Below are 144,179 nucleotides of genomic sequence, written 5' to 3'. Positions count from 1 at the left end.
GTTATCGAAATGCTTCAGCATACCACTGTCACCTAAAATACCCACAGTGCATTAAAATGTAGGTGTTTGTGGGATCCTGTAAATGTCTCTGAAAATGTAAGCTCAAACAGCTTTCTGTTGATTCCCTAATTTAGTTAGCAGAAACCCCTGCCTCCTCCTCCTCCTCCCGTCCCTGGTCTCTCCAATTCCAGGCAGCCTCATTAGTTACTAACCTTTAAATGCTACCACCCCCCCTAGGTCCGGACCACTTTCCACTGAAAGAGACAGAGCATGAAATTGGAAGCCTTTTGCAAGAGATGAAATTACGTCTTCAAGTCCCCTAGGTTTCATTTCCACTTTAAAACCCAGCCCAAAGACACGGAAGTCACCGGGGATCTTCCCGTGAGCAGCGGGTGGCGTCTTAGGTGCACGTGGTTGGGCTGTTAATGGCACTCCTGGCTGGTCATTTAGGAGACCCAGGGCTTGGCTTTTCCACTGAATAACGCAATACCTTTGTTTCTGTCTGCTCCTCCGTTCAGAGCAGCAAATCATCTCCGAGGAGACCAGTCTAAGACCCCTAGTTCACAGGCGTTTCCTCAGTATCTAAGGCAAGGAGTTAGTCCCACTTGATATTTTTTAAATCAATATTTCATTAAGCAATGCTTTTATGGCATTTCAGTATTCATCTACAATAATTAATATAAGCCCTTTATCTGTGTATATCAAAGCACTTTGTGAAAGTTGGAGAGCATAAAAACTCTGTATTAAAGACGAAAAAAATATGAGGCATGCAGAGGGATTATGTGCTTTGCCCAATTGCCCAGCCAATTAACGGATTAATTCTTAATCCAGTTCCATTTCCGCTGGGCCACACTGCCAGATTTTATCTCCTAAATGTAAAATATTCTACATCTGAAAATATCTAATCAAGTTAATGACATAGTCACTTTGCAACTGAATTAATATTCTATTTTTAATTAACTTAACAAAAATAAAATAAATGTGTTTGATTAGGGTGTTTTTCTGAAATTTCTGTATTTCGCTTCAGCATAAGATTTTCAGTTAATGACATGTTTAACACTCAAATGTTTGGCAACGTGTTTAATTTTCTTTCTTTTGACATTTCACTCTGGTTGTCTGCACATACAACTGGGAGAGAAGTCTGTGTCACACAGAAGCATTATTTCTAAGGTGTTTTGTCACCAAGACTTAAATGAAGAATACAAGTGGAAAGCAGTGTTTATACAAACTTGAAGTTCTCTGATTTCCCTGTATTTTTTTTCAAGAGGTTAGCAGCTTTCTATTTCATAGCAGGAAAGCAACCAAACCAGAGGGACCTCACCTACACAAACACATTTTGTGAGATAATTATTCGACTGACATTACAGAGCTTAAAAACACTCAGACTTCATCGTCTCTGAAGACTGAATTCATTATGTCTTAAACAAGACAAGATTCTCCTTTGGGAATTTTTTGTCTGTCTGTTTTTCTTGTATATATAGTTTACCTGCTTAGGAATGAGGCAAGAAGAATAGATCAGCTCTGCTTAGTTGATACTTTTGACACTTTATTTTTTTTCTTCTTGAGAAAAAAAAAAGAAAAACGTCTCTTGCTATTCCAAACGTAACCTACTTCTCTTTATGTAGGCAGGCACATGCTTCTCCCCTCAGCTGAGACACGAGGCCCTATTCTTAGCTCCACTTTCATTTACGTTGTGCCTTGAGGCAAGATGCACAGGATATAACAGCTCTGTAGTTATGACTGGTTTAAACTATGCAAAATCAGAGCTCTCTCTAACATTATGGGCCATTTTAAGGATATGTGAAAGGATGTTAGAAACCTGTTATAGAAACCCTATCCAAGGATATGTAACCCTGGCAAGCAAGAAAGGAACATTAAAATTGTTTCGAAATATTTGGAAAGAGTCACCCAAACGGGTACATAACCAACCTGCTGTTTCATCCTTTGGCAGCGGAGAATCAGGAAATCTCTGCAGGGAAGGGGTCAGCTCCCCAGCGGATGCGGCTTACTTTGTTTTGTTGATGTTGACTTGCACAAATCGACAAACTAGCCCTCGCACAGTTCACCACATGTTATTTCTCCAGTGTTGCTTCAGCACTACTTACTGCCCTTTTCTTTCAGTTCTGCACCTTACCTCTCCCTCCCATCTCTGCACACAGAGGAAAGGAGAGCAGAGTAAGTGCTCTCCTGGTGGAATGACCTTCATTATCCTAAGAAAAAAAGAAATTAATTCACAAACATCACAGAGAATTTGACTTTTGGTAAAACAGTCAATCTTCCCAGTGAAAATTCTGTCCATACAGGGTTTTATTTTAAATGCCCTTGAGTAACCTGCAAGGTGTTGAGCAGAAGAAACAATATGGAAACAGTTCTTTCCAAATCCAGAAAACTAGGTGTCAGCGTGACTGGTCATGGCTTTGCAGTTCATCCTACAATGTGCAAACCAGGGGTTTGCTCTGCAGGAGCTCAGCTGGTTACTGGTCGTGTTTGGGAAGTGTCCTTGGGAGGTAATGGGTCACTTCTTGGTTGCTTTGACCTGGGATGTGGGCAGGAGGACACATTGCTCTGCTGGTGGCAAGGCCAGGCTGTGCTGTGGAGGTGCAATCTGTTCCACCTAATGCCAGAGCAAAAACTCGTCAGCTTTGGAAGCTGCAGATTGCTTCCCAGCCAGAAATGGGCAGGAAGATCCCTCTCCCTCCCCATGAAGATCTCAAAGCCCTCTGTGAAGCTCCTGAGCAGAGGAGCACCCCATGGAGTCTGTGGGGGAGCAGGTCTTCTGGGTTCCTCGAGCAGGGCTCACCCCATCATAAGGAGAGGACAAAGCAGAAGCAAGAGGAAATTATTTATTTCTCTTTCTCCCTCTCCACCTCTCCAAGTGCACCGGGGCGTCACGGGGAGGCTGGCTGGCAGTGGATTGGCACTGGCCCCATCAGGCACAGCTGCTGCAGAGCTCAACGTAGCGGTGGGAGCAGGGGCCAGTTTGGCTTGACCTGCTGGACTGGTTCAGCCCTGGTGCCAGCAGCAGCTATGCTGGTTCCTCGTTTGGGAATTTGGAAATAATTTCCCCCAGGTGAGGAGTCTGGCAAAAAGATGTAATATTTTTTTCTGATGGTTTTTAGGCCTTCAAATGACAGGCAGCTGCACTTTGAGTGTTGGGTGCGTGAAGAGTTGGAGAGGATCTAATCCGAGACCACGTAAATCAGAGGGCTGATTAAGCAAGTTGGTTTACTGCAGTGGCATATGTCTCCATGAGAAAAAAAAAAACCCTCTGGCTTCAAATCAGTATCCCTGGCTGTCCCTAAGGGTGAAGAGAAAGTGTGGATTTCATCACTGCGACAAGATTTTCAGTAATTAGAACTATTGGTGTGTCTTGCAGCTGGTGCTGGAGCAAAACTGCCAGAGATCTGGATGTTTCCGTCCTCTGGGTAACAATGGTAGATAAAGATGTAACTTCATAATTGACCAGGCGGGGATTTATATACTCACTGGGCTTTGCTCAGGATGTTTCTTTGCACAGCACAAAATTATCATCCGTCATCTGCTTGCTCTTTTGCTTGTTATGCCTGAAGAACTGTCTATCCCATACAAATACCCTACGCTGAAAAGCAGCAAACAGAGCAATACTGTTTCTGCAGCCAGGGCACATACACAGAGCCTGGAGCAGCTACATGGACTGAGTCAGTGATTTCAGATGACTACGTGATGACAAAGACGTCATAGACCTCCCTTCCCCAGGACTTCATTTCTTGTCTTGTGTGAAAGACCCTAAGTAAAATCTGGCTGCTGTGGTGTCTGTTATTCATTAAATAGCTCTCTCCCTTCTATGTTAGCTCTGATCCAAGATTTCTGAATGGTGTTGGAGGAACCATGACACTAGAAATGCTTTGTTTGGGATATTACCTGACAGACCAGAAAAATTAAAAGACCCTTTCATAGCATAAGTGCAGAGTCAAGGTTTGGGATATCAGGTGAGCTAGTATCTGTCTACCTCATGGCACTTTTTTTAGGTTGGTGGTTTCAGAGTCTGCTTTGGATGTTAAAAATAGCTGTACTGCTGCAAAAATGCGGTCTTTGGGAAGTAATTTTATAAAGCGTTAGAGTACAGCTCTGCTCTGAAAAATAACCTTGGAAAAATTGTGTTATAAGAGTCCGTATTTATTGTATTTCATAATTACTTGGGATCTGTACGTGAAGCTGTGGCTTCTCATTGTCCTGCATTGTCCCTGGTAAAGTAAATGTTGTGAAAACTGATGAAATAGGGAGAACAGTCCACTCCTCCCTCTCTCTCTCTCAATGGTGTTGGTTTTATGCAACTAACAAGCAGAAGGTAGTAAGAATCTATTTCAGTCACCTGAAGTCAGGAGATGTGACAATTCACAGAGTGAGCAGGGTGGCTATGTGAGAAAGTGCTGCGTTTGCAGTCAATTTTCAATGCAGAACTTCACTGTAATTTCTCACCCCCGGGAACACATGACTATTTGGAGGAAAGGCATGCATTTTCTCCCTGAGGAGTAACAGCTGTCCAGACACAGGGAGATAACTGCTAAGGACCTGACTGCTCGTATCTGGTGGCTTTTAGGTAAGGACCATTTACCGCTTGCTAACCCTCCCAAACTGGAACTCAACCCTTAGGCATTGCCAGGCAGTCTGTGCTGGGCAGACATTGTTTCTGGTATAATCATTCCCTGAAGGCTGTACGTCAGATGTCACCAGAACACTGCAAACGTGTTCCCCATCATCACCCATCCCTGCATGTCACGGATCGGGAGGAAGACTCTGCATCTTTGCTGCATGCTTTGTCTCAAATATGAATTTGCTTGCATGGTGGATCTTCTCAGTTGTTCAAAGAGGGAAACTCCAGGACTGTCCTTAGGAATTTGGAGCAGTGCAAAAGAGTGGAAGGAGTCTGTCCCAGGGAAGAGCAGCAGCAATGAGCCTGAACCACAAGTTGAAGCAAAGCTGGACTCATTCCCTTGGTCTAAATGGTATGACCACGCTGGCAGGTCCCACCTGGACAGTGCACCCACTGAGGAGCACAGGTTGCTGTTAAAAGTATTGCTGCAATTTCTGTGATATTTTATGGCTGTCTTTCGCACCGTGTGTTCTGTTAAAGCAATCAGCCCTTCTCACTGGTTGCTGCCATCTTTTCACATGCTGATAGCACTTTACTCCACTGCGGTAACACTTCAGCTCCTTGCAGCAGTCCTTCTCCCTTGGGCAACCCCCGTGATGAATTGAACTGCTCAAGATGGAAGTTACAGGAGGCAAAAAAGTCATTAGCCCTATCAGGCAAAAACTAGCCAGCACAGGCTGTTTGCACCCTGTGCCTTGCTGCTGGTGAGTCTCCTACCAGGCTGCCCACCCTCTGACGCCTGGCAGCACACGCTTGCACCACGCAGCAGGAGCATGCTCAGCACTTACGCCAGCCCGATTAGAAGAAACCTCGGTGTGATTCGGGCAGAGCTGGGGTTAGGGAACTCCTGCTCCCAGGTGACCACGTTTGAATATGGCTCAAAACAGGTCGCAAGAGGTGGGTGAGCAGTGGCTCCAAAGTGCTCGTGACCTGCAGGCAGAGGTGGAGATGCGATGCCAGCACTGGGTTAGCTCTGGCTGTCCACCGGCATTGACCAGCATTGACCATTGACCAGCTCAGTCCTTGGAGACCAGACCCCAGCTTGGGCCGCAGCAATGTGGGCTCCCTCCCCCCTCTCACTTACAACTGAGGTCTCGTTTCCCCTGCTAACATCCATTCTGCAACAGCTGGCATCATCTTGGGGGGTGGCACGGACATACCATTATTTCTGTAGTGCCATGGGATGCTCCAGGAAAAAAGAAATCACAGGCTAGTACCCCGTGAAAAATTTCCAAATTAGGCTGCAAACCAGGATTGGGCAGGGCCGCTGGTAACGACAACTGGAAAAAAAGGCATTCTGCTTCCCTGTGTGTGTAACTCAAAGTGCTGCCTCTTGGAAAGTAATTATATTTATCCAGGTGATTTTACTGTTCCTCAGGAAAAAATGTTAAAACTCCTTAAAAATATGTTTTGTGTACTAATCTGGCAGTGTGGCTTTCCTGAAAAGAGGCAGCCAACTCCAACATCTTTTCAGCAATGAGTTGCAAAACACCTTTTTTTCTCTTTTTTTTTTTCCCTTTTTTCTTGCTGGTGACCAAGCAAAATGGTTTTAATGCACACAAAAAATAAGCCAGTACCTGGAATTAGTTATTGGTATTGCTCTTGACTGTACGTTTTATTAAGCCTAATTAAATACTGATACCATTAGGTCACATTTAACTGTAATTTTGTCATTGTTAAAGATATTAAGGTTTAGTAAGCGGGGTTTTTTTGTTAACTATTACATGCAAATACTTCTGTGAAAACTTAATTATAATTTTCCTGGCAGTTTATCTTGAGGCATCTCTATAGGGCTGAATACTACAGCTGAAGTGACCACTCTGTATATTTGCTCTTATTATTCTTGATAGGTGCTATTATACCTCGATAATGAGCCTGGTGGGAAAGCCTGGCGAATATGAGATAAACAGGTCATATATATATTGTCAAGATTGAAGCTGAGAAATAGCTCATTAGGCTTTTCCTTCTTTGCTAAAAAGTGCTGTAAAATTACTGCTTTATCCTGGGCAATAATTGGTACTCTTCTCAAAAACCAATGCCAGCTGAACTCAGCATGTTATGTCTTAGTGAAGAACTAAAGTACAGGGTGTGTAGAGGAAAACTACCAAAAACTGAAGCATTCTTCACCTTGAAAGAAAAGTGAAAGGCTGCACAGTTTAAAGTACTATACTGACTATGCTCCATTGCTGCTTCATTGATAAATATCTATATTCTAAGTGTTTTTCAAGCAAGAAAACCTTTACATGAGTGAGATCTCTTTGGACTAGCAGCCAAATTAACTTCAGAGTTCTCAGACCAAAAATAAATACCTTTTGAAAGGAAGCTGAGGCAAATGTGCCACTTATTACCACCAAGCAGCTTGACACCACTTCAGTCCAAATTTCAAGCCGACTATCCACTCAGCAGGAGATATATTCGTTTTAAATTAAACATGCCAGGAATCGGACTTCAAAGGGAACAAGGCGAGTTCGTTGTTTCCACACTGGAAATCTCTATGTCTGCATCAGTGAATTTTGGCTCCCTGTTTTTCCTACTGAAATTAATTGCTATGCATGCTAAACTAGAGCAATTAGGGCCTGAAAGCTCCCGCGCAGTGGTTCTTGGTGAGGGAACCGGGGAGTGGGACAGGGGAGAGAAGGGTAACTAGCAGTGAACCAGCCTTTATCAGAGATGGAAAAATAACAGAAACGCAAGAGAGCTTAGGAAAATGAGGTCTGGTGTTTTAGTGAACTGACTATTGGACTAGGATACAAAACAGTTTACTGTGTGTGAAAACCTGGGATTATGCTGTGGGATGAGGGAGATGAGCCTTGCTCCAGCACGCCTCTCGCAGCTGCAATGGATGTTGTTGCTAGAGAGGTATCCGCCAGGATGGTATCTGTCATATCCATGTTTACAACAGGATTAGGAACACCCATTTTAAGGGGTCTGCAAATCAACTGGAAAAATTGGCTCAGATCAGGAGTCTGGCTGACAAAGCTATGCTCTTAAAGCAATTGTAAAAAACCAGATGATCTGCTTTTCAAACTGAAACAGGAGAGCAAACAAATGGGCCTATTTTCTGGGTCTTTTTTTTTTTTTTTCCTAGTTGTAGTTGCAAAACACAGGGTATTTCTTATGTTTTAAATGAAACCATTGGTTGTTGTTAATTAGAATTTGAGATATGTGAGAAAGAAGTGTGAATGTATTAGTAAAAAGTAAATTGATTGATACTACAGGGTAAGCTTTTATAAATATGGAGCTATATTTTGCTTGTCGTACACAGATTGCAATATAGTATCAAGGTCGACATCGTTTGAAAACATCCAGATAAATCTGGAGCAGAAATTACTGGATGAAGCTCTTTTCCCAGGGTATTTGGAAGATCACACTAGATGATAAGGATGGTCCCTCCTGGCCTTAAAATGCACATTTCTCTGGAGTTTCCCTTCCTTTGCAGAGAGCCCTGCAGCCCAGAGGACAGGTTGGGTCTTGGGCAAGGCGGTGTCACGCAGAGCAGCCCCCCTCTCCTCCCACTGCCGCGGTGGCTGGTCCACAGCAAGCGCATCGGGAGCATCCCCCCGCAGACCCAGCCCTGATCCGCGCCCAGGGCCAGGGACTCCCCTTCTCCGCTCAGCAAGGGGTGCTGGTTCTCCAGGTTCCGCAGGTTCTCCAGGTTCTCCACCCTGCAAGGGGTGTGGGCCAGAGGAGATGGTGAGCCTGGTGAAGCCCGCTCACAACACCCCAGCACACCGGTGCCCAGGTCTGGGGTTGCAGCTGAACTGGGATGCTCCACCTTTGCCTTAACTGTGCTCTGTAAGCCTAATATCCCCGGAGCGCCAAAGGGCTGGACATGGCCCCTGGGTGGTCTGGATGGAGGATGTTATCTTTCCTTGGCCATATGCTGGGCAATGAGGTAGGAGTGGCCGCCAGTGCTGTCCAGCCAGCCCTACAGCTCCTGCTGCAACCTCACCTAGGGCAAACACCCCTATGAATATGCACTAACCTGTTTTTGCAGCACAACAGGTATCTGTAATCGGGTTATTTTTTAATGAGTAATCTCTTTGCTTGTCCAAATTGTGTGACACCTCAGGTGGGCTCGGGGTCAGGGGGGATGCCTGGATTCAAACAGGGTCTCATGGCACCGCTGTGCGCCTGCAGATGGATGTACTTGGGAGTCAAGTCTCCTGGTTGGGTGAATTGCCTCACCGAAGCTGGCAGATCGCTCGGTTACTTGGTTTGGTTCGGTTGCCTGTGGCAGGGTGGAGGTCTGGGAGGCTGCAGCTTGCGGCATAGCAATAGTAAGAAAGTCTCAGAGGGCCACACATCTGTGAACTCAGCATAGCTTATGCAATTACCAATACAAGTGAAATCTGGGACCTTGAAACAAAGCCAGCTGCTTCTCCCGGTTGTTGGCCGAGGCCTGTTTGTACAGGGAGAAGAATGGCAGCACCAAATGAGCAGGGTTATTGAGGAAGAAAACATAGCAACAGCACAGCCTCGTCACTTAGTAACAAGGTAGAATTATGATGAAGAAGGAGTGAACATATATAAATAAAATATTCAGGAACATACATATTCATTAAAATGATATCCAGAAAACAGAGAGGAGAAAGGCAATAGCTAAGCATCTAAAAATGTTCTTTAATGAAAAAGAATTTTAAATATCTGTCTCCACTGTTCAGAGCTGTGTGATGGTATTATCTTCCCACATGAAGCTATGCTATTTCAGGTTCTCCTGGGTTCCTCCCCACATCACCTCGACTACCAGAGAAATCTGACAGATGAACTTGCAAGGGTTGCTTTATGTTCCCAGACACGGGTTGCCAGTTTATTATCCTAACCACGTCTATGTGAGTAATGTTCCTTATGTGTTGTCATGCCCAGTGCTGATGAATACACGGTGATATATATCAGCTCTAAACAGCATCCCAATTAATTTGCCTGCTACGGTCTTTTGCCCCAGGACCAAGAGCATGTTCCTCATCGTTATGATTGCTTTCCTTACCTCCCGGACCAGCAGAAGAGGAGGAGAAGATGGAGAAACTACGCTAGTTAGTGAATAAAACTCTTCCTGTCCTTTCCACATCCCTACACTTAAATTTATTCCAAAGACGTCAGCTTTAATTTAGAAAAAAACCCCAAAATCAACACCTCAATAATCTGAAATTCAAATCTCTTTCACAGAAGAAAGAGTGAGAGCTTGGAAGTGGTTGCAAAACAAGATTTTACATTATTAGATGTTGTTCTCCTACCTTGGATATTTAATCAAATGCCCAAGTCTGTTCCCACATAAAGTGAAAGATTAATCATGGCACTTATAAATCATTCTCCTCATCTCCCTCTCATTTGCACTGAAGCCGTTCTCTTCTCTTCCAATGCTGTAGAAGCTGCTGCCCCTTATCTTCAGGTTCTCTTTTTCTAAGGGCTTAAGTTGGGATTTTAAGTAAATGTTAGGCAGTCACCTTTATTGCTTATTTTATGTATGACAAACTGATCACAGGGATGAGCTTTTCTCTTCAATCCACTGTTTTTAATAAATATTTTACCTTCCACTACTGAAACACTCGTTATGAATTTTCATGAGCAACTTCACTAAATCTCCTTAACAACTCTTCACATAAACAGGGGCTTCAAAAGCACTATGCCTGGCTATGCAAGGGTCATCTTGTATTTGGTTTCTCTTTCTCCTGTTGAGTACTTTCAGGGATTGAATGGAACATTTAACACAAAGAATGGTGCTGTTCCAGGCTCCATTCATCTCCGTCAATAGCAAATGTTTGACATGACTGGAGGCTACACAATGTGCTTGTGGGCTGGTTATCAGTTAGTTTTGGTAGATCCCTAGGATAAAAATTGCTCCTGTTTGGGAAATACCCATAAAAATTCACATTTGTGTTTGGATGTGCACCAAGATCACATTTGGTGTTTTCCATCTGAAATTTTCATAGTAAACTTAGCAGCATGCATTTGAAGTATAAATGCATTTAAAATCTATCTTGATGTATAAATATTAATGGGATCAGTTTGGCTGTGCAACACCAGTCCACTGTCCATAGAGATGATCAGGAGCTGGTGGGGCCAATAAATGACCCCCATGTGAAAAGATCTGCTGGCAGACAGCAAGGGCATTGCAGAAAAGCTGAGCAAATTCTTTGCATTGGCATTCACCACGATGGAGACGCCGTGAATGGGGAGGAAGTCTGAGGAACCACCTCAAATGGAGGTGTTGGGAAAAGGCATGTTAGAACAAATTGATAAACTAAACATTAACAAATTCTCAGCACCAGATGGTGTTTACCCAGGAGTCCTGAAAAAACACACACCGCAAATAAGAAATTTCTGAATTACTAACTGTGTGTAATCTAGTGCTACAATCGGCTCTGGGTTTAGAGGGATGGAAGTGGGAATGCGATGCCAGACTTTGAATGGGGCTGCAGGAGTGATCCTGGGAGCTAGCGGTCAGTCAAGGCTTTCATTTGTAGCGGTCATAGGTCTGGCTGGAGATTTGAGAAGAAACACGAGTGTTGAGGGCAAGATCAGGCCTGACAGCCACAAGAACTCTTGTAAGGATTTAATGAGCATACAGATCATGCTTGTCTGGGCTACGTAGCTTTCAATGCAGCCTTAGGGAAGCAAGAAAGGCTCCTGACAAATGACATTTATTATGGAACAGGAGAGGTTACCCTCTGGGCTAACCCAGGAGAGGTTACCTGGGGGCTAAACCCCAGAAAAGAGAGGGCTGGAAGAAACAATCACCCCTTACATCAGGAGGAGGTCCTACAGACACCAGTGCTGGGCCTGATGTTCAGCATCTTCCTAAGTGGCCTGGAGAAAGCCATGCAACCAAATAGTGACAATGTCTACAACCAATGAAATGTTTTTCAGGATAACCAAAGCTAATGCTGACTCTGAAAAGATGCTGAAATAGCTTATTGCACTAAAATGAAATTCTGTGTTGGGGATGTGAGGGGAAAAGTGACTACATATACACAATTATGATATCTTAGCTCAGGAAAAAAATGAAAGACAGTTTGAGTCATTGTGGAGAGTTTGCTAAAAGCATCCAAGTGCTGCTCAGTGGGCAAGCTGGTTATCAGATTTGAAGCAGAGAGAAGGAAGTGTTTTTTCATGTGATGCAGAATGGCACTGTTGCTCCTGGGTATTGGGGATGCCAGAGTACCGATGGGTGCAGGGAGTGGTAAGTAAACCAAAGGAGGATGAATGCAGGGGGCAAGTCAAACAGGGCAGCATGGCTACACGCTCCAGCACAGCCAGGTCCCAAATCATAGAATCATAGAATCGTTTAGGTTGGAAAAGACCTTTAAGATCATCCAGTCCAACCATTAACCTACACTACCAAGTCTACTCTAAACCAATCAAGGGTAGACTAGACTAAACCATGTCCCAAATTGCCACATCTACCCATTTTTTAAACACTTCCAGGGATGGTGACTCCACCACCTCTCTGGGCAGCCTCTTCCAATTCTTTACCACCCTTTCTGTAAAGAAATTTTTCCTAATATCCAACCTAAACCTCCCCTGGCGCAGCTTAAGCCCATTTCCTCTCGTCCTATCACTAACTACTTGGGAGAAGAGACCAACACCCACCTCACTACAACCTCCTTTCAGGTAGTTGTAGAGAGCGATAAGGTCTCCCCTCAGCCTCCTCTTCTCCAGGCTAAACAGTCCCAGTTCCCTCAGCCGCTCCTCATAAGGCCTGTGCTCCAGACCCTTCACCAGCCTTGTTGCCCTTCTCTGGATGTGCTCCAGCACCTCAATGTCTTTCTTGTAGTGAGGGGCCCAAAACTGGACACAGTATTCCAGGTGCGGCCTCACCAGTGCCGAGTACAGGGGAACAATCACTTCCCTGCTCCTGCTGGCCGCACTATTATATAATATATATACACACACACACATATATATACACACACACACATATATATATACTATATAGTATATATATATACTATATACTAAACTGGGGGCATCACAGGAGCAAGGGAGAGGGGCTTGCTCTGTTTCATATACCCCTCTGAAGCCCTCACTGCCGGCCTTGCCTGGCTGCCATTTGTGGGCTAAATGGGGCTTTGGCATGACAATTCCTAAGGCAGTCCCAAATTACGGGGCTTTCAAGGGTTTGAGATGTGTCATTATTAGACCCAGGAGAATAGAAGCAAATTGGTGGTGGGTAACAGGATGTCTGGCACAGCTTGTACCCGTAGCTGGGGGGCTATGGTTGAGGGATTGTGAGACATACCTAACAAGCTCCTAGACAGAGGGGTTTTTTTGCTGGTACTTGTTTTATATGCTGGGACTTGAACCTAGATTAGGTGCACTCCCAGCTGTCCCGTCTTATCTTCCTCCCTTCCCCATCTGAGAATAGCATTGCTTTTCTCCCTGGAGAAGTGAGACTGGGCTCTCTGCTGTCCTTGTATTACCTACATGAAGTAAAAAAAAGATGAAAATGAACAATGAATGTAGCTGCTTTTTCCAATTATTCTGTATATGATTTATTGCCTTATTTTTGAGACATGAAGAATGCTGTTAATGAGGGTATATTGGTTGCAACAGCTTATTGTTTTTATCCTGGTGACTTTCTCTTTTTATCATGAGAGAGAGCAGTGGATTTGCATCTATTTGACATTTGAAATGTTTTGCCTTTGGTTGATCTGCAGCTCTGTGCAGCATGATCCAGACTAAGAAAAGCCCATTTCAGTCCTTAGGACAGGTGCAAGATTAAGCATCAAGCATCTCACTTCTAAAATTGCTTGTGATTGTTTTCTCCTCCACAAATGTCTGCATAGCTAGCAATTAACTGCATCCAGAGATCAAAAGCTAAATTGTCTCAGACAGGAATTGCTATATCAGAGCCTAGTGCTACTTGTACTGTACTTTAAGCAATCAGGCACTTCCACTGATCTTTCTTTGCTGAAGGTGAAACAGCAGGCTGGGCTTGCTCTGCAGCCGCAGACAATAGAAAGGGAAAAGACTGCATGGCAAGATGGGGAGAAGCATGGGGTTTATGGTGCCGGATTGTAACACAACAGGAAAATGTTGCTGTTTCCTCTGTAGGGCTAGAAGAGTGAGAGGGGGCTCCTTGCTAGGAACGCAGACTGTGGCCTTGGTGTAAATGCCGGAGATGCCCTCAGAATGGTGGTGGGGTAAGCCCTGCACTGGCTCTCCTCTAGCACAGCACAGTGCCCGGGGCTGGGAATCTCCTTGCAAGACAGGCGGGCACGGGGGAGGTGACAACTCGGTCTGCCCAGTTCGGGGAAAAATGGGTCCCAGCAGGGAGAGGAGGCCTGAGTGTGCCCCCCCCGCCGCCTCACACTACGGGCAACGTGGCTCAGGGAAGCAGAGGGCTTGGTGCCTTGGTAACTTTCTTGCTGTGATTTGGAGGGAAGCCCCTGATGCCTTTGCCCTTAATTGCCTTAATTAGTCCATTACCCTCCTCTAGGGGAATTTTCTCCAGAAAGAGAAGACGTCATCCCTTGAAATGTTTGACTGGTAGACCAGAAACTCCACTGTCAGCTTTTTTCTTTTTTTAATATATTCTAAATTGAACTATCATATTGACAAATTAACATCTAATCCTATTGCTCTAATTCTAATTCTATTGCTCTAATTCAATCATTTGTCTGTGCATTAGGATAAGAATGATTTGCATAGCAGTCTTCAGTCTTCTGTTTAGAAACAAAATATTTTGATATTTGCTTGCACTAAGTGGGATCAAACTGCGAACAGGCTGGCAAGTAAACCCAGGGGATCTGCACTGACTCTGGCACTGCTGGGCAGCCGCAGCTGCTCCCCTTCCCTGCAGGCTGCCTCGCAGGGAGTTGGGGCCTGCTGGTAAATGTCCCTCCTTGGGAAATTTGAAAAAAAGAAGAGGAAAATGGCTTGTTTGCCCGAGTCAGGAGTGGTTAGACTCCACTTGCCTGCATTTATCGCAGGCTGCACCACTGATAATGATTGTTTTAGCAAGTCAGCCTTTATGCACAACGTTTTCCTTCCTCAGAGCAGAATAAGTCTGTAAACGAGTTGTAAACCTTTCGTTGGACTAGCAGGACTGACATTTTTTTGCTTTCATGGGGACCATCGCCAAAGAGACTGCTGCACCAGATTTTCCTGCCGAGAGCTGGAAGTGTTTATTCCCTGTCCAATGACTGGAGGACTTGGTGTGGGTCAGAGTTGCTGCAGGTCCCCCATGATGCCTGTTACTGGGCTGTGGATGCCCCTGCCCCATTGCCCGAACAATCCTCCCACAAGCTTCATTAAGCACTAAGCTAAAGCACGGCTCTCACCCCACCTTCCCTGTACATTGCTTCAAAGTTCTGTAGATGCCATTCTTCCACTTCACACACTTTTTCAGTTTCTTCCACTAGGCATTTTTATTTTGTTTAGTGGCTAGATTTTATATATAGCATGGAGCACTCCATAGAAATTTTACATTCGTTTCCTGTGGCTGGTGGATAACATTTTCCCAATTGATTATGTACCCAGACTCTTACAAAGGTAGAGCTGCCATGCCACATGCCGTGTATGACTTTAGGCACCTGCAAAGTTGTAGCCCCTTGTGGCAGATCAGTAACTTCAGATCAATAGGAAAATCACTTTTCCTACTCCCTTTTTGTTATACCCTTTTTTTCCAGTGTCCAGATGCTTCTCAGGGAGGCATTTTCAGAGAGCTGTCATTCCTCTAACACAAACTTGTATTATCAAAGTAGTTCTGCAGGTAGTACTATGAAAATATTGAAATGAAATGCAAATGTAGACATTAAAGACAACTTCCTTAATAACTAATGTTAGACTTCTTCAAGCTTTCCTTTTTTAAATTGCACTTCTTTTCCTAGGAAAGAATACGGAGATAAAGGAATGTTTCTACAAAGAGCCTGTTTTTACAACCCTCCCTCGACTTTGGTGTATCTCCTCCTGTGAAGGTCAGTGAGATCACATTATTTGTGGATGTCCACACCGTGTGATGGTCTCCATCGTATTTTAATAGATATCTTTTTATTAGGATGTGTTCCATGTATTTAATTCAAATTAATACTCTGTGAGGGAAAAACCTCTGTGGATGTTTTAATTTTCCAGAGGCTGTCAATAGCCTGGGGTTTGCTTGTTGGAAGAATGTATTTCAATGTTTTCTCCTCTCTGCTGCTATATTGTATGCAAACACTCCTTCCGAAGCTAAGTAACCGTGCTGGGGTGTCTGTCTGCATGTCATCCCTTCCATGAATTCCTCCCTGCTGGTGTTTTAGCATCTGCCCTGTAGGGTGAGGTGGGGGTAGTAGGAGCCGCCAACCCAGCCCGGGGCCGGGCAGCGCTGGAGCGGGGAGGCTGGCTCAGGGGCTCGGGGGCTGCCTGGTCCTCCTGCAGTAGCAGGGGTTCAGGGCTTCGCCCCACTGCTGGCTTCCTCTGCACTCCTGACTGAAGGGAGGAGCAGAGAAGGCGATGGGTCTCTTCTGAAGCCCTGGGTCTTTCCAACAGATATTGTGGCATTTAATAACTCTGTCTCTCATTTAATACCTCTGGTGCTGTCAGCTGCGGGAAATGCCATGCCCCCACAGTGGGGAAGCCCTCTCTGCAGCAGGCTCTGGGTGTTCACGGTGCTGATCCCACTCATTACACGACTGCCGACAATGGCATGTGTTAATACATCTCACTGCCCTGGGTGGGAAGCAGCCCGGCCCCTGCCATGTCCCTGGCTCAGGCATTTAGCTGCGTTACATTAACCCCGGTGCATGGATCATGCCATTTTTCTTCTGCACTAGAACCTACACAAAAACACAAAGCGGTCCCTCTGGCTCATAAAGGGTTAATCTTTTCAGTCCCAGGCCCTTTATTTTCATAGCCTTAGTCAATACCATAAAGCCCCCAAACCACTGGCAGTCTTTACCGAGATAACCACACAATGAACCTATCTGCACATCAGGTAAAGCCGACAGTAAATTTACAAGCACTCCGTGGGACATGGGGCCTCGTTGCTGATAACCAGCTCTGGCATCGAATAGGAGCTGCACATTTATGCCTGCTTTGTTGTGTTTTTTTTTTTTTCCCTGTAGATAACAGCTCTTTGTGGGAAAAGGCAAGGACTACTGCCGGAGCACGCTCAGTGCCCTTGAAAACACATCTGTACTCTGTCTCAGCTCTCCTGCCTAGTTTAGTCTGCACTGGTGTTCGTTCCCCTCTCTTATTGTGCCTCTCCTCCCTTGTCTCAGCTAATCCCTTTCACAGCTTCTCTGTATCTTATGGGCCAGAAATAATTTCTATTGAAACTGGTTGAGTTGCACCAATTACAAGATGTTTTTCCCCAGCGCCCTGGGTTTAATCTGCATTGATGTTAAGATCTTCATCTCTGCTGAATGCTTGCTGGGGTGTGAAGTGTCTGCTTAGCTGTTATGTAAAGAAATACATATTAAGGTGGTTAGTGTAATCACATAATCTTGACAGACATCGGTGGTGCAGTCACAGTTCCATATTTTGTGAAGACGGAGGGTACGTAAACAGGCAGGCAGCAAAAGGAAGGCGGGCGCGTTCCTGCTGCTGAGGGACGTGTTGTCAGGACTGTGTTTCCAAAGTCGGTTTTTGGAAACAAACATATGGGCATTAGCTATCTGTGAGTGTAATGATGGGCTGGAGAGGGGGGGGGGATGACAGCTCTGTGTCCAGTGCTTTGCAGCTGAAGGGGCGGAGGGCGGCTTTGCAGGTGATGCAGTGCTCAGGGCAGGGCAGGGCCAGGGACAGGGACAGGGCTGGTGGGATGCAGGAATGTGCTCTGAGCTGGTGGGAGGTGGTTGTGTCTGTGTGGCGGGCAGGAACCGTCCCGCAGCGTGGCCAAAGCTGGATGGAGTTTGGCTGGAGGACCAGGGGACCCCCAGAGCAGTGCAGGGAGGAGGGTGTCGAGGGGAGTTTTGGAGCATCCTGGTCGAGGTTCTCGGCACTGAGTGGGGGGGGATGAGTGCATATGGGGAGACCCCTGTGGATGCACCCTTTGCAGGAGTCCCTCTGCCTGCACTGCCCAGCGCTGCTGAGTGGTGGGGCCGGCAGGTAATCTCTTCCACAAGAGGAAATCTGAGAGACTTGAGCTAATTGTGCTCAATTGCCCAAAGGGGAGGACTTTCCTCAAATCCTTTCAGTGCAGAGAGCTGGCCAAGGCCACAGGCTTGCTTTGTTTGTCTCCATACATGCAGGGGCCGGGTGCTGTCACCCCCAGCTCCGTGGATTCACTTTGCCCACGGAGACGCCAGCCCGGCAATGGGAATAATTTGCATTTGTGGGAGAGGTGCAGGCTAGAAATCTCTCTAAGCATTTTAGTCATGCAAAACTGCCACCTTTGATTTTCAGAAAGCTGCTACCCCCTTACCATCTGCTCCTGGTGCCACTTCCCTCCCTGGAGACACCCAACAAAATAATAATATGGATTTTTGCATGTGAGGATGGAGATGATCAATAGCAATCCTTCCCACGGCAGCGGCACAGTACGAGAAGCACAATCTATAACATTACAGTACTGGAGGCTCAAGAGAGGCAGGAGCAATGCCCTAAACTTCCTCGCTGCCCTGCTTGTCCTAAGATAATCCCAGCGCACCAGCAACCCAGAAACTCTTGCTGCTGTGCCTGCAGTGTGTTTCCCCTGATGCAAAATGAGAGCAGAAAAGGCTGACCTATCCTCCTGCTCTGAGGAAAGTGCTTGCTTATGGTGAATATGCTGGAAAAGAGTTTTCTTTCCGTTTCTTCTATTTCTTAATGACTTCTGTTATACTGTGAAGGTCTGCAGTGATTTGCTATCTAAGTGCCAGTCAGGCCAGCTAAATCTATTGCCTACTTTATTGTACACATCCAGGATGTCCTCCATGCACAAAGGATGCAGGCAATTTGTATAATGGAAGTATGAGCAACTTCTTTGGGCCAGTTCCTTTATTTAGATATTTCCGCTTCACCCAAAGTCCCAGTATACATTGCCAACATTTCTGAGATTTCTGGAAAGGATAACATCAGCATTGAATAATTACAGTGAAAAGCCCAGCGTGTCTACATATTTTGTCTAAGTTATTCAAGAATGCAAGAGTGTTTCGTGCAGCATGAGCGAGCTCTGAATTTGTATGTGTGTGAGCCTGCCGGCATGGTGGAGTAACGGTGCACAGAGCTTTTGGAGGAGTTGCTCCTATTTTCCTTAAGCTGTCACTGTTGATGATGAGAAGGCAAAAATATTTCTAATTTCTTTTTCACTTTGCTGGTGGTATAAAACAAGCCAACCCACCACCCCAAGATGCTTTTTCTGCCTCCCCTGTCACAACAGAGGAATGGAACTGGAATACCTCAAACGGTTGTATGAAATAGTCTCTCTCTCTCTCCTGTCAGAAGGGAGTCAGAGATGGCATCCAATTCTTTCCTCGCACACCATATTAAGCTCTTTTTTTGTGTTTGGAATTAATTGTGATAAGTTGACAGAGCTCCAGAGATTTCTGAAAAATAAATCAAACATGTTGTCAGTTTGCTCTGAATTTTCCACACCTCTCCAGTGCATGTTGAAGCAAAGACCTTTTAAGTACGTTGTAATCTGGTATCAGACGTTTCTCAAATTAGCATTTTCTGTAGCATTGTGTATGAATTAGAATTCTGTTGACACATATTTTTATAACTAAGTCGGTTATATGTTACATTTAGGTGCATGCCATTGTGTCCATTTGTGTGGATTTATTTTCAGCAAGTAAAATGGATGCAGTTTGAAGGATTTTGGTAGCTGGTGATGTTCACTTTGGTATGCATGGATGCATAGTGGGGAAGGTGCCTTCTCATTTAAATGTATTACCCTTTGGGTAGGTCTTAATTTGCTTCACTCTGTATACAGAGTTTAAATACGTCTCAAAGTAATTCTTCCGCCATTGAAATCCTCTTCACAGCACAAAACCACATAATGAAATAATGGTTGTTTCAGTAAAATTATGTTAAAATTAGCATTAGCATTTCTAGAATGCCTTAATATTTTTGTGGTGCTTAGGTGTCACACTTCATGCCCTTATTTTCCACATTCTCACTTCCACCCTCACAATAACATGTGTTCTTGTTTTAGGGAACTTTACAGACGTGTCACAAAAGGATCTGTACTCTTGGTTCACCTACCACATGCTGGGTAATAACATCAAAACAGCCTATGCTTGTGGAAATAAACTGACTTTCTGTTTAGAGCAATATTTACAGAGATGTGAAAACTGCAGCCAGCGCTCTCACCATGTGCGAGAGGATGGGCTTTCTGCTGCCTCTAGCTTCTCCCCTCTGGCACTTTCTGCTCTGTCCTCCAAATTTTATCCACTGCTCCAGCAAGAAGGGGGCTTTCCAGCTTTTTGAGCATTGTGCATGTTTATGCTACAGAGGCACAAATGTTCATTCATCCTCTTGCCTTGGTTTGGCCCGAAGAAAGCTGCTGTGGGAGGGTAAGCTCATGCTGCTGAGTGGCTGATTACAGCTGTGGCTGGCTGCAAGCCAGCATTGTGCTGTACACATCTATCCCATATGGATATTGATATTTGAGTGCATTTGCAGACATATGGACTAGTTTCGAATTTAAGGTGCAAGTGGGGAGAGACACCTCAAGCTGAGAAGTGAATGCTTTGGGGGCTGGGGGGTGCCCCCTTCTTTACCCAGACGAGCAGCTGATCAACTGGCCAAGTCCAGGAGACAATGCTTGGCGTTGCAAATCTGTGTTTACATCTCCAAGGAGCTGAACACTGTTTGTTTGGATTAGAGGGTGGCAGGACTACCTCAGGAACACATCAGGGTGAGGAGGAAAGAGGCACAGATGTATCAAAGGGAATGTTAGACCCCCTTGGAAGAGATTAACTGTAGGAGCTCCCATGTTTTACCAAGGTTGGGTGCCCTCCAGCCAGCTCTGGAGAAAGGCCAGAAAAGAGGGAGAAACAGAGAGACCTTTCATATTTTACTAGCTGTATGTTAAGCACATTTTCCCTTCCTTTCTTTACCCATGTCATCAAAAGAATAAACTGCCTCATCTATTTTGAAGGTTGTGATTAAATGTTTCTGTAATAATGCAGCTTGATTTAAGGGTGTAATTTTGAGAGTAATTGGACAACAAGCTGTCTTCCACCAAAGGGCTGCCAAATCCATACTGGCACACGGTAGCAAGTGTCCATCTCCCCTCTATGTGTCTTTCGCTTGGTAACCTTCATGTTAGCAGAGTTCAGGAGAGAGGAAAGTCCCACCCCAAGTGTGGTGCCTAGGAAGGCTTTGTGGCACACCTCCATCTCCCTGTGTGTGTATATGCATCCATGCCCCCGTCACGGCATCGCTTGACCATGGGGTCTCTCCTCAGGACAGAAACAGTGAGTTTCCTGGGCTGGCAGCCCCAGAGCAGCCAAGCCTAGCAGAAATCTTGGCTTGTGGCTAGATGTCATGCCTGTGCCTCGCACTGGCTGCTGGAAACGTACAGAAGACCCTTGCTATGGGAATATCTGCCCTCTTCTTTGGCTATACCTGGGGATGTGTGTGGACCCATATGAGGCTCCAGCCGCCCTGTGGGGAGCTGAGGGGCAGATTTAGTTCATCATGGGGTAAAGGCAAAACTGCACTGGATTCAGCAGAGGAGGGCTCACAGTTTGATCTGAGGAATGTATCTGGCTCATTTTCCTTTCACAAGTGTGTCTCAGTATGTATGGTATTTGCTATGTCACTTAGTAGTTGTCATTGGCAAGCTAAAATCATGGTCTACTGTGGAGCAGATGAAAAGATAGTCAGACAAGCATCTGGCAAGCGATGGGCCCAGGGTGCGGGGTGAGACTCTGTGGGGTAGGTGGGAGAGGCTCCCTGGAGCACTCGACAGACTCGGGCGTCACTGCCTGGGGGCAATGGGGTTCTGGGGAAGAGCATCTGGGGACTGTGCAACACTTGCTATGGGATTTTTGTAGGGCAGCTGTAGGGATGTGCAAGCCTTATGATTGGGGAAGGACCCAAGGCAGAGAAAGGGAGGGATCAACGTGGTTGAGAAGGAATAGGGAAGAAGGGATAAAAGGGGCCAAGTGTATGTGAACGGGAATGGTGAATGGACTTTTCCCAGGTGACTGACTCCATTCTGCATGCATGTGCATGCATGGGGTGTGAGTGCCAGCTGTGGGAGTCAGACCATGGTCAAGGGGTCACCTGCCTGGCTGGGATGCTGGCACCTGGGGACACCAGAGTGTGTGCACCCTTCCTTGGGGAATTTGTCTGTGTGTCTGTGTGTGTCTGTGCATGAGGGGCTCTGAATACCAGGAGTTGGAGTGGGACTGTGGCTTGTAAGGCAGCCAGGGAGGCTGGGGATCCAGGACCAGCTGCTGCAGAGCCTGAATGTCTAAGGCCACTTACCGGAAGGAGAGGAGGACCATGATCAGGCCATCTGCATGCTTCCTATTTGGATGAGCACTCTGTGCCTATTGGGACTACATGCTCAGCCTTGCTGCTGGGTGGATCTGGGGACACAGAGCAGCAGCAGCCTCACATCTGTTCAGCTACCAGTTCAGCAGCTCTGAATACTGGTGCTATTCAGTAACTCACTGATTACCTGAGTATTGGAGTAGTGATCACGCTTATCAGTGTTGCTGCAAGGAGGCTGAAAGTCTGGATTAGCATTCCACATAATGTTGACAAATTAGAGATATGCACTGAAAAAAATAGGATATAGCTCAATAGGGATGAATCTAAGGTATAACATATAAGGAATAAACCAGCTGCACAAACAGCAGTGGGGGAAAATATGTCTTTCAGTGGAAATAGACAGTAGTACGCAGACATAGTGTTAAGTGACAACCCATCTGCCTACAGTACATGAACAAGACTGTAAAGAGGGAAGGCACATGATACACATCTGCTTTACACAGAAAATAGTTCCTTGAACTACTGGGTCCAATTTTGGACACTGCACCTCAAAGCCAGGGTACTTTACTTGATTAGAGCCAAGACTGGGACTAGTACAGTAGAAAACATGAAAAAATCGGACAAAACGTGCTTCTTTAGCCAGAAAAGAAGAGCCCAACTGGAGATAGGATAGCCTTGAATCCAAAACCAGTTTGTGGTGAAGGGACTGTTTGCACTTGATGTTCTTGGACAGGCAGGAACAACTTGACTGCCACAAAGCTAAACCTTAGAGGGAAGAGAAAGAGGAGGACCGCTGAAGCCATGGGGCAGGCTGCCAGCCCATGGGCTGGTGGGGTCTCCAGTGCCTTAGGGCTGATGCCGCCAGGCAGGCATCTCCCAGCAGTGGCCCTGGCGCACAACGTCCCTTGCAGACTACTGTCCTCTGCAGACATCTTGAGGAGGTCACATCCTCCAGTCTACACATGCCATTGCTGGAAACACAGGCCAGGTGTCCCTGCCTTCACAAGCAGAAACGTATGGACCACAGCAAGACTAGTGCAGGAAGCACCAGACCTCCCAGTCTTGCCAAGGTCTGGGCTCACCACCAGCTGAAAGTCACACCTTCCCTCTAAAACTCTGCTGACCTGATGCCTTGTGGGAAAGAAAGGGCTATTGAAAACAGCTCCTAGCAAGAGACAGAATCATAGAATCGTTTAGGTTGGAAAAGACCTTTAAGATCATCCAGTCCAACCATTAACCTAACATTACCAAGTCCACCACTAAACTAGTTAAGGGTAAACTAGCAACCCCATGCCTCCTGGCTTGGTGGCTGGATCATTTGAATGCATAAAAGTGTTTGTCGCCTCCAGACTTAGTACATACATCGGGTACAAAGTACAGAGTTACTAACCCTTTGTAAATAATTAGGGCACTTAATGTAATTGAATAACATAATGAATAGTAGCAATAGAAATGAATTGCAAAATATTTCTGTCCTTCAGAGAAATGCATAGGTACGCAAAAAGCATTTGCTGGTATATGTTACCACGTTTGTGAGTGAGAGTAGTTATCAGAGAGATGGAAAGAAATCCTAGGTTTTCCACTCTGGTGTCCTGCTGGGGCAGATTTGGTTCCAGCAATGCACTTTACAGTATTTTGTTACAAGAACTATCAAAGGTAGATGAAATATATACTTTTTAGACATAGGTCCAAGAGCTTCGGTGGGTGTAGACTGACAGAGCGCCGCTGAAGCCAGCAGAGGTGTGCCAAGTTACGCTGGCTGAATTAGCTAATGCACACAGGGGTCAGATCCTGCTGCGTCCCCCATGACTCTGAGAGCTCAGCAGACTTTTTCAGCGGTAGGAAAAACCGGTGGCAGGTTAGGGCTGTGTCCTGCCTCCAGCTCCCCCTCCGGCACCGCCCTTCCTTTCAGTTTCTCCCTGGCTTGCTCCCCTGCCCGTGTAATGGGGTAGCATTTTCCTGCCTCAAAAGCTGTTGTTAAGGGTCAGTCCATTAAAAGGATCATGAAGTGATTGGGTACCATGAGGACAGAAACCATTTAATTATCTAATGTGAATCTATTGGAAGTTGTTGCTGAGTATCAGAGGGTTAGTTATAACTTAACTTTTGTAAGCTGAAGTGTAAGGATATGACTCCTGGTATGTAACTGATGTTTATAGAAGTTTCATGCACATAGCTCCCAAATTACTATGAGAGCCAAATATTCATGAAGTACAACCCTAAGGAAAGCAGAGTGTCTGGATAGGTAGCCACTCCACCATTTTCTTTAATTAAAAATTACCCTTCTTCCCATTAATATTTTGTCTTTTGTGTTTGCTGAAGGCCTAATTCAGCCGCTCTTCAACTGTATAGCACACTGCTCATGCTTGACGGTAATCAGTGTAAGGAAGGATGGGGAATTTGGTCCCAAACGTGTCCTTCTGGTGGAAAACCAGATGGTCCTTTTACCTGCAGAGAGGTCATAGCTGAAGTTACCCCTCAAGCTGGGGCTTTTTGGACCCCCCGGAGCTGCTCGCCAAGCCTGTGTGTACTCCAGGAGCCCAAGATGTTGCTCCTCACAAGGACTAAGAACACTGCAAATGAGTTGGCTGTAGTACCTTTGGAGCTGTACTTTATGTGCTCATCTTTAATACAGTTCCCTAGGGTAACATATGTAATAGTAACATATGTAATACTGGTTTATTTTATGTATAATATTCTGTGCTAACTACAGTTACAGATTTCTGTACAGTTAAATAATGCAGTTGTAAAGCAGAACAATAAATAATATCTGAGTGAGAAGTTAAGAGGTACAGGTGAAGGAGAAAATATGTTTTCAGATAAGATTTGAAGAGATGGGGAGTCAGTGTGGCATGTAAATGTATTCTTTAATCTTCATAAAGGAACTTATGCTCCAGAAGGATTTTACCAGTTACTAGAGTTTCTCCTTTGGGCTACAGAGGATCAAAACCACCTGGTGTCCTGGGCCATAGCCAGGCTGCAAGCAGTCATCCCACAACACCGTACGTCCTGGGGTTGCACAGGACCAGAAGCAGCTTAAGAGATTTCAGAGCAGAGCAGTATATAAAAGAGATTCCTTGAATAAGAGATGCAATTTAGGGCAGAAAACCTCCTCCTGCTGAGTCTCTCCTTTCCCCAAGGTGCACTCTCATTGCTGGGAGTGGTTCCCAGAAGAACATCACTCTTTCTGGTCTCTTTGCTCTGGTCTCTAACAGCTTAGCAGGCAACATGAATGCAGCAGCTCAGGTTGCGAAGATGGGGGGACGCTCAAGCTGGTGTTGGGAGTGTGTATACATGCACATAAATCATGCACACAAGTCCTGAAGCATATATTGAACGGCAGAAGATCAAAGAATGAATTTCTACAATTCAAATAATGACTATTTTAATTTTTTAAAAATCTAGGTTACCTGAGGCTTATTTGAACTAAGCTTAACAGCCAAATAAAATAATACGATGAAATAAAATTAAGACTGCTAAACACAACAGCATTTGGCAAATAGTCTGTTTGGTAAAACAAAGGAGTGGGTAATTCCTGTCTGACCCATAATTTTGGTCTAACAGGAAAGACTCAGTTGATTTAACAAAGAGCTAATTCAAGATAGTTGCGAAGTGTAACAAACTACGAATAAAAGTAGGGCTGTTTCATGGAAGTTTTCAAAGGAATTAGTGTTTTTTTCTTCCTTCTCTTCAACTTTTATGTGAATGTTGGCTGAAGTATTTCAGGACTAGGGTAAATATTGTTTAAAATGTCCTTTTTTAAAGCTCTCCGTCCCTTAGGTTTTTACTGTCCTGTCTTTGAATGAATGCAGTTTCTGCTTCTAAGTAAATGAGATGTCTTTGAACTGCTCTTGTTGCATGGCTTGTTTGTGTGCTTTTATAGGTTAAAAGCTGTCTGCGTTCACATCTAACTGTGCTGGAAATGTATTATTTTCCCTGAAATAAGCTCAGACAAATGCCTTCTGTCCTCCCAAGCCTGGAGTCCCTCAGGTATTTTATCCTTTAAATAATCCCTCCCAGTGGATGAAAAATGCCTTGTAGCTTCACAGCCAGCGGGGATGGTGAGATCGCCTGGGGCGACCAAGGCACAGGAGCTTCCCCCCGACCTGTGCCCCCTCCCCACCACCCTTGGGTCCCCAAGGACAGGGGAGGACTGTGCCCCAGCACTTCGTGCAAGCCACGGCTGGTGTCATGGGGCTTTGAACACCGCCACCCGAAAGCCGCCGCCAAAAGGAATGCGGCGACCCAGACGGAGCTCCCGCACGGACACGCGGCCGTCCAGGTCACTGGCTGCAGGGAGTGCCTGGGCCTGTCGCTTGTGCCAGACGGCAGCGGGGACGGCAAATGTCTGTGGTGTGAGCAGGTGGATGATCTGCTCAGCCTGGGGGCAGAGCTGAAGGAGGAGGTGGAAAGGCTGAGGAGCATCAGGGAGTGCGAGCAGGAGATAGACTGGTGGAGCCGCACCCTGCCGTCCCTGGGGCCAGGGCAGCAGGCGGAGGCCCCACAAGGAGCAGAGGATCCCCTGCCCTCTTGCCGGCAAGCAGAAGGAGGGGATCCAGGAGACGGGGGGGAATGGAAACAGGTCCCTGCCCGGGGAGGCAGGCGAATCCCCTCCCGGCCTCCCTCACCTCCCCAGCTGCCCCTACACAACAGATATGGGGCTCTGGGAGCTGAGGGCCAGGCAAGTGGGGAGGGAGGTGAAGGGGAAGGTCCAGCCAGGGGGTTGCCGAGGGCCAGTCAGTCACCCCCACCGATTACGACTGCCCCTGTTAAGAAAAAAAGGAGGGTGATTGTGGTGGGTGATTCCCTCCTGCGGGGAACTGAGGGCCCGATCTGCCGCCCGGACCCATCCCACAGGGAAGTCTGCTGCCTCCCTGGGGCCCGGGTTAGGGACATTACGAGGAAACTGCCTGACCTCGTGAGGCCCTCCGATTATTACCTACTGCTGGTTATACAGGTGGGCAGTGACGAGATTGCAGAGAGAAGTCCTAGGCCAATGAAGAGGGACTTCAGGGCACTGGGGCGATTGCTCGCAGGATCGGGAGCACAGGTTGTGTTTTCCTCTATCCCGTCAGTGGCAGCAAGGAACACTGAAAGGAATGGGAAAACTCACCTGATTAACAGGTGGCTCGGAGGCTGGTGCCATCGCTGGAATTTTGGGTTCTTCGATCACAGGGAGGTCTACACGGCACCGGGCCTGCTGGCGGCTGATGGAGATCGGCTGTCTCCAAGGGGGAAAAGGATTCTCGCCCAAGAGTTGGCGGGACTCATTGAGAGGGCTTTAAACTAGGTTTGAAGGGGGAAGGGGATATAAACAGGCCCGCTAGTAAGGAGCCCAGGGGCGGCATGGCAACATTGGGGGCAAAATCGACAGCCCAGCTTAAGTGCATGTACAGCAATGCACGTAGCATGGGCAACAAACAGGAGGAGCTGGAGGCCCTTGTGCAGCAGGATGGCTATGACATAGTCGCCATCACGGAAACGTGGTGGGACGACTCTCATGACTGGAGTGCTGCACTGGAGGGCTATAAGCTCTTCAGAAGGGATAGGCAGGGTAGGAAAGGCGGTGGGGTGGCTCTGTATGTTAGGGAGTGTTTCGACTGCATAGAGCTTGACAGTGGTGATGACAAGGTGGAATGCTTATGGGTAAGGATGAGGGGGAAGGCCGGAAAGGCGGATGTCCTGTTGGGAGTCTGCTATAGACCACCCAACCAGGAGGCAGAGGTAGATGAGGCATTCTATAAGCGGCTGGCAGAAGTGTCGCAATCGCTAGCCCTTGTTCTCATGGGGGACTTCAACTTGCCAGACATCTGCTGGAAATACCACACAGCAGAGAGGCAGCAGTCTTGGAAGTTCCTAGAGCATGTGGGGGATAACTTTCTAATGCAGCTGGTAAGCGAGCCTACCAGGGGAGGTGCCCCGCTTGACCTGCTGTTTACCAACAGAGAAGGGCTTGTGGGAAATGTCGAGGTCGGAGGCCGTCTCGGGCTTAGCGACCACGACATGATAAAGTTCTCAATTTTGGGTGATGCTAAGCGGAGGGGCACCAAAACTATTACCGTGGACTTCCGGAGGGCAGACTTTGCCCTCTTCAGGACCCTGGTTGGGAAAGTCCCTTGGGAGGCGGTCCTGAAGGGCAAAGGGGTCCAGGAAGGCTGGGCCCTCTTCAAGAAGGAAGTCTTAAGGGCGCAGGAGCGGGCTGTCCCCGTGTGTCGTAAGACCAACCGGAGGGGAAATCGACCGGCCTGGCTGAATAGGGAGCTTTTGCGGGGACTCAGGGAAAAAAGGAGAGTCTACCGCCTTTGGCAGAAGGGGCGGGCAGCTCAGGAGGAGTACAGGGATCTTGTTAGGTCCTGCAGGGAGGAAATTAGAAAGGCAAAAGCCCAGCTAGAACTCAATCTGGCCAGTGCTGTAAAAGACAATAAAAAATGCTTTTATAAGTACATCAGCAATAAAAGGAGAGCCAAGGAGGATCTCCATTCTTTGCTGGATGTGGGGGGGAACATTGTCACCGAGGACAAGGAAAAGGCTGAAGTACTTAACGCCTTCTTTGCCTCTGTGTTCAACAGCCAGACCGGTCATCCCCAGGGTACTCAGGCCCTTGAGCAAGAGGATAGGGATAGGGACCAGAATGGAGCCCTCATAGTCCAGGAGGAAGCAGTTAATGACCTGCTATGCCACCTGGACGCTCACAAGTCTATGGGGCCGGATGGGATCCACCCAAGAGTACTGAGGGAGCTGGCAGAGGAGCTTGCCAAGCCACTTTCCATCATCTATCAACAGTCCTGGTTAACAGGGGAGGTCCCTGATGACTGGAGGCTTGCCAATGTGACGCCCATCTACAAGAAGGGCCGGAAGGAGGACCCGGGGAACTACAGGCCTGTCAGCCTGACCTCGGTGCCGGGGAAGATTATGGAGAGGTTCATCTTGAGCGAACTCCACAGGCAAGTACAGGTCAACCAGGGGATCAGGCCCAGCCAGCATGGGTTCACAAAAGGCAGGTCCTGCTTGACCAACCTGATCTCCTTCTATGACCTGGTGACCCGCCTGGTAGATGATGGAAAGGCTGTGGATGTCATCTACCTCGACTTTAGCAAAGCTTTTGACACCGTCTCGCATAATATCCTCCTCGGGAAGCTGGCAGCTCACGGCTTAGACAGGCATACTCTTCGCTGGGTAAAGAACTGGTTGGGTGGCAGAGCCCAGAGAGTAGTGATAAATGGTGTTAAGTCCAGTTGGCGGCCGGTCACGAGCGGTGTTCCCCAGGGCTCTGTTTTAGGGCCAGTCTTGTTCAATATCTTTATCAATGATCTGGATGAGGGGATCGAGTGCATCCTCAGTAAGTTTGCAGACGACACCAAATTGGGTGGGAGTGTCGATCTGCTGGAGGGTAGGATGGCCCTGCAGAGGGACCTGGACAGGCTGGATTGATGGGCCGTGGCCAACTGTATGAGGTTCAACAAGGCCAAGTGCCGGGTCCTGCACTTGGGTCACAACAACCCCATGCAACGCTACAGGCTTGGGGAGGACTGGCTGGAAAGCTGCCTGGCAGAAAAGGACCTGGGGGTGTTAGTAGATAGCCGGCTGAACATGAGCCAGCAGTGTGCCCAGGTGGCCAAGAAGGCCAACAGCATCCTGGCTTGTATCAGGAATGCTGTGGCCAGCAGGAGCAGGGAGGTGATTGTCCCCCTGTACTCAGCACTGGTGAGGCCGCACCTGGAATGCTGTGTCCAGTTTTGGGCCCCTCACTACAAGAAGGACATTGAGGTGCTGGAGCGTGTCCAGAGAAGGGCAACGAAGCTGGTGAAGGGTCTGGAGCACAGGTCTTATGAGGAGCGGCTGAGGGAACTGGGGTTGTTTAGCCTGGAAAAGAGGAGGCTGAGGGGAGACCTTATCGCTCTCTACAACTACCTGAAAGGAGGTTGTAGTGAGGTGGGTGTTGGTCTCTTCTCCCAAGTAGCTAGCGATAGGACAAGAGGAAATGGGCTTAAGCTGCGCCAGGGGAGGTTTAGACTGGAAATTAGGAAAAATTTCTTTACGGAAAGGGTGGTCAGGCATTGGAACAGGCTGCCCAGAGAGGTGGTGGAGTCACCATCCCTGGAGGCGTTTAAAAAACGGGTAGATGTGGCACTTCGGGATATGGTTTAGTCTGGTCTACCCTTGATTAGTCTAGAGTGGGCTTGGTAGTGTAGGTTAATGGTTGGACTGGATGATCTTAAAGGTCTTTTCCAACCTAGATGATTCTATGATTCTATGATTCTACCCTGTGTGTTTAGGCATCCTCCTCCCACCCATCTTCTGCTTTGTTTTTCTCCTTGCACTGGGGCACCCCGAAAGGCAGATGGTGAGCCTTCTCATGACCCCAGCTGCTTGGCAGGGGCTCCCCCGTGGGCTTCGCAGCACCCAGCTTCTGCTGTCCCTCCAGTGCTCACAGCGAGCAGCCATACAAAGCGTTTCCCTCCGGCACAGCCTGCAAGGAGGGGGCAGGCTGCAAGCCTGTCCGGGCAGGTGGCAAAACGCACCCAGCAAAACACATTCAAGCCCTCCGGGGGACCGGAGATCTGGTTACAAGAACCGCATAAATCCCCAGGTTTTCTTATCAGGAGCCTGGCCGCAGCTGCCTGTGCCTACTCTCGCCGTCCCCCTGGGACGTGGGGAAGGGGGGGTGCGAGGTGGGGCGATGGGGGTCTGTGAGCCTGCCTGTGCCTGCCCACGCGTGTGATGGTGGGGGGCCGTGCAGGGATGAGACCCATTAACAGCACGGCCGCTGTGCGGAGGGCTTGCTTTTCCAGTGATGTAGCCCAGACAGTGTGATTCGACACAGAAAGCGGTGCCTCACCTAGATGATGCTTTATTAGGCACTTTCCCAGCTCGGCTTTGCATGGCTAATCAGACTTTGAACCCTATTACGTGACCTCTCGGGTCCTTGCCTGTCAATTGAGTTGCTTCCCACATGCTGCTCTCCACATTTACAGCTAGCGCCAGACCTTGCCCTCTTCGAAAAGCATCGTGTGAGTGTGACCTACTGCTATTTTAAGTGAAACTTGGCTGTTACCAGCTATTCCTACCCATACCCCTCATTTACTGAAAGAGCAGGCAAAACCAGATGTGATCACAACCTGCATTTTCCCTCCCTTCCCCAAAGTGGCCTGAAACCCAAACCTTGGATTTATCTCCTCACCTATACACATACTGAGAAAGCGAGATTATTGTTTCCAAAGTAGTCCTACCTGGCTTAGTTCGGCTTGCACCAGTGTGCAGCACTCTGTCAACCACTATCTAAATTCAAGGCCATCTGTGCAGGCTGGCTGGGGGAGGAAAGCCATAGGTACACTTCTCCCTCGTATCTGTCCCTGGGATATTCAGGCCATAGGTGTTTGCTCCCAGTGTGCAAAGCTGTGGAAAGAAGAAAGGAACCAGCTAGGAGACTGCTGGGGCCCCATCCTCCTCTCCTCTCCTCTCCTCTCCTCTCCTCTCCTCTCCTCTCCTCTCCTCTCCTCTCCTCTCCTCTCCTCTCCTCTCCTCTCCTCTCCTCTCCTCTCCTCTCCTCTCCTCTCCTCTCCTCTCCTCTCCTCTCCTCTCCTCTCCTCTCCTCTCCTCTCCTCTCCTCTCCTCTCCTCTCCTCTCCTCTCCTCTCCTTGGGAAGTTCCCCCCTCGCTCTGGTGGTCCCTGGTGTCCCTGTGCCGGGAATCACGCGCCGATTGTATGCTTTGCATTTCTGAAGGGCTGATGTTTGCATTATAAGGTCCTTCACGCCCTGCTGCAATTTACATGTTAAATAGTAATAAGATAATGAATTAATGATGCTTATTCTTCCTATTACATGCAACACAATCATTCAAAAAGACCTAAGCAAATAAAGCCCTTTAATGTGAGAAATTATAATTACATCAACGTTTGAAGTGAATTGTGCTTTTTTCAGTGAGTCTGGCAAAGGAATCTGAGAATATTTTGGATACATACAGGCTTTAGCTTTGAAAGGTAAAATGAACAAGCCTCACAGTCATGTTGATTGCTTTTCCTTTTGCACAGCTGAAAGATGTTAATGGTGAGTGAAAATACTGTTGATTTGAATACAAGTAGGAACATTTTTTCTGTTCTGGGAACTGGTTCATTTGAGATGCACAACAAATGCCAAAAGAAAGTAATCTTTCATCAGGAGAATTCCTGTTGAGGGATCTGCAGTATCTAAGCTTTTGACCACAATCACTGTTTGTATTAATGCACGTTACAAAATAAAGTCAAGAGCACTTTCACCTACTGCTCTGACATAATAGCATTGCTTGTCCACCCCACAAAATGTTTGGTGTGTCAGAAGGATGCAGCTGTCCAACTCTGGGATTCGCTCAGCATTGTTCCCTGGGGAGGAAAGCCTACGTGGCGAAAGCAGAGGAGACTGGTGTTTGCATTGCTGTGCAATTTATTGCCTTATGTTCATGTGATGAAACAAAGTCCAGGGTTAACCTGTATATCAGTGCTGTCAAAAATGTCTTCTAAAGGATGCTATTTTTTTCTTTTTTTTTTTCTTTTTTTTTTTTCTTTTTTTTTTTTTTCTTTTTCAGCTGCATATTTTGGGAAAGGGGAACATGAATAACGCAGCTCCTTTGGGTCTGAAATGCCCTGGTGCACTCCTGGCCCCTTTCACAGGCACTGCTGCTGCAGCCAGGGTCTGGAGCTGCAGCTTTCTGTGTTTGGAGGAGCCCCTCCTGTCCAAGGTAGAAGGCTGGGTCACTGGCTTATTTTAAATGAGCTGGCACAGTAGGCCTGTGTGGACGAAGAAGCTGCAAATCTAAAGCTTTCCGTATATATATATAAAAAAAAAGAAAATATCAACAACAACCCTCTTAATGGCAAAGGTAACCTTGACTAGCAAATGAAGAATTGCTTTACAAGTTGCTGAAAACTACCATTGTATTTAAGGAACCCACTTGATTGCATAAACTTCATTAAAAGCTGTTTTTCTGTTCCAGTGCTGCTGCTGCAAGAGCAAGGTCAAAGGCTCAGCCTGGGTGCAAGACTGGGGGCAGGGGAAGTGGGTTCTGCTCTTGGCTTGGCCATTAACAGGATATAAAACCTGAACTAAGTCCCTTCATCTCTGTTTTGCCTTCCACCTCCTCCGATTTCTGACCTTGGTGGGTGCAGCTTTGATATAAGCAACATAAGCAATATAAGCAGAGCCCCACAGAGTTTAAGTAATGAGTATTAAGTAATCTCAGCCTGGCCCCTGGTAAATCACAGGCTATTAAGTTGTCTGATGGCATCCCCTGTGCATCCTGGAGGCAGAGGTTTTAGCTGGGCTGAGCCATCTCATACCCCAACAGCCACATCCCAGCAGCCAAACAGCATGCAGCCCAGGCTTTGCACGATGCAGAGGCGTTGGGACGCTGCTGTGACATCCCTGGAAGCTGGACCGTGTCCTTTGGCAAGGCCAAAAATAACCCCACTCCCTCTCCTGCATGCACAGACCATGACCACCTCTGTGTTTTCCTACAGAGACACAGCTCCTGCTACCTCCCTTCAAGGTGGGGTGCACACTGAGCCCGTATGGCACATGGGAGCCAGCCTGTCCCTGCATCCCACCTGAATTATCGCAATGGGGTGGTAGGTTCCAGCATACCCAAAAAATCATTGAAATGTGGCATTCAGCTCAGCTCAGTGAGCAGCCACCACCCATCCTGCTCGCTGCTCAGTGCTGGGCAACGAGCACAGTATCTGCAGACACTGCTGTCCAAGACTTTATATCATCTTTTGGAATATTGATTAAAAACAAATTAAATAATGTTGACCCAAGACTCAGTCCTGTGAGAACCCTGCTGGATCTAGCCCCATTAGAAACCATACCTTAGGATCTACCAAAGAGCCAGTTTGTAATTTATCTTCACGCACAATTAATGCAATATTGTTTTGGAGCCAAAACGTCCATGTCTAGACTTTACTGGTGTTTGAAAATCCTGGAGGACAACACCTGCAGATGGGAACTTTAGCATAAATCAGAACTCGGTCTCAAGGCGAGACCTCCTTCCATGCTCTCATTGCTCTCACAAAGATATGTGAATGTAAATATGGCAAGTGCCTGTGTCAGGTCTGCTAACAGTCACAGTGGTCTGTGCTGTGGTTAAATGAAAGCCAACTAATAGAGGGAAAAGCCCACTGCTTCTAAGAGTTTGTCGGAAAAAAGTGTTTTCTTTCAGGCTACTCCTTGGTACCTTGGTCTGACCTAAGAGATGCTGAAGGCTGGAATGATACTGATGTAAGCCCTACCAGGGACATTCGTGGTACAAAATGTGTTGCCTGTGTCTGTGGACAGGGAGAGCAAAGCCGCGCAGCTGGCTGTGATAGTCTGGAAGCTGTGCGGGACATATGGGGCAATGGGGGGACTTACGGGGGGGGACACATGCACAGAACAGTGGGGGGATGCAGAGGGGCGGGGGGACCCTGCAGACAGTGTGAGAGCAGCGCAGCAAGAGGAGTGTGAACCTTCCTCGCCTGTCTTACGCTTACAGCGTAATTAGGATCACATAAATGCCAGTGCTGTTAACAAGCACAGTGATGACTGTTGTATCAGAAAAATCCCCCTGCCGCCCGCCTCCCAGGTGTTTGCACTTACATATCACTTCCCATTAAAATGGTCTGCAGCAAGTGCCGGGGGTGTCAGAGCTGGGTGATGGAATTGAATTAGTTTGAATAACTGAATAAGTTTTAGGTCTTGGACTGACAGCTTGTTCATATACATTTTAAATGCCCACCAGCAGCTGCATAATTTGCTTTACCCAGGCACGGTTGTTCAGAGCGTCACGGCAGGGCTGTTCATGGCTGCCGCTTGCTTTTAACCTTGCTGCCCTCAGGATCCCTTCCTTGCGGGGACGCTCTGAAAGACACAAACTCAAATGGTGTAACGGCAAATAGTCAACTTTTTTTTTTTTTTTTTTAAATTGAGAGAGAGAACTGAGAGGCCTGTAAAGTTTCTCAGTACAGGGTGGCTTCAGGTCACCTGGGAAGCGTCCCTGCAGAAAATGGCACATATTGTGATTTATTCCGATTCTGCCTCGGACCGCACAGCACAGGCACGATGGCAAGGAGGGGAAAGTTTCATAAAGGCCTTTTGTGTATCTCGCTCTGAAATCTGGTATCAGTAGATGAAACAAAGACAGAGCAAGCAGATTTTGAAGAAACATTTAATAATTTATGATGTACTTGGCACTTGTATAGCACCTTTCATCCATGGTTCTTAAAAGACTTCAGAGATGTCAATAAATGATACAAACATAATAATGTCTTATTATAATAAAGCCATTTTGCATGTCCATAAACAGGAAGAAAATGCCTTCCTAGCAAGATGAATTGTTTTATCTATAACCAAAAAAGGGAGTCTGTAAGAAAGTGGGACATAAAAGCAAAAATCTTTGTTTCCATCTCTTCCTTGTAAACTTTTTGAGGAAATTCATAGCTTTAGGCAGAAGAATTACTTCATAATTTACCAAAAATACCTGCTTGACTGGCATTTATTATCCACGGTGCTTGTAAGGCCTCCTACACATAGTGGATGTTTGCCCTCCTGCTTGATAGCCTGCCAGCAGGAAAGGTTCTACCTCTGTATAAAGCAGCAATGTGAAGTCTCTGTCTCTGTGCTTAGGGTCATCTGCAAATATTTTCTTTTATATGTTACCAATAAATAAGATATTGTCTGCAAAGTCTTTTTCCCCCAAATGCAAAACAGGTGATGGATGGCCATGAAAATCAGAGCCACTGTAACCTCAGCCTCCCCTGGAGTTTCAGTTTGTTTTAAAAATTGCATTATTTCCCTCCATCATCTAAAGTACATATAGGCAAGTGTTTGAGGTTTTGAAGCCAAAATTTCCAACAGGTTTTTCAACTTACAGACAGGAGTTTAGGCTGTAATAAGGCATGAAGTAACACAGAGGGAGGAAGGCTGAGGCTCAGTGCATGGTACTGCCCAGCAGCGTGCACTACCCAGAGCAACTGGTCTCATTCACTTGGTGCTGCTGTATCCTACAGAAATGTCCTTTAACTGATGGCAAGTACAACAGCAGTTCATCAAGTGGCAGTGTGGTGGATGTAGCTATGGAGGTGGCTTCAGAAAAGGTCTAAAGCAATCCAAATGACCTTCAGTGAGATTTTTGAGACCATTTTACTGTAATCCTTCACACTAAGCAGAGGACAATAAAAACACCTGACTCTGGCTTGTGCGTATTTCTACTGCACATCAAATTAAATGAAGGTGCAGAAATTAAATGGAACTATTCAGAAGGAAAATTCCTTAATGCACAAAGGTCTTCGAGTGAGAATGTTACATGCAGCACTTACCATTAAAAATATTGTTATTCACCAGTGCTTACCACATAGTGGCATCTGAGATGTTATTCTGATAAGCAATTCTAAACAGATGGGTTAACTGTGGTTTCTTGGAAAATGCACGGTTTTTAATTGCAGTAACATTACCTGCATTAATGGACATGGTAGGATGTGGGTGAATGTGTACTTGTACTTAATGGCTGTCCAATATTTTCCACTGCAAGAAGCTGTTTGCTGCTGTTTATAGTATCACCAGGCTTTGTTCAGCAGGAATGCAGGAGCCTCAGGTAGATGGGTGTTTCAAACGATGTTGCTTCTGAAGTGCCAAGAGCAGTGGTTTGTGCAGCCATGGTGAGGCAGCTTCTCCCTGCCCTATCTGAAAGCCTCTAATGCCTTCTCATTTTGAAGTTTCAGATGTGCTTTGCAATAGCGCAAGCTTTTGAAATGTAGTAGGGGATTAGGGTGGTGTGAGCCCAGTGAAAATCCTTTTCACTCTGTCGGAAACACACACTTCAGGGGATATATAAATATATGATCCGAGGAAGTTTGTTACCATCTGACAACAAATCTTCTTGATGCTCTCATGTGCAGACAGACAAGCTAACTACGTATTTTACCATATAGCTTTGCATTCCACTTTTGCTTTCCTGGCAGTTTGCCTCTCTACCTTTATGTGTTATTTGGCTCAGTTCTTGCTTCAGTTACAGAAGCCCTCTTTTATTTTTCTATTAAACACAGAGTATTAAAAAAATACATACAAATATACAAATACCTGATGGGACGAAGCCAAGCTCTTCTTAGTGGTATGCAGTGACAGGACAAGCGGCAATGGGCACACACTGAAATACAGGAAATTCTGTTTAAACATAAAACCTCCTTTTTTCTTCTGTGGAGGCGATCTAACATTGGAACAGCTTGCTGAGAGAGGCTGTGGTTTCTCCATCCGTGGAGATACTCGAAGCCCAGGTGGACACGGTGCTGGGCAGCCTGCTCTAGCTGATGCAGGGCCTCTGGAGGTGCCTGCCAGCCTCAGATGTTCTGTGAGACTGTGAATACATCTGGATTCTGTAACACGCACAAATATACATTAAAAAATTATGACTTCATGATGTGGTCTGGGGACCCGGGCTTATCTCCGTCAGCCCACGCTGCTGCCCAGCAGAGCTTGGCCAGCCTGTGTGGGGTGTTACAGCTCTCCAGCGCTTCCTCTCTGGCACAGCCAGGGTCACAGTGGGGATCAAAAACATCCTGCGAAGAGAGGAAGGAGGAAAAGGATGTGGTCCAGCTCCAAGTTGTTGGGACTGAAGATCTTCCAGGCCTCCTTGGCAGAGCTGCTGGTCAGGGACGGCAGGCAGCCTCCTTCCTGCCCCATCGCCGAGGCAGGAGGCTCACCACCACACACGGCAGCAAAGGAGAGCAGGAAAAGAAAGGCATTGCCATGTGCATCGTGCCGGTTCTGCAGATAGCCGGCTGGCACTTCATCTGTGGGACCTTCCCGGCCCTCTCTAGCCAGGAGTGCAGAACAACCCTGGGAAAGGGACAGCAGCTGAAATAGCTGTGCATGGTAGGCAGCCCTTCCATTCTGGCACTAGCTTTCACTTACTTAAAATTAAAAATAAACCCATACAAATCCTCCATAAATAAACAGAGAGAAAGGCTATGTGAAGACCATCCAAGCTACTTTGACAGCAGCAGTACAGCTGATGACTGATTAGAGAGGTAGCTCACTGAAGCCCAACTATAATTTAGTGTTTAATTGCTCCTGGCCAGCACCAGCCCCCTGGGCAGGAGGCAGCTGGCTGCCTGCAGTCCTCATACCCTGAAGGAGAAGGGGAAAAAACTTTGCTGGCTCTGTGGGTTTTTTGTCTTTGGCACAATTTGGAAACAAATCACTCGTCATTTTTATTGCTGTAAATGTTACGTTTTTTTTTTTTCCCTTTACGTGAGGCAACCTTTAATTAGCTGCATGAGTAAGACCACACCATCTCTCTTAAATGACTTAAATTCTAGCCTCATAAGGTTATTTCTTTTGTGGGAAGCTAGTAGGTTTTTCAGTCCCATCTACTCCTACCGTCCTTGTGGAAAAGCCTCCTCCCATGCTGACCCCCAACATTGCTTCCAACAATGCTGCTCCCTGGGGACGGAGCCCCCACCTTGCTCCTGCCACCCCTGGGCTGCAGCACTGGGGCAGCTCCCTGCTGCCCCCCCAAGCAGCTCTTTGCTTTCCTGGTAAAGCCATGTGGAGCTAAAAAAGGTGCAAAGGGCTACTTTCTGCCAGATTTTCTACAGCTATCAAACCTCACTTTTAAAGGGATGACGAGAGGAGGGAGAAAGGATTGGTGATTGTCAGCTCTTGAAAAATGAACTTCACAAATTACCACTGCTGCAAACAATTTGCTGTACCAAGAATTGAATATATGCAGTTAATTTGTTGTATACTATCAAGCTGAGTATTGTTTTTAAAGATATATAAAATACATGTAATATTTATGTAATATAATATACCTTATATACCATATATGTAAATTACAGAAATATTGGTATCTATATGATAATATTTTTTTATATATATATATGTATCAGTACAGTTGAATTTTTATGGTCAAATTGCTGCAGGATGGTTTCTGAGAGCAGAAATCCCATGGTGCTGGAGGCCTTGCCTTTGCCTGCCTGTCCCCTGGCAGCTAGCCGTGCCGTGAGTGCCCAGGCAGTGCGAAGGGCAGGGCAGGAGCTGCGGGGCACATGGGGACTGGTGCGAGCTGGTGGTTCAGCCCATCACCTCTGGGTGGAAACGCACCTCTCCAGGCAAGACAGTGAGATGCTCTGTGGAAAACCCCCGAAAGGGACCTGCAGCCCTCACCCCCCGGGGCAGCACGCTTCTTTCCTTCCCTGCTCTTACACCAGCAGCTTCCCTTTTTTATTTTTCTTCCACCATGTGGGAAGGGACATCTTTTGTTCCTGGCTCCTTTTGCTTGAAACAGGAGTTCCCACGTGCCTGCCCTGTTTGGAAATTCTTGAGAAAAGATAATTCTTTTTCTTTCAAACCTCTTTTGTTTTTTTCTCTGTTTCTTCCACCTGACTCTGTGGGCTCTGGAGCTGTGCCTTTCCTCAAAGCTGCCAGTTAAACCAAGCAATTTGGAGAACATGGATGAGTGACCTGGGACCTTGTGACTGCTCCTTGTCCCTGCTGCTGGCTTGCCAGTAGCCTTGGACAAACTGGCTTCAGTCCTCACTTTGCCTGCTCATAAAATGCATCATCCAGCCTATTCTGCATCAAAGTAGTCCCAGTTGGGCAGGTAGCAAGATAAGGGGGGAAGGAGAGGAATGAACAATTTAAAAACTAACAGCCTGATTCAAACCCCTTTTGAACTATGTGAAGGCTCCCTGTGTTCTCCAAATCAGGTTGAAAGCACCCGTGGATGCGCACAGACTTCCAGGCTGGAAGGGAGCAAGAGCCACTTCTGTGTGACCACTGCAGAGGACTGCGAGAATCTTTGCTGATGGCTGATCCTTGCACCCACAGCCATCACCCTCCCTTCAGTCCTCGTAGCACCCGTGTTTTGCAGTGCCAGCCACAGGAGCAGCGGTGACTCTCAGGTCTTCCCCGTCCCATGGGGTGAAGGTCCGTCCCACAGACATGCCAAATCCTGTTGGTCATGACTGCAGTACTGGCAATACATAGAAGTCAGGAAAGACATCACACTAGAGCACTGCCTGGGTGATCAGCGCTAATGGGACAGCTTTTCATTTCCATTTCTAAAGCAATGGGGAAAAGCCACACACGTCTTTAGCTAGACTGGGGTGTAGTTTACCCGTTCGCTTATATATGATGTAGTCACAGAATCCAAAGAGGATCCACTGTTTTTCATTGCTTTTAGGCCAACTAATTATAAGCAAAGTCCTTCCCAGCATTGTACCAGCTAGCAGTTCAATCTTCAGGCCGACTTGTTTTTCTTACTTTCATTGAAAAATTGAGACAAACAAAAAAACCCGACTGAGTTGCATTTGTTCATTTAAAAGCAAATACTCTGGATACTATTTAGTTTTCTGCCAGTCAGCCTAATGCCTTTCATATACTGTGTTCGAATATCAGAACAGATCTTGTATCATCTGTGATTAAGGGTGAGACTGGCTTCTGGACAGTCTAAATAAACTATGTGGTGAGCTGGTTACACGGGGAGACAAAGCCAAAGCCCTGGCATCACAGGCTGATGAACTCATGACTCTTCACCATCTCAGAAAGCCCCTGCCTCCAAGTCAGGTTTCCCTGCATTGGCTAATATTTAGTATGAATTACTTACATCAGTAAATAGTGTTTGTCTGGATAGGGTTTTTAATCTCTAAATGTAGATGTACTGCAGTTAGGAGATATTTAAATGTACACATTACAGCAAAGGAGAGCTGTCTGAATGTAGATGTGAATTATTTAAATCTTCAGTAACTGGGCACCCAGAATAAACAGTTTAGGACAGTGGGGAAGCAGGATACATTTCTACTCAGAAAGTGTTTATATAACCATAGTGCACCTCTGTGGGCTTAGTTACCTGCTGATCTTAAAGATGAAATCTCATTTAAATGCATTTTAGTCCTATTAGTGCAGCAGAGCTAGTACAGCAGATGATGCACAAAACAGCATTACAGGCTGCAACAGCCAAGCCCTCTTCATCTGTAGCTGGTGTTTCCGACATGCCCGTGAGGACAGCTGGCGAGTACCACACAGGGTAACCAGTACGTCCAGACAGAGTTAGTGGGACATGAGCAAGGAGAGCGGAAGCAAGTCCCGAGTCTGCAATTTACCTTCATTGGCACGGCACTGCTTTACACCCATTCAGCTCTTGAGGTTTCCTGGCTTGAAGGGCGGTTGTTCTTATGGAGGATGCATGGCTGCCTGCTCTGGGTTGGTTTGGAAGAAGCTCGGCACCATTCTTCATGTGGCTAGCATGTTTTCTTCAGGAGCGGCCCTGGGGCCCTGCCCAGAAAAGCGGTTGTTCGGGCTCAGTTTTAAAAACGGGAGGTCACTGGATGAAATCGCGCTTAAAGTTCAGCGTTTCCCTGGGTCAGCACCTGTGCTGCTGGAGGAATGCACTCCAGCTCTTCCAGGGTACACATCCGGATCCAAACACTGCTCTCTCCTTTGCCCCCTGCTCACCCTGCCGAATTCAGTAGTTCCCCAAAGTGCACATTTCTGCACCGATAGTAAACGTCAGCCCTCAATCCACCTGCTGCTTGGCCTACACCATGCTTATAAAGATGTTCTGTGATTTTTTCCCCCCCCGTTTGTCAGCAGCACAGAAACACTCCAGGGACCTTTCCCAGGGCCAGATCCAGACGCACCACCATGCACGCTCCAGCTTGCCACTCTCCCAGGCTCTGCTCAGAAGCACAAAGGATCAGCTGCTGCAGCGAGGTCGTAAAATTTAGCACAGCTGGGGTGGGAAGGCAGCACTGGGGATCAGTACACTGGGTGTGTCCTTCTCAAAGACACAGCCCGGTTAACTCAAGGAGGTTTGCTGGCTGAGGCTGCCTGGGACAGACGATGCTGCCCCTGTCATCAATGAATGATGCTCTGCTTAAACTAAATGCTGTTATTTCTGAAATACTGGCTCGCCCTTTCTCCAAACCAGGTAAAGGAAGTCCTCAGACTCAGTTCCTATCCTCAGCCCTGTTCACATCTTTTATCTAGTGATGGTCTATTGCAAACCAACTTCTAAAATGTCTTGTGAGAAATTAGGCATGCCCTCACCGCTAGCCATGCTGGGGCTTGGGCCCTGTAGGTCTGGCTCTGTTGCCATGTATGCACTGTCATAGTGCTTCTGCAGTTGGGCCAGTATGCTTTTTTATTTGGGCATAATGCTGGGCAGAACTGCATGGGTCTGGGTGCCCAGGTCGCAGCTGGGCGGATGAAAGACAGCACTGCATAGGGTCATGTATTGTCTACCGAAGGACTTCAGTCTATTGAGGTCTTAACAGTCAGGGCTGGGGGAAAGGGTTTTTATACATCAATATTTCTGCAGTCTCTTAACATGCATAGGAGATGCACCTAATGCTATATCACTATTATCATCTATGAGAGTGGTAAAACTAATGAGAGGCCTGCAGTCAGGGAAATTCAGACATAGTTACCTATTGTTTGGATAAACAGCTGAGTTGTCCCAGTTAGAAGCTTTGCGTTTCTGGGGACACATTGTTTGCACATAGGGAAGGGCAAAGTGCTTCTCTCAAATGGGAAGATTTATTAGGCTTTAATTAAAAGGACGATCGGACATGTGTCTGCTCTTCCTATAACATGTGGCCAGATCTCTGATTAGCATTGCAGGGTGTTGGTTTCTGCTTTACTCCTACCAATTTATGTTGTGTAGTATAGGCTCCATACAGATGAGAAAATACACTGGGTCAGGCATGGAGACTGTCTGAAACTTGAAATTTGGCGCTGAGAATTTTTAGTCTTTGTTTTTTCCTTATTCTGAAACCATGGTGCTACAGATGAAAAAACTTGGTTTTGATCAAAAATTTTCTTTTCTGTTTAGGGAAGACATTTGATTATCAAAGAGAAAAATGTCCTTCAGGTTGTGGGATGCTGTGGTACAGGCTTGTTCGGTTCTTGTGATACCATCAAAAGGTAAAATTGGCCAGCGATACCATACACCACACCAAAAAGAAAAAAAAAAAAGAGGGTCAGGAGAAACACAGGCTTGCACACACAAGTCCTTGAACTTCCACAAAGAGATATCACATTACATTTTGCAGTGTTTCCTAGGAAACCATTTTAGCGTAAAAGGAACTCTTTGTCTCCTGCTCTTTGCAAAATTGTTTGAACCACCATATCTCATAAAAGGTTGCTTCACAGGCAATTTAAGCAGCATTAAAAAAGCTCAATCTGCAGTTTGCTGCACCATCAGAGGCAATACCTTTATCAGCAGCCCGAATACTTTAGGTTGTATTTGTTGAGGATTGATAAGATTATGTCATAATTTCAAAACGTCAGAGAAATAAAATCTCCTTGTTTTCTTTTTTTTTTTTTTCTTTTCCAACATGGAGTGCCTTTCTCTACATAGCAAGGCAGTATTAACAAAAAAAAAAAAGTAGATATTGTTTTGGGAAGCTCTTATCAGCACCTTTCTACTAGTATGTTGGCTGAGCCAAAGGTAGATTTTGATTTTTTTTCCTTTGACCACAGAAGAGGCTGGAACAGGATTTCGCAAGGATGGCTCTTACTCCTTGGTGTTAGCTGTGCCCACGTGCTGACGTGTGCCACCTGCTAGCCCAAATCCAGCAAGTCGGAACGAAGGACTCGCCCGCCCCGGATTGCCTGTGCCCTTCACTCCCACAGTCTGAGCTCCCTGGCTGTGCAAGGTGCTTCCCCAAAACGGGCTGGTTTCTCAGCTGGTGCCAGGGCTGGCAGTTTTGCCACCCCGGGGGCAGCCTGGGGCTGCCCTGGAGGGTGTAGCCGTCCCGGTCCCAGGCTGCAGATGGGGTGAAAGTGGTCTGTGGGGCTGAATGCTAAGGCAGAGCTTGCAGGCCAGAGAAAGAGCTGGGTTTCCACTAAGCTCTTTGCCAGTTACCTTTCATTATTTATCATCTTCCTTTAAATCCAGCACTAGACGTCTGCTATTTCATCTTAAGGAGGATGAATGTGAGGGCACGCACTGCCTCCACTGCTGCCGGCAGGCTGGCCTGCGCTTCCCCTGCACTTTGCTTAAAGAGCTGACCTAATGAGTTTTGTTCCCTCCTGCAGTCCCTGTCGTTTATGGTTGTTATAATTTCCTGTCACAGCTACTTTTTTCCTCCCCCTACTTGCGATATTGCAGGGTTCAGCTATATGGCTGATGTGCTCTGACTGCAGCCTGCTAGATTTGTCTTCGTCTTAATATATTATTTATGATGCTATTATTCCTTGCAGCGGACTGCCAGCCACGCTCTGCATACAGTTGCTGGTCTTCCAAATGCATCATGGCCAGCAAAGGAAAACACTGATCTAATTGAATTAACAGTGGTGCTGTTAGCCTTAATAGAGTTTGTCATGAAACACTAAGCAGATGTGACAATGATCTTGGTTAGTCATATTTTTGTCCCTACTCCCAGACACGGTAACTGTTAGCCAGATCAGCGGGGAGGATAATTCCCCTTTGCTGATCAGTAATTGTGCTTACCTAGACACGTGTCAATCGCTTTGGACTGATGGCTGAAATAAGCCAAGGACTTGAGTAGCAGAAAGTTTTATATTCTGATAATAAACTTGGTTAATTAAAACAAGATGCAGATGGTACTGCCACCTAACAATTTTCACCTCACTTACTCTGACTCCAATTATAGCCTTTCCCTACTGACTTACACTGTTTAAATTACAAAGTCAGGGGATAGATGACTATTTACCTGTTTCTATTCATACAAAGAACTCTAACACATCATCGTTCTCCTGCACAAGGCATGTGATGATGGTCTTAGTACTTATTCTGAAAAGTATCTCTACTCTTTAAAACAAAGGGAAAAAGTAATAAAAAGACTACTTAGAGACTCATTAGCAGACACACGCATCAGAAGGAAGCATATGAATATTACATACACAATGTGTTTCTCTAACACTTGTTGGTTGGAGCAGGTGCCATACTTCTGGGAAATTAACTTTAATTGGATAAAGAGAAAACGGGCCTTAACTAAGCCAGTCCAAACCACTTTCTTAGCTTATTGTTTTTTTTAGACGCTCTGAAACACTTGGCATTGATCCCTTGGGTGACTTCTGCTTCTTCCCAGAGTAAATCATGTTTACAAGGAGCGGTTAGACAATCAGTCATGAAGAATGGGTTGGGTTTGCTTGATCCTGTCTCAATGCAGTGGGGTAGACAAGACTACCACTTGAGGTCCTCCACATTGCTTTAAACAAGCTTTATAAGCAAGCTCTGGGGAGCAAGAATCCGTGTCCAGCCCTGGGAGAGAGCTCAGAGTAATCCTGCCGCACTAATTCTGTGACAGAAGAATGATCTGGAATTGCATCCCAGAAATTACTCTGGCTATCAGCTGGACCAGTGTGTTGTTCCTACTGTCGATGCATTACTGTTCTGGCACTTCATTCTGGCACCGCCTTTCATGCAAAATCAGCCCTGTGTATTGCCATCCTGCTGGAAGTAAAAGTGCCCATGCTTTGCCTGATTGTCTACATTTTTTTCATGTGAGGAGCTTTCAGGTGCAAAATAGAAGATGCTGTAGAAGCTACAATGGAGTAGGATTTCCAGTTATCCTTGAAAAGACACTTGCGTAGTTTGAAAAGGTACGCCTATTGGAGGGAGACGGGAGGAATGGGGCAGTGGACCAGGATTTATTTATGGAGACCTATTACTTTGAGTCATTCAGCTGGGTTCCATTTTGTGTAAAAATATATATGCAAATTAATGCTGATTGGAAAGGAACTTCCATGCATCCTCGATGACATGCTAACTGAGGTCAACATGAGTACCATTATTACAATGAATAAGGTGACATTCACTTGACTGAAATGCTCGAAGCACCCCTGCTTTCTCCTGGGTATCTTCTTTGCCCTGTTCAGCCCCAGGGAGTTTCTGTGGTGTGGCACCAGTGGTCCCTGCAGGGTATGGATCTTGTGATTCAGATAGACAGCGGGTAGCTCAGAGGTTTCCTTCCTTGTCAAAAGCCACCATACTGGAGGCTGAGGGCACTGCCTCTTCCTCGCGGGGAAGAGCTGTGGGTGCTCAGCGGAGGGACCCTTGCTTGGTGGGGTGCTGCTGTGGGTGCCTGCACTGCACTTGGCTGGCCAAAACCCTACCAGGGCAGTGGGGTCTGATGCACCCCGTTTCCTTCATTTCCTTTCCTGGTCATTTCTGCACAGCAGTATGGTAAGACAGGTCTCTGTCAGACGCTATGTGTGTGCCAGCGCAGAGATGCACATTCAGGGAGGTGTTGTGAGGGAAAATTGCTTTAAGGGGCTAGGTTCACACCTTCCCTTGGGCAGCAGTTTGTGGCCACACAAGCAGAGCAGTTACAGACCTCATATGGTTCTTGCATCAGGGCATCCCCCTTTCTGCCCTCACTCCTTCACGCCCACGCTTTAAATGGACCTTCCTTTCACTGGCAACAGGTGGAGGAGCTCTGCAAAGGAGGTGGCCAGTTCCACTGCTAGAGCTGTTCTTGGGACCTGTCCTCCAGGCAGCAGCCTGCAATTGTTTATAGAGGAATACGAATATTAATGTTAAAATAGAGGTCTATTAATCTTTGAATAGCTTCCCTAGGTGCTGCTTATATGACGCATTTCAAACAAAGCTGGACAAAGTAACTTCATAGAGGACCGGCTGCAGGACTGGGAATGATATACATTTCCAAGTACCCGGAGGGCATTCTCTTTCCCTTTTGTTGTGACTCTGGGAGCACACAGGTCAAATGCAGCAGAGTGTGGAGTACTCTGTGACCATACAGTGCCCCCTGTCCCCAGGCTGGGGGTCCCTCAGCATCACTCAGGGCAGCCTACCAGGTCCCAGCCATGGCAGACATCATCCCCATGGCTACATCTGTGTGCCAGTGTGCCTGGCTCAAAGGAAGCCTGCACCAGAGATAAAAAAGAGAGACATGTCTGTGGGGAAGGCACTGAAAAACCATGTTTGCAATGCTGTGCTCTTGCGTGTCACTGCTACACCAAGGCCACCACCTTCAGAGCTCTGGAGTCCTTCAGGGCAGAGAGGGGGAGACGGAGGTGTAGAGGGGCCTCCCACTTTCCACTGAGGAGAACGTGCCAAGGCTTTGTCACAGATTATCTTTTTAAATCCATCGTGTCCCTCCCACTCCTTGAGGAAAGCTAGTACTTCACCACTTTCTGCTGAGCCAGTGTCAGGACTATTTGTGGTGCGAGGTGGGAGACTGGCACATGTTGGTAAGGCTCTAGGTCCAGAACAGGGTGTCCTGGCAGGCCAGGAAAGCCCAATATGACCTGAGCAAGAGTGAAGTACTGGATCCGATCCCTTGTTTCTACAGGGCCACACGAAACTTGTGTCACAAAACAAAATCGCCAAGCCCCGCAACTAACGTAACCAAGCATTTACCTGTACTCTAATGGCTGAGTGCAAGTGATCCACAGTTAGACAAAATCAATGTTGAGAATGCAGGTATGTTTTAATGACTCCCAGGACTAGGGAGATTATATACTCTCTTGTTATTTATCTCTTTACTACCATTTTCTTGCAGAATTAAAGTCTCAGGCAACATCCTCTAAAGCAGGCCTGTGAAGCACAATAGATTTATGCCTGCTAAAAGAAAACACAGGCTCCTCTGTTACTAATATGTAAAGCCTGGAGATGAAGTCACATCTGTATGATGATCTATTTTGGTGGACCACGTGTGCTTAAATCCCAGCCTTGATCTTTTAAACTATCAAGTCTGCCATAAATATTTGATGATGAACAAGCTCATAAAAAGAAAATGCAGAATATGAATAGAGGAAGAGAAAATGTGTGATTCAATTTTTAATTACCATCACCTTACTCTAAAGTCAAGTTCATCTTCTGTGAGAGACAGAAAGTAACAAATTTCTTCCTCACCATTAATCGGATCTAAATGATCAGCACTGCATTTGTTTGCATTTTTTAAGGAAAAGGATAAGTCATTGTAGAAAAAAAAGAACCAGGACACAAGAAATAAGGTAGAACAGTCTGGTTTTATTACCATATGTAATCAAGAGCTTTTATTTCTCCTTTTCTCCTCCTCCCTTCTTCTTTTTCTTTCTTTTTTTTTTTTTTTTTTTTTACAACATACATTAAGTTGTGAATCAGATGTTAGGGGGATGTGGAAATGAAGGGAAACTGGTGACATCACAATACGTTACAACTTTACAACAAATGAGAGTCTGAATTTGTTGCATCTACCAGTGTATAGCAAGGGTGGAAAGCAAAGGCACACATAGGTTCATGAACCCCTTGAAACAAAGGGTGGAAGGGAACCAGGAGTGGGAAAGGATGAAAACAGAAGACCCACCAACTACAAAACGCGTGTTTCAAGGTCAACCCAGTAACTGGTGTGGTGTACATTGTGAAGGCAGGTTACTGCACAAGCTGTTGCCATGATTATTTGTGTCTACATTTTTGGGGGAACGCTTTGTGGGGTAATACCAATGGGACCTGTGCATTTGGAGCTTGGTAAAAAGGTTGTGAGTTATTTATTTAAAAAAAAAAAATGACCTTGCTACCTACTGTTTTCAAAGGGTTTTCTGTTTGTTTTTATTAAAACAACAACATTGCTTTGGATACAGAACTACCTACTCCAGTCTGCATAGTTCACTAAGGGTGAACAAAACTGTTTCATAAAAGAAGCCATGATGAAATGAAAGAACATGCAAGCACCCTTGTTACACACTTTGGTCTAGACCATCCAGACTTTATATATACCATCTATAAGCTAATGGACTTAAAATCTGTCTTTTCAATCATTCAGAAACAAAACCAAAACCCTGAAAAACAAATGGAAGTATAAAATTTTAAAAAACAAATTGAAACAGAAACCACCTTACTCAAACATACTGTTCAGTAGATATATATATATATAAAAAGCTTAGAAGCGATCCCCATCATTTTTCTACAGTATGTTGACACAGTTATTGTAACAGATTAAAAACACATCTACGTTTTTGCATAAACTGAAAGACCGGAAAGGAACTTACACACCTGCGCGCGCACACACACACACGCACACACCTGTGCGCACGCACTCCCACGCTAGCTACATGCACAGTCACACAAAAGAAACAAAGGAAAAAAAAAATTACATTTTTCCCCAGAGAAGTACATGCAGCATCCTTCTGGAGCAGCAGGTAGCTACAGCAGGAGCCTGCCTGCCTGTCCTAGCTCCATGTGCCCCGCGTGCCGCGGGACGTGCAGCTGGGCTTTCTGCGGGGCTTGGCCCCTCTCGCCGGCGCTCATCCCCAGCCAGGGGATGCCCAGCCCCGTGGACAGGGGTGTTGGTCACTTCCCTGCTACCTGGTGAGAACGATCCCCATGCTGACGTGTGGTAAAGGTGGAGCGGGAGGCGGGGGAAGACAGAACGCCCAGCATGGTGCCTTGGGAGCATCGCCGCTTGTGGGTGGTTTTTGAGAGAGGACTTGGCACAGATAGAAAGTCAAATTGAAGTGGAGGGCATGGTGCTAGCCTAATTTCTTGAGGGACACGGGGTTATGATAATAACCACCAGGTTCTTCTTTGAATGTCTTTACTCCAGTTCTTGAAGGGGCTTGGAGGAGGAAGGATCAATAAATATTTGCATTACTCAAAGGGGAAAAAGAAAAAGGTTTTACATACTACAGCTCACAAGTATACACAACTGAGGGTGTAAGGCACAAATTTACATGTGGAAGAAAACAGGCTATTCACAGATATATTCCCACGAAAAACCCGTGTGATAAGACCATAATTTATGCATGGTAACAGCCGGCATATTAACTAGTTCACACTGTTTGAGGATTTTGTTTGCCGTCTCACATGCAAGGTGAAATGAGATGGCACATCACAAGCTGGTGCCTTCACAGAAAGTATTAGCTACTGACAAAGCCATGTTGATAGCAATGGTGCACAAATGTGCAGCTTTTAAGAGTTTCTCTTGCAGTTGTGTTAGAAGTTATGAACTTGCGGTATTTGTTTGTTGCTGTCTTAGGTCAGAGGCCCAGCCAGCTAATTAGCTGAGAGACTTAAATAGATATCCCCTTTTTTTTCAGCTAATCAGGCAGTCCAGGCACAAAGTTCAGAATTCCAGCTCCAACTTATCTAACTCAGTGAATTCATTGGAAAAATAAAAAGAGTTTTAATTACTCCAGTTAATGGGTTTCATGTTAAATAGGTATAACTTTCAAGGTACTTCTGAAGAGCTGCTCACAGGTTGATACGCAGAAGTCATCTTAGGAAAAACAAAAGTTGAACAATAAATAAGAGGAGTTATTTGCGTTAACAGTCATGTGTTATTCATTAAAAGAGAAGGGTAGCAGAAATCTATGACATAGTTTGCCCAACAAGGCATTTAACTGCTGTAACCAAATGGCTGTAACACTGATGGGCATCATTTCACAGTACCTGCACGTAGTAAACTTCTGCCATTGTTAAGTCAGAGTTAGCTTTATCAATGGATTCTTTTTTTTCATTTTTTTTCTTTTTTAAATATGTTTTTGTAATTATTTGTTTTGCTTTTCAGAGTACTCTTTCTCAGTTCAGGAATGCGCTGTGCAGCTGCAGGGCAGGGTGAAATGTCACAGTCATCTTTCACCTGTGTGCTTTTGGCTCAACGTTTGTGATGGAGGGTTAGTCTTTCGAGCAAAGAACTGGCGGGTTGTGGGGGTGAGTCCTGCAATTGCAAACCTTCAACCATGGGTCATATGGCTCGGGTTTAAAAAAATATTCCACTTTTCCCAGAGAGCAGAAATCCGACACATCTTCAGCTTGCAACAACCATCTTCTCAGAGGAGTGAGTGATAACAGTTGCAGAACACTGGCTTTCAAGGGCAACCTCTGCTTAATTGCTGTCCTCCCCCCCACCCCACTCTGATTATGTACATGCGTCATTGGGCTTCATGGATGTGGAGAGCGGAGCAAAGGAAGGTTTGGGAGGTACATCTGGCTTTAGCGAGGGCGTACGTTTCAACCCTGACCTCGTCAGTGAGTTGTAGGCGGTGAGACTCGGCTGCCGAGTCACAGTCACAGCCTGTGCCTGAGCAGCGTGGACTTGTATTGAGTCCACTCGCTGCGGGGCCGGTGGCGGGTTGTCGCCCCGGCCGAAGCTCTGATTGCGAGAGAGGTGGGACGAGTTAGAGGAGTTAGTGTTGTTTCTTTTGAGGGTTGATGTCTGGTGACTTCTTGTGAGTGAGTTTGTAGGGTAGCTTCTCTTGTAGTCCACGTTGTAAGCAGAAGAGTGCATCTCTAGCCGCTTGCTCAAGCCACTCTGAGACAGTGAGGTGCTCGGGGGCCCAAGGGAAGCTTCCCGCTGGGGTACTTTTGGTGGCATGCTGTCGAGATTTTCCACCAGGTTAACCCCGTGGCTGGGGCTTTTGCTACTGAGATGGTCCTTGATAGTTTTGTACTCAAGGGTAGCATTCTGGTCCTCCACAGACATCTGAGCCCCATCGCTGATTTTTGGCTGGTCAACGTACTCATGCTGGTAGCCCTGCTGGGCTATGGGCAGGACCACAACACTGGGTATGTGGCTAGGAGAAGCCCTGAGCGGCAGGTCGGTTGGGATCACGGGCGAGGCCATCGGGGGGATATCTTTTGTGCAGGCATTGATGAGGTTCTGGTTTCTCTCCCATTCCCTGCTGCCACGGCTGGGCTTTCTCTTCTGTTGTAGGGTTGGGGTGGACTCAGGGGTTGGCAGGGCGGCCAGGTCCAGATGGTGCTGGTCAGCTTTGATTAGCATCTTGGCAGTGCTGCCTGGGGTAGCCAGCTTGCCATTGTGCATCAGAGGCGTGAGGATAGCTTCAGGCTTTGGCTCCTTGGACTGAGCGTCCCCAAAGAGGCCACTGAGCTTGGTAACACTGCTCATGGAGCCACGGCGGGAGTGGGTCAGCTCCTTCTCCTTCCTCTGCACAACAGCCACGTCTCTGCGGCGATGGTCGCAGATGCAGTACACTATGATTCCCGAAAAGATGGCCCCCATGACAAAAGCAAGAATAACCGCAATGGCCAACAGGGTGACGGGCACCAGCTGATCATGACCCTTCAGGTAACTCTCACGAATCACTCCTGCAATAAACAGCACACAGTGGTTAAACAAACTAAGGATGGGGAAAAGCTATCATTAACTACTTTGTTGAAAGGCACACCCTGGGAGATTTGCTTGTGTTTTGCAAGGTGATTTTTGATCAGCTTGCCCAAATTTGGAGACAGACTGTACCTGCCAACTATATCTTGCATGTGCAGCCTTGGGCTGTCAGTACAGCTTTCAGATCTGGAGCTGAAGACTACGAATTCAAGAGGGGAGAGAGGATTTACTTGCAGGGCAAGTGCAATTCGTTTGAAATCCTGGCCCTGTGCAACTCACGCTGGTCTCAGCAGGTCAGAGCTATTATTTCTCCTCCTCTGACATAGTGCCCAGTTCTCCCCTCCCTCTATCCAATCTCTCCTCAGCTAGTATCATCTTATTTTTACTCCGGTAAACCATTCACATTGAAAAAAGGAAGAGAGGAGACAGAAGCTCTGCAACTACCAGGGGGGTGCATCCCACATTGTTTAAGGCTTCTTTCTCTGCTTATCATTCTGTTATCTTTGTCATGTGTTTTAAAAGTCAGTGTCACATGCCTGAGCTTCAGCAGGATGCTTAAATAACTGTGAAAGAGAGCACAGTGCTGAGATCTATTGAGCCTGCTAAATGACTGTCCTTGCTATTTTAATTTTAAAAACTCTTATTCTGAACACATGAATAGGTCAACCTCTGTGCTGAAGCCTACGCTTTCTCAGCTGAAAGCCCTGACTCTGAGGACCTCCTCTTGCGGTCCTGTGCTGTGAGCAGAGATCACTGTCAAATCTTACTTGGCCGTCCAAGCGCCCACTGTCAGAGAAGGCATCTTTGGCAGTGTGCGCCTCCTCTATCTGAAGTCCCTAATACAGCATTAATCAATACCCTGAATTTCTGAAGAAAGTCTTTTTCTTCTGACATAGTTGGGCACCAAGCCAGCAGCACTAATGAAACACAAGCACAGAGCCTCTAGTTTGCTTTTTTTTCATTTCTGATTTTGTTCTTAGTGCTTAACAAGGAGCAGCCACAGCCTGACAAGGAGCTGAAGGAACACCTCTCCCACCTCTTTCTCCACAGAGGGTCCAAGTGTCAGGGCATTAAAAGCTCCACATACTCTAAGGAAATGTAATCCTTGTCCTTGTTACAGGAGAGACAGCAAGACAGAAAATGTACCTCCCAGGCTCTCCTGAGACTTTGTGAAGATACAAAACTTTCATGTTGTAAATCAACTCCTTCTAGAATAATGTCTTTTCATGTATTTGGCAGACAAGGTATTAGTGGCCCAGAATTAGAACCAAATGCAAAATAATCCTCAGCAAACTATGTTAAAAGAACATTGAAAAGTTGCCACTATCTCACAGAAACCTTTGACAAGTATTCTGGCTAGGTACAGTACTGCTTCTATAGCATATATTTTTCTGTTCCCATTTAATTGCAGCATTTAGGTGGACAAGGGGTATTTACTTACAAGATACGAACTTTATATTTAAAAGCAAAACAGCTCTTGAAATCATAAGCCGCTATGTGTGACATCACAGCTGGTTGCCAAGGAAATTATTGTGCTGTGACAAATAGAGGATTATGATTTCACGAGCAGAGTAAATAGCAAGAGCAGATGATTGCTTAAGAAAATAAGATCCTGCATTCATATAAATGTCTTAATAGTAAAAAAGTAAGGGGAGGAAAGTAAATCTCAGAAAACAATATATAATTAGAAACAATCTTCAAATTAAGTGTTTCTAAGAGAACCCTCTTTTAAAGCCCAGCAGCTTTTTAAGAGGCAGATTTTTCTACTCTTTGTCATCAGCACTTAACAAGTGGTGGTAGAACCTACCCCTGTAATTTAAATCCACATACAAAATTGCTGTATACAGACCAGAAGCACAGTCTAGTGGTTATGGTGCAGTCAGCAGTAACTGCATTTCACTGCAAAGGTGTTGATCTTCTGTGGACCTTACACCTACTGGTATTTACGTGCTAGACTCTGCAGCATTTTGGGACCAAATTTATTTACACTTGTAAAACTGTCTGTGGTTATTAACTGGAGAATTGGAAATAGAGAGTCTTAAATGGGTGGGAAGGATGGTCAAGGAATGTTAAGGCTTGTCCAGAAACGCACTGCTGGGTGTGAAGTTAAGGAAAGCTTTGACTTAAAGAGCCTAGTTTCATGGACACCTTCCATGCACAAACTTGTCGAGATATGCCCCTTTGAGCACTTAAGTCCAATGTTTTTTGCATGAAAAAGACTCAGAATCTCTGCTCAGTGCCTACCTAAGGGTGTAAGCACCTACAGTCAAAGCATGGGTTCATGAAGGGAAAGTCATGCCTTACTAACTTAATATCCTTTTGAGTATAGACTGGAGGCCGAGAGGCTGGAGTGCAGCCCTGCAGAAAGGGATCTGGTGGTTTTGGTTGATGGTAAGCTCAATACAAGTCAACAATGTGCCAAAAAGGCCAACCACATTAGAGTATGTCCAAAGGAGGGCAACAAAGATGGTGAAAAGACTGCAGGGCATGACTGATGAGGAGTGACTGAAGATACTCGGTTTGTTCAGTTTAGAGGAGACATCATTGCTATCTAAAACTTCCTCATGCTGGGGAGTGGAGAGGGAAGTGCTGAACTCCCTCTCAGGTGTCTGGTGATAGGATGCAAGGGAGTGGCTTAAAGCTCACGTCCATGCCTGACATTTATTACTGGCTAAGTGAGGTTGTTCTCCACCTTCTGCCTTCTGCTTTAGGCTAAGTCCTATTCCGTGAATGATAGTCTTAAGCACAAACCTGCATCACTGCATACAAAAGCAACATGAAATCTTCAGTTTTACATTATCAATGGATATTGAATCATTACAACTCATGTTACAAAATTACCACACAGTTAAGACTGAGTGACCATGTGTGTTCAAGAAAGGGGTAGCTGAAATGATGTGTTGCTCATGCTGCAGGTTTTTTACCAGCAGAAATTTATGAGGGCCTTAAAAAAGCCTTATTCCAGCAAGTTCCTCTTGAGCTCAAACCTTCCTGATGTTTGTTTTCTATACTAGAGTTAAAGGATATTTAATATTAGTGTCTTTGCTCTAGGCAGGTGGATCTTCTCTGGACACAATGTCAGGTTAATGATATAATTTATTTTTTATCATGGATGACATCCATGTGTCTTTAGCTATGCAACCAATCCCAACAACTTTGTAAGATTTGACCCTGCATTCATGTTTATGGAATAGATACAATTAAGTAATGAAAAAGTACAAGGAACGTTCAGCATCCTACTGTCATGACCACAGCAGGGAAAAACCTAATATGAAGTAGGCTGATAATTGCAGTTGATGTCAATCAACATCTCAAGCCCCCACCATCAGTAATAACTGCATTCACAGACGAGGATGAATAAGCAAGTGTGTGATCCCAACTATGTCCCCAAAACAAGCCAGTTTGAAAGCACACAGATACGACAGTGTTTGTGCCACTTTGCAGACTGCATTGTATGTGCTTTTACCTATCCTGCAGTTCTTAAAGAAAAACACGGTCCCCAAGGTTCCGTTCAGCACCATTCATGAGCACTCATTATTCAAAGAATTAAAATAAATGGAGAAAACAATCAGAAAAATGTAGGGCCTACTTTTTTGAAAGTCAAGTAAAGTATCTGGACTCCCAGCTTTGAGGAAATATCTGCTATTGAAAAGTCTTATAGCTATATATTATCTGACATCCTTCGAAGACATTAGGTACTAGGAAACTGACTGGGCTGGCTGCATAAAATGCTATGGAACCAGTGTAAAATATGATTGATATAAATATCCTATATAAATTTTATCTTATATTTAATAATATAACAATCATCCTTAATTAAATACTTTTACTTTTAAAATATTATGTCTAGCACTTTCCTGTTTGCAATATGTTCTTTCCAAATGTGAAAATACATTGCTTATTTCATTTTATGTGGTCTGAACTGCTCATCCATACTTGTGACTGTCTTCTGTAGTACATGGTGACATATCACCATGGGTAATCACCAGCTATTCTTTGCAAAGGGATATTGCTGACAGAATTACCTGTATTAACACTGTACTTGGGAGAGGTCTGGTGGTAAAAATAATAGTAAAACTGAAAAAGCTTCGAAGACATAGATGAGGTTAAATATTTGCACCTTCAAGGATCAGAACTGTACATGACATTAATGCCACAAACATGCCGACGCTTAACCTATCTCCCTAAAGTCTTCCAGTTAAGTCAAGCTCTGTCCCTTGCAAATCACAACTGGGTTTATGACTTCAGGGTCTTCCCACATGTGATGCACTATTATTTTTGGCTACTAAAAGAGCCAGGCTAGTCACCTGATATCCTCCACTTTTCATGGTCATTCTGATTCCTGCAGACAACCTGATCCTTCCTCCTCCACTAACTTTCTGTAATTTCATGCCATGTCCTTTTGTCTGTATCTCCTAATGTCACCATTCATTTTCTCAGTCAGTATGCCCTGTACTGAACAGTCTGGAACATGCAAAATCACCTCTTCTTACTCATCTAATGAGAGGGAAGACCTGATATGGTATTGTATTATCCTGCTATACATAATTCATTCTTTCTTCCAGCAGAGCTTGTAGGTAAGGCACACAGTGTTGGCTGGCTGGTTAGTTAAGAGGACATTAAGAAAAATGTTTCCAAACCTTCAAAGTGTTTCAATTCTGAAATGAGCTAGTGCTTGGATAAATCACATGAGTAGAGTATTGATCTAGCTTGTTCACTAGAGGTAGTTGGGGAAAAAGCAAGGAGAGGTTAAGTTTTATGTCAATAATACATATACTTTTTGTAAACTTCTGGAAAAGGTTGAGAAGCAGACTTCTTGAATGTCTCTGGGTGAAAATAAGAGAGAAAAGACCAGAGGTGATACAATGATATACATCTGCTGTATTCTAGATCATTGTAAGCAGGAATTTTCACCAGTTAACAAAAGTATTCAAGGATTAGGACTATACCTCTATATCTGTTGAAAAACAAGTTAAAAAGCAAGACTTTCACAGTGCTGAAAGAGGATTTTGTCCCTGACTGCTTAAGAGCTAGCCAAAGCAATCTCTAGACACTGTGCAGTATCTTGGACAATGCTGGAGCAAGTATGAGCATCAAGAGGTCTGGGAAAGGACAAGTGTATTACCAGCCTTTGAGATGAGCCAAAGGGAGGTCCTAACAAATGACAGATCTGGCAGTCCAGTTTTTAGAATGGGAATGACACTACAACAAGTGATTAAATAATCAATTTTAAGAGCATACAAAGGATGATAAAGGAATTATAAAAAAAAAAGCCAAAGCAAATTTGCCAAGAATAAATTACATTAAACCAGACAAACTTCCTTTTTTTGACAGGATAAATGGCTTACTTTTAATGAGGAAACATTAAGTATGATACCCTTTGACTTCTGTAAAGTCTTTGACTTATTTTCTCAGAAGCAAATGAAAGTGAGCTAAAACCTGCTGAAAAGCTGCATTTGAAAAGCATTGCTCAAAGGTCTACCTGGAAAGAGATCTGAAGTAAGGTGTCTGTCTCAGGAGAACAGCAATTAACAGGCATCTGCAGAAAGGAAACCTCAACTCCAGAGGCCCAGCAAAAGAGCTGTGTCCTTTTAGCACATGCAGTATAAAAAGAAACCCCATGATAAAGCCTAAATTTCTTTGTCTCATCTGTAATCAGGGACAGGGATGGCAGAACATCAAGAAGAGCCCCACAGTCACATTCCTCTAAGTCTAGGTTCTGGCATGCGCCTTGCAGAGAGCACAAACTGCTGGTATAGAGTCATTATGAATGGAGTTTTTTTATGGGCTTCAGAATATCTTTTTAGAATACCACTGAATAGGTTTTCAACATATGTCTCCAGGTGTTAGAACTGTGTTTACACGCAGCCTCATGCTGCTAAAAGACTATTTCAGCCTGGAAAATCCCTGCAGGTATTAACAAGCATTCTTCCTCCCTTTTAACCAGCAATAGGAATAAAAAAACCCCACAGATGAATTTAGACTGGACACCCCGATTTAAACGATACCAAATTCAGGAATGACCAGAGTCTACCACGCATTTCTGAGATCCTATCTCACTGTTTTTCTTGAAGGAATAATTTCAAGGTTTGACATAAACCAACCACATTATAATCCAAATGATTTGATGTTTGCCACTTTATTGGAACTGCTTTGTTGAAAACAGTAAGTAAGCTTTTTCCTTCATCTTCCTTCTGGCTGCAAGGAGTTGTTCTGCTGACTCAGTGCAATTCTACCCAGTGTTCGTTTTTCTGGACTCTCAGTGTCACCAGCTAGAAAAAAACAGCTCAAACATTCATAGTTAAAGCTGCTGGCAAATGCTTTTTTCCCTCTCCCCTCACAGTAAAGCTGTATTGTTGATTTGTAAAGGTCTGCAACTGTAAGTTTTGCATGACTGTGCTGAGAAGAGCAATCCATCTCCCCCCAGATTCTGCCCTACGGGTCTCAAAGCCAGCTGCCCAAGCGAGCAGTCTGAGATATCCAGCAAACAAAAAGAGGATGCATGCACTTGGAAAGAATGAGTTTGGTAAAGAAAAAACCTTCAGTTACAAGAGGCCTGGGGATCATTAGAGGTATGAGAAAAAATCGTACTTCGAAACCATGAAAAGAAAATCAATATATAACGTGCCTGAAGTAACACGTAACAAAGCCTGAAAAGGATCTAAACAATCAGATCAGCCGTAGTGGCCTCTGTCAGGGTTTTTTGGCCCTTAATCAGACCTCTTTCAGAAGCAATCCCTCCAGGATAGGTTCATCTATTGATCTCTGAGGGTGGTTTTATTTCTCCTTTCAAATGGTCCAAATTATATCACTTCTCTCCACTTTTGATGAATGACTGTCAACATGACTCTCTGTCCTGGTAAACCACGACACTCTCTATAGAAAAAAGATGGTTGTAACTTACTAAAAGAGGGAAGATCAACAGGTGGCTTTGCTCTCAATGGGAAGATGGAGAACTTTCATTGCATTTTTTTTCAAGCTAGATATATTAAGCAAGAAAGGTGAGAGAAATGACTCCACCATGTCCATATGAGATAACCTGTGCGTCTTGAAGTAAGATTTTCAGAACAGATTTCCATTATCTGTTTTAGTTCCGTTATGAGCCTACAGTCCATTTTTTTTCTGCATGCCACAATGGCCATACAAAACCTACACCATGGCCACATTTGTGAATTTTGAGAAATCAGAAATGCTTCTTCTTTGAAAGGGATTGTTATAGATGGAAATTACAAGAGCTGAACTAGCAAATTCATGCTCAGACAACTCCCACCCCCACTGAAATGAAGGAGAAACAGACCTGAAAACGACTGGAAGAGCAAGCTCTTAAAGCTTTTTAAATTGTGTTACTTCTAAGCAGTATCTCTGTAAATAAACCAGTTTATTAAGTTTGCAGGTATGGGAGAAGATTTGAGATACACAACCTCCTGTATCTGTAATATAATGATGAAAGTCATTACAATCCTGAAGCCAGCCCAATTTTATTTGTCCCAGTGGCTAGGCTCAAGGCCAGCTCTTGCACTAGAAAGTGCTTGACAACCTTTCTCCCACCGGCAGGTGCTATGCAGTGGCTGATCATTTTGCACTTTCCTGATTTCAGTACTTTCCTTCACCTCTCACCCTTTCCCCGCGAGCAATGATAATTTTAGATGCCTCTCTGTGATAGGGAATAAGCAGACATAGCAGGTCCTTTAAAAAAGTAAAATACAGGCATTCACAGTAGTTAAAACAAGATGTAGAAAATCCAAATGTCAAGGAAAATTAATTCTTTTGTAGCTTGTCTCGGCAGAGGCAAACTTTATGCTGGTTTGCATCTTAAAACACAAGTTTTCTTTAAAGTCTGTTGCATTTCCTCTAATGATGTAAAAAAAGCTCAGTGCACATTCTGGGACCTTTTTACTATGCCTGGAATGAGCTTAAACATATCCAGCTGCTTTTTGTGAGTTTACTTCAGGGGATCTTTCACAGCTGGGTTAAACCAGATTTACATATGTTTGGCTCAGTATGAACCATAGAATCATAGAATCATAGGATGGTTTGGGTTGGAAGGCACCTTAAGGATCACCTAGTTGCAAGCCCCCTGCCATGGGCAGGGACATCTTCCACTAGACCAGGTTGCTCAAAGCCTCATCCAACCTGGCCTTGGAACACTTCCAGAGATGGGACATCCACAGCTTCTCTGGGCAACCTCTTCCAGTGCCTCACGACCCTCGTAGTGAAGAATTTCTTCCTTGTATCTAATGTAACTCTACCCTCTTTCAGTTTAAAACCGTTACCCCTTGTCCTACCTCTACATACCCTTGTAAAAAGTCCCTCTCCAGCTTTATTATAAGCTCCCTTCAGGTACTGGAAGGCTGCTATAAGGTCTCCCTTCTCTCCTCCAGGCTGAACAACCCCAACTCTCTCAGCCTATCTTCATAGGGGAGGTGCTCCAGCCCTCGGATCACCTTTGTGGCCCTCCTCTGGACCCGCTCCAACAGGTCCATGTCCTTCTTATGTTGGGAGGCCCCAGAGCTGGATGCAGTACTCCAGGTGGGGTCTCATGAGAGTGGGGTAAAGGGGGAGAATCACCTCCCTTGACCTGCAGGTTGCACTTCTTTTGATGCAGCCCAGGATATGGTTGGCCTTCTGGGCTGCAAGTGCACATTGCCGGCTCATGTTGAGCTTCTCATCAACCAACACCCCAAGTCCTTCTCCTCAGGGCTGCTCTCAATCCGTTCTCTGCCCAGCATGATTTCAGGGCTCCAGAGAAGTTGTTGTAGCCTGCAAAGTGAATCTCTCATCTTCACAGTTCCCATTTCACTGCATGGAGCTCCTCTGATGGCACAGAACAAATGCTGTATTTTTTTTTTTTCCCCCTGCTGTGGGCATTATGTATTCTGGACAGCCCAGTGCCTTTCTGGAAGCAGTTTTTATGAACAGTGTCAAGGAAAGAGAAGCTGTCACTGAGAAATTCTGTGGCTTTTCCTCTCCTTTTTTACAGCCTATTTTGAACTATGGCCTTTCTGCACAACAGGGAAAAGTGAAGTTTGCTGAATGTCAACATAAGCAGCTCTGCTTAGCAGGCTGAAGCTCAAAGCAGCCTTATGGAAGAGCTGGGGTTAAATTTCAGACACTGCATACGACCTAAAAGCAAAAATTGTTTCCTCATCAGCTCTGATCTTCTTTAAAGACACAAAAATGGAAATGCTAGTTTTGAGCTACTAGTGTGACTGAACACATTACGACTGAACTAACAAAGGAGCCATCTTTTAAACATCCAAGACGTTTAAATAGTAAGACTGTACCCTATATATCCTATTCCATGTGGTCCCTGGAAATGATTATTAAATTGTTGAAAAACTATGTGACCAAGCTAACAATGTTTATTCATGCACACAGACTGTATTTCTTAGGGATAGTCCTTCTGCCCACAGCTGGGTTGCTGGTGCACATTAGGAACATGGCTGGACCCCACATTAGGTCTGCTCTTAACACAGCGGGAGGATGAAACCTCTTCTGTCATTAAAACACCAGCACTGTGTACTTTCTGACAAAAAGCAAACACTATGGATTAACTCTTCATTTCTCCTGCATTCATGAACACTGCAGGTGTAGTCAAAAGACCTGGACTTAAGAATTAAAACATGCCCCCAGTGATCAGTAAAAGACAAGACTGCTTCTTCTAGAAATATTTGCAGGGCTGGTGCTGTAGGCAGAAAATAGCTTATACACGTCTGATGTTAGGTTTATCACTTCCCTCCATATTGCAGTCCCATAGCCTCATCTGCCTTTGAATACATTAACTAACTGAGGAATTGTGATGAGTTTGAAACACTGGCTGTAACAGTCAGCAAGACTAATTTTACTGTTAGCTGTTTTTCTGTATCTCACTACTCTTCCAATATAAATAGCAGAAGCCTTTTTTCCTCTCGGTTACATTCACTTGAATCTGCATTATCTCCAGTAAAGCAAGCAGCGTTACTCCAGCCACATTTTGAGGTAAAAGACAGCATTTCCCTGATGGACTTCTTGTCCTGGTGCTGCTGTCATCTCTCACTTACTTCATTTTCTATCTCCAGTGGTGGCTTCCTTGATGCATTTTTCTGTCTGTCAAATTTAGAGTTCTCTGCATTTTTTGACCTATTTTTTTTTATCACCTCCCTACCTTGCAGGCACTGCATGTACATTTTACACATTGATACCATAACTTCACTGATGTTTCCCGTCTGTGCGTTTTTTAGCATGCTTGATGATTAACTCCAGCCAGTCTCCTTCCCCAGATCAGGTGAACCTGTAGCTTCATCTGAGAGGACATAGTTCAGCAAGCAGGTACCTGACCCACCTCCAAGAAAGCTGCCCAGGGGCCAGCAGCAATCTAGCCACAGTACTGTGTGCAAACCTGTGTCTTCTCTGACATACATTCAAAGCCCATCTAGACACCCTCTTGACTGTCCAGCAGCACGCCAGGCAGATGTACCTGTATATTTGCTTTATCACACATCTCACAAGCAGCAGTGTTTCTGCAATACAACAACTCCCCTAGCCTTCCACTCAGTTCTGGTACTGGATCAAATCTCCATTTTCTGGATTTATGGTACTGTTGCTTCAGTTTCTGCTCATGCTCTTTCTTTAAGCCAGTATTTTCCACTGCGGCAGGCAAACCTGGCAGCTTGCACAGATAGTTAAGCAACATGAAGGTAGATGCTATAACAAGGAACATGACTACCTTTTTTCATATCTGTAGACTAGTTCTCAAGATATGTTTACTGATCTACAGATATGCAAATTCCCACGTGAGAGGTTAAGGTTAAAGCCTCATTTTTTTCCTAGCATTGGGACCCTAACAAATTTTATCACAATCTCTTTTCTCTCAGTAATATATATTTATTCTCTTTCCTCCCTTCTACACACAGTGTAGGTGAGACCAAACCCTTTGCAGAAGCACAGCTGATGTTATCAAGTTGTCTTGCCATGAGCAAGTAGAGATAAACTGTATTGTCTCTCCAGGTCTTGATGCTGGGTATATGGAAGTACCCACTGATTTGATATTACTAATTTAGTTCAATGAGTGAGAACCGCATGCTGAGATATACAAAACCCCCTGGGTACAGAAAATTAATTGGTCTTACTGGATGAGTGCCTCAGGGCATTGCCTGTAGCTTGGTCATATTTAGACAAAAAGCATATAAAGTGCTGCAGGACTCTAAGACCTCTTTAAGAGACTGAATAGAGACTAGTGTTTTGTAGAGATACAGCCAAACACTATCTGTAAAAAATGAGCAGTGCTCTTTATGTTCCTTACTATGAGCTGCGATTACCCAAACCTCTGGGCAGGCTCTGTGGTGAATGCAAGAGGTTCTAGTGGGGAGAGCAGGCAGAAGAAGGGACAGAGGGCACTCCTGCTCTGTGCCCTCCTTTGAGAGCCTGTGATTGGGACTCTTTCAGGAACGAATACACATGGAGAATTGTTGAACTGTTTGATGGGAGCTATAAGCTAGTGGCAGGCATTAAATTTGTCCAGTGCTGACCACAGGCGCAAAGAAACTACCAAAGGCCTTTTCTGCACCACATGACAAGACCACTTCTGTTAGCTTCTGTAAAAACAAGTAGTACTCAGTGTTTACCCAGCATTATGGCTTCTCACTCACCCTGCTTGCTTCCAAACAGGAATTCAGTACGGTTTTCTGATTTAAAGAATAAGGAAACACCTGGAAAATATGTGCTTCTTAAAAGATTTTTGGAATTATTTTAATGAAGACTTCGGTGTGCTGCTGTTCAAGACCAGCTGCTTCTGTACATGCTTAAATTCCCTGTCTGTGCTGGTACTGCTTCTGTTTAGTAATTGCAGATCTTTCATACTTTCCAAAAAAACCCCTCTGTTTCTTTCTACAAGAACATGATAGTGAATAACAGTAGCTTTGTAGGGCTTTAAAAATGTGCCCGCTTCCCCCTCTTTTTTTTTTAACAGCTGTTCTTTTATTTTCTATCACAATTGTGGGTAAGATGGGATGGAGCATGAACAAGATGGCATATTAATGACAGCATGCAGCTGGTGTTATTTTCCAATTAAAAAAATCCTTGTTGGGCATATGAAAGAACTGTCTAGTTTATGCCCAGTTGTGACAATGCTATCAAGCTGCACCTTCATCTGAGATTTAATTTCACAGAAGATACCAATGTTTGGTTGCTGGTGGGAGAACTACAGTTTAATATCAAGGGCTAACCACTTTGGTAGACGTGGGAGGGTGGAGCTGGTCTGGAGGCTATCCACTGGGACTCACTATTTCAGAGTATTACAGGTATTCTTCCCAGCCAACAGAAAGTTGGTGACGAATGTCCTGTTAGCCGTTTCCAAAAGTTTGCTGTATTGTACAGCTGTGCCAGGAATGCCTCTTAATGCTTCCCGAGCAACTTCTCTATAAACTGCTCTAAGCTCTTCTAATGCCAATGGAGCTGTTAAAATCTACTTCAGCAGGGTCTCTGACTTACTCTGATCTGCTGGGGCAGGCAGAGCTGTCAGACTATCAGCTGGTGGTTAAAGTGCTTATCAGTCACAGCACCAGCGCCCAATGTCCATGGAGCTGTCTGTGTATTTAGTTGCATAACTGTGACAAATCTCTTCTGGATATGAGGGACTGAGATTTTTCAAAAACTTGCAACTTGGCCGGTGAAGCTCTTTTTTTCATCACAGGGACGTCAGGATGCACATTTTTGATATAATGGTAAATTTGCACTGTCTGCTTCAAAACTTCTCAATAAAATGCCCTTAAGACTCTTTTTTGTAACATGAGAATAACAAAATATTTTTACCCTATCCTCTTTCTCAGCTACTGGCACAGAAAATCTTAGATCACATGATTAAAATCTAGCAAAAGTCATAGCAACAGTAATCGGATACCAGAGACTACAGTGTCTCACTAAATGACTATTGAAGAGCTCAAAGTAACACCTGCTTAAACACGTGACTAAACTAAGGTTATTCATAGGAATGACTACTTTCCAAATGCAATGACATTTGTTATCTGTATTTAACGTTCAATAAAATTAACATGGCAAAATCTAAATTATGCCCTCTCCAGGTTTTTCTTTTTTAAATTAACTACATGCTGTTAAATCAGTAAGCACCAGCCCATCCTGACATAAAGAATTAAGCTTGCCTTTTTTTCAGTCTTAAAGAAAACTAAGAAAAAAAGGAAGAGAGTCAGTCAGGATCCTTCCTACATACTGAAAGGGATGTTGATACCATTCACTAAAAGGTTATCTATATGAGAAGAATGTAGGTGGTGTTTTGTACAGAGGCATGTAATTAAACAGTTCACAGTCCACAGATTATATTAAAAGTGGTCTGAACCAGGACTGTCAATGTTTAGGTCATTGTAAAATTACTACAGGACATCTTACCTATTAATACAATTATTGAAACTAGGCACATCCTATATGAGAAAAATTAATTATTCAAATATCTTTAACAGCATATTGACATTTTAATTGTACACTGGCGTTAACACCAAAAGTCACTTTAAGCGTCTTTCAGTTACTAGATTTTCCGCTCTTAAACCCCTTCAAATTTCGAAGCAGTTTCAGAAACCTCAAACGGCTAGGTTGCCCTCCCAATTCAGCATCTTTCTATGGCACGTCTCCCTGTACTCCATATAAATACCACAAAAATGAAACTTGGTGTTATTCAACATCCTGTCCACCAATTATGCTTTGCTATTTCCAGATAGAGCAGTGGCCCTGTGGGGCCAGCACACCCTACAGCAAATTCCCAGCTCTTGATAAATATGTCAGTGCTACAAGGGTCAAACAAGAGCATGAGGCAGTCTGTGTTCCTGCACCAAGCTGTCCTCACTGGGTGACTGTGGATGAATGCAGCTGGGGATCTAGTCCATCACACAATAGCTCTAATGCCCTGAACCCTGAGCAGCTGCCTTGACAAATTAGACATGGCCTCTTTTATTGAAAAAGCAGATCAAGGTCCTGGGGCAATGACAGTTTTTCCCTCTTTTAGTAAGACAGGCTTCTACTGCACATTGCAGCCTGCAAATGGATAGCCTGACTTCAAATCTACACAGGCGGACAATTACAGGTCAAGGATACCTGCTGTTTCCTGCAGCCACATTTGACATTTGATGAGGTCTATTTTAAACTTCACCCTTCTTTGTAGGATACAGTAATTTGGGGACATTTAGAAAGAAAAGCTTTGTTGATAGTTTTCATAACCAGGAGTTGCGCATCGACACAACCTCTTCTAGGACAATGATATCTTCTTTTTGGCTACTAAATAGCAATTGTTTCTTGGTTCTAATCTTGCTACTCACGTTTCCACTTCTGCTAGTTAAGTCTGAAATCCAGATTCTTTGCAAAATGTAGAAACATTTTGATTTCTGAAAATTTTAAGTTAGTGCCAGTGCTGTAGTATAGCCATTTCTTTAGGTGTGCCACAGGCATCTGGTGTGTGTTGGAATATACCCCCTCCATTATTTTGATTACCTCATCCTTGACTATCTTTTGCAGTGAAAACTGTTCCTCTCCTTACATTTTCAGAAGGTTACTATAGAAAATCTGTGACTATATGAGCTGGGGCTTTTTATGTAAGGTTTGAAATGAAGATTTAGCCACAGAGAAGACACACTAAATCACTGCCCTGTATTCTATTACAATCCCCATTTTTTATTAAAATTGGCTTAAGGATGTGGCTCTGCCCAGGGTCTTAGTTTCTGTCATCTTTTCTGCATGCCTTGCCTCCCCTCTGTCTCTTCGCTCTTATTCTCATAGAAACTTACGAAAACATAATGAAAACAACTTTGAAGAAGGAATGTTGTCAGAAACATCCTTCCAGCATTCTTCTTTCATCAATTTTAGATACAATTTCCATTTTATTAATTAGCATCTATTTTTCTACTGCCACTGTTTGAACTTGAGGATGCAATCTGAGATGATTAGCTATCTCTAGCCCTGGGAGCAGACAGTTGGTACACGCAAGGCAGAACAGAGGAAGGATCAGTGTCATTCCTCTGGACAAGTCTGGTGTGTTCCCTTAATCCTGACTGCACAGTCCTCTGATGCATGTCACAGGATACCAGTGACTCCAGAGTGGTGAGGTGGTCAATCCTCTGGCATGTTTGCTAGTTATTAGCCTGGTCTGGTGGCGCAGGTATCTGGCCATTAAAAACCCTGCTGAGAAATTTGGTCCCATTTAACTGCTAACAGTGGCTTTCTGGTATTTACCTGCTACGGAGCTAAAATGGCGCACCACAGCAGGTATGCCGTGATTACTCTCTGGGACATTCAGTTCTTGGACAAGCTATTCATGAGAGCAATTCTAGACAAATATAAGGTTGTTTGTTTGTTTTAAAAAAGGGATTTTTTTAGTGTTTCCCCCAAGCAGCTAGTATATGTGACAAATGTGAATAAGCCCCCCTCTAGAAACAGGGATGTTTACAGTAAGCTGATGCTAATTTACCATAAGAACATTGTAGAAAAAAAATCTGTAGGGCTTTGTTTAGCATAGACTCATCCAACCAACCTCTGTTTAAATCCTAATGGAAGAAGTAAGTAGGTTTTAATCTAGATGTGGATCTATGAAAGTTTAAATGGACTAAGTCCTGTGTCATCTTGTCTTGTGTAGGTGAAATCCCTCTGCAAAGCACTACAATTCCAAGTAACCACACCTCTCACTTCAAACCTCACAAATGCTACAGAATCATAGACAGAATCAGGACAAATTTCCGACTCCCTTTCTCACAGCACTCTTTTACTAGACTGTGGGCAAACGACTTAAAAGTACAATAAGCGAAGGATCCAGTTCGATTCCATCTTCATTGGTTCCTCAGCACTTGAAACTGTTAGTGAACTGCAAAGTCCTTGCAATCTGCTTTACGTTTGTGTGTACAATGGTTTGAGACACGGGAAAGAATACCAGTGTTTGTGTACCTTCCTCCAGGCATGCATGCTTTGAGTTTATAGCTCTTCCCGAGCCCCAGCCAGGCAGAACCAACTATGGTGCAACTCCTCCCATTAGCCTAACACTTTTTTTATGATCAGTCAGTTCCTTCTGACAGCACCAGGATGATGATACAGATCAAATACAGAGTATTTCCTTCACCTTGAAAATCCAAGCCCTCCCCCTCAGACCTGCAAACACTGACTCAAAAGATAAGTTTTGACAAATTTTTTGCCACTTCAAATCCTCTTCTGAATTATTACAAAATGCCAGCAAGATAATAACAACTTCTCCCTGCTTCCTCTGATAAAACACAATTTGAATGTTTTAGATCCTTGCGCATATTAGCATATAACAACATTTTTGTGTAAAAACATACTCTGCAAATATACTTTGGTGCAAAACTCAGCCTTCCCATGATGAACACCAGTTGTTTAATTTATGCAAAAAAGAGTCCAAAGCTTTGCTTTGTCACAGATTTTTTTTTCTTTCGTTTCATGTCTACTTGTAAAGTACCTTGTTAAATCAGCACTTTACATTCTTTGTCATAACTGTACCTGAAGTTTCATATAATTCTGTCTCACTGCAGCAGAATCTGCCTGAACATTTGCAGACTCTCCAGAGACAAGCATTGTCAGCACTTGGCAAATCTTTCAAGTAGCGATAATCACAGTAAAATTTAGTAACACTGCCACTTGTGTACAATATAAAATACCTTCTGGAGTCAGGTTTTGAAATGAACAGCCCTTGGGCTCCCCAATAGCACAGCCCTCTGCAAATAGAGGAGTTGACTATTGCTAATGATGAGTAATTCTGTACCAGAGGAAGGGCTGCAGTTATTAATAATAAGAATATAAATTCTACAATCTATACACTAATAGGTTCTACCAGATCCTGTATCTACAGGAGCGTTATTGAGATCCAGATATACCAGCAACTCTTAACTCTGTAAAATTCCATCACAGCCCGCTTCTAATCAGCTTTTTACCATTGTTACTTGGATGTAGACAAAAGGCTTGTTAAGGAAAGGACATACCACCTCATAATCTTCACTTAATGAGTGTCGAGACAAGTAAGAATACAAACATTAAGCCTGCTAACAGCAACACTATATTTTTGTCATTCAGTGCCCAGCTCAGCCACATCCACCTGAATGCTGTGGCGGAGAAGCTGTAGCAGAACCACAGAACTGTAAGCTGAATTTGCAACCAATTTATCAACATTGTGATTAAAAGGCAAGCTCCAGGCGTTTAGGGAGTGAGTGAGAAAACTGAGCAGTTGGCTGCATTTGTGCTAATGAACCCAGACTTGAAAGGCATGAGGCATTTCTGAAGGGAGTCAGGAAGGACAGGAGGCAGCAGAGAAGGGCAGCAGGGTAATGAGGGGCAAGGCCAGTTACTCCTGAAGAAAATCACTTTGTTTTCTTCACGTAGGCTTCTCTATGAGCGGTATGTGCCTACTCCCACCTTCGTTAGTAGGACGACTACAGAGAGACACAGCACTACAGCACTACTGGGGTGCAGAGGGTAAAGCCTTGGAGCGCTCCACAGGAGGAGCTTCGTGACTGTGGAGGGAGGGAGACCAAATACAATGGCAGCAGGGGGGAAGGTTAGACAGCGAGGTTAGGGAAACTGTTTCGACAAAGGTGAGAAACACACAATTAAATTAACACTAAAGGAAGAAAGGAAACAAAACATAAACATACTCTAGAACATGTTTTTTTTCTTTTTTTTTTTTTTGTCTGAGGAGGAGACAGAGGAGAAGAGGAAAGAGGGGTGCAGTTTGCCCAATCAGAGCTGATTTTTTTTTTTTTTTTTGGTTGTTCTGCAATAGGAAGGGCAGATTCCTTAATGGCCAAATTGAAAATGCCAGTGGGATGGCAACGCATAGTTCCCACTCTATGGGTTGCACTACACATTTTTGTCTTGGCAAGAAATGTGATGTAGCTCAGGAGCAACAATCCCAGAGTATATTTAGCTACTAAAGCTGTGGCACACAAATGTCACATTCCCATGAGTCAACCCTTTTAAAGAACCCCCTCTTCACGCCCCCACAGATATTCCCCAAGATGCCTGCACTGAATTAAAAGTGAAGCATATGGATGGATGTGACATCATCAAAGCACCCGTGTTACAGAAAAGAAAGCAGCAAGTGGATTCTGTACAATTAGTACAATCAGTAAGAAGTTGTTTGTGAGCACAGGAAAAGAAAGAAAACACTGTCCAAAGGATTAGACACAACCAATGAAGAACACCACAAAGCACCTTGCAAAATAAAGAGAAAATGTTAAAAAAAGAGTATTTCTTCTCTGTGAATGTGTGAAAGTAAAAGAAATTACAGCAAAAGTGAAAACAAAATCTTGATAAAAGGATAGTAAGCGTAACATTTTCTGATTTAATTTTGTATAAGAACTCTTTCCTTTGCCCTTTTAAAACAACAAATCAATAGTAATTTTGGAGCCAACCGGCTCTGAGTGGGCAAGGCAAGGAGTAACAACACACAAGTAGATGGTAATGGTAAACAACCATGCGGTCACCTCTGCCGCCATTGTTTTGATTGTGTGTAGACTGCTTCCAGCTTTGTCAATATTCATAATTAGGCACCAAAGAATGCATGATATTTAAATGACCCTGTCAAGTGCTAATAAGGCTCTCTGGTAACCATCACTCCCTGGGGAGGGAACTATTGAATGTAAGCCACCTCATCAGTCAGTGAATTGAAGCGAAAATGATTAGAATCCAACAGCTACACATTTATTAATATTTTCACTCCATGCTCTTCTGGAAGCTGCTACTGGCATACAAGATGTTTTAAGAGCTAGCTTTCCATCTATTAAGCATTGCTTTGCAAAAGATTTGTTAAGTAGGGACCCACACATAACAAATAGTGCCATTAAAATGCATACACGTCTCCACATTCCTCTAGGTATGTAAAGGGCCAGATCTTCCACTACCAGTGCTTTCTGACACTGCTCCCCTGTCTGACGCCAGCAGAAGAGCTGAGTTAAGGAACTCTTCCTTCCTTCCTCATCAAATCTGCTTAATGACATTCCCTCCTCTCAGGGTAGAGCAGAAAAAGACAGCACTTACTTTGAGAAGAGGGAACACTGGATTTTCTCACCTCAAGCATTTTGAATACCAGATGTTACTAACAGACTGGACAGAAAAAGAAAAAAGCCTTATTTTTTTGCTGTCAGCATTATCATTGATTTCTTGCTGAGAGGAAAGAGGAGTGCTAGGTAAATCACATGCCATTTTTAGAAGAGCATGCAGGCTTCCCTCCTCTACATACCTGGTACCCAGAAATCACTTTTTCTGAATTGCCCTTCTACAGCTGAAGAGTAAGGGCTGAGGAATTAAGAAATGAGGTTGGTATCTCCAACTGAGCTTAAGCAGGAATTAGGAATCTGAGCTTTCATCGTCAGCACCCTCAGGCCCTTACACCCTAAGTTACAGTTTTGAGTACTGCAGCTGCCTGAAATTCTTCCTCTGCTGAGGCTCAGCAGCCCACGGGTTTGCAGGGTGCAGAGGAGTTCTGTGCTTAACTCACATGTAAGCCTGATCAGGTTCTAGAAATTCATGTTTTTGCTTTAGATTTGTAGTTATTCTCCCAGAATGTCTACAGGATCAAGCCCTTTAAAAAGAATGTTCAAACGGGCCACTCCTAAAACCCAGTTGAACGAAGAAGAACAAATGGCATTTTTTCTCTTTTTTATAGGAAAAGCTCATTGCTGGGAGGTGGGAGACAAGTTCACATCCTCTGCCTGAGGGAATTCAGATCTTTGTATTCCACTTCCTGCCATCAAGCCTAAAAGCCAGGGCTACTAGATTAATGTTTGCCATGGCATCTCAGGAAATTTTACCGCATCTCCTGCCTAATTTGACTGGCCTCCTCAGCTGGAAAAGCGCTTCAGGCTTTGTCTCTGCTGGGCCAGCCAGGTGATGCCCATTGCCTTCATGGCTAGGAACCGTGAAGGCTCTTTGAGGTCAGTCCTGGGGAGTTCAGTGAGAAATCCAGGATATCCCAGGACATGGGAGACACATTGTCTGGGGCTGTTGTGAAAAACAGGCGCTGCGTTCAGAGTCAGAGTCCAGACTGTCACCAGCTGTTTGTACAGCCCTGCTGAAGATGTGCTCATTACCCCCTGCTGAAAGTCTCCACAGCCAATGCAGAGAATTCAAGATTCACTGGGTCAGATGGAGGGGATGGAGTATGATTTAGTAACCTACTAGCTTGGGCAGACAACGCAAAGCAGCAGGTCTGGCATGCCAGTAGTTTCTCCAGGAACAGCTGATGCTTTTGTCTGATGAGTTTTTCATGTAAAATGCATGAACAATAGAGACTGGAATCCACATTTCAATTAATATTTTAAGTGTTTTATATCAAGTATTCATAGCAGAAAGGACTTACGCTCATGTGTGTGCTTGCCCCTGGTGAGTGCCCTAACCACTCAGCAAGTGAGTTTTTCTCATACCCATCCTCCTCCTGGCCCACTGAGTACTTAATTAGTCCACACAGAGCGAAACATCTTCAACAGAGAAGAGATTGAAAGAAGTGATCTAAGAACACCCTGGAGAAGAATAACAAGGACTCAAATCTCTCAGAACCATTTCAATCTCTTTGAGACACAGATTAAAAGGAGCTGGGAAAACGATGGAGTGCCAAGATGGAACGAGGGGGCACTATCATCCTTACAGTGTAGGAAAGCTTCTCCTTCTGTAAGCACGTTCCTGGCCTTTTGGTGCTTTAAAAACACAACACAGAATCTCTCTCCACCAGCAGTCACCTCTGTATCTTTTAAAATACACGAGTGACCTCCTCAGCCCCCACTCTGAAAGGTATTTGATGCTCAGGTCTCACTGAACACAGTGGGACTTAGGCCCAGTGGCTAGGACTAGTGTCAGTTTTACTTCAATGGTTAAACTAGAGCAGACCTTCAGTACCTCTGTCTGCTGTCGAGAGGCAGAAATAACGTGAAGTTAGCCGAGATCTGCCGTGCTGTCCTGGGAATTCAGACAAGGCGGCAATATAAAAGTGCACCCTTAAGAACAATGGGAAGCCACAGATTTTCCTGTGCCAGACAACGGTGGAGATCAAGTTTAAAGAGAGCTAAATCCCCACTGTTCCCCTCCTTCCTGTACACATGCACAACATACACTGCAAAGGCATACACTTCTGTTTGTTTTGTGTGGTTTCCTCAGGCAGTGAATTATCTAGGACTGAGTCTGAGATTGGCTGTTTAGTTTCAGGCTTTACGATAAGCTTTTAATTATAGCACAGGAGTTTTATTACATGTTACTCCGAGCCAGCTGGAAGCAGTTACACTTCAGTCCTCCCCTCCCTCCCTCCTCACCACAGGATGTCATTTCCAAGGCCTTACCCTTCTTGTCTTGATGATTATGGGATGAAACTGCCACATATGGATCTGTATTTTCAGATGAACCAAGCGGATCCTTCCAATCCAGCATGCGTCCCCTAGCATCATAACCCTGTCGAGCGCGAGAGTCGGAAGTGGTGGTGCTTGGGACTAGGGAACTGGAGTGTCCTGTTTACATTATAAATACAGGTAGGGAAGACAAGTCTCATTAGTCACTTACCACGCTACCTCACCACGCTCAGGAATGCACGCACTGCTTTCTTCCGTGACAGGTGAACATCTCGTCTTAGGCTGAGCAATGTTTCAAAAGTCCTCCAAAGCATTGCCCCAAGGAAACAGGGGATTTGAACCTTCCAGATCAGTCAGGCAGAGGGTGTTAAGATGTGTGCACACAACTCGGGCCACTGCTGAGCTCGCAGTTGCGTGCTTCTACTCAGCAGCGTTAAAGGGTGAGCACACTTCATCCGAGTCAAGCGTCCTTTGGCTGGATTCAGTGCACACGCCTGGCTGACACTGAAGTGTCAGCCCATGCTGTTTGGTACTGGCTTACTTAAAAAGCTATTTTAAAAACAAGTTAAAATGGAACAACTTCTATTATGGACAAAACTGAAGGGGAATGCCAGCAGAGCTACAAAACGACGATGTCAGTGGCTCTTGGCCCTGTGCCCCTGGGGGAATGAAGGACTGCCCAGCACCGGCGTGCTTCCACCGCAGCATTGCCCTCTGCATGGCAAACATGCAGGGCCTCTCAGCTGCTTGCACCCACATGCACCCTCGCCGCTAGTCCTGTCTGGGCTGATGGTCCAACATGGCTCTGAGATAAGCATGAAACCGAACATCATTTCTGCTCAGAGTGACAGTGAAGACAATGCCTTACTACGTGGATCTGCCCAAGAACCCATGACTCCAGCAGCTGCTGCCACAGCCTCTTCTTAGGACAGAGGTCTTGCATGCCCTTTTTCCATTACAGCTACTCTAGACATTGTTACTGCTGTCCTGGATAAGGCTGACAAGATCCTCAGCAATTAAGCACACCCCAACAAACAGCATGTTCACAGGACATGCCCCACTGGAAACACCACACAATTTTAACAGTGGTTTGGCTGGGGCAGAGACATGTTTCTAGATTCATACATCCTTTTCAGCTAGATCCTAAGAAGTACATCAGCACCCAAAATGCTTGGAGTGCTTGGAGTCTACGGTCTCTGAAAGACGGCTCCAACCTGGACTTCACAGTGGCTTGGCCTGTTGCGTTTCTGCTGGGGAGGGAGCACTGAAACTCCATCCACACCACAACATTTTGACCTGAAAAACTCACACGTCTCTGAAAGTTCCCTTCTGGCATATGCACCGAAATGAGTTATTTTCAGCAGGACTCGAGCAGCTCTGGGCCTGGTTAATTTGACGTGGAGTAACTGTATTTCCCTTTACCTACTCTCCTGAAAGAGGTCATCAAAAGATGGGTTTTTGAAACATGCTCAAACACAAACTAACAGAATTGGATCATTCACAGATAGAATGGCAGATAACGCTTTCTCTTCAGACACCTCCGGACAGACTGACAGCAGCCCTCCTTTCACCTGCCTCCTTTTTAACAGCTCTGCAAATTAATCTTCCTTTCTTAGATGTGAGTCTTCCTTGGAGAGGAGTCCAATCACCAGGCTACAGACTGCCCTAGCAGGGACCCTCTGCCTGCTCCTTCCCTTGATGTTGTTTCCCTGCTCAGAAAAATAATTTGAGACTCACTGGGGCAGAGACAGAGCAACACAAAGAGCCCAAATTTTGAGCCTCACAGCGAAGGAACAGAGCTGGGCAGGTAGAGGCTCTGCTTCTGTATGTTATTTTAAACAATCACTGGATAAGCATAACGCTTTGGGAAGCTGCATCTCAAAAAGGCTGCTTTAGATGCCTTCTAAAGCCATCCAGCCCCAACTCTCAGAATCGCACAGCTGATGAACCTAGGTCCCCAGTTTCAGTCTAGCAATCAAAAATCTAAATGTTGGCCACCAATGCTCCCAAGGTTTTCAATGCACCCATGTACTTCATTTTATCCAGCCCTTTCACCAGCTTCACGGGGTTGAACTACTGATGAAGTCAGCAAAAAAGCTGCAGCTTCTACTAAGATGATGCTATGATTTAAAGGACTCCTGCTGAATATTAATCATCTTACAGAGGATGAAAATGTCTGTGCTCCTCCATATATTTTCGAGGAGCTCTTTTGATTTACTGCACCTGATTATATATGGCAGCACTTTGGACTGTGTTTTGCATTGGACATGGACACAACTAACAACTAACTCCAGTGACTGGTACACTTAGCGGGGAAAATTGGGCAGATTCACAGCATTCTCACCATGGAGCCAACCTTCAGCTACTACAGCTAATCATTAACACAGTTTAGCTCTGGACCTCAGGCTGAAGGGCTGTACTGACAAGGGCACTGTATTATTTTTCACCTCTCATGACAGGAAGTGTGGTTTCCCACAGCCATCTTTCTTTAACACGGCGAATTAGAGGCCGTGTTTTGTTGAAGACAGAGCTTTTAATGTTGCTCAAATAGAAAAGAGAAGCCAAATATTATCCACTTCTAAAAAGTCTCCATAAGCCACGGCATGGCTGGGAGCATTGGTAACACACAGTTAGATGGATGATGGACTCTGATCCAAATGTGCTGCCTGCTCCGCAGCAGTCCTGCAGCAGGGCTGCCTGTTTCCAAAAGGACAGGTAGAGGACAGCAACTGAAAACACCTGCCCTCCTGCAACAAGAACACGTGGGAGCGTGAAAGCTTTCACCCCTATACCATTATACATTTGCCAACTCCTGTGATCATCCCCAAGAAATAAGAGAAACAACAGGACAGAGAACAGGCCAGAAAATGGAAATTATGAGATTTCCATGTCTTCTTTTCCCTAAGGACTAAACCACAGTGCCAGCATTCATGGAGTTCCAGTCTCCAAGTTAATACCTCATTCAGCAACTGCAACAATGTGTACAATATTTGGTCAGCCCACAAATAGTGCTGCACTCAACAGTAAGAAAGCAATTAGTCATAGCTTGATAAGGAGGTAAAAGAGAAGAAAATCTTGCCAAGTAGCAATCATATTTTATGCCTGTGTTTGATATGCATTTATATGCCCATATCTCTGTCCAGACACTTGCACTTTAGGTGTGCTTAAAGGGGGAATTCTAAGGAAAAGCCAGAGGTATAGTTAAAGAAAAACGTTTCTTAATACAGTAATCTAGAGGAAATATATGCCTAAGGGACACATTTTCTGAAAAAAGATTTCCTGAACCATATGCTGCAAATACATAGAACTCCTTCGTAAATGGAAAGCTAAGGCTTTGTGAAGATATTAATGTGTACCAGATGGTCGTTAGGTAGAGAAGGGTTTCACACAAACACAAGAAATCCATCTATTCACTCTGCTACTAATGTGTTAGTCTAGTACACACTGAGAAACAACCTTCCACATGTAATTGAGATAAACTTTCTTCCATTTGATTTTGAGGAAGCAGGGCAGGAGCAGATTAGACCTTAATAGCCTGTCCCACTTGTGTTAGAGCTGTATTTTGCAAACACTTACTACTGGGCAGTGGCTGCTCCTGTAAGCAGAGCAGCCACTGTGTCCTGTAAGTGCCTCAATAGCCAGTCCCGCTGGGTGAATTTCACCTCTGAGCAGAGTGGCACCACAAACGTATGAGCTAGTTAAGTTTCTCTTATAAACAGAGAAAAGACTGAAGTGGCAGGCAATCCAGTCCTGGCCCTCTCACACACAGCCATTATTAAACCTTTACAATGTGCTGTATAGTTTGCAACATGTAGCATGCCTTGTTTTTCCATTACACCATTTTTACCATTCTGTGTAAATAGGCTTCAATGCAATTTAAAGAGGCTTTAGCATATCTTAGATGTGGCCAGTATCTCTATGTTAATATCAGTTAATACCTAAACATCTAAAAAGACAATACTGCCTTTGTTTTAAAACAATCAATCTGAAAAACTGCAGACACAGTGCTTTTGAAACTTTTTTGGTTAAAGCAAGCATGTAAAAACCAAAATAGACACACTTTTAAAAAATCTGTTTTAGGTGCTTCCATTGTTTGCAAAAACTTTTCAGTTGGAGTGCTGTAATCAAGTAACAGAAGGAGAGTAAAAGCACTCAGTGTCTACGGGCATGGGTAATGATTCAGAAGGGCTGCACTTCTGTAACTACAGCTCATTCTGAAGTGCACTTGTAAAATATAAGGAGGTTTTTCCAGGTTTAAAACAAAGACAGGGATTCAATACGTATTTGATAGTTACTCTAATATGCACAAGTCACTAGGAACTCAGAGGTTAAGATGTCTGCACACTATCCTATTAACAGCTATAGCAACCTAATTAGACAATTAGAGGGAAAGGCTAAATCAATACTACAGAGGGAGAAAGGACTATGGCTAGGGGGTAAAATAAGGGCCCAATTCACTAAGAATTGATGTTTCCAAAGGTAATTGAAGCTGCTTACAATTTTTGCAGAGGAATCTAGCCTAATCTTGTTTAAATACGTGACTCTTGCATCATTTCTCTCTGACCTTCTGCAGCCAGACCTTCAGCCTACTATCTTCTCCTTGGGTGTCAAGGGGATGCACTTAAACAGTCACCTGTGTGGACTTTGCACTTTACTTGTTTACAACTGATCATGTGAGACTGACCCAGAAAAGGGAGCCCATCTGCCAAATTGAGGAGGAGGCTGATGCCAAGAATATGAGATTAAGGGCTTGGTTCTCCTTTCATTCCCACTACTACAGATTGGCAGTAAGTCTGTTGAAGTGAGCTGATTTATAGTTGAGTAAATCAAGGGAATCAGGCCTTAAGACTTCTTTTGCAACTGAAGTTTCAGATGCCTTTGGATATATTTAGCCCACTGGATCCAAAAGCACCCTGAGCATTCACTTGGTTGGCATTCTGGTATATCCCAGAGTTCTGAGATTTAATCTATTATGACATACGATTTACTTAGGCATTTAACTGTACTCAATAACATTAAAATGCACCATTTATAAAATTTCAGTTCTCTCAAGAAACAAAATGACTTAGAGCAGTCACTACAGTTAGCAAACATGAACTTGTTTACTGAGACTGGTTTACTACCTCATGCTGGAATTTTTTACCCTTCTCACGTGGAAGATCAATAGAGGTGACTAACACATTTCCTTCTCTATTTTGCCATGGTAGGTGTAAAGAAACACTGGGTATATCAGAATGGGTATTTCAACTAAACTCAAGAAGGGAAGAGATGGCTTGCCTGGAGACCATGCTATCAGGATGCACCTGAGGAGGGTCAATGAAATAATCTGCAAAAAACAGGGCATGAATGCAAACTAATGTTAATGCTGGCTCAGCATTTTTCCATTGCATCTGGCAGTAGGGTCCTACTTAAAGAGCTGAGTGAATTCATGGAGTCTGTCTTTATGCTTGACATGCTGGGATGGTAGAATGGACCCCTTTTGTAATCTGTACTCCCTGAGACTGCAGCTTTTTTCACTCTGCTGCTCACTTGAACTGTTTTTATGCTTTCTTGGTCAGATTAAAATAACCAGCTTTTGCTAATGTCCCTACTAATATGGTGGCTGATGGGATCCAGAACCACAGCCTCACAGCTATAACTGTGCAGTCTATGAATGCACTTAGAAGCAGGAAACCTAGGACATTTCTGGCACATCAGCACTATGCCCAAGGCCATTTTCTTTTTCTTTACATTCAACAGTACGGATTTTATTGTTACTGTTCTTTAATTACTACTCTATGCATTGGAAATATAGCAATTTTCAAACGAAAGAAAGTACAAGCTGTATATGCAGATGAAACTATGAGTCTTCTATACATTATGAAGTCTCAACTTGTCTTTAATTTTGTTATTTTCTTCACTGGTTTTCATTATCATACTTTCAAACAAGTTTCACCTGCACATTTTCCATTTCCTGGTAATAAGCAACATGGGGAATTTGATTTTATTTTTACAAATGTTGAACAGTATTACAATGCCTCGAGTTATTTAGATTTTGCTATACTGAGCTGTCATTGGTTTTGCTTTGTACCTACAGATTTTGCAGGCATGAGATGAAGGGATCAAATAAATGTTCATCGCAACTGCACACTAACCTACCTCTTGCTACATTCAGCCAAACATATGGTGAATTTGCCCTAGCTCTGATGAACTGCTAGTATTGTACAGCCTGAAAGCAACTTCACAAGCAAGCTCCCATCCTACATGGAAATTTGCCATTGACTTCACTGGGAGCAATACCACACATCCTCTTAGCTTGTGAGTACTTGTCTTTGTTCAGGATATCTGTATAGAGAAACTATTGCAATATAAGTCTAGGTTTGAATTTCAAGTGATTATTTATTCTGCAATAATTCCTCATGAAGACATTTATTCTGCACTCCAAGTACCAGTATAATCCACTTCTAAATATACAGAACAAAGTGGTGGAAAGTACTGCAAGCAGAGACTAACAGCTGCCTCATAGGAAGCTATTACTCCAGGCTTGCAGAAATGCTCCCCTTCAGCTCAGGTCATTTAATTTGCTATGTGAATCCCTTTTTTTTTTACAGACCAAGCACCATTCAGGCATTAAGATACTACAAGCATGGACAACATAAATGACTCACCCTAGAAGTGACAGGAACTTTCAGGAATCAAGGCATAACCCAGTCTCAACTGACATGGGTAACAGGTTAATTTTCCTTATGAGAGATCTTTCTGTAACCCAGAGACAGTTCTGCTCCTTTCCCTAAGGTATTTCTGACTGGCTGCTGTAGCAGTCATGACACCAGCCTGGACGACTCATGGGTGAGATGTGAGCTGCTATCTTGTTTTTCCTGGCAAACAGATAAGATGCATCACTATAGCCAAGTGTTCCTTTGTCTGAGTGTTCAGACAAAGCATGCTCTTAATCATGTCTGCTGGCGTGCCATTAAAATAGGCCATATCTGACTTTAATTCAACGGAGACAATTTTGAGGGAGGACTAGAAAAGAATGATTGAAAATCAAGAGGTATGACTTAATCCTAGTTGTGATTAGTGAATCAGGCCCTCAAAACCAAGACAAAACAAGTAAAAAAGTGTAATGGCTATTTGAGTACAGGAACTACCAGCTAACACAAGGATCTGGGGAGAATTTTTAAAAACACCCGTGAACTGACCATACACTGTGTCGTAAGACATTTCATGATCAGGTGAAGCAGTTGAAATGTCTATGAACAAAATAAATTGGGAAGAAACATTAAATAAAACAGAAGTATGAAAATACTTAAAAGTTTAGTAAAAAGTGATTCCTCCAAAATGGATTTGCTGTCAGTAAATAATGAAGCTAAGAACTTCCTTACCATTCAGGGCTACGAAGGAATCTGAAAGACAAATAACACGGGAAAAATCATTATTTCTCTCTCGTTTTTTCTTTTTAATAGTTTGCTGCTAGCAACCTTCTATGCTTCAGCTGATATTTATATGTATGTGATTAGTACCCTAAGGACCCAGCAAAACTAATATTCAGACATACCCAAAAACAATGCCTGGCTTTGAAAGTGTTCATGACCAGTCCTGTGCAAGGGATACCAAGTGGGAAGGCCAGTGTCCTCCCTGCCATGGCTTTCTTTGCAAGATGAAGTCCTAATCTAATGCAAGGCACTACAAGTGATGCAGCCAGCAACGTGAGCCAATGAGGACAAAACTCACATGACCCAATACCACATGAAGTAACAAGATCAGCTGGGTTAGCAGGGAGTGACATCTACCCCTGTGTAGTGTCAAGGTTCAATGCATCATTCAGGGCTGAAGAGGGATTTAAGCAGGGTACGGGCTTTGTAGCGGTGTGCACAGGAGCAGATCTCTCTCCATGAGCACAATGTGCTGTTTCTGAATAATTTCCTACCCTTCTTCTATATTTAAGTGGTATCAGGTACACTCCACTCCTGTCTAATGTATTTGTTCAAGGCAAGCAGAACTGGCTGAAAAGGGCAAAGTTGCACCAGCTGGGAACTGACCTGATTTTGGTGCTAACCCATTTTACAGGGAGCACAGGAGGGACTATGTGTACACCTCCTTCAAAAAACTTAGAAACAGCCTACATAACCCTATCTTAGGTCAGAGGCAGAGGGAGGTGTAGCTGAGATGGAGTGCATGCAGAGGCTGAAATCCTTGTAGTCCCTCAAGCACAGTGATCACAGTAATAAAAGGCTCTTGAACAAGGACACACAAGGCATGAGAAGGCTCTTGCTTTCTTCAGAGCAGCTGGCCTGCACTGTATCCCACGGCACACTCTAGCCCTCCATTATTTTGCTCTGTATTCTAGAAGTAACGGTGCTCTCACTGTACATTACGTCCTCAGCTTCAGCAGTTTTATTGCATCTACAGGCATCAGTGCAAATTGCACCAAAAAGAATGTGATTCTTGATTTCATAAGGTTTATAAATAATATTTGGGGCTCAGAATTAAACCAACCTTGGCAAGAACCTTTGGAACAAGAGCTGTCCTGAACACAGATGCTGGTATTCCTGAAGGCTCAGAAATCAGCATGCCAGGTTTCTTTGCATGCAGTGCAAGCTGTGCACTTTTAAGCACCTCAGTGCAAAATGTAAATGTTTAAAGACTGTGTTTAAGCTTCCAACTCATGCTGTCAGTACCTAAGGTTTACCATTAAAATTTCTTAGGCAGGGTCAGTAGTGCCTGGCCCTTAATACCACTGTGTTGTCCAGCCTATGTGTAAAATCCACTAAGATTCAAAAACTAAGTAGTTCCCACTTCTTGATCTGGATCCAAAGCTGAAGATATATTTCACTGTCTCCCAGTCCTGCATGGGAATGTAGTCCAAGTCACAGGCTACACCAAGAAACCACCATGGCTAATAAAGACAATGAACACCAAATTCATTATGTTATTGCTATAATTAATATCCTCTGGAACGGAGGTTTTCTCACTATGTAACTGCTTTGAAGTCTGGTGTTTGTACAAATCACACCAACTGGGCTATTTTCTTTAAATACATTTAAACAACCGTTCCTCTTCTGAACCTGCATCGCTAGCTGCAGTTGCTGTCCCTGTTGTGGCTTACATTGCTACAAAAGAACGCCCAACAGGTAATGGTGATTTGAGGCATTCAGAAGGATGCTGTGACACATGGTAAATAGATGGTACAAGCTTTGCTTACTTTGGCAGTCACCCAGGCCATCTGTATTGCCATGTTCTATGTCCTGTTCAAATGCCAGTCTAAATAATAGAAAGAAACAAAACAGTATGAATAACAACAGTCACAGACACTACCAGAAAGAAATTATCACATGTGCAACTGAAATAAAGCCCCGGCATGAAACTGGACATTTCTTTAGAACTTCGACACAAAGGCTGAAAAATTGCCACATAGATGTTTGAGTTATTTGTTGTTGCTTAATGATTTCTTGGCTTCTGATGATGCTCTGTCTTTTTATTATTACTTTTTTAAAATCCCCTGCATGCCTCATTGTCAAGGGAGGAAAATAGATTCATATTTTTTAAATTGTTAACTCTATAACAGATGACATTATCAGGAGCAATTATGATCCTACCTTAACTTGTCCATACAGTAGACAAGGTGCACCAATACTTTGATGTGAGAAGGAAGCTAACCCATTGGGTAAGTACTGTGCTGGGCGAAGACAACCTGCATTTCAGCAATCATTTATGTTACTGCACTGGACGAGGCTGCAAGGCATAAGGTCCAGTCCACAGAAGGCATTCCACTGAACTCAAGGGGCTCTGTTGAAAACACTCACAGGCTTTTCTAGCTGACATACCTAGTTTACGCTCCTAACCTCTGCCTGTGATTTTGGATAACTAGTGAAGCTGTTCTTCCAAGTTCCTGTACGGTGAACGACAAGAGCCTTGGAAAACCATCAACACAAGCCCCTGTCTACATTAGTTAGGAACCTGCCCTTGAGGCGTAATTGCCTTTGCATGCACCTCCTTCCCAACTCCACATTCTTAAAACTCCTGCTCAACTGTTACTTAACCCAGGAGGGCACCTAACATCTCTGCCTCCTGTTGGCTAGTTTCAAAGTTAACCAGACATCTTCACAGCTGATCTGGATCCCCTTCCTAAGGGCTATGTGCTGGACAGAGAGCGACATGCATTGCTTGTCTCTGGACTGCACCACTGCAAGCTGCGCTGCCTCTGTCTCGATGAATCTATTGATAAACACAGGAGCTGCTTTTAAGAGTAAGGTACAGAAGTCACCTACAGCTTGCCATGGAAGCGCAAAAAGACTCAAGCACCTTGGGAATGCTGAGAAAACCTGATATAGACACAGGTGCATTTTAACATTATTCTACCAAATACCTGGTCAGGAATAGCCCACACTCTCATAGTAAAGCATATACAGACAGATATAGCTATAGCATCCCCAGCAGACAAACAATTTGAATTGAAATAGCAAATTAAGAATATGGCACAAGCACAGGGATGGTAACTCATCCATGATGTAATGAAGACCTATACAGAAGCAGTGTTAAGTGGGGCTGGCTGTGGGGCTATCGAGGTTGTGTGATGCTTGCGCTACACTTACACCGCTACCTTGAGGAAGCATAGCTGTACCTCAGAATGGGCAAGCACAAGGTGTGTCAGATGTGGCCCAGAAATGAGAGGTCTGAAGTGGGTCCGCTCCCTGTAAGGAGGCTTTAGTAACCACATTTAAACAAACCTTCACAGACCTTCATTATTATAAAATAATTAAATTCTACTGTTAAGCAAGGGGAGATCCAGCACTTCTGTGAATCTGCTTTAAGCTCTTACTGTGCTCTGTGATTCCTCTCAGTAATGCACAGTAAATTAGAAGGACTGGTTTTGTTTTCGGTGGACAAATTGCTTCAGTAATTTAATTTGGATTCTATTGCCTCTTTAATCAGCTGTGATGGCTCCAGTGTGGGCTGGTCCAGACATACCCATCCAGTTCCCTCCTTTCAAAAACAGGCGGACCTTAGTATAGCTCTTTCATTTTCTTCTTCCTCCTCTTTCAGCAAGAGTTCAACCAATCAGCTGAGAGTTCACATCAAAAAATTTGTGAGACATTTCAGAGGTGAACGCAAATAAGGTAGAAACAAACACTGCTCACATTTTTCCTTCCTTAAGAGCCCCAAGTTTCAAATAGCTCTGCCCAAGACTGCCCGGCACCACCGCCAGAGCTTCATGGCTCATCCAGCCAGAGTCCTTACTCACTTGGAGCCCAAGACCAGCTGCGTGCATGCCCCGCTCTCCTTCACCCATCCGCAGTAGGGGTCTCTGGATGCTATGCAGGCCCTTGAGAAAGAAGAGCACAAGGCGGCATTCATGAACGCTCCTGCCTTCCCCACACCTGGCACGCGGACTTCTGACAGCCACCAGAAAACACATACTTTTTGCATTTGCCGTGACGCTCGCAACGTCCCAGGGGAACCTTGATGACACAGGTAGAGAAGGCGACATACAGGGCGCTGCTGGGCTTGTCAAGCTGCATGCCCACTATCCGCTTGTCCTCCACACCATCGTAGCTGCACCTGATTTGAAAAAATGTGAGGTAAGGTTATAAAGGAGTTCTACTGGGAACCCAGCTGAAAATTTAATGATTCCTCAAGCTGAACCCCCCCCCCCTCCAAAAATCCCACAAAAAAACCCTGAGAAAGGTACAAGCCAAGGAAAAAGAACACACAATAGCCACTTAAAACACTGATAGACGTATAAGTGAGTATTAAAAATGCATGGTACAGAGGAATAAGAAGTGGAGAGAGGCAGCACACCAGACAAGCTTTCTGAGGGCCCTTCACTTTTTGTGTTTATTCTTCTCCAGCACTCAAAGTAGCTGAAATTTCTGCATGATTATGGCCCACTTCAAAGCCCCCTTAAGCACATTTGAGGAAGGCTGAAATGCGGGAAATTTCCCTTGGAGAGCGGCTGGCTGGTTGTTGAGTTATTTGGAGAGGAATCAGGTTTTTCATAGGATTAGAAAATTAATCTTCCTTTGCAGAATTTCACTTTTAATTATCCATCAACTGCTGCATAGGATGGGTTATTTTCTACACATACTGAAAAAAAAAATCTTAATGCAATGTAGAGACTGATAAGCAGACATCCCCTCCCCAAACAATTTAAAATTAATCAAAAAACTTGGCTTCTCTAACCACTTCCCTTTTTGTGGGACAACCTACTCTCTGGGAAATCAGAAGTTCAAAGTTGCTGATACATGAGTACAAAGAATCAGATACACACTTTTCAGGATTGTAAACGTTCATCTCCTCCAGGAAAAGGCTATCATTTAGGAAACCACTGTTTCCTGTCCGTGCCAAGAACTTCAAGATGATTCCCTTCTCTGATCCCAAGAAAACCGCGGTGTAGTTCTGATACGGCCCAGCAGCAGAGTCCACGGCAATTTTGGTCAGGCGGTATCTAGAATAACAATACAGCATTTTGCATCACTTGGGATTAGATTGCCATTTATTTTATCACTTTTTCCACTTCAGATAACTGTGTGGTAGCCTTCTAGCAACCATGTAACATATTTAGAGCACTCTTCCTAGCTGAATAACCCTATAAGTCAAAACAGACTGTACCAGTTTGGCTCCCCAAATGGTGGGAAATTTTCATGTGTTTATCTGCATGTCCAGATGTCCAATAGCTAGCAGAAGTGTTTGCAGAAAGCTGAAGGGATGCTAACAGTCTGAGACCATTTAGTAATTATCCTTCCAATCAAAAGCAAACTACTAGCTTGGTGACTTCTTTAGGCGGGGAAAAGAAAATCAGCACAGTGAAATTTTTGATAAATTTCAAGCACTGTCACATTAACAGCAGCAATAATGGTAACTGATCTACATTCAACTTTTTTGGCCAGAAAAGCTGTGCAAGTGCAACAGTGAGACACTAAACACCATTCTACCTCACTAAAAATAATCACACAACCACCACTAAGTGAGTTCAGTGCTGAGATGATATTGAATCTTGGGATGACACAATTTATTGAAAACAAGTAGTGGTGATTTGGTACCAGTTATCTGGTACTGGTGATCAAAGGAAAGTGCTCTGCAGAGCTTCCTGCTCTCATCTTTGGTTGGAGGTACAGAGCCTGACATAAAAACCTGACAGAATATACATTACTAAAACTAAGTCAGACCCTTCTGGAGCTAAACATTGCCTGGCACAAAACTCTACCCTTGTATGGAGGAAGAGAAGAAAATACAGCAAAAGTTAGTCACATTATTCTTTTCACAGCTGGAGGGTAGATAAGTAGTATAGTGACCACAGCACAGTGTGGGAATGTATTTTAATAGGAAGGGGACGGTGTATTTGAGGCTTGCTGATTTATGAGTCTTTGTTCAAATCTCTTCATTATTATTTTTCTGTTGTTGCCATAGAAAGATTATGTGATTCTGTCTGTGTGTACTTCTGCCTGTACACTTCTGTAAACATAAAACATACCAGGACATATCCTGGCAGACACCTTCATATCCGCTGAACATACCCTGGCAGGCATGTTTGTATCCTGTGTACATATCCCTGGGCTGTCTGCTGATCCTTGCCCAAAATTTTCTACAGAGCTGTCTCAAACACTGACCCACAAGCCAACAGGCAGGTCAACCTTCCCCACACAGCACTTCCTCCAAGATCCCGTTTCAGCACAGCATGGTTGGAAAGGACTGAGTTTTTTTTCCTATCTTGAAAGCTGCTCAGGGAGTTCTGCCGCATTTGCTCAGCGCTGCCATCATTCCTAGCTGGATTCATGCCCAGCACACCAAGGATGTTTACAGAGTTTGAGAGTATTCTGAGCAAGACTATTAGCACAACTTGAGAGCTACGACGAGGACAAGAGTCCACTTGGAGGTACGTACCTGACCATCGTTCTCAGGAACCAGGGTCGATTGACAATGGAAGGTACAGCCTCATCCATCAGTGGATGTGTTTTGATGAAGTTCAGAGTATCATCTGGGAACTCGTTAGATGTTACATATTTTTCTAATGATGTAGAACCAGCACAGCTACCAGGCCTAAATAAAACAAAAGGGTAAAGCCAGAACACTTATTTGATGCCTAGTGCAAATCTCCTTTTGTAATAAGGCCCTCAGTGAAATCTGTGCATTACAAGGGTTTAAATGGAGGATTGAGAAATCTGGTGGACTTGTTCAGCCCCTCAGGGGAGGCATAAAATCCTGCTCTATGCTCCACTAAAAAGGACTTAACACGTCACCTAAAAGCACAAAGACATTTCTTCAGCAGGCGTGTGACACACACAGTTTGTAGTTCATCCACTCACATGGAACCTAATCACTGCATGTCTGCATTTGGCTTGATGCTACCTGCTGGGCACAGGTGCTTTCTGATCTGTAACTTGCCTAGTTGACTGCTCTTTCTGTAACTTGCCTAGTTGACTGCTCTTTCCTGGAATAAAAGCAGTCTCTAACATACAGAAGGAAGTTGATTTTTTTAGCATGGGTGAAAGAACGCTGCTTTCAGTCCTGTCTGGTAGAAAGTGGACTATTGGAGAAGACAACCCAGCAAGTATCCACATAAGCATTGGTTTTACCCTTCATGCAATTTGGATGAGACCATTTAAGTATGGTAGCACATTGAGGACCTTCACTGAAAGGTTATCTAATTATTCTTTTACAACTTAAATGCAAATCTGCTCACCCTATTCCTAAAATCTACCCTGCTCCTCAGAGGTAACTTAACCTTCCTGCCTGGGCAAGTCACCTTTACACAGGAAGCAGCAAAATGCTTTGCCTGTTATTAATATTTGGGGGTTATTTTCTGCACCAAAGGGCCATTTGTTCCCATTTCCTAAAGCATTACGATTCTTCAAGCCTTTGAGCCACTGTGAGACAGGAACATGAAAGATGGACCACCCACTCATAAACATGCTGCAGTGTCCAATGTTCATCTGCTCTGACGTGGGTAGAGCCACTTACATCAACAGAGTAATGCCAACTTGAACAAAATATAGCACTGGTCCTGTCATATCTGTTGCTCAGATTCAGATGAATATTCGAACCTCAGGTAACTAAATGTTATGTAGAAAGCTAGCACAGGACTGGAGGGGACTAGCTGGGTCAATGAGTCTGGTCCCACACAGCTGCACAATGAACACTATATGCAGAGACTGTGTGCTCTGCCTCTTCGTATCCAAAATATTTTGGTTGTCTTGTAACTGCATATAGAATTAGCAACAGAGGGAGAGAAGGAGAAACCAAGGGCATCACTGGTCTTCTAGGTCTTTGCGAGGGCACTGATTGAGGAGGCGGCATTCCCAGAGAACTCTAGGGAGCAGCCTTCTGGCACTGTAGGGCCTAGGGTTTCTGTATATCTAATCTGGAGGCCTATTTCCTCCTAAATCTTAATCACATGATTGGATTAATCCTGCTTTAATCTCAAAACTGGTTTAATCAAGTAAACATAAAACCAAGTAAACCCTGCTGTGCACCTCAGCCAAAAAGGGAAGCACGGCCCCTGAAAGGCTCCAGTATGTTTCTGAGAAACGTTAGGATCAACAGGAGCACTAATGTTTCTGCACCATACCAAGATAGCCAAATAAAAATGGCCTTATTTCAAAGGCATCTTGTGCCTCTCATGCATTTCAACATAAGTAGAAGTAATGATTATTTCTATTAAGCAGACTGATGGCCAAATGTTACATGAAACAGTGTTCACCAATTCAGTTCATGTTATCTCCTGCTGGATTAGAAGGAGCAGTATTATCTTCATCATAGCTGTTAGCCTGCTATTGGCTCATCCCACAAAGTCACAATGCAGTTTTCTCTTCCTCCTTCCTACTGAAAGAGATTTCTCTTTTTCCTCTAGCCTTTCCCTGCCAGTACTCTTTATCTGAGTCAATTCCAAACAAATGACATTGGAGCCCTCGTGCAGCCATGCACTACCAAGGCAGCCCATCATGTCAATAAGTTGTTGAAACACTGCAAAAACGAGAAGAAAATCCAGCAATAGTGCTAGCAGGGGCCTTACTAAGGCTCAGACCAAACAAAAGACACAGAATTTACCAGATTTTCCAGTTACCTCCAGGCTCTTCTCTTGAGTGACAACCTCAGAATAAAGACAGAACAGGAATACTACACTCAGCAACTCTAAAACATGACGGGCCAACTTTGGACTGAGGTAGAAGCTCAGTTGGCACCACAGAGCTTCAGATGTGTTTTTCTTTTGAAGTTATGCAAGATATCACAGGCAATGTAAAACATACATTGAAGTGGTAGAGCTTGACTGAGATAAATTAATTTGCTTTATCTACATTCAGAGCAAAATGCCACTGGTGTAAATGAGTTAACCAGTGGCTGCCAACAGCAACTTGTATGAAATGGGTGCTTGTAGGAAATACAAAGAGAGTATAACAGAGGAGCCACATGCAAACAGGAGGGAAGTGGAAGCAGGGAAAACAACTTAGAGAAGGAATGAGGAAACTGAATCTCCGTTTTGATGGAACGCTGTATTTTTCTCCCTGTGATGCACCCTCTGTGGCACATAAATTGCATGTTAACTGCAGAACAGCAAACCACAGAACTTGTCCAGGCTTTGTCATGAGATATATCCATTACTGAACCAGTTTGCAACAGGTGTGTAACTCACGCCGCTCTTAAGTCATAGATTATTCTGATCAAGCAGATCTGATGCTGGCCTGATTTATGTTACACAAATCTTGTTTAAGTGGAAAAATTCTCACTTGCATACCTTAGATCCAAATGCAACTCAACTTCTATTTTACTGTTACAACATGTATCTTCAATTGTATCTGCACCTTACAAGGCTGTTCAAATTGTCAAAAACCTCTGTGCTGTGTGCAGGAACAGAACAATATCACTGTACATGAAACGTACCTCGGCTTGGGCACTCGTTCATCCGGAACTGGTGTCCATGTGGAATCCGGAGACTTTTGTTCTTTGAATCTCCCAGTAAATACATTGGCAACGTCAAGCATGTCATAGGCACAGACTGCAGAGCCAGGGATGCTACAAAGTGACATTTCCCAGAAATTGTTACTCATTCTGCAGTTATGCATAAAATCTTGAGTGAAAAACATGCTGTATAGAAGTCTTCCTGTCACAGGCTACTCAATCCTGAACTCTGTAACCCCCAAGTAGTGACAAGAAAAGCCAGCCCCATGGAAAAGCCTGAAATACACCAATCAGCAGACAGCTCCTGCCAGCACAATTTGTTTCAAAGCCTCTATAGAAAGAAGTAATTGCAACAATCTTGAAGAAGGGAAAGAATCTGGGAAACCCTCCGTACCACTGGCGATGCATGAGGAGTAATAGCCAGTCTCATTCAGAGCCCATTATCTGGAAATTTAAGTTCTTGTAAGTCACAACATCTCTTGCTATTAATTCTCACAGTCCCTGTCATGCCTCAGAAACACACTGCACACAGGTCAGAAGTTGGTGCTGATCAAAACTGGGAGCATGCTGCAATGTGCCATTGACCTGGCATTTACATGTTATTACTCCATCCTCCCACAGCCTGATCTCCACCAATTTCTCCCAGTGGAAAGGCGTTAACTATGCTCAGGAATTTGCTTAACTCAATGAGGTGTAAAGAGCTTATAGAAGCAAATTCAATTTTATTTTTAGATGATGAAGTTGTAAATTTCAACTTTTTGATTATTTGCATGCAACTGCACGATAGCATTGTCTAAACGTAATTATATCCTTACCTACATACTTTCTGAAAGGCTTAGGGGTTTCCCATGGTCAGTCACTTGGAAGCATGAATTATTCATTTACCCACCTTTCATTTTTTTTACACATGAACTACTGTATTTGTGTCTGACTTTCACCGCTTGATTTTATCGGCTATATAGCATGAACCCAGCTGGCTGAGGCTTTCAATTCTGATTTTAGCTAGTAGGTTATTATACACCAAAGAAAAAATGTAGACACTGTAATACTGTTACAAACAATAAAACTAAATTCATAAAGGTATATAAATTGATAGGAAAATAACTGTTTGAATATTAAAAGGTTTCAAAATGCTTTTTACTGAAGGAAACAATAAGTAGGGAGACAGCATTGGTCTTACTTTGATCTCCACAGATTGTGTTTTTATATGGAAGGAAACTTCAAAGCCCTATACTAGTGTGATACTACATAGCAAGAATTTTAAATGGAGGCAGCCACAGGTATGTCAACATAAGAGTTGGTCATGGGTATATTTGGCCGCACACAGGACCTCACCCTAAAAGACACCTCAAGAACCACTCCAGCTAGAAGATTTTGCACTTTGCTGAATTAAGCCCTAAAGAAAAAACAGCCCTAAAATCTTGACGTGTACTATACAGAACTAACAGTGATGATAACTATGCTCAACACATAACTCCACAGTGATGGAGGGATCGCTGCGGTGAGAAGACTGCCACAACTTTTACTCTTGAGGATGGCAATTTGCGGGTCCACAGTGCGATAAAGCCATGCAGATCATAGAATCATAGAATCGTTTAGGTTGGAAAAGACCTTTAAGATCATCCAGTCCAACCATTAACCCACACTACCAAGTCTACTCTAAGCCAATCAAGGGTAGACTAGACTAAACCATGTCCCAAAGTGCCACATCTACCTGTTTTTTGAACACTTCCAGGGATGGTGACTCCACCACCTCTCTGGGCAGCCTCTTCCAATTCTTTACCACCCTTTCCATGAAGAAATTTCTCCTAATTTCCAACCTAAACCTCCCCTGGCGCAGCTTAAGCCCATTTCCTCTTGTCCTATCGCTAACTACTTGGGAGAAGAGACCAACACCCACCTCACTACAACCTCCTTTCAGGTAGTTGTAGAGAGCGATAAGGTCTCCCCTCAGCCTCCTCTTCTCTAGGCTAAACAGCCCCAGTTCCCTCAGCCGCTCCTCATAAGACCTGTGCTCCAGACCCTTCACCAGCCTTGTTGCCCGTCTCTGAACACGCTCCAGCACCTCAATGTCTTTCTTGTATTGAGGGGCCCAAAACTGGACACAGTATTCCAGGTGCGGCTTCACCAGCACCGAGTAATGGAGATGGAGTCCTGTGGGTCACAGTCAAGCCATTTCCCAACCACTGGACTACAACCCATCACCAGCTCCTACCCTGGGTGACCTCAGGTTAGACTGGGGAATCTCTTCTGGCTCACTCCAGGGGGAAGCTTTGTTCCAGAGATCAAAGATATTTGTTGCAGCTTTTCCTCAGTGGAGGAGGAATAAGAGAGATGTGTCCATGTCAGAGGTAGGTCTGTTAATGAGGTGTCTCCAGGCCTATGGGCCCTCCTGTCATCTTCAATGTCTGGCAAAAAATGGGGCCTATAAAAGAGTACCTTAACACCAAGTATTCAGATTTTAAAATGCAGGGTTTAAAGAAAAGTATTATTCATGACACACCACAGGAAATACTGGCAGAGCTAGTATTATAAATTTTGAGATAATCTCAAGATACAACCTATTTTCTGATGCTGAATCTCTTGTTTTTATTAAGCCAGTTTAAAAAGAGATCAACTTAATTTAAGCCTGTATTCCTTACTGGTGGCATAATTACTCCATTGCAGTTCCTATCGTTTTGATGTCAAAAGCATCGATTACGCATTACAGGCCCGGGCTTACTCTCATTTGAAGTCAGTTCTGTGCACGACCTCACTGAGGTCAGGCTTTGACAAGAGGTGGTGAGTGTACAGCAAAACCAGGTGAATTTCAGCAACAAAGTTCCCCTTTCAGCTCAAATATTACTCTGTGAAACAGTAATGTATTTTTTAATTAGAATGCTACTATTTTTTTAACTTCTCTGGGAGACCTCACTAATTAGATACAGTTACTCTTTTAATAACTTCTGGAGAAACATGTTATAATGCATAATGGTAATAAATTCTTTGCAGATGAACCGATGCTTTTGGAAAATCACAACAACAATGAAATACAGGTGTTCTGGGGACCCTCCTTCCCAGCCAGAACGACAGCATAGCATCTTGGCTCTCCCAGGAGAAAATGCAAGAGTCAATAGGGATGCATGAAATAGAGGGAAGGAGTGCTAACATGGTTCTTGGGGGTTTAGATATAAATAGGACAGACCAAGTCCTTTGTCTGTGAGAAAAAAAGAAAAAAATCATATTTTCTCTTTGAAATAACATTCTGCAAGTTACACACTGCAAAATTTGTTCGTGGCTGGTCTGAATTATTCCCCTGTAAAGAAAAGTACATCCAAGGAACATGTCCAGATAGTAAATGGCTGAAAGCTGCTCTAAATTATCAGATATAAAATGAAGTAAGCAATACCAGGGTATCTTAAAGTGAAACACAAACTATCAGTAAGTGTGCGGTACACAATAATTACATTGTATTAGCAATCACTTCTTGTACCTTCGTAAAGTAAAAAGAAACTGCAATGAAAAGCAAAACATAAAGGAAACAGAAGGTAAAAGGTTATTGTGCCTATTACCTATTATATGGAGTGGAGAAGGTTGCTAAAACAACATCCCGGCCATTGAAATGGATAACATCTGTAACTGCCTGCAGTATGTTAAAGTAGAAGTGTGAATCGCCAGGCACTGAGCAGTTCAAACGAGCCTTGAGAAAAGAAGTCCACTGTTTCTCCAGCACTCTCTGAGATCCTCCCATGTCGTTTTTGCAAACCTGAGCCACCCTTGGGAAAACTACCTGGAAGGAATAGAGCAAAAATAATGGAGAAAGTGAATGCTTGTTTGAACTAAAAGACTTTGCTGAAATTCTGCTTTTAAAACATTTGGAATAACATAGTGAAGTGCTTAATTTAATCCCGTGTTTCCATAATCTGTGACAAATAAGAAACAGAGAAAAACTCGGCTTTGGAACAGTGTGCTATGAAAGATAAGGCTGCGGCATTTACTATACAGCCATAAATCCTTCAGGAGATCTGTTCTCAATCCATATAAAACTCATTTCCATACAGACTGCTTAGCTTTCTATTTCCCCAAACAAAAGCACATTTTATATTCACAATCCCTGCAACCCACGCTGCCTGCTCTGACTCCTGTGTTTTCAGCACTTAAAAACTATGCAAATCTTGCTGGGCTTTTATTCCTGCCCTCCACCTTTGTGACCTTGGTCAGCTTTTCTGACTGCTTAGTCAGACAGCTATTGTGAAATTAGCAAAAATGCAGAAAGTGTTTAATTATTCTTTGCGGAACGGCAGAGCACAAAATTCCTGCCCCTGTTTACTCAGCACTCCAATTCAGATTTCTTGAAGAAAAATATCTCCATGCTTTGGAATCCGTTTTTAACAATTACCTACTACGCTGAACTAACTACATTTGCCTTGTGCTTTTTATGATTTGAGAAAAGAGATTCCAGCATACACCATCACTGTAAGAAACCACCCTGTTTCCTTTCAAGACAGTGCAATGTTTCACTCCAACCAACCTTTTGGCTTGAGCGATAAGAATCTTCTCAAAATGATGACCTTGTCATCATGATTTATGGTTCTCATTTCAAGGTCACTCCTAACAGCATTGGTCCAAGAATAGCATATGTTTTCCTCCTCCTGAATCTGACAAAGTCATTCAAGGCAATGTTTTTGCCCTTACCTTTCCCATGCTGTTGTACTCCACTGCTATTTCCCGGAAGAAGAAGTAAATATAATTGCCATAGTCCACTGCCTGGACAAAGTATGGTTCTAGAAAAAAAATCAAGACGTCCTATTTAGGCACCATGTACACCATATAGCATGCAAAGAGAAGCCAAATACATTCACACTAAACATCCAAAGGTGAAATGCCCTCATTAGGCAAACTTGCTCAGTTTTCAGAACTAGCAACATCACCACTGCAGAAGAATCACTGTCTGGGGACAGGACAGCTGGGGACAAATCTTTGCAACTTCCCTGCAAGGTAGTTAAGAGTTTGCCACTAATACATCTGCCTTGCGTGGTGTACGAGGAAAGCTAAAGAGGCAAGATATAATGGTATGCCTGAGGAGTCCAAGCAGTGCTCTTTATGGCATGCAGGCTGTGTGTGGAGGGAATAACAAACCATGTAACTGTTTCTGCCCACACGTGTCTGTAGCAGCAAGCAAAGTGGGACAGCTAAAGTTGACACCTGGCAAAACATTTCTGCATGCGGAAAAAGACTTCAAACTATGGCTTTGCTCCCTGTTAAAATCACTCCAAATGCTAACTATTCATAACGCCTACATGAAGCTAAACAGCACGTTCTTAACAATGAGGGCATTTAGAGCACAGAAATTGCCTAATTCAATGGCAGCTGTACAGTCCCTAAGAACCATAAAAGAAAGGCTTTGTGCAATATCCTCATAATTTTATTTTCATTGATGAATCTTAATGTTATAGGACAAACCCTCTATACTTTATGAAGCCTCGACTGCTACCTAACACAGGAATATTTTCAAACACAGCCCAAGCACACTGAGCCCTGCAAGTTCCAACCTTTACATCCAACAGCTGTAAACTGATGGATTTCAGCTTAGAAAGCTCGCTGGAATATATATTCTCATCTACCATGCTCACAGTTTCTGTCAGGTCCAGTAACTTGGCTCAGGAGAAGAAGGAAAGAGATAAACAGATCAGCGTAAGTGAGAGATGTAATCTAGTTCCTTCTTTCTGCCAGAAAGCATTGGTGAAATGAAATGACAGAGAGGTCTGTCAGGAATCCAAGACTCTCATCAGAGATGCCACTTTTTTCGTTTTGTTTGTTTATCTACCTTTCAACCACTTTGAGTCATGTTTAACTGTCCGCAGAGTTGGGCTGTCTCCAAGGCTCCGATATATGACTGCATCTATTGCAAGGAAGTCGGTCACTGTGGCAGAATACAGCTTTCCCTCTGGGGAGGAAGGAAAAAAGAAACAAGAGGGGAGGAGCATTAGAAATAATATAACTGCTTTCTCTCATCAGTCAAATGAGATGGGGCAAATGAAATCATCATAATCTCCTTAGGAACACTGAAGGGAAAAAATCCAGCTAGGTAAATGGGGCTGAGCACTGAACATGCAACTCACCAGTTTTCAACATAATAATTTCAGAGGGATGCTGTGGGAGAATAAACCTTACGGAGTAATTCTTCGCCAGTTTAGGTAAGTCACACTGAACTACCCTATCCAGTTTCCCTGCACGTGCCTCTGGTTCAGTGCTTATAAATTCTGCCTACATATGTGAGCAAAACAAATATGGGGAATAAGCTGCGACAGAACTGTTAGTTTTAACCAGGAGAGCAAACCAGACAGGTCTTAGGGACTGTCAGCTAATTGACACTTATGCAAATTTCTCCCTTTGAGAGCACTTCTCCTCTGCCAAAGCTCACTAGCAAAAAATTAAATAGTGTGTAGGAAGCCCACGTGAAACAGGGATCCAAAGAGATGGAGGAAGATTGCCTATCTATGTTTCTTTTCTAAATTGTGTTTTAGGCATTTCCTACATGAATTATGCATTCCTCTCTCTTAAAGAACTGGAGGACAAGCAATAAGAAAGGGTCTACAAAATGGCACCCCAAGGACAGCCAAAAGATGCAAAACTATCAGGAGGTAAAAGCATGAGCTCCAACAACATTTTAAAACTATATTTTTTGTCTAATCTGTTTGCAGGTCATATTAACTGTACAGGGCTGTTTTCATGTGTGAGACAGATGATGTGAACATGATGTCTGATAGGAGCACAAGCATCATGGCAAGAGGACAGCAACCTGTGTCTCTGTTGTGTCTACATAAAAATCAGAATGGCCTACATCTCCTTTGACAGAGATTATGTTGGGTCCTGGTCCTTGAAGGTACCGACACTGAGGACATACCCAGGACAAAGCAGAGAATTTTCTATTAGTCAAGCTCTCCTCATTGCACTTACAGATAACATTTAATTTCTGCTCAAGATTTAAAAATCAGACTGTTTTTCATTAGCAGGACTGTACTCTTTGTTCTGAGCCCCACAATTCCCATCATTATTTGGCTATTTAAAAATGGGCTTTTTTTGGTAGCAAAACCAGAAAAATTAATTACAAAAAAAGCAGATACTAAAAACAATTTTAAAATAGAGTAAAAAGCTGAATTGTTTAGATATGGATGTCTGAATTCATGTTAATACAATCACACGTTTATTTTCTTTCCTGCCAAGTTCCTGAAGACCATGTGACCAATTACAATTTGCACATATCAGCTGTAATAGCTACAGGCTGCAAGAAGAGCCATATTCATGTAAGTGCACCCAACAGACTCCAATGAGCTGGATTAGTGCCCGAAACTGCTCTGAACCTGCTTTTTGCTGCACTCTGAGAAGTTACCATGGGTATCAATATGTATGACATATCAAACAGTGATTTTCTGAAGCTAGCAGATTTACAAGGTATATTCTACAAGAATTTATTTGAACAGTATCCAATTTATTCCAAATCATCATGAAAGAGTACGATAATTTCTATAAATATTCCTTTTATTATCATATAATGCGAGGACTTCTTCAGTGACAGAGTGGGTAGTCATCTTACCAAATTTCAGCTGCATGCAAGGTGAGTGTTTACATTAAGGTGGTCATAAACGCTTTCTTGGCCAGTATAGTGAGAAAGGCCCTTCTGAAAGGTGATTCAGACTGCCCTAAGGATAGGGAATCTGAGACACATGCGATAAATCTTTCTCCGAAGGTGTCTCTCTCTTTCCATGGTTTATGAATTACCTGCTACAATCAGAGAATTTTTACTTTATGTTCTTTTGACTGTAATTAAGAAATTACATACTACCACCATCATCATGACCATTATTTTTGAAATAAAAGGACCTGTTTGTTTACACTATAGAGAGTAAAAAAAAAATGTAACCTGCTATAAAATCTCTCCTTTGTAAGGCAGATGATGCCACCTGAAACACAGCGGTACTTAATACAGCCCTTCGGTCACAGACTCAGTTGAGAGTGGCTGGAATACTTGCACACTCTTAAATCTTCAGAGGAATAACTAAAGTATTTCCACATGAGCACCCAGGCTCTGCTTTCTAGCATTGCACCTGCTGAAGAGGACTGACATTATCATGGGTGACTTCTGCATTATCTTTACCACCTATTTTACAGCCAAATCTAAGAAAAGATCAGCAGGGTTCACACTAAGAGAAGTTCAATGAAGAAACAATTTTATCAGGAATTCATGGAGAGGTACAAAAAATATCATTTCACAATCAACAGCCAAAATTAACCCCATTAATAAACACTCACTTTTTTAACTATTGTAGTAGGAATCAGAGTTAACTGTATTCTGCTGCATACAGGATAAATCATTATTAACCAGCATACTTCTCTCCTTTGTCTACAATAGCTGGTAACACCATATTGAGATGTTTTCTGCTTTAAAATAAAATCACCTTCCCTCTCCTTCTAGATCTAAAAAAGGGGACATCACAGCATGTTCCCTGACTTCCTTTGATTATGAAGGTTAACTTAAGCTTAGAATTGTTAAGGAGCACATCCTGCGCGCTCCTCATTAAAGTTCACAAAAGCCTTGACTTTCCTTGACTTTCGCAGAAGCCGGATGCAGTGAGAAATGGTGCCTCACACTTGGTCTGGCATCATATTATCATGAATCCAGGAAATGCTGAAATATTGAACCAGGAAACTGAGGCTTCAGGCAATGTTTATGGTAGTGAAGTTAATCCTAGAGAAGGGAAGGCTTCTGTGCTAGTGATTTCCTTATGCCCCCTGTATTTTTAGTCATTCTTCACTCCCTTTGCCACCTTTTAGATTTCGGCATTCTGGACTCAAGAGACGCAGTGCTATGGCAAGCCTGGGCTGCAGGACAGAAACCAGAAAGTTTATCTCCATCACTTTACCTGCGAACAATGCAACGTTGGCATGCTTTGCATCATAGGGGCACCTGGCCATTCCACTGAATTCATCTCCCAGGAACTCCAGGGTATCCATCTGAAAAACGGAAGGGAGCTCCTCAGATAGAGAAACAAAACTTCTTACCCAGGATGAGGCTTATGAGAATGTTTTTTTTCTTTTCTGGGTGGGTAGGAAGGTCCTTTCTCTAACTGTGCTCCTGACTATGAATGAAGAAGCTGACAAAAATCACAGTGTTAAATAAAATCAGTCTGAAGAAAGTGCATCCAGTAAGTCAAGCATTCTTTTGGAGCTAATCACTCTTACCCTAACACATTTTACAAAAGTCTTCAGTCTATATTCTATCTGCACACAAGCTTCCTGTTGAACTGTAGCAGGCTATGTGGTCTGTGGTTCTGGCCAGGATTCAAAATTTATCCTCAACAGTGATCCAACAGAAGCGCTCTTATATACAGAAAAGACCGCAAGCCACAGCAGTCAGAAGACACAACACTAGGACAATTATCTGTGTGTGCATTTTTCTCCCCAAAGTCCAGAGATCCTTCTGCTCTAGTCTCAACAGTGGTGCTCTCTTCCTTGATTTGCATACTCAGAAGGATGCTCTCCAAGTCTTACTGTATCAGTTGAGTCTGTGTCACAGAGAAATCCTCTTATCATCAGGCAAGAATTAATCTGGGCAGGAATTATAAAATCTGAGGCTTAAGTGTAACTCCTGGGAAATAAATTCACCCTGGGCACTGATAATGACACAAATACACAGATCAACTTTACACTAAGTTCAAGAGGGCTTAGTGAGCTACGGGCGAAAGGTACAGTTCTTCCCTCTTTAAGATTTTTACACTACCATATTTTGGGAATGAGATTTTTTCTAGCATATTCAAGTAACATGAGCAGCTCATATTGTATAAATCACATACAGTACAGATTCACAGAGCACGAAAAATAACCTACAGGGCACTGTCAACTACTCCAATCAACTTTTAGCTTGTATGTTACCACACCCAAGTCCTCCAGTGGATGATTTGTCATCATTTGTTTTTCTGTCATGTATCCTTCCTGTCAAAATCCACTCTGAATGGAATTAGTTGTGTTTACTCAAGGGCTGAAAAACATTTCACATCATAGAGGAAACAAGTTACAGTCCTGAGCAACTTTCTCTGCACTGAGCCCCATGCCTCAGGCTCATCCACACTTCCGCTGGCACTGTTGAGGGACAGCCCTGTTTTCTGTTTGGCACATCTTTAGTGCTCTCTCTATATAATGCAGAAATACATGGATGAAAAGCCAGGGCAGGTGTTGGAGAGACCTTCTGCTGACTCCCAGAGGTACCACCATCCAGCCCCGCCCAGCTCAGCAACAGGTGAGGCAGTCTGCAGAGGCCATGCATCACAGGGAGTGAAACACCTGCAGTAAGGGTAAGGAAGGCCATTATATCCCTCACATCAGGATGCCAAGGAAATCTGTATTTGTATTAAAAGACATCTTTCTAGCAAGGGGACTGGTTGATATTTGTTAGCCGCATTATTGGCACTGAGAGCTAAAAAATTACAAACTGTGCTGGAAGACTAAGTACAGCACTGAGACCGAGAAGCTTCGTTGCATGCTAGGAGGAAAGGAAGAGAAGAAACGGCTGTTAATAGAGCAGCTACCTGTACCACAGTTACCATGATGCAGGCTTGTATTTTTATTCAAATTTGATTCTTCTTCCACAGACTGAAAGAAAGGACTACGCTCAGCTTCTCTCCTGTGTTTCCTAGACTATAGCCACCACAGTGGCTAAACAAGGTAAAACAGTATTGCAGAAAAAGCAAGGAAGAGCAGCAGGCACAGCAAATACCACCAAGGAGGTTGTTTTCCTGGATGTTAAGGTCTTTACTCTGTTTTTTACAGTAACACTGAACCCAATGAAATGAATGAGAATTGTGTTGTGACTTTATCGGAAGCAGCATTAGCAAAGATGAATTTTCTTTTTCCTGAAGAAGGATGAGAAATGACCTGTGGGACATAGCAATGCCTGGAAAAGCAGAGTCGGTATATCAAAGGCCTTAGTGAATTCATTTCAAAGCTACTCCAGAGACATCCACTGTTGGGGGATATATCAGATTATACTGGTGTAATTCTGAGAAAATGGGGAAATATTTTAATAAATGGGTCCTGTTAAAATGCAGATGACAGGGACACACTGTGTCAAAGGAAGAAATTGGGGTCAAGGAATTAATATCGAGTATCCACAGACCAGCACAATTTTCAACACTGCTCTAGATAATGTTTTGGCTTTGCAGACCCCCAGCTAGTGAGGAATACATCACCCTCCTGCTGTACCTTCCCTGTGGAGATGTGCTGTCAATCACTTTTACAGCACACAATGCCATAGGATCTCCACAGCTTCCATATCTGCTGGGTCTCCAACACTAATCTTCCAAGGTTTTGCTGTGCTAAGCCCTCAAGTGTCTTGAGAACTGGCTTTGGGATTGAGAACAGTACGACAGAGACATTTAAAACATGCTACCCCAGAGGTAACCCTCAGCATCAGTCTATGACTTGGTGTGGGTGTCAGTGACAAGCTGAGGAACTTTCTGAGGAGTGACCACATCCCCAGGCAGGGATCTGAAGGACTCTGCACCTGTGGAGGGCAACACAAAGTGGCAATAAACTCTGATGTGCAGGAGTTGCAAAGAAGTAATCAATCCATGCAATCCTCAGAAACAAAATCAACACTGAGCTCTGTAGCATCGAAACAAGCTAGGATAAATGCTACAGGTTAAATGACGCACTGTTGAACGACAACCTCATGCTGTTGCCAGCATAGTCACAATAAATCCAACAGAAAGACACGGCATAAATGAAATCCCACAAACCGACCACGTACCTTATAGTTCCTGCAAGAAGGGTTGAATGCGTTTGTTCCACAGATAAACAATGTATCCTCATTCCTTTTTAGGAGAACCTTAATAAAATTATGACATTCATCCTGAAGAAAAATAATAAAAAGTATTTCAGCTCCTGCATTTTGGGTGTCTGGTTTTATTTTTATGCCATGATATTTCATTGTCAGGTCTAAAATGAAATTGGCTGGTAGCCACTGTGATATTCTGGGCTTTATTTCAACTATGTTTAACTGACAATGAGCAAGACGCAACTGATTTATATTCTAGTGGTTTAAAAATGGTTACAAAGAACTGAAGATATGATATTCATATTATAGCTCAGATTTTGCTAATTTTCACATATGTGAATTTTGTTTGAATACTGTTGCTTTCCTCAAAAGTGAAAAATCTGATAATCTTCTCATCTATGTTGCTGTAAGACAGTAGCATCACCAATGCAATGTATTGCCATAAAGCATCTGTAACTAGATGAGGAAGCAGAAGCAAAGAATCAAAGAGTCTTCATCTAACTCTGATACCACTTGTGCTAGTCACAAGCTACAGTAGGGTAAAATTGGTGTGAGAAACAGTCCTTCTACAACTGTACACATTCATGCTTTCTGATGCTTTACACAAAACTTCTCAGTAAATTCCTGCAGGAGGATGGACAGCAGCATTTAGCTTTCGAGGCAATGGTAAGCAAAATCAGTACGCTAAGCATTATGTCCAAAATCCCCAGTGCTTCAAGTATTTCAGGATACTGCTGTGGCTCCTGTCGTAATTTTTATCACATTAAAAGTAAACTATTTTTGCAAATTAAAGCCTTAAGTAAGTTGATGGAAAAAACAATTACTGGCAAGATGTGAATGGCATGATCCATTCCACATCGCAGACAGCAGTCCAAGACAATAGTGAAGCAACTAAACTAAAGTGGCAGATGCAGAAGAAAAGAGAATTGCGTACCTTATGTTTTCCCTTCATTCTGCATGTGTCTACATCAGCTTGTCTAGATTTCCATGTCAGTTTCTGCAAGGATCAAGAAAGAAATCAATTAGAGCCCAGAGGTTGTTGTATTTGATTTCAGAAGTCCCTTAGGGGAGACTAGCTGTTGAACATACATTTATTGAAAGCTTTCTGCACCCTTTCTCCATGATTAATTCACCACAACAATGAAAGGAGCATTCACTTAATTTTGTGTTGCCATCTATTCATTAGACTAGAAACCTATCGCCTTTTTTTAAAGCCTAAACCAACGGAATTCAGCAATAGGCCAACTTTCAAAAATATGTGCACTTTTCTTAAAAGTATGAGATGCTGTCTTCTTTTAATTTGATATCGTTCTGCAAATCAGAATAAACATTTATGGACTATAAACCCTAACTGGATTCTAAGTGAAATATGTATTCTGGAAGATGACATTTTAGATCAGCAAAGAAATCAAATTCAGGTAATTCTTGTAACTTCAAGTCACCTAACAGGCTCAGAGAGCCCTCCACGTATCAAGATGCTGCTGACTTTATCTGCTAATACTCTTCCTCCAGAACATTTACAGGTAAATGCCAGTCTGGACTTTTTTGCAGCGAGTTTCAGGAATGGTCAAATGTGGTAGGCTGATTAATGAAAATAAAACTTTATTTAAAAACATATAGCCTAAGATAGTAACACCTTAGACACTATAGCCACGACAGTCCTGACAGTGTTTCCATCAGTAAACTGCGGCACTGTGCATTCATGAAGGGTCCCAAGCTGAAAGAGTAAACATGAATATTCATTTCCATTACAACTGTGTGCCCTCACTTTTTGACAAGTAATTGTTCATAAGCTCATCTTCAGCATCATTCATAGTTATAATGAAACACCCTCCACTCCTACAGAGGAATTAATCCAATTCTCAAATTTGTATGACCTTCTGCTGGACCAAGGCTTTGTTTGGCACATATTACACAATGTGTATGCAATGCAAAGGAGCTGAAGGAAGATTATTTCTAGTATGTTTATGTTAGCATACAACCTGGTAATGCAGACAAAGCTCTTAGTTTGAATGTAACTTGCCATGGAGATACTGTAAATACATCTACAAAGTGATGTTATAATAAGATTTTATTAAGTACTTGCATGAATGAATAAAATTTGTGTCCATGCAAATATGTAAATATTACTTGCTTCTTATGATGAAAGTTTCAGTATACTTAATTGGGATAGTATAGCTGTTACAGAAAAGTGCTGAATATAAATGAATAGATGTTTGACAGACGTTTCACCAGGGACCTCACTATATTTCAGTATGGCTAGCTTATCAGCCCAGCTAAATCACTTATCAGAAATTCAGAGAGGACGTGATTGCTATTCTAGCTTTCCCCAAATATAATTAGCAATGCCATCTTACTTGCTTATTACGGTTTTTACAGCAGCACTGGCAAGTTGTTTGAAACAATGTCATCTTCCTATTTATTTGAAGCTTGTTCTAGTGTCCTTGGTATCTGGTTGATGATAAAAGCTACTTACTTTGCTGAAATAAATTTCTTCTGTATGTGATGTGTCCATATCAACAGTATAAATATGGTCCCTGTAAACAAAGGCAAATGAATGCAAAGTCAAATGGAGCAGTCAGACAGTTCATTTTCTATGAAGAGAACTATCTATCACAAGATAATCCATAATCCATTCAAAAAAAGATCACAGGTCTTACCAGGAAACATAACTGACAGCATCGCCTGCTTCTCCCAGAAAAGCACTTTTATATATAAACTATCTTCCTTCCCATTAAGAGAAAAAGAAAAATGCTACAAAACTTCAAAGCAAGATTCTTTCCCAAAAGCAATTATTTGAACAAATGAGGTTTTGGAAAGGAGATGAGCCTCATTTCATTTCTGCTCTATAGGTCCTACAGCAGATGCCATCATCTAGCATGCAGATGTTTTTGTGTATCCTGAAATCAGCTGCAATAGGCAGCCTTTGCCAGATTCCTGGGCTAGCAGTCACTGTGCCACATTTAGCCATTCAGGGTTAAAAAGAGGTTAATGCTTCTTTCTTTCTTTTTTTTTAAATTATGCGTCTAACCTCAGCTGCGATAATTTGATTGACAACATGGTAGGCAAAAGGCTGGCAGCCACAAACCTATTCCCAGAAATCATTCTTCTCTTCACACACTGGTGGCCAAACTAAACTGTAAAATACTCCTCTGAAAAAAGTTCACATTTGTTGCTTGCGTTTACTTTCCTGCTTTCCTGAGAACCTGTCCCTCTCTACAATTAGCTGCTGATCCCTCTTTGGAAAGAGGAAATAGACTCAGCTACTCAGGTAAAGAGATATTTTCAAACATTCTTCTCCTTGTAAGCTGAGAACAAGGACATCTCTGTATGGAACCTAAAATTTGAAAAAAACCACCAATGCTGTAGTAACCACCACATCAAATTGGGACTGATCATCTCATTTTTCCTTGAAATACACTGTTTTTTTTCAAAATGCAGCAAGCTGTGCAGCTGAAGCATGATCCACAGCATTGGAGAGGCCTGCTGAAAGTAGGATACAGACTGTTTCCATTTCAGAAATCCCTGCTCTCAAGGTTAGCTTCATTTTATTGGGTTTTGGGGAAACAGTGCTAGTCTCTTAATTAAAGCAAACACAAAACACTGCTATAAGAGGAATACGCAACACCTCTCCGACATGGAGAAAAGAGGCAGCATTGCTGTGGGGAACTGGCTTTTAAAAATCTACTGTCTGCTATGGTGCTTGAGGCTGTTTGCTTTGTAAGATGCCAAACTGAGGAGCTGTGGGTTTTCTTCTCCTCCAGACTCTGTCAAACCAGAACTGTCATTTACTTCCAAGATTGGTTTAATGCTTCAGTTTATTATTTGCCTGACTTTACTGGCAGAGCAGTGGTCAGGGTTGGTGCTGGACTAAAATTACCTATTAGCATGATATCAGCTTCATAGATTACTGCACGGTTCCCTTTTTATGTACATCACTCTTTGTTACTGTCACTCCTACTATATAAAAGTGGGAACAAAATCTCTTGAATTGCAAATTAGGTGCGGCTGGAGCTCTGAAAACCTTCTTCCAGCACAGCTCTTGATTTTAATCATCAGTCCTGCTTTCCAGTGGTTATGATTTTTTCTTTTTAAACAAGACAATCAGAGAATACAGTGGTGGTATTCAGAATGAGGCTTGAGTTGTTTAGATCCACTCTCAATAAAACAGCTTTCAGGGGACTGACTTTCTGGTTCAAGAAACAGTTCAAAGAAAACTCAGATGCTAAGTTGTGGGATCATCTGAAAGAGGGTTAGTATCAGGCAAATTACGTATAATTTTCTCATGCCGTACGTTAAATGTAGCTGCTGACAATGTCAGCAGAGAGCGAAAGAGCTGTCAAATTCAGGGGAGGGCTCTCTAACCACAGACAATGCGGGATTGTCCTTGCCCTCCTTTTCCCACTGCTGCCCAACTCCTGCTATCTACTAGCTGTGGTATGCGTACAGCTCGCTGCTAATTAAGTTATTCTAACACAAATTGACTTAATCCTAGAGCTTCCGTTTTTCCCACCTCCAGTCAGCAGAACCAAGTTTTGTTGCCATGGCATAATCTTGTGGAGGAAGGGAATTTAAATAATGCCACCGGCTGTGCATGACCCTTGGCCACTCCGTGCATCGTCTGGCAACGTGTATCCTGATGCTTCGCGGGCTCAATAAACCGTTTTGTACATACACTTGAGGGGTGACAGATAATGTGAATAAAACCTGCCACCGCACAAGACAATGGGAGGAGGAGACATGGCAAACTTAGAAAAGGGTGTGTGTGCGTGGGTGTGGGCGAGTGTGAGAGAGACAGCGAGGGAGTACCCTTCCCACGAGAAAAAAGAAAACAGAGCTGGTCCTTTGCAGACTGCAAGCCAGATATTCAGACAGTGTGGCTTCATAGACTTCGGCTGAGTTATTCTAATTTATACTGGCTGGATATCTCTGCCTGATAATATGAAATAAAGCCTTTCTGAAGCAACACAAAATTTTATTTGATAATAGCTAGTAGAGGAGTCACGTATCCTGTATGACAAAATAAGCAACAGACAGAGAGAAATTCTGTTGTATGCCAGTTGCCCAGTAATAAAGTGTTAGTGGTTCTCAAATCTGAGTTAGTCCTCTCCTGCGCAAGGAAACTGCAAAGTAAATGCTGGATTTTCTAAAACAAGCAAACAAACAAAAAATCCAACCCAAATCCAACAACCCCAAAATAAAAGCACTTAATATGTAATCATTTGTTTTGACTGTTTTTCAGATAACTGGGTACAAACGTAAACTTGGCATGGCTATATTTCAATGTTTTAAAAAAAACAGCATGAAAGCAACATCTGATATGATAGCTAAAAGATCTATGTTAGCTGCAGTTCTCAATGAATCTTGTTACAAAACTCTTTGAGAAACACCTTTGATTGTGTACACATTTGCTTCAGTCTCTAGATTTATTACTATCTCTAAAGGACATGCGGTATTGCAGTTATAAAACTTTCATTCACACTAGTTATCAAAGGATGACTCATTTTCTGAAGTATATTACTTAAAGATAAAAATGACCTTTAAATTTTAACTTGTATCACATAGTCTTCTCAGCCCAGCAGGGATTTTATTCAGTTAAGATGTGAAGGGGGGAAAAGAATATGTCAAAGAGTTTTTGAGTTACCACATGAAAAAAGTGTAAGAAGATTTCTTGGGCTTGTGCAAGTACAAAACAGACCAGGTCTTTATTCTTTTTAGTAAGTCACTAGACCCTAGGACTATATAAGCACTCTCATTGTAGTAAACTGTTTTATACAAATATATAGCCACGCAGTATGTAAGAAGACATATTCACATACCAGTACACATACTATCCCCCAAGTATTAGCATTCTTTATATAATTTGTGCACACAGTGGTTTCATATCCCAAACTGTTTTACTGGGTTTTCCTGCTGTAATACTGGTTGCTTGGGCACTGCGACAGTCTAATCGCGTCAATCTCAGTCTGGGAACAAACGATGAATACAGCAGAGCGAAACCCACAAAGCGGATTTACCACCTTCTCACTGTAAATGACTTCCTAATTTAAAGGAAAACAAATAAGGAAAGCAAAGGAAACTCAGCCATGAAAAGGAGGAAATCCTGCCACCACCTTTCAAACCCTTCAGCCCGCTCCCCTGCCCCGCTCATTATCACACTAAATGCAGCAAAAATACTAAGCCCTGAGCTCAGGCGAAGCACAGGGAGGCCGTGCTGGGGGGCTGCCCACTCTGTGCCCCACAACCAACGCCACCGCAGCTCCTTGTGGAAGGATGCATGCTCTTTGTCTGGGCTTGGTGCAACGGCTTGGCGCGAGTGAGAACGCAGAGCTCTGCCGCCCAGATCCCTTACAAACTGCTGTATGTGAGAAGCCCAAAGAAGCTGCGCTTAGCTGCTAAGGCTGCAATGCCTGGGTAGGTCAACAGGTAGAAGTGTGGTCTTCCTGCAGCCAGGGACACAACTATATAAAAATGGCACTGAGTGACTCTGCTGGTGTAACGCAGTTAATTACTTGGTGCCGAGTGGAGATCGACAGGGAGATCTCCACCAGAGGACACATCTGACCACCCAGAAGATGGGGAGTGGTTGTTTGAGAAGGAAGCCAGGCAGCTCCTGGAGGCTGCCAAGGCTTTGAGGACAGGGCTGGTGGCGAGAGGCTGCCTGTTCAGCAGCTGTTCCCTCTCAGCTCCTGGCCATCCCACCCACCACTTCTCCCATCTGCAGCAACAGCCTGGCTCTATGGCACACGCAGAAGGGAGTGTATTTCTCTGATTGAGGAGAAGGACCAGAAAACCAGCAGGAAACAAGCTGCTACCGGAGGGGCAGCTTGTGGGGAGGTCCCAAACAGGATCTCAGTCCAAGAGCTCCTAAGCTGGACTACGCACCCTTGCTAATCTGGACCCTTCTTGCACTTATCCTGCGTCCATCAGGTAATTCCTACTCTAAGATCATCAACCTCCTTCGCTAACAATAGGCAGGGAGAGGAAGTGTTTATGTCTGATCTGTGCCAGGTTGGCAGCTGTATAAATTTGTAGCTCCACTGAAGCTGATGGTGCCATGCTGAGCTATGTAAACTGAATAGGTGGCTCTATATGCAATTTTTATAAAAATGCATGTGATTGTATCTGCACAGTATAGCTCTCCAAAAAAATCCAGACACCAAATCCAATTTACCTTGCTGAGTATATCAAAAGAACAGCAGCAAACGTTTGCCTCTTTTTTTGTCTTAAGATATTAAAAACATGGCTAAACCAGCAACGTTACAGTTTAATAACTCCTATCCGAACATGCATTTGTGCACCAGCAGAATCATTCTCTAAAATATTTCATTAATGGTGTGCACAAACAAAATTGCAGGATGAAGACGGACTCTCTCCTCAATGGGGCTGAACAATTTCTCTGGCAACTTCCCTCTGACTGGACTCAAATGAAGGCAGAGGTGTGTAGTCCTGAAATGACTGTCTCAGCACCTCACAAAACTGAACCTTAGTTGACTGACTAACAAGGTTCCCAATATGTCTTACTAACAGGCTGCAAAGCTCTCTCTGAGTGTGAGAAAATCCTAAAAATAACGTGCCCAGCAGAGCAGAACTCAGAATACCCCTTGTCTTCTCCTTCCTCCTCTGAAACCAGCAAGGGAGGAGTGGCCAAGCAGGGGACTACTGACCTAGCAGCAACGTAGAGGGTCCTGTTCATGACCATGACCAGCTGGATGTCCAGCCGGTGCCTCTGTGTGGTGTTCCGCCCTGGTTTGTGACCCACAAACACCGGATACTGTCTTGTATCTGTGGGAAGGGAAAAAAAAAAACAGGGTAAAAAGAGAATCACAAACTGAAACTGTGCTAACAGTTGTAGCACTATGGGGCCCAGCTATGGCCAAAATCTGTTGTTTCTGTTCTGCACCAGCACCACAGCCTGGGCTTGGAAGGCATGAGCACAGAGGGCTGGAGAGCTGTTCAAGCTTACAGTCTTTGCAGCTGCAAAGGAGAAAGTCATCACCCTTGTAGAAGACAAAAATTGTGAGTTTTTTTAGAGCGTAAAGCTGTTCTGGAGCTCTTGGCACATAGGTACATGGCACTTTCTCACAGTTTTTCTTTCACTGCTTGCAAAGCTTAAATGCTTGCTCCTGGCTGCCAACGGGTGTCTAGCAGGACAAAGCTGTTTCACAGTGGCCCATCAATCATCACAATGACTGGACTGGTAGTGGTTAAAGCAAAAGACTTGGCTCTCCTTGGTTCAGACTGCTGGCTCCCTAGGTTTCCTACAGGATTGGACTGCCATCGTAGAACAGCTGTGGGGATTTCTGAGAAACAGTGGGAAACCACCACTTGAACTTTATAAAATGGAAGTCACTGCATATTATTTTGGCAACCAGTCTGATACTCCAGTTGTTCTAGCAACTGGACAACAATACTGACTAGAAGGTCTGTGCTGAGCTTATGCTATCAAGAAGTCAGCTTTCCCCCCTACTCTGTCAGTCAGCAAGAGCATTTATTCACTCTATTCCCATGATTTCTTTGGTGAGATCTCAGCATATTCATAGTGTGCTGCTGCTCCCCAGATGATCTGTGTGTACAACGTACAACACTGAACACTTCTGACCAAGGGCCACCTTGCTTTTAGACTTCACATGTATGCGTGATCATGACATCTAGATGCACAAACTAGGGAGCTAGTTAAGTAAACAAAACAACAGTTAGAAGACAGGAGAAGGATAAACCTCTGATGAACATCATCATCAATGCAGAACTGCTGCATGTGCATCTTATACACAGCTGAATAGCATCTAGCTATGCCTGATCCTCTTCCCCATCAATATGCTTTCCCAGAAACCTGGAGCTGTTTGAGGGAGTCTAGTTCTTCAGAAATGCAGCTACTGCTGTAGAGTTTTCAGCTACTGTCCTCTAAAAGTGTTTTCCCTATTAAGCTTGGTCAAAGTATTGATTCACACCATAGCTTCAGCAAAGCAGTTGAGAATGCCGTGTATCAGAAAGCCTGGTGTTAAAACTGTACAGAAATGGGAACTTCCCTGCAAACCAGATACTGAGAACTCCTGGAGAAACAAATTAAGATAGCCCAGGCAGGATTTACGTTCAGAAGCTTAATCCGTCTGACCAAGTCCTACATGCAAAATGCCAAGTTTAACTTTCAAGCTGTTCTCTGTCCAGTACTGCTTCCTCTGTAACTCATGGATCTAGCATGAACTGGGGGGCTTGTATATTCAAGTCCATTTCAGCATGCCATGCCGCAGAAGAAGTTATCCCATGTTCTATTTCGCCAAAAGGATCAAGACTGGCCACTTCTGCATTAGCAAGGATGATTAGCATCACCCTTCTGGAGGGTTAAAATGTTGGTGCTGAAGACCTAGTGTTCACACTAGACATGTTTCAGCACGGTTTGCTTCAGAGCAGTTCTGCCCTATTCTTGTATCCCAGATGCCTATTAGCATTTGGAGGTGTTAGCATCTGGAGCTATTAGCGTCAAGTGCACTCCTGGATTCTGTCTTTCAGCTTGGTCTTACCCAAGAAAGACAAGTTTATGGGTGCCAAGGCCACCTCAAAGCACAGTAAGCAAGGACAATCAAGAGATTCACTTTAAATTCAAATTCCTGACCCAAAATAGGCTTAAACATAAGCCTACTCATTGCTGACTCGCTACTGCTTAGCATATTTTTACAGACCCAGGTGCTATTTTGGTGCTATTGCTTTTAAACATCAGAACCTTTGCGACTTTGGAAGACTTTTCTTTGCAGGAATCATAACTGAGTTGAGGTAGATGTGAAAGAATCAGTTATGCTAAGCCTGACTTGCATGGCGAAATGCACAGGAAGCTCTTCACCTGTTTAGCCAGGAAATCTCAATACTGACTTGCAGCTGTCTGTGTTACCCTAGATTTTGCAGAGTTTGCCAATTAATGCTGGTAAGAAAGAAAAGAGATTCTGTTACAAAAGATTCTTTGTCTTGATTTGGTTTTTAGCTACATTTCCAGCTTAGCAAAAAATGCCTAATGCTAAAGCGGAATCCATCAGAGCTTAAAGAAGTAAGTTCAATTATAGAATCATAGAATTGTTTAGTTCGGAAAAGACCTTTAAGATCATCAAGTCCAACCATCAACCTAACACTACCAACTCCACCACTAAACCAATTTCGGGTAGAGTAATAATTTCATGTTTCCTGGCTTGGTGGCTGGATTATTTTTTAATGAAAGTAAAAATAGAAGAGAATCGTTAAGGTTGGAAAGGATCTCTAAGATCATCAGTCCAACTGTCAACGCAACACCACCATGCCCACTAAACCATGTCCCGAAATGCCCCATCTACTCATTTTTTGAACAACTCCAGGGATGATTAGTTGTATTAGATGAATAAGTTATGTTTTCAGAGCTCAGTTACTTTAGCGTGCTATGCTTGATACTCTGAGGTGCTTCACTGGTTATCCAGAACTGTATTTTCAGAAGTCAGGTGAAGGGCACTTTGATTATGGGGTGGGGTGGGGAGAAGGCTTCCTTCCTTTGCTGCTGGATAGAGCAAGATATTTGGTTTGATTGTGCTCCTGAAGTGTCCCTGTGTTTGAGAAGGAGAAAGGCTATAGTTTTGGAAGATCAAGAAGTTTACCACCCGGTAGTCACCAGTCAATGTGAAAAAGTCATGTTCCTACATTAGTATCTGAGAATGTAAATTGGCTGATCTGGGAGACATCAAGAAAAAACTTCATTCATTGAAACTATAACAAAAAACTGTTGATGTGAAGTCCCCTGAACATTATTAAGCAAGTTAAGTCGTCTGGCCTCTTATACTTACAGTTGCCATGCGAAATACTGATCGGCTCAGAATCTTCTGGGAAACCAGCCCCAGCAAAGTATAGCAGTGTGAAATATAGCAGCAAGGCTTCTGACCTCATAGTAGTTCAGCTGGGAGGCTTCACTTCTTCACTTCACCCTGTGGAAGACAAACAGAGGACTAAGCACCTTCTCTCTATTTAGTTGTAATCACTGCATACAGAAAGCTAATAAGACTCAATGGAAACTAGAGGGAGCTCCCCTTGTCCTCAAGCTTCTTGCCGTACCTGAGGACGTATGTCGTGTTTCTAAGCAGAAACTGCCCTACCAGGCCAGTTTACCTTTAGGCCATCCTCCAGCAGTGCCACATCTTGCTCGAGGACAGACTTATCTGCGAGTCACAAAAACTTTTCTGCCTCAGCTGCTTATAAGCAATAAAGAAACTTCGTCTCCTGCACTGATCAACAGCTGACAAAGAGTTTTTCGGGAAATATTTTGTTTTCCCTTTCTTTGGTTTACATAATTAGATGATGAAATGATGACACACACCATAAATAAAAAAACCACACTACATTATTCTGGTTAAAAAGAGATTAAGGGTTATACTACGGGACTGATTCATACCCTGCAGAGTTGTGAATCAAGTGAAGAAACACTGAGAGAACTTGATGGAGCATGCAGAAGATGTCATTGGGCTTTACCATAAAAATATGTACCCATAAATTTAGGTGCCATAAAACCAATACTCCAACTTGTGATAAAATAATGGAGAACAGAACTGTCTAAAATCAGTGGTTTTTCCCTATGTTCCACTGACGCATACACTCATTCACATTTCATGTACAAAAATATCCCTAAATCTTCAAGATAAAAGGAACCACAGGGGCCTTTGGATACAGTGAAAGAAAACAGCACATTATACAGTAAATAGCTCATAATTCCCAGGCAAATTTCACACAGACGTAGATCTGCAGGGGAAAGCAGTGTAAAAGTGGGGTTTTCTTTTCATCCCTTCCAGAGTTTCAAACCTTTGATGCTGCCTGCCAAAGATTCCTTTTGAACAAAGCTATTTTACAGTAGTCTGTCAGTCATTCAAGATTTACTGTCAGAAAGTCAAACTTCATAACCTACATAGTCTTTGAAACTTAATTTGGCAAACAAAGTGCTAACTTGCCCTTCTGCAACACCATTTAATATTAGATACCTATGTCTCCTTTCTTGATGCCAAAAAAAAGCATTAATAAGTCTTGAGTGTTGCGTTTTCATTTGTAATTTCACAGACACAGCTGATTCCTCATCTTTTACCCAATTGAAAAATGTCACAATAATTAATTTGCCTTATCAGATATTTGCTTTCAAATAATATTTCAGCTCCTATAACAGGATTGGAATAGGACTCTGTTGCAGGGCGATATAGTCCATAAGGACTAATGAATTATTATACTCTCTGTTTGCCTATTATTATTCAAGCACACAAATTGGAAACTTGGCTGATTCTCTATTTCTATTAACAAAATAACTGACAGACCGAGTTAGACTGAGACTAGAAAAAATAAAATTTAATGTAAGGCAATGACTGATACCTTAACTGAACAAAGTGTCAGATGGATGGCAAAGGATAAAAATAGCAAGAACAAATGCAACACAATGCAGACACTATCTGTCTATTATACCTTATGTGAGAATGCATACTAGAAGATAGTACATACAAGCCCCAAGAGAAGCATTTCCATCTAGCACTGGTCAGGCCGATAGCTGTGCATGATTACTGACACAGCCATGTCTGCCTGCAGACACTTTCTTTACCTGTTTCCTCCATTTGTCTCTTTAATCACCTCTTACATTTTCTCTTGACTGTTAGCTCTCTAGGGCAGGAACTGTTTCTTTCTATTTGTTTCCGTGCCCAGTGAAACATCATTTGGGGCCCTTAGGAATGCCCAAAGTAGAAACAAGCAGCAGAAGTAAATATAATACTTGGAAACAGTTTCCCTCAAATGGTTTGAATTAGAAGTAAGATATACACAGTAAAGAGGTTAATTTATTTCTCTCTACACAATTTTTTGAAATGTAATTTTGCCGCTTTAAGAATTTTGCCCCTGTAAGTACACTGCAAAGTGACAAAACGAAGTGCATTATCTTAATACACAAATAGAATGAAATTCTTTCCTCCTTGAGATTGTTACAGTCCAGTGCGGAAGTCTTTTCTGAAACACACATGAGGAGCAACAGTTTAACAGGAAGAAACTTACCAAGCAATCCAATTCTTCCCCTTAAACCTTATTCATCAGTTTCAGTATCAGTCTGCAGGCTGACAATTCAAACCACTTGGCTCACAGTGAGACTCCAGAGCATAAGAATAGCTGCTTTCTGTTACTCTCTATCAGCACATCATCCACTATCTAACAATGTGCGTACGCTATGAGGAAAGCATTACGGTACTGCAGACATATCACTGCCTCTCCACTTTAAAGCTTGAAAAACTTTTCCCATGGGCGATTCTGCACCATCATTCCCTGCTTCTCATTCAGACATGTGTACCGCTCCATGTAAATATATACGGGAGACAGCTTCCAGGAAAATGAACAACGCCCAGCATGCTTACTTTGTCATTTTATGTACATGTTATCGGGCTAGATCTTTTTTCTTTCACGTGAAAAGAATTAACAGACAAATTAACTAACATATTGCCTTCTAACAAAGACTAGATTAGTAGGTTTTTAAGTATATTAAATTATCTGTCATTCTTAAGGGTGGCTTCTGAGGAAGAAAAGAGGGAGAAGAGAGGAAAAAAGCATAATTCTCTGTTGCTCTAGTGCTAACATAGTTGTTCAAATTCATACACAGTAAATGCAAAATGTCTACTTTGATCTGTCAACGATTCGAGTGGACTACACATCTGTATCAATGCCTGTGCCAATAAAGTAACATTGAGTAGGTCTCAAGCTGCATCCAAAGACAGTTTTTTAATAGGAGGTAATTATTCAAACATAACATTACTTTTGCTGTTCTTACAGTGGTGGAAAGAGCCGTACAGTTTCAGTGGAATTTCAGAAAAGTGCTGATTCGAGAAGGTCACACTTATTTTTAGTACAAATTTCTTTTTCAGCAAATACTCAGCCCTGGTTGGGCTCCTGGGAGTGATGCAAAATGTTCTCACTTGCAACTGTGCTGAAACTACTTTCTAATCAAAAGTGCTTGTGAACGCAGTGTCTGATGAAGCATGAGTGGCTAGACAATGATGCCAAGCAAGTACAGGCACCGTCTCCAAATAAAAGCTTTGCAAACATCAACGGAGAGATCTTCAGTCAATGTAGACCACTGCAGTTCACTCTGGCCTGCATCAAGCCATACTGGTTGAGAGAGAGCTGGCTCTGAGAACTCCAGCTGTCCCTGTTCAAAACACGGTTATCGCTCCTGCTGAAGGAAGCTAGTGGTGACAAGAAGAGTGAGTTTTGCTGGTGTTCTTTTATTAGCAGATGTGCTAATAAAATACAGCCTTGCAGATGTTTAAGAGCATGTTTTATAATCTATGTCTAATGCAATGACTTGTAGCCATTGAGTTGGTGCAGTAGGTCGGATTTCTTCCAAGCTTCGAAAAAAACCCAACTAATCTGCTTCTTGCCTGCATAAGATGAATGCAAATATAACTTTATGCAAGATACTTTGGTGCTCTGATTCTTCTTTCTTAAGTTGATGGTTTCAAATACCTATGTAAGATGACTTGTGCTGGTTAATTCTGTCTTCCCTCCTTTTTGTCATATTATGATTAAGTATAAATAAACCATATGATCTCTTAATGTATACAGAAATCAAAATTTTGCCTTCCGAGATGGAGTAAGTTTTTCTGCTTGTACACTGCAGCCCAAAGATGAACCACCTCTAAGTAAGACATTTGGATACTAGTGAAATATAGTTGCTATTACTATTGTATTTACTCGCTCAACGCCTATGTCCACATACAAATACACATATTTGTATTCATATCCATATTCACATTCATATATGTATACCCCCCCCAGATGCTTGACATAGGGGCATTTAATTTTGTAAAAATCATGCTGCTGGCATGAAGGCATTTCTGAAGCTAAGAAAGTAACAATCATTCCAAATCAAGGAGAAAAGTCTGATTTTTCTGTGCCATGTGCCCTCCACTATGGCTATCCATGGCTATCTGAGCCAACAAGAAGCCATCATGATGAGTCCTGCTTTTTGCTGTCTGATATTTTTAGCACTTAGTGAACAACAGTCTGGGTGGAAATGCACATAATAGCTGCTTGGCTAAGGAAATGATTACATGGCTGCTCCCATAATACCCTAGTAACCAGGTTATTTTATCTACAGCTTGTAAGTTCCAGAAAGGTTATACAAATCACATGAAAAATCCTAAATGGAAGAGCTAACTTCCTGGTAAACATAAAATCATAAGGCCAGATTTGATCTTGAGAACACATTCAACAGCAACAGCAATGACTGCATAGACACATCTATAAATAACTATTGAAAGGGATGCTCTTCCATGTTAGAAAACCTCCCATCTTGTTGCTTTGGCCTCACTGTACATTCCGCTAACCCCAGCGTAACTCCAAGTAAAATCAAAGTATGTAACCATGTCAGAATTTTCCCATGACACAGTAAGCCTGCTCAGTAACAGACAGATCTTGTTATATTCATTTATTACAAACCTTCTTTATACCATGATGGGTCGTGTTCATACACGACAGCTGCACTTCGATCCACAAATTATTAAGCTTTATGTGAGAATTACCAGACAAAATTCAATAGTCTGTTATGCATGAAGCAAGACCAGAAAATCTAATGGCCATAAAAAACCATGACTGTCTTAAACAAATTCTTTTGTTTCTACAAACATGTAGAAATAACTCATTCTTCAAAAAGACAGTAAGTCTAGTAAGAAGGAGCAGCATTTAACCAAACAGTGAGGAAACTAAAAACTGAAGCCAGATGAATTTGAACTACTGCATAAGGAAAAATGCATGACCAGAAAAAGTAGCAGCCTCTGTGAAATGACCCTGCAAATACTCAGCAAATAGCCCTCCTCATCACCATCAGTACTTCTTACCCTGGGAAAAACAAAAGGACCATAAAAAAGCAGGGAAGAAACTGATTTGAGTTGCATAACAGAGGTATCAAAAAGATTTGAGATTATTCTGCTGTAAGAGCTTTAAAGACATGCAAGTGAATCAGAAACCCAAGTCTCACGTCAGTGTCTCATTGAAAGAGACTTACAGAGCTTATCTACCCATACATAAAAAAGCATGTATTGATCTACACAGCACATGCTTTGCCACGCTGAAGGCAGAGCGCAGAAACCAGTCGTCCAACCTGACTGCTGTTCCCTGCTATGGTACAGACTTGCCATGTGATGCTGGCAAGCATCCTTCATCTCCTTTGGCTAAGCCTTTGGAAATCTTTGAATGGAAGATGCCGTTACTGCTATTTACCCCTTTAAATTCACAGTTCCTACAAAGTGAAAGACAAGAGTTCTGTGCAAGTCAGAAAAAGGGAATTAGGAATAATGCAAAACCAACAACAAAAAGAGAGAAATACAACCTGCAGGCTGCAGCTCCCAGAAAACGAGGGAAGTTAGGCTGGCACAGCGGAGCTGTTCAGGAGAGCATCCTTTGTCTACGCCTGTTTGGGTGGTGGGCTAGCTGCTGCTCAGCCACCTTGCACGGCTGCACCTGGCAGCAGAAGGGATCATGCAAAATGCCCAGGCTGAGCGGTGCCAAGGGGATCAGGCAGATGTGAGTGAACAGAAGCTCAGCGGGTGCTTGGGGAGCTCAGGAGAGAGGAGACACAAGTGGCTATCGGCAAGACACAGCAGGGACTGCCAGACATTACAGCTGAATTGGCATGTGGCAGGACAGCGCCTGGGATGGCCAGCTCCTTTGCTCGTGTTGTCCCTTCTCTAACGATTGCTGCTCAGTCACCTGAATGGCGGTGCAGGTGGCCACAGAGACTTAATGCCAGCTCTCTGCCCATCTCATCACTACCAACCTCCAACATCTTTTTGTGACCGATGGTGCAGCCATCATTCATCTTTCCTTTGCTGTCCTGCTCCTGTTGACTCTACAGCTGGCCGTTCATTTCATGTGGCCAAAAAAGCACTCTAGCACTCCAGGTAGCTGGCCTGTATGCCAGAGAGTGTGAATGCATTGGGGTAATCACCTGTACTCCTTCAAATCACATGGTAACAAGGGGTCACTCCTGAATGCAGGTGGGGGGAGGAAGGCAGTGCCCAGGGGAAGCCACCACCTCTCTGGCATCCCTGTTGACCTTAAATTACATGTACGAAGCACACTCCATCTCATCTTTTGTGTGTATCAAAAAGTTCTCCCTGACTAAGAGGAATGCATGGGTGCCCTCTGCTATGCACGCTTTACTACCATTTTAATTGGATTCAGCACTGCTTACTCATTGCCCAGCTGCTGTGGGCTGCATGCCAGACGTGACGATTAGACCCAAGGGAAAGACACCAATGAGAGCGATTTTGCCTCATATAGTAAGCAACAGCATCTACCTTCATTAAAAAGAATAATACAAACCTCATTACTAGTTTGACGAAACACAGATAGATACAGAGACCATGCGGATCTTCCCACTAAGACTTGCAAAAATTTCAGCCAAAATACAAAGTACTTTTCCAGCAAGTTTCAGGGGTACTTGCTTATTTTGTTCAGGTTTGTGCAAACATGAGTCCTTACCAGCTTTCCTCTCTCCTCGTTTGCAACTTTACAAGGCCATACATCACGCACAATAATGTCAGCTATGATATGTAACATCACTACCTCCTGCTTCAGTAAGCGATAAGCTGAAAAGATCTGGACAACCCCCAGGCAGCACTGATGAGCCTCGGCCTGCCGAACGGTAGTAGCAGGTGTCAAGTCAGTAGGCAAAACTCAGCATGCTTAATGCTGGCAACCTGTCTTGTCAAGATCAACATTACTGCTTGATCCAGCGCAGTGCAAAAAGAAAACGTAAAGAACAAATGGAGGCCTAAATAGGAGAAACCTTCTGCTGACCCGAGTGAGACATCCCCGATGACTGCAGCGTTAATAGGATGCTGCTGTTCAGAGAGGGAACAGTCAGATGGAAGATGAACATCTCCCAGATGGAATTAGAAGCATCTCAGGCCTATCGATTTTGGTTGTAACCTTTACTGTAAACAGTCCACGGGGGCCTCATCAGCCACCTGTTCAGTGATATTTGCATTGAAATATACAGCCAACGCAAATGAGAAAATGGCCACAGTTCCTTGCTAACGCATCTGCTCTATTCCATCCCTCTGTCTGTGCATCACCAGCAGCAGCAAAGGTACTGGTTTTAGAGGAAGGGGTGATGCAGTGGTACTAGCTCGCTCACACGGCACCAGAAACAATGAATGCTCCATTTGTCACGATGTTGATGGTGGTGGTAGTGGTATTATATCATGCAATATTTCACTTTCTAATAATTGCTCAGTTTTATACTGAAATCAGGCTTGCCAAAACTGGGAGGAAAGCCATCTGTGCCTGGAGGATGACTGCCAGAAACATTTGCAATTTTATTTTGGGGTTATAAACCTGCAGAATGGAACAAAGGCAATGCCTAAATAACCCCTTTCACTCACCACCCCCAACCATGCAGAGCAACAGACCTAACCCTGGAACAGTTTGGTCGGTCATTACAAAGATGTCTTTATTATTTTTAAAAGCCTCACTCATTTAAGAGATAAAAATAGCTCTATTGATTATTTGTGGGACTTAGCAAACCTCTGTCAAGATTTTGAATTGATTTAAGAGCTAAATGTAGCAATCACTGCCTTTTGACAGGAGAGAACGCCATCTCTAATATATACTTTGCTGTTTCATCTCAGCATGCTTAATAGAAAACAGATACACTACCAGCAACACCATTACTCTCCCCAACCCTCACTTTGCCTGGGAAATATCAGTGCCAGTCAACTGACCTTCCATTCTCTCATCTGATGGATGGAATAAAAATTATGTAGCTGCAGGTGACCCAAAGCTGTAACAGGAAAGAAATGTGGCCTCCCTTTGTTTTCTTCTCCTTTTAGATAACAAAGGTGAAACTCAAAGCCTGGTATGTTTTCACAACACTATTGACAATTGTCACTGATTAAAAGTTTGACACAGCCCTGCAGACATTGTCTCAGCTGTCACATGCCTGCTGTAAACATAACATTAGGATCAGGCAGTAATCCTAAAACAATCCCTACATCTCAGCCAACTCTTCAGGTCATATTCCCTCAGATACTTAGCATTTGCTTCCTTTCACTGCTGGTACATACTTAAATGGATTGCAGCCCTTCTTCACCATCTAACCAGGAGGAAAAACTTAATTTCCAGTCCTCTTACGTCTGCATAACAGATCAGATCGATATACAAGGGCATAGGTTAACTTGGAAGAAAAAGTTAGGGTCCCATAGAACATATCACTATGTTTAAAGCTCAATGTAATGACAAACAATTCTCCTTTGCTTTTTGTTAATGCAAGAAACATTCATGCATTGAATGCATGAGCCCTGGTTGTATTCTTAAGGAAACTTGTCCCATTTATGTGAAACGAAAGTGTCCATTTTTTAAGGTGAGAAAACAGTAGAGAAATGCAAATCCTCACATTTAAGTCAGCTGTTAAGTAATCAGAGCACACTGCTTAGCTTTCGTGCAATTTGGCCAGTTCTGGCCCTAAATCCATTTATGCAAAAATTGACTCATTAACCTAGCTCCATTTACCTTGAGTGAAACAGCAAGTTTTGTCAGAATATTTTTTCAAAAGGCACCAATCAACTTTGGCATGAAGTGGTTTGATACAACATCAAACGATGCCTCTACCCTCAAAATGTGAATGAAATCTACTGCAACACTGCGAAGGCTAAGAACAGACATTACCATTTACCTATTATTACTCCAGCTGTGGACACCATACTACCCAGAAGTGCTTTACCCCGACAACCACCTCTGGAGAGGCCAGCACTTGTTCCACACTGCAACAGGTTAGTTGTGGCAGCAGGAAAACTCAGGCCAAACCTCAGCATCATATTCTGGGGAAGGCTGCTCAGGCAGAAAAAAGGGTAAGGCTTTTCCCTCTGGAAATCAGGCAAACTCATCAGGTTAAGTTATGTTTGTCCCCAACAGATAAAAAAATGCAGGTAAGCAAAGAGTTCTCAATATGTATTTATAATTTTAGCCCCTAATTTGTTTATGAAATCAGTTTTCTCAGGTTTCTCAGCACCTTGCACAAAAGCATGAAATAGATTACTGCAAAAATGAAAAATGTCCACAAAACAAACGTAATCCCTGAGGGAAATTTTAAAAATGTGTATGGATAAGCACGAGCAGGTAAGGGAAAAAACCAGAAGACTCCGAGTGCTAAGAAAACAATCAAATTAATTAGGAACATTGTCTCTCAGCACTACCTCTGACATCTCTCTCCCTCAGACATCCATCCATTCACATGTGCCCATACACTCATAGACATTCACCCAAATTTAAAAGGCTCAGATACCACAGGAAAGGTTTTTTGTTAAAACTTTACAGAAATTTCATAGATCTCTATCTTTCATGATTACTCGTTGTTGCCCAACGTTTTTTGCTGATATTTTTGGAAACTGTAAAGGAGTAGAATAAATCTCACTCTGAGACAGAAAATCTATGTAGTTTGCTTTTCCTCTGAGATGAGCATGATACTTGCAATAATCCAGTTCCTGCAGTTTGCTAGTAATTGCTAGCTGCAAGTGGCAGACTCTGAGCTTTGCTCTGCCTAGATTCATGCCCAACAAATTCCCAAATTTTACACCATATATAATCCAAACAGCTTTATGGACAAGTTAATACAAGAAAGTACCCTATCCTCAAGAATGCCTTTTGAGTAAAGGGATCACCTCAATATGCCAATGTGACACATTCTTCACTCTTCTCTTCATTCCACCACTTCAGGGTTATGAAGAAAACAGAAGGCAAAGCAAGAAGCCAACAGATACATAGGAAAAATCCTACTTCCAGGATACTGCTGAGACAAATTATATTGTCTGTTAACCTGGACATAAGGTTAATGACTGTAATTCAATTTATTTTAAGAGAAAATGCTATATGCAGATATCATCAATTAACCTCTGAATATAAAAATCACAATTCCTGTAATTAATAGAACAGTGCAAGATCACTCTAATTACTGGGGGTCTGTTACTGAGAGGAAACATGAACTATCTGATGTGATTTCAAGGGCAAACTTAAAATGGAGGTGGTGTAGGTCAGAAAAAGTGAAAAAAAAAGATTACAGTTAGACAGAGATGAGCCCCTGCACCACATAAATACACCACTCTCTTCTCCTGACACACATGCACCCACTACTGAAGAATACAACATCCTTACATCTGTTCACACCTGCTTGTTGGCACAGTATGAGGGAATTAGAGCAGCATAGAAAAGGAAGTCAAAGCAGCATTGACAAATGCCTGTAGTACAAGTTAGAAAAGCAATAGCTCTGTTATTATGTGCTTTACTTCTTTGGAAAATCTGTGGAGAAAAAGGTTCAGTGTAGCAAGAGAGAACAAGACCACTGAGTATGACTGCCTGAATGAGGCATGATGGATGAGCTTCCTTGCGGATAGGAAAAGCCTCTAATCCGTTCTCCGGCTCATTGGTAGAGCAAGGCAAAGTCGTTCTCTTCTTCTGCAGGAAATATCCTCTGCCTTTTCGACACCACGTGCAGGGTTTTTGCAAAGGACAATCCAGACTATCACCCAGATGAGACAGCAGCCTGTTTCCAGGTCTTGTGCTAGGGCAGGCTCAGCTATGCAGCCCAAAAATCCCACAGCAAGACAAAGACATTTCTATATTGCTCGCGCTTCCTACGGCTATTTTAGGAATGATTGGCTTCATTCAGGTTCCAACTGCACATATAATGAGATACACGGGAAGAGAAGTCATTTTCACGGCACAGCACACAGCTAATGACTGATGCTGAAAACATCATTACTAATATTCCAGCTAATTTTGTGGAGTTGGAAAAAACCACGCTGTGTGCAACAGATACAATGCAGGCATCATCCCAGCAATGAAATAACACCCACCAGCACCAGGATGGGAAGACCGTCGTCGCTCTGGGTCTGAAGAAAGTTTGGCTCTGACTGAAATACTAAGGTTTTCTCAGACAACCAAAGACCTATTCCCAAACCTCCTCCTCTTCTCCCCCACCCCCTGCAACTTAGCTCCTTAAAGGCGGGGGACACAGGAAAAACGACGGTTCATTAGCTGAGTACATCTATGTGAATTCAGCAAGATTGCTTGATGAGTAGGCACACACAGTTATGGGTTTTTAACAAGTCTGCCAGGTGTTTTTGAACCAAAATGAATCCTTCCTAGCTTGCCTGACAGAATAGAAATTCCTGTGCAGGAACAGGGAAGAAGACAGTGTAGCTGGCAAACTGCTGCTTTTATTTCTTACTCTGCAGTTCTGTTGCTTATGTGATTTATATCAAATGCTGCAGAGAGAGTTTCCTCTAACTTTGTGTTGCCCTCAATAACGTGGACATTCAGCTGATCAACTGCCAGGAGCTGATCTACAGCCAAGACCCAAATTCCTGCCAGTAGAAGAGAAAAAAAGCAAGAAAGACATTAGACCAGAAAAATCAAATTACTTTTTAATGAGACTGAAGGCTGTACGCACGGACCGTGCTGAACTCGCCAGAAAAGCTTGAAAAGATCCAGGTTGGCATCAAGGTGTGACGTTCTCACCTGGACTCCAATCCCGCAACCCCATGTCAAGGCTTGCCTACGTGTATGAATGATGGCTCACAGATTAGGCTTCCTTGCACCACAGAGCAGTGACTCTCCAGCTTGCAGCACAGTCACACAGTTAGCAGTTACAACTAAAGGGCATCAGCTTGTTTTTATTTATGCTAGTGGAAATGCTGACGCTGGCGTCTGCTAGGTTGTGGAGTACTGATTCCCACTGGACTTCAGAAAGATCTGTAGCTGCTCTACAGCTCATACCATCTGCATCAGCTCAGAGGTGATGCTGCTTTTCCTATTTATAAACCTTCCACTTATAAAGCACTGTATATATTTAATACTTTCATCCTCTTAAAAGTACACATCCTTACATAAAGACTCAGTTAAATTCTACTAACTTTATATTGCTTTTGGGCAAAGTCTCCCATCTAATGTGAGGAAATGGAAATACCACATCCAAATTTCCTGTGAAATTTGAGGTTATACTTAACCTTTTAAAAGAAGAAATTCTTCTTTTGGTTTGAATTCTTGCTTTCTTATAGTAAGCAAATTAGATGCTCTTGGTCATATTCCACGCTGTATTTCTTCTTGTTAAAATTTGCCTGTGAGCAATCCAAAACAGAATCTCATGGGTATTATTTTTCTGTGGTAAATATCACTACATCAGCTTTAAGTAAGAGACTATTCTTTGCACATGCATGCCCCTATATTCAACCTGTGCTTGTGAAAATGTCAATTTTGCAGTGTCTATGACTATATACATTGATAATTTCTGGTATCCTGAACAACAGGAACAATACCACCTACAAAATGGTCTGTGATGGCTCAGTGAAAAAGCTTTTTGGAAGAAGACCTCTCCCAATGACTTGCAGCAACAAAGAGATCCTAAGGACATCCCTTCAGGCATTTCCCCTCTTTTGATGGAAAAATGTAACTTTGAAAGAAAGCACTTAACCTACAAAATGTTTTCTGGAAGCTCTGAGGGACCCTGTTACCTGATATTTGCTTTACCTCAGGGTTGTCAGCAACAGCTTTTCCTAGACACTAGCCATGGAGGTACCTCAGTGCGACAAAGAGCCCAGAGCTTCTTTCATGCTCTCAGAAAACTTCCAGAAAGAATAAAACTTTATTTAGTTCACTTACAAGTAAGCTATGCTTACTGCACACGGAGTCAGAAACACGTCCAGCCACAGAACAAATGGCACTCTCGGAACACGCTAAAGAACAATTTTATTTGAAAAAAATTGAATATTGAGTATGTTCTCACATATTTAAAAAACAGGGGAAAAAAGGTGGAAATTCACTGATAATTTATGATTAACTCATTGAATGCTGGTGCCTACCACAACTCCCCGCCTTAATTTAGAGCTAGAAACCAATTTTTTTCCCCTCAGCAAATTACCATACTTTTTTTTCCTGCTGTCCTAAAAGTATTCCGACCCAGACAGGACGGAACAACCTGCACAGGGTCTGCATGGAGGCAGGAGGGCAACACGAACCTATGACTAGCAAGACGAAGTCGCAAACTGGCAATGCTCTACAATAAAGTGCTTTTATAAAGAATGGAATCAGTTTGTGAGACTGAAAACTCGGATGCCTCCCTGGTACAGGCTGTGAGAAACACTTTTACGCTTCCTTTCTGAATCCTAAGGAGCTCCCCACAATCCCTTCCCTTCCCAGCACTTATATACAGGGACTCTCTCTCGTAAAAGGACTTGGCTTTCCTCATGCAAGAACAGATTTGGCTTTCCTTACACCAGAACAGACGACCCCCCCTTACTCACACACACCTTTACATTCCCCGAAAGCCGAGAACATTATTTCTGCTGCAAGCTCATGGGGACAGATGGTCTCTTCCCTCCTTTTTTGGACAGCTTTAAGAAGATCGCTAGTGCTTCACATAAATAAAAAAACAGCTCTTGAGGATCAAAGGATGACTGAATTTGGCATATACCTCTTAATGTACATTTTAATAAAGCTGTCTTGTGACATTATTTCTTTTAGCTGAATGCTGCAAGATCTGAAGGCAGGTCTTATACAGAGAAACCAGGCTAGAGAGATGCAGTAGCTTTCTTCCAGGGGTTGGAAAATGAAGAAGATGGAGAGGAAGCTGCTTCTTCCTGGAGCTCACCAGATATGTACCTTCTTTTTCTGTCATTGAGACAGATCAACTACCACACTCTTTCTCAGCTGACAGAGCTAGACACCCTCTTTTTCCTCAACCCACTAAACCAAGACAACAGTTTCCCTCTGCCAGGAATGAAGCAGGTCACCCCTCCTGTGCCTTCCTCAGGGGCAGGGGACAGTCAACCAAGAGAATTTTGCCTGACTGGAAATGCAAATGAGGACAGAAATCTTTTCATAACACACTTCAGTCTCTTCTCTTGCTGTGTACACTTAGCGATGCACAAGACCAAACACATTAGGACAGAAGTGCTAAGCCACATGTCCTCCATAGGGTCCTCCTGCCTAGATCTCTCTCAGGTAGGATTAATTGTACTGCATGAACCAAAACTCTATAAAAAACTTTCATTTCCAGCATGCTGCTTTCAAGGTATTTCTAATATAAACTCAGAGCAAAGGTATGCGCTCTTTTATGACAAGCCTGAAACAAAGCAGCTCTAATTAGCAAAACCAGATACAACTTCAGCGGTAGCACAGTTTTGAATACGAGGAGAAGAAACCTCTCCTCTGAACTTACTCAGCAGCAAGCAGTCTCCCACCTTTCCTCCTTCTTATACCCTTTTCTCTTTGACTCTGCAAAGCTATACAATAAGTGAATTGTATTGTGATTTCCTACAATAGCTATTTGATTACTGATTACTGCTTTGTCACAAAGCAACCACACATCATCTACAGCCAACCAATGTTCTGCATCAGCTGAACAAAGCAGTGCACTAAGCAGTCCTGTCCACACTATTACTTCTATTGCTGGCCTGACCCAACTATAAACCAGAAGACTGTATGCAGCCTAGTTTCTGTCTGTCACTGGTGCGATTATAAAGTTTGGGCTACAACCCCAATAGCAAAATACTGCTGGGGATTAAAGTAGCGCTACCAGCAGAAAGAAAAAAAAAAATATCTTCACCAGTTGAAAATACGACTGCATTGGAGCTCCCTTTAGTTATTTTTTCCTAAACTTGTATTTTACCCCATGAATGCTAGGTGGTGTGCAATTTTTAAGAAAAAAAGAGCTTGCCCTGAAAAGTTTACAATCCCCACAGACAACACATACATAGGTGGATAAAGAAGGGGTTTTTTCAGTTTTTACAGGTACAAGAAAAACTGTTCCCACCTGCAGTTCTTGATTCAAAGACACAAGTCTTCTTTGGCCCTGTTCTTTACTGAAGCAAACATTTTAGTTACCAAACTGTAAAAATATTGACAGCATTTCTATAGTGTAACAGCCTCTGTAATAACTGACTTCCAACATCCCAAACTGCTCAAATCAATGTTTTGGGCTTGAACAAACACATTCAATTGCTGACCAGCACCAAGTCCTTAAAAATTGAACCACTCACACATGCACAAACATGGGATTCATTTCCCAAGATAGATGAGTTATCGCTTGCAGTTTCTGTTTCAGCAGGGACACAGCTTTGGAGCACAGTTTTGCAGTTCAAGTAGCACAAACATCATTCATCTCACTGGAAATATTCAAATCATAATCTTGCATTTGTTTAGTTTTTCCATCATTACCAACTGGTCAGGGCTACATTTTTTCCTAGCTATACCTACAAAAGTTACCCAAATAGCAAAAGAATTGTTACCAAATCTTCCTAAACTGCAGACTTCAGAAACATTTATGTCTGAAAAGCCCTGGGCAGGGTCTGGGAACAGGCTGCAGAATTCACCACTCAGTCTTGGTTCAATGATGCCCCACATTTTTTTTCAGTTGTCTTATGAAAGTTTTCCTTCATTCTGTCTTATCAATCAAGTTAAATTATGTTTAATTATTAGACTCCAACAGCTGGGCTTAACCAGAATAATCTAATCATCACAACAAATTCACACTTAAAAGCAAACCTCAGTCACAATGTCTTGGACAAATTGAAGGTTTAACATGCAAACAGTTACCAGATGATACAACTAAAAGAATATGGTTTCACTCAACTGTCATTAAGTTTCAATTCTAGCAGTAATGAAAAGGAAGATATTAAATATTACCTTTCTTTTTTAAACAAAGAAAGAAAGAAAGACAAAAATTCAGTACTGAAGGAGGATACTGTCATGAGCACCAGGGACAAAACAGAAGAACAACAGCCACCTCAGCACATTACAGCTTTCTGTTAAAGCCACAGCCAGATCTGGTATGATATAAACAGCAGCAGTAATTCCCTCAGGACTGCAATGTTGTGTGAAGCTACACACAAAACACTTCACTGATGCCTCTCAGGGACCAGAGGAGGCTGAAGATCTATTTTAGCTAACTATCTAATCCTCCCATTGCCTCCTCCCAAACCAGCACTTACCCTCCTCTTCAACCACAGCAGTCGCTAAAAGCCTAACTATGCACTGTTTTGAAGATCTTGCACTTAATAAAGCTCTGTAAGTTTGATTTCTAAGTAGAGGTTACTAAAAGTAAACTTTATAAAGCTTACTAGTCTGCATCTTTGGTATCCAAAAGCAATGAAAGCTCCTCAGAGACTAGCAGGTATCTGTGAAAAAAGGAATAACCACCACCACATCTCAGTCTTGCATTGCTTACCATTTACTCCTCCCCCTCCCCTTATTTTGCTGACAGCAAGATGGACAATACATGAAAATTTGATTCTTGGTAAGCCGAGTCATGCAAATTAGCTTAATGAAATAGATGACTTTGTGTATGTCCCTTTGATACTGATTAAGCTCAAGTATCCACTCAGCTAATGACTAAAGCAATACCATGAGAGCTCTTGTGGAGGTGTCATAGCTATACTTCTTATTTTTAAACAGCCCTTTACTCAGCACTTATTTCTATCTCAGATCCCTCTGGCCAGCAAAACAGGCCAGCTTTCAAACAGCAGACAGAAGCAGTTAACAGCTTAAGACACGACTGACGTACATAAAAATCTGCAGCTACTTTGCACAGCTTGGGCCTCAACATATAAAGAAGATATGCCTTTGTGCCCCCAGTTTTCAAAGCAGATTACCAGTGCACTGCAAGGGGCTGCTTTGACTCTGTAATTATAGCCATCTTAATAACTATCTGTTTGATGGCTGCCTACTGCTGGTGCCCAGACAGTTTAATCACTATGCATTCAGCTGTAGAGAACTAGCTATCCTGTCATTTGAAACATGGGACATGTTGTGTGAAGGCGGTGTAAATGAGCTTCCCCTGAACTAGCTGGTTAATATACTTTCATCATTTAAAGTCTAAATTATAAAACAGACCAGCAAAAGTGATAATGCATTGCCTCTTATTACAAAAAGATGTTTCACCTCAGCTGCACTAGATGAACAAGTGACTCCTTACCAAGCCTACACATATATTATTTATTGAGCACCAGCTGTGTGCTCGGCACTGTACAGACACAGAGAGATGTGCTCCCTACTCCTGGGAAGCTTTTATACGCTAAAGTAGTGGAGTTTGGCATTCATTCTGCATGTACAAATCCCACTGACTTCACTATGGGGAGCAGTAGCAGAAGCAGGTATTAAGGCATTTGTACAAGCCAGTACAGAATCATAGAATCGTTTAAGTTAGAAAAGACCTTTAAGATCATCCAGTCCAACCATTAACCTAACACTACCAACTCCACCACTAAACCAATTTCGGGTAGAGTAATAATTTCATGTTTCCTGGTTCGGTGGCTGGATTATTTTTTAATGAGAGTAAAACCAGGAATCATTAAGGTTGGAAAGGATCTCTAAGATCATCAGTCCAACCATCAACCCAACACCACCATGCCCACTAAACCATGTCCCAAAGTGCCACATCTACCCGTTTGTTGAACACTTCCAGGGATTGTGACTCCTGTTCCAATGCTTGACTACTCTTTCTGTGAAGAAATTTTTCCTAATATCCAATCTAAACCTCCCCCGATGCAACTTGAGGCCATTTCCTCTCACCTTATCGCTAGTTACTTGGGAGAAGAGACCAACACCCGCCTCACTACAACCTCCTCTCAGGTAGTTGTAGAGAGCAATAAGGTCTCCCCTCAGCCTCCTCTTCTCCGCACTAAACAATCCCAGTTCCCTCAGCTGTTCCTCATAAGACTTGTTCTCCAGACCCTTCACCAGCTTCGTTGCCCTTCTCTGGACACAGTCCAGCACCTCAATGTCTTTCTTGTATTGAGGGGCCCAAAACTGGACACAATATTCCAGATGCGGCCTCACCAGCACTGAGTACAGGGGGACAATCACCTCCCTGCTCCTGCTGGCCACACTATTCCTGATACAAGCCAGGATGCTGTTGGCCTTCTTGGCCACCTGGGCACACTGCTGGCTCATGTTCAGTCAGCTGTCGACCAACACCCCCAGGTCCTTTTCAGCCAGGCAGCTTTCCAGCCACTCTTCCCCAATCCTGTAGCGTTGCATGGGGTTGTTGTGACGGAAGGGCAGGACCCAGCGCTTGGCCTTGTTAAACCTCATACAGTTGGCCTTGGCCCATTGATCCAGCCTGTCCAGGTCCCTCTGCAGGGCCATCCTACCCTCCAGCAGATCGACACTCCCACCCAAATTGGTGCCGTCTGCAAACTTACCGAGGGTGCACTCAATCCCCTCATCCAGATCATCGATAAAGATATTAAACAAGACTGGCCCCAAAACTGAGCCCTGGGGAACATGTCTTGTGACCAGTCACCAACTGGACTTAACTCCATTCACTACAACTCCTGGTCTTGGCCACCCAGCCAATTTTTTACTCAGTGAAGAGTACACCTGCCCAGGCCATGAGCCACCAGCTTCCTAAGGAGAATGCTGTGGGAGACCGTGTCAAAGGCTTTACTGAAGTCCAGGTAGATGTCATCCACAGCCTTTGCTTCATCTACTAGGCAGGTCACCAGGTCATAGAAAGAGATCAGGTTGGATGAGCAGCACCTGACTTTCATGAACCCATGCTGGCTGGGTCTGATCCCCTGGTTGACCTGCACATGCCTGTTGTATTTTAGGCCTTGCGGAATCTACTGTGAAGACTGACACAGAAGAGGTATGAATATACATGTGAAGATGCAGAAAGATGATGCAGTGGTACAAGTTCAACCCTTTGTGCTGAAGCTGGCTGCATCTCTCCACACCCCACTGCTGTGTGGTTGCTGTCTTAATTTGTTCTCACACTATGATGCTTTCAAGGCAATACTGATCCAGTAACATCCATCAATGGAAGAACCAATGTCCTCCAGTGCCTGGGACTTGTTAGGACTCCTAGGTAAACACAACAAGTGGGCTTAATGTGAGAAGGCGGCATGAATCACCACCACAACCTCCAAAATGCATTTTACACTTGAGATGAAATCCTGCTTTCAGAGCTACAAAGATTTCCCACACTAAAGAACAGAAGTGGCTGAAGGTACAGTTATATTTACACACAGTGGATGGAAGAACCTGGAAGAGAAATGGGGAAGAGCAAGGCTAAAGTGGGAAAAAAAGGGAGCAGACCTGATTATAAGCACTGGGAAGCAGAGAACAAAGACTACAAAAACTAGGAAGCTGGAGGTTCAACAGGTGAAGCAGGCTACGGAAGGAGAGCTGTCATGGCACCTGGGCATGGAGGGAGAGAAATGATTGGCGAGTGGGAGACAGAGCGAAAAATACAAAGATGAGAAGAAGATATCAAAATGAATACAGCTGTAAAAAGACTGAGGCAGAAGTACAGATGCAGATACAGGTAAGGAATCTTTAGAAGTGAAGGAAAGCAATTATGGGCAAAGGGAGAAGAAAGGGAAAAGATTCAAAGGAGATTCATAAGAAAATGGAAATAAGAGAAGGACATCAGCTGGATGGAACGAATTGAAAGAGTAAGAAAATACATCGTTAAAGCTACTGTTGTGTACCACACTCATCTTAATTTCGAGTCCATGCTTGGAAATTGGGTCTCATAGGTGTGTGTTATTTTGTTCCTTTACTAACTCATCAACTTTTTAATCTTACAGAAATAATTCAAGGAGAGGTAAGGACACAAGGAATTCTGCATATTGACTGATGCCACTTATTAAAGGAAGCAATGATGCTGCCCTCCCAGCAGCCAGCTCACAGGAAGACTTCAGGTCCCAGTACTATGGCTACATCCAAACACAGGTTCACAGTTTGTGTTCCATGGGTCACTACTGGATGAAAAGACAATTCCCCATCACTTCCATCAGCACCTCTCTAGTCACAAGGCATCTAAATACATTAATATACTCTTTCATGTCAGCAATCACTGTAGTTGTCTGAGAGAGGCATTTTAATCATAAATGAAGGGGAAAGTAGCTTTTAGATCATGGATGGGAAGGCAGGTGGTCCACCAAACAACAATATCACTCTTGTGAGATTCAAACAAAAAAACCTGGAGACTTACTGAGCCAAGGGAATTTTGCCTGTGCATGAAAATTGTCCTTAAGTTTCAGAGATGAAGGATTTGGAGTCCGGGCTCAGGTCCCTGCATGTATCCATGTGTGGCTTGATTTATATAGTAATTGTGTCTGTTGCCTGCAGCACAGGGACTTGTTATAAAAGCACAGGAAAATGTCCTCCTGCAGAGGACTATCATACACCTCAGTCAGTGGCTGCATCAGACAGGACTGAAAAATGGCCCACAAGGAGGGGAAAAGACTTCTAAGCCTCAAGGTGGAATGGAAGAGCAAGATAGGAAGGACAGAGTTGGGGGAGAAGCACAGGCAGTGGCAAGGGAACCTGCAAGAAATAAGAGGAAGCAAGTATATATACACAAAGCCCAACACAATATGTACCTAAACTTGCCTCATGGGAGTTGGGTAGATAAATCTAAATGGAATAGACCTCTATTTTCATACAGCTGCAAAGATAAACATCCTTCCCATGAAACCATTATAAATCCCTCATCTTCAGGGTTGATTTAAAAATTGTAACACAGCTGTTGCAATTTGTATTGGACTGGAATTTGGCAGTCCTAGACATCAAATCAATTCCACATGAGAAGGGGATCTACAATGCTCTGTTTTGCAGAAGTTTTACTTTCAAGAGTTTTAAATGTTTTCTACACCACTCTAAAGTGAAGGAAAGACTATGTTGATTTTTAAAATGAGGGATCAGTTCAGCTCTCAGTAGTCAGTGGAAAGATTCCCAATGGATTTAAAGGATCCAGTCAGGAATACAGATGACGTGCCTTTAGCATTTTTCTTCTCAAAAACAATCAAAAAAAGAAAAAGCAACAAACAAAGCACAAATATTTAAGATGAGAACATTTAAGTCCTGAGCACATACAATAGGTATTTGACATTGTTATATCACTTACCAGCCTGCTGTGCTGTTATCCAACACATTGCTGTTGCTTGCATACACTCATTCATTGATTTCCATGCATTTTTCCATGCATTTTTTTCTAATACTATCTTAGTTTAATGGGGTTATATCTCCCGCACAAGGCGCACAAGGTTAGTATCCCATATGGCAAAGATCAAGAGCCGTGCACTGTTATACTTTCAAACTGTTAAAAATATGCAAACTGTGGGTCTGGATCCTGAAAAATGTAGGCAGACAAAACTGCCATTTAATTTAATAAAGTCAATGGGAGTGTAGCCAGCAAGTCAGACCTTACGAAATTAATATTCTGCACTAGCTAGTCTGCTAGTTTATGTTATAGGATGTGTCGGGCCCTGCTAAACGCAACATACCAAATTCAGCCTCACACAACCCTACAGCAGGAATGTTCTGTTTATTTATATGGAAACCTTACTACTAAACAAGCACTGGAACCAGTGAAGCCTGGTTGTTAGGAATTTGTGTCCTGATATTGATGTCTTTAAAAGGACAGAGTTCCCCGCATGCCCTTTGACTCTGTGAAGCCACACTCTTTCACCTGCCTGCCTGGTTTCAGGAGGGTCCTTGGAAAACCACTATCTTGCAGCCTGGGCTAAGTCAACCCAAAAACTCACAAGTTACTGGGAGCTGACAACTGCATACACACAGGCAATACCATGACACAAGTCTCGTTTCTTTAGGATGCCAGGCTAAAAATATAATAATTTGCATTAATTGCTCAGAAGAATTTCAGCCCTGAACTAAAGTGGGAATTGTACCCCCAGTTGCACAGAGCCAAATTTAGCCCCAGAAGCTGAATGAGGCTGAGCTTCTCTCTGACCCCCCTCCCTTCTGTGGATTTCAGACACTTCCTTCACCCTGTCCTCACCAGTTGTTTGTGCTTAATTGGAAACAGTTGAATTTCCTGTTAACTCGTAAGCAAACAAAGCACCCTCTCCACCAGCACTGGGATCCCTGCTTGGCTGACTTTAAATAGATGAGGCTGACCAGATACTGACCACCAGTTCAGCGAAGAAAGAGCTGTTGTGCAAGAAAGCTGCATGCCCCCACCAGCGACCCAGGCGGCACAGTGCTGCCATCCCCATCACAGCCCTGCTGTCAGTTTTGGAGAGGTGGGTTTGGGAGACAAGAAACATGGACCTTCATCACGTTGGGAGGACGCCATTGTGCAAAAATCCTGGAACAGATGCTGGCGGGCGGACCAAAATTTGTTACTTCTTTACAAGGATTTTAGAATGGGAAAGGCACAGGGGGGGAGAAAATACCTCAGCTCTCCATGCAGGGATCTGGCAAATCCCCAAGCCCAGTTCCTCCTGAAAAGCTCAGTGTGCCAGTGTTTCCTGCAGGTACTACTTCAGTGTCGACAGCAAGATGTTCTCAGCAGCAGAATTAACAGCTGCACAATACAAGCAGCAACTGAATGGTTGAACAGCTCTTTATACAGGCATGGTGTGATAAAAACCTGGTGTTCTTTTGTGCTTCACAAAGCCTCTGCTTTGCTGACTCCAAGTTCAAATCTCACGGGCTATTAGGAGAAGGAAGAAGGACAATGCATTAACATGCACGGCAGAAAAGAACGTGCTTTATTCTGGAAACCAAGCCTGCACTAGGAGCTGTGTTACATCCTAAATACCAAGCCAGAAGCTGCTTTCATGTCAATTAGAAGGTATGTGTTTTGGCATGCACGGATCAAGCACTTAGTCACAGTGCAACTCAAGCCCGCTCTTCATGATGAGGTGCAAGTGGAGCATTTTCCCCCCACTCGTTGTGCTCCGCAGTAGGGGCAAACACAGGAGATATAAAGCTGCCAACAATTGGTGGTCTTGCAGTTTATTTTTTAGAGGTTGGGAAATGTATGATTTTTCCCAGTCCCAAATCTTTTCACCCTAAAAAATAAATCATAGCCAAATAAATGAGAGGTGAGCCAAATAAATTAGACTGCTGAGTCAAAGCCTGTGTTAGCAGAGACAGTTAAGCCACTGCTAACTAATTTGAATTGCCCTGGGGGAACAAGAAGAGAATCAAAATGAAGTATCAGGAGAGAAAGGCAGGACAGGAGTAGCTATTAAAAGTGGCAAGCTAGTAGCCAATTGAAATACCAGGTCTCCAAACTTGTTCTTTTTTGGGGTGGTTCTTTAACGTCCTCTTAACATTCAAAGCCAATTTTCTGCAGGAGAGAGATGTTAGGCAGCCATGCCAAATTAAGACTGAGCACTGCATGGGTGGTTCACCGGTAGATACCAGTCCACGGTACGTTAGCTCATCTTTGCTACCCCTTCCCAATCCTCTCTTGAGAATATGCATGACTTTGCTGAGAGTCCCAGGATTGCACAAGGCCTTTGTTTATTCACCTGCAAATCAGTATCGCAATGCAGTACCTGCCTCACAAGGAAGCTATGAGGCTCCATTAATTCTTGTAATGTGCTTCAAGATAATCAAATAAAGGATGCTAGGCAAGTGTATGGTAATGTTATTGTTCCCTGGAAATTCACCCTTTTGCTAGTTGGCACAATTCTCCCTTTTCCCTGCTTAATTTTAATCTCTCTTAGCCCTTGGGCTACAGTTTATTGTCTCTGTCTCTAAATGGAGGCCAAAACATCTTTGCAAATAAATTTCCACTAGCAAAGTTGAGTCAGTGTCACACTTTCTAGTGTAAACTATGGGAATTAAAACAAGCTATACTGACAGCAATACAAAAATTCACTTCTCTCATCCCTGCTGCAAAAGCTCTTTACAGACCTCTCTAAAAGATGATGAAGTGTTTGAAGGTCAACAATTGTTTTTGCGCCATATGGGCTGAAGGCTGAATATCCCTGTGAACACTTGCACTGATTTACTGATTTGGGGGGGGGCGGGGGGAGGGCAGGGCAGGTGCACGGTGCAGTGAGAGAAAGCCCAGCAATAAAGGAAAGCTTGAATTACATGCTGGCCTTGCTGAAGCAAATTACTAATTAATTGGAATTAGCTTAGTCTAAAAATCCTGAACTTGCTGGAAGTGAAACCAGGCAATTCAGTCCTTCCATCTATCAGTCTTACAAAAACAAGGTGTGCATTTTGAGAAGAAAAAGAACAACTGCAGAGAGATTTCATTTGAAAGCCATGATGTGATGTTCTGAATGCGTAAATCATACAGGATGGTGTACTAAAAATATAGTTGAAATAACTGCTAAAAAGGAGATTGCCATGGACACAGGAAAGGGTTAATGATTATATACTGACAAAGATAGTCCACTTTTTGTCTGCCAGTACTTAACACATTATTGTCATTACAGGTTCAAACACTGTAGTAATTCTAGCACACTTGCTGCTATCTTACACACAGCTGGCTATCTAGGACAGGAAAAAGCTGTAAAGAAGTTCTGTAAGCCTTAAAGAAGATTGATTTATCCACATGGGAATTCTCCTATGTAGCTGTATCACGCCCTTGTTCACATGTTTTTTGCTTTCTGTAACCCCCATTACAAAATTAGTGCTCTCTTATTCCAGTGAGTTACTTCACTCTACCGGATTTCATAAAATCCCTTCAATCACAAGAAGAGCGTTCAAAAATGCCCAGCAGACCCTATGCTGGCAGACTGCAGAAAGCACTTCTGAAGGCTCAGAGACTCTAAGGACAACCTCAGCCCTCATGGACATTTGTTCACTGATGTGGTGCACCTTTCAGCAGAAAAAAACAAAGTACTTTAAGCTTCAATTTACCGAAAAACATGCATCATGCTAGTCCCAGCAAAGAATACCACACACTAGCGATAACAAAAACTATGCAGGAACTCTTGCTGTTTAAATTCTGCTCTGCAGGAAAATTCCACGTTAGGTTCCCACTGAAATAAAAGATTCTTACCTAACTGCCACCAGGTTGATTCATACCTAACAATGGTATTGGCTTCAGTGGCATAATTCCTGCCTGCCTTTGCTGTGAGAGCAAAATGAGATACAACATGCTTTTTCCTAGAATTCAATGGACAGCTAACCTCCATGGTTCTCATTAGAAAGCTTACATTTTTAGCCTTTGCAATGCTTAATAACATGATGTTTTGCTAAGCCAGCTTTGGGGGCCTTTCCCCCTGAAATAAAAAATAAAATAACACACACTGTCTATCGCATTCACACTCCAATTTATTTGCTATTTTTCTCTTTGCCTAATGAACTGGAAAGCCTGGTTTACAAATTACTAAGAAGAAGACATAAGTTCAAGTATAAAGAATTTTTTTTTTTTCTCCCAAGAACCTCACACATGAAGATCATAGCATTTCCCACGTCAAGGAGCTTTCAGAACACTTAATTTCACTTGAACTTCATTCTTTGCTTCTTAAAAACTTCAGTTATCCCATTACAAGGTTCCCTTCTCAAGACTTCCTGCACTCACATTTTTTGACTCCGCTTGTGATGAATAATCAACATGTTAAAACAAGCTAATAAATCTGAGTTTCCATAAATCCCAGCATTGTGACTAGAGACCTGTCTGAGCCTAAGTGGCACTTCTATTTACTTGAAGATTATAAAAAGTTGTGCAGATGAAACAAAGGGAAAAGCATATGCCTTCACCTTCTAGCAAAATGTTCTTTCAAAGGCAGTGAAGGTGAAGACAGGTTTGAATAAGTGCCAGCTGCAACTGGCGCAACTTTAAAGAGTACCAGAGGGTGTGCTCGTTAATTTTTCTGGCCAGACCTGAGCAACTGTATCTTGGATACACTCCTTGTTAATGTACTGAAACAACCCCCAGTCGCTAGGGATTCCAGCTGGACTGCTTCTGGGATCCACTTGCAAGCTGAACCTGGGGCATGAAAGGTGATCTGACTCTTCCCGTTTTTCTCATCCTCCATTTCTATTTTCCTTTCAAGTATTTATTTTCAATCAAAGGACTACCTCCATCTCTACTTTCACCTTTGTCCATCATTAGAATTAACAGAACAAACTGCAAGCTATGTACACACCAGAGTTAATACAAAAATGCTTAAGCTACTACAGGCTTTCCAAACCAGGAAGCAGCATATACTACTCTTAGACACACAGCCCTCATGTGTGCACTATTACTTCTTCTGAATTCCAGCTTTCAGAAGAGGAGAGAAAGCAGCCTTGATCCAGACGTGAGCAAGAAGAGATGGATCTGCACCAGAGGCAGCCCTGACTGCTACCAGTTCAGAGGGCTGAGAGCACAGAACTCTCTGACAGGGAGTAATGAAGGGCACCCCAGCTGTTTCATCCCCGGATAATTCCACACATGTTCAGAACAGTCTGGCAAGAACCTGGAACAAAATCACAGTTAGTGAAAGTTTTTCCACTGACCTCACAAGAGCAAGTATTTCTCTCTTGCTGTGAGGCTCACACTCACTCTGACGCCAACAGGAAAGCACCCATTTTTTATTAAGATGAAGAACGGGAAAGCACCCATTCTTTTAAGATGGGTATGTGTTGGTGGATATTTCTGCCTATTTTGTACGTAAAGGATAATAACCTAAACAAAAGCTTAAAAAGGTACAAGTTTTGCAGCTAATCCTGTAGGCAGACCTGCAGATGACTGGTTCCTCTGCCGCTTATTCCCTGGCATACCCTTACAGCTAACACTTTCTGTTGCTGCAAGAACAGGCACTATTAAAAATGATTTAACTATCAAAACAGCTCTGCTAGTGACAATTCTGTTCATATTAGCAGGTTATTTACTGGTCAAAGTATTTTCAATGATACAGAAAAATGAACACAAGTCTTTTCCTTCAATACAGCATTAAATTTTTGGTTGACTTAGCAGTAGTTGCTTTTGTCTGGGGAAAAACTAAGAACCAGTTGCAACTGGAACTCCAGCTCAAATCCTGAACCCCATCCACTTTTTCTTCACATTTGTGTAAATAATGCTTCATCTCTATGCCTGGCTCACTATTTACACAGAAAGTACGTTTATTAATATAACATGGGGATCAGCAAATACATGCTTCTCAGGGATGTCCTAAATCTCAGATGATTCAGGTCTTCCTCAAAGACTAATGGTACAACGCATCAAAGAGCCTGAAGTTCAGACCTCCTGAGACGTCATGTACTGGAAGACAAGGGCAACCAAACAAGAGGTAAAGAGTCAGAAACTAAGCAAAAGAAAGAAGAATACAGAAGAGCAGGCACCACTGCAATCATGATGTAGAGAGAAAGGCAGCTGCAATTACAGAGAAGAAAGGAGAACGGCTTGAAATATGAATCCTTCAGAGGAAGAAAGGATTTAGTTGAACTGCAGTAAAGATTAGGAGCTTGTCAATACTGGGATCCTGAGGAAAGTCAAGACAATTGAAGAAAGATGTGAATTCAAAGTTAATTCTTAAAACACACTAATCTTCCAAAGCATGCAGAGTTAAGCTGAGGTAAGGCCACTTCAGGATAACATCACTCATACAAGGATCAATGCACTTTAATTAAAGCATAGTTGTAGATAATGAGTCTTACCTATCTATGTCCTGGAGAATAAGGACATGGTGACACGCAGAAAAGAAGATATGAGGAGATAAAAGACACAGAGAAGAGACCTGAAAAAGTTTGGTTGGCAAAAAAATGGTAAGACTTTGTCCTAGCTGCCCAGATCTTTGACATCTTCATCTGTACTCAGTTTCTCCAAAACCCTTATATGGAGGAGTAATATTTGGCATTGCTGGTAAGTTGTAGAAGTTTATTCTGCAGGTTCAGCAAGAGATTACATCCTAGAAGGTTCCTGTAGATGTTGTGAAGATCACATAGCCTGCTGTGGCTAATCAGCTGGATATCCTGTGCATTACTACAGGAAATAATGAAAGCAGCAAAGGCATTTCAAGTAAGAGCACAGGATATTTCACCTCCCTTGTTCCTGTTATGTAAAAATTTAGCTGAGGCAGTAAGACTGCAGGACTTTGACATGCATCAGACTGTTCCTTCACACATGAACCCACTTCCCACCTCAATCCTGCCAGCAGTGGTTTGCAAGTTCCCCCAGTTCCTTTCCAGCTACCCATATGACATCTGCACACACAAGGTATTTGTTTCCCTTGCTCCTTTCAGACAAAAGCTTTTTGAGGTGTTTTTCAACTATGAACTACAAGAGCTCACTGAACAAATAAAATAAAAGTACCTTTTCACAAGTAACTCTTGTTGAATTCTCTGATAAGGATAAAGCTAGTACAAACGACTGCCTCAGGTGGGGTAGCTCTTCCCACTGTTTCCACCCAGCCATGTCTGGAATCTCTGTTTACCCTGGTAGAAGGCGGCTCCAGCCCTATCAACAGAGAATTCAGTCCTGTGGAGTGCAGGTGTTTTACTCCGTAAGGCATGCAAAAATGCTGAGGTCTACTGTAATTAGTTTTCAGATTAAGTCTGGCAGTTTAGTATGTTTTATGTGCAATGAGTAACAAAAATAAAAAATGTGTTCTAAAATTAAAGGGAGTTGAAAAAAACCCCAAAGCTAGGAAATATTTCCTTATCCCTTCTTGTTTCATGATAAAGAACTATTTCTGCTTTTGAACTGCAAGCATGAACAGCACTTTTTTGGCCAGCTCATAGGAGAAGTTTTTTTGGTTCATACCCTTTCAGTGCTGTCATCCTGGCTCCGAAGGTAAACTGGCCACAGATCTCTGCAGCTGAGCTGCAACAAGACTTTTTCAGCAACGGCATTGTCTGACGTTGGCACAGAGCTGCCAGGTTATGTCCTTAACTATTGCTTCCCAGAACATCACTGTACGGGAAATAAAGAAGGGAAAGAAGCCGTGAACAATGGGTCTTTGTGTCCCACCGATTTCCAGGAATAGTACGACTGGCCCCTGGCTGTGACATGGATTTCACACACCTCTCCCCAGCACATCCCTAAGCCAGGCTTTCGTAACAGAAGGCTGCTCTAAAGGCTCATCATGCCACGTGCAGGATTCCCGCAGGTTTCTGCCACCCTCAGCAATCTTACAAGCTATTAAAGGCAATGGGAACTTTCTTCTGTAGAGTCTGCAGTCAGGGTCTATAGCTTCCCCCCCCTCCTTTCAAACCCTGAAAATTACAGTATTATTACTTCTCTAAAGCAAGGAGTTTCAAAGAGCAGCAAATTAGCTATGTGAGACTGGGTTGAATAATACCTTCTAACCACTGTGAATTCCAGTAGGAAATTCATTCCCACTAACTGACTTTATTTCAAAAGTGTTCATACACTACAATGGTTGGCTGCAGATATGGCTTCTACGTGAACTGAAGAAATAGGGTTTTTTTCATGACAAGTAATTATCAAATATTTGGTCTTTCTGTAAGGAAGAGAGACACCACTTAGCATCAATTTAACATATCTACTTTACCTGGAGGCTATATTCTGTTTCTGAAAGCAACAGAATCTTAATATCCCTAACATGCATAAGCCTATCTGATTCATTTGTGAACATCACCAGAAAATATTTCTGTTTACAGTTTTTATACTCCTTTTTTCACTTTCTATACAGAAATACCCAAGTAAATGAGCTCACTTTTCATAGAATCATAGATTCCATTTCCTGGAATGTAGGAAGTAAGTATTACTTTGTGTGAGCCTCATATATATTGATAAGGTAAAACAACAGTGAGCCTACATCAAACAAGGGAGTGAGTTTATTGCAAGACCCTGAAAAGCAGAGTTTATTCACCCTGGTAGAGCCCTGTGCTGACAAAACCACAGGTCTTCTGCACAAAATCATCAAGCGCCAATTGGTAAACCTCTGCACATTGAGCCGTGATGATGCTCCTCCTGTTTCTACACTCCAATGTCTACATACAGGGGTTAAAAATGCTGTTCCTTGTCAGTTTGCTCTACAACAGCACCTAGCTGGTGCAGGCATAGTGCTGCTGCATATCCATTCACCAGACAGTGAACGTACTTGCAGCAAATTTACTGGACCAATTCCCAGCTCTTTAGCAGATTTTTTTAATAGGGTCATTGCTGGATGTGCTGGTGACTGTGAACTACCCTCAGCCTGTTCACAGCGACTTTCACTTTTTACATTTTTTTCTCGGTCAGCCCTGATTCAATAGCTTTGGTGCCTACTTTCAAATACAATACGACTGACAATCAGATACATGTTCTGAAAACTGTCCTTTTTTTTTTAAAAAAAAAGGGTTCACTGCAGATGATACTTCTTTTCCCAGTGACAGTCTGATTGCTGATGACAGCCTAAATTTCTTGTATAAAGTCCAAGAATGAAACTGCAATGTCACTGCTTCATATTCTTCACAAGTTGTAAAAAACTATTTCCCAAGAGTCATGCTCTTCCCAATTTCCTTCTTGTGCTGCCCTAGCACTCCTGAATTTTTAAAGTTATTCTTAGTTTCCTCTCACAAATACACACTCACTGTCTAAAAGACCCACAGAACTTGAGATGCTTTTTCTTTTTTTATTTTGCATTTAAATATGCACAGCAGATGCAGATGTCTGCTTGCATTTTTCAACCATCTGCTTTAATAACTGCAGGATGGACTCTACACTGACCTTGCTTTCCAGTCCCATAGTCTATGAATAAAGCTGTTTAAAACATGACTTAAATCCAACGACTGATTTGCAAGAAACCCATCACTAAACAGGCGTGGAGTCTGAAGGCACACCATTAGTTTCACATGCTGTCTGCTCACAGGGAATGTCTCCTTGTTTACTCTGACATACCTGACAATGAGTGAACAGTAACACCGAAGTTTATAAACTCCTTATTTCTTTATTCATCAAGTCATCTTTTGTGTTAAGTGGCAGCTGACAAAAACGTACACCTTTTTGAAGATAACTTACGAATCACCAGAAGATCACTTGCCAGCTAATGCAATGCATATTTATGCCTTTAAAGAAAAGCTTTCCTGTGTGCCAGTGTTGCTAACTCCTACAATTTTTATCACAAGGCTCTATAACATTCGGTATTTTTTTTTTGATGCTCTGGCTTCTGGAATCACAATGTTAAATGAATTTCCAGGAGTAAGAGAACTCTTTGGTCCCTCAGCAGGCATTGCAAGCTTCCCTATTTCATCATTTTGAAGACTGGATCAGTGGAGCTTGGCAACACTGTGTCTCTTCGTATTTCCAGAGGCTCCAGAAAAGCAGCACTCTCCCAACTGCTACAAAAGACTCAGTGACGTATTTTATTGCCACTTGTTAGACCCAGGTTAAAGAATTCAAACCACTGATAAAAATGAGATTTCTGCAGACAGAGGCGAGCTTGTTCTGGCCCTTGGGCAGAGCTCAGCCCAACCCAGCAGACCCAGG

At 43.4% G+C, this 144,179-nt stretch overlaps 1 protein-coding gene across 4 annotated transcripts; it reads right to left on the bottom strand.

The window, feature by feature from the left end:
• Positions 1 to 50,818: 50,818 nt before the first annotated feature.
• On the bottom strand, positions 50,819 to 112,924 carry SEMA6A (semaphorin 6A). 4 transcript variants are annotated; one of them, XM_075726116.1, is made up of 19 exons: positions 112,825 to 112,924; positions 109,693 to 109,810; positions 104,502 to 104,562; positions 102,960 to 103,022; positions 101,999 to 102,100; positions 99,117 to 99,207; positions 96,020 to 96,139; positions 94,888 to 94,976; positions 93,765 to 93,982; positions 90,196 to 90,327; positions 87,202 to 87,357; positions 85,589 to 85,765; positions 84,739 to 84,879; positions 84,563 to 84,643; positions 82,523 to 82,581; positions 80,703 to 80,723; positions 80,520 to 80,570; positions 73,333 to 73,497; positions 50,819 to 52,008 (listed from the first exon to the last, which is right to left on the bottom strand). In XM_075726116.1, the coding sequence occupies exons 1-19, from the start codon at positions 112,922 to 112,924 to the stop codon at positions 50,819 to 50,821; spliced, it is 3,135 nt and encodes a 1,044-aa protein (XP_075582231.1). The 4 variants fall into 4 exon arrangements, with proteins under 4 accessions (XP_075582231.1, XP_075582233.1, XP_009489888.2 ...); XM_075726118.1 differs by lacking the exon at positions 73,333 to 73,497; XM_009491613.2 differs by lacking the exon at positions 80,520 to 80,570.
• Between the last annotated feature and the right edge of the window lie 31,255 nt (positions 112,925 to 144,179).

Source organism: Pelecanus crispus, chromosome Z (assembly GCF_030463565.1).
Source record: "Pelecanus crispus isolate bPelCri1 chromosome Z, bPelCri1.pri, whole genome shotgun sequence".
NCBI lineage: Eukaryota > Metazoa > Chordata > Aves > Pelecaniformes > Pelecanidae > Pelecanus > Pelecanus crispus.
This window is presented reverse-complemented; position numbering and strand designations above follow the sequence as displayed.

Coding starts and splice junctions, on each gene's coding strand:
- SEMA6A (XM_075726116.1), bottom strand. CDS start 112,924: ATGAGGTCAGAAGCCTTGCTGCTATATTTCACACTGCTATACTTTGCT. Junction 94,977..96,019: donor TGACTCAAAGTGGTTGAAAG/GTAGATAAACAA, acceptor TTTTTTTTCTAG/AACCATACTTTGTCCAGGCA. Junction 52,009..73,332: donor TAATCATCAAGACAAGAAGG/GTAAGGCCTTGG, acceptor TGTTTATTGCAG/GAGTGATTCGTGAGAGTTAC.